Source organism: Benincasa hispida, chromosome 10 (genome assembly GCF_009727055.1).
Source record: "Benincasa hispida cultivar B227 chromosome 10, ASM972705v1, whole genome shotgun sequence".
In the NCBI taxonomy this organism is placed as follows: Eukaryota; Viridiplantae; Streptophyta; class Magnoliopsida; order Cucurbitales; family Cucurbitaceae; genus Benincasa; species Benincasa hispida.
The window spans coordinates 47,846,824-47,991,002 of NC_052358.1; the positions used below are offsets into that span (position 1 = coordinate 47,846,824).

A 144,179-nucleotide genomic window follows, 5' to 3' on the forward strand; every position below is an offset into this window, starting at 1 on the left:
ATTATTATCATATATAATCGATTTTCTTTTTGTCAATTTGAACATTTTCAAATCAACATCCAAGAGACTGATTCTAACTTGAATCCATTGAAGCTCCAAGGGGACCCCTTATGGACGTTTACTTTGAAGCTCCAACGTACGTGAATAACTGACTTAACTCTTTAGTCACGGGGATTCCACCATCCGTTTAACTGTTTAGGCACTTTTATTAAAGACCTACAACTGAACTCTCCTGTCTTACGGATGTTTTTGTGTCCATATCAACAATCAACAATGCGACAACCCTTCCATAAATCGTCGTAAGTTAAAACTGAGCCATATACCGTTATGCCCCTGTAGTTTACATCTAACTCCTTAAGTAACTACTGTCCCTCTAATGAACCAAGTCCACTAGTCCTATTATGACTGAGTCATCTCTTCCAAAGAAAAAGTTGTGACCACTATGTTCAAGACCCGAAATCAACTTTTAAGGGAGCAATCTATCTACTTACCTTTACTTCGAGGAAGGAGTGAATTCCATCTTGTGTAACTGAGTTCCTAACTCCCAAATCAGAAAAATCCCCAAAAAGGTAGGCATGTTGAGTTGGTAATCTGGCCACTCTCACCCATACTAATCAAAGGACTGCCCTCAAAGGCAGAAGTTCCCAAAACACTCAGGATTGAGGTCATGTCACCTATGGTCGTTAAGGTGAGATGTACGTCTCAAGTATCAACGACGTTATATACAGAGACTAGTCCTCTCGTAGTCCGGTCTTATACAAACTCTTTGTATAAGACACCCCCGCTTGCATGTCTCCACATGAATGGTCAGGATCTACCATATGTAGTAGTTCACAATACTTGCATATCTCTACAAAGCGGGCCATATCCGTAGTATCACCAGGATCAGGTATCCCTCCTTAATCCTTATACTAACTGACCTTTTTAGGTTATTACTTAAGGCATGATCCACTTGTATATCTCATATACATGCTTAAGTTTACATACAATAACCATGGAACTTTGATTATTGATATGAGTAAATGCCAAATAAAATAACTCTTATTCTATTCATAACAATGTGTATAGTTTATAAACTACGAGACTTCGGAAGAATTAGGACACCAGTCCAACAATCTCCCACTTGTCCTTATCCCTCGGGAGACTAATGTACAATACATGATAAAAACAAGTACAATATACAATAAACTAGGGCATACACTATACCCCAGTATCATCTTCCACTTGCCCTAGACAAGATGCCGCATGTCCCGCAGACCCAGACTCTCCAGGTGATCCTTGAACACTTTAGTCATGAGAGCCTTTGTAAATGGATCAGCAACGTTATGCTCTGACACAATCTTCGTGACTATTACATCACCGTGATGCACAAATCCCTAATCAAGTGGTATGTTCGCTCTATATGCTTTCCCTACGATGACTTCGAGGCTCCTTCGAATTTGCCACACCCGTTGTTATTCACAATAAAGAGGAATGGCAAATCCATATTTTGGAACAACTTCCAAATCTGTAAGGAATTTCCTCGGCCAGACAGCCTCCTTAGCTGCTTCACAAGCGGCTATGTATTCGGCTTCCATAGTGGAGTCTGCGATGCATCCTTGCTTGATGCTTTACCACACTACAGCTCCTCCATTCAGAGTGAACATTGACTTCGATGTCGATTATGGAAATCTCTATTGGTCTGAAAGTCAGAGTTCGTGTATCCTGTAAGGATCAGATCCTTATCTCCATACACGAGCATGTAGTTCCTCGTTCTCCGAAGATACTTGAGGATCGTTTTGACAGCCGTCCAGTAATCAAATCCTGGATTGGACTGATAACAACTGACAATCCCTACTGCATAGCAAATGTCAGGTCGGGTACACAACATTGCATACATTAAGCTTCCAACAGCTAAAACATAAGGAATCCGTCTCATCTCTTCAACCTCTTGAGGTGTCTTAGGACATTGATCCTTAGACAATACGGTTCCATGCCTAAAGGGTAACAAATCCCTCTTGGAATCCTGCAGCATGTACCTAATCAACATTTGATCGATGTACGATGCCTGAGACAAGGCTAACCTCTTGTTCTTACGATCCCGAATGATCTGAATCCCTAGAACATACTGTGCCTCACCAAAATCTTTCATTTAGAACTGGGCAGCTAGCCACTTTTTAATGTCAGTCAGAAACCTTACATCATTCCCAATGAGTAGGATATCATCTAAATATAGTACCAGGAAAGCTATTGAGCTGCTGATGATCTTCTTGTAAACACAAGGCTCATCAACATTCTGATCAAAGCCAAACAATTTGGCCGTACTGTCAAATCTAATGTTCCAAGATCTAGACCCTTGTTTCAGCCCATAAATGGACCTATTAAGCTTGCAAACTTTTTGCTCTTGATCTGGAACTACAAACCCCTTTGGTTGATCCATAGATGGTCTCTTCAAGATTACCATTAAGAAAGGCAGTTTTAATGTCCATTTGCCATATCTCAACATCATAAAATGTGGCTATGGATAGGAGTATCCTGATAGACTTGAGCATGACAACAGGTGAGAAAGTTTCCTCATAGTCCACTCCCTCGACCTAAGTATAACCCTTTGCTACGACTCTAGCCTTAAAAGTTTGCATCTTTCCATCTACACCTTGCTTTCGCTTGTAGATCCACTTACACCCTATAGGTTTTACCCCATCAGGATGATCTACAAGCTCCCAGACTTGATTGAAGTACATAGACTCCATCTTCTAATTCATGGCCTTAATCCACTCATCCTTGTCAACATCCTCCTAGAACGTCATTTTTAACGTTCTAGGCTTCGGTCAAACCCATGTAGCATTCCAGTGGGTTCATAACCCTCCCACTACGTCGAGGCAGTCTCAACTCTTGAGCTGGTTGACTGGATATACCGACCTCAACAATTCTTGTTGATCTGTTAGTCTATTCAACAACTCTTGTTGAACCCTCAGTAGTCTCAGTCTTACTAGAAATCTCAGGTAAAACAAACTTACTTCGTGGTTTATGATCCCTGATGTGGTTTTCTTCCAAGAAGATAGTATTTGTAGAAAAAAACACTGTGTTCTCACTCAGATCATAGAAGTATCCACCCCTCATTTCCCTGGGGTAGCCTACACAGAGGCAAACTTTCGAACGCGGTTTCAACTTCTTCGGGTTAGTCACAAGCACGTGGGTCGGACACTCCCAAATCCTGATGTGGCGTAAACTACCTTTACGACCTCTCTACAACTCAAAAGGTGTTTCAGAAACACTTTTCGAGGGAATGTTGTTCAGAATGTAGCATGCTGTCTCCACTGCAAAACCCTAAAACGAGTCTGGAAGATAAGCATAACTTATCATAGACTGAACCATGTCCAACAAGGTTCTGTTTCTCCTTTCTGATACACCATTCTACTGAAGCATACCTTGGGTCGAGAGTTGAGACGTAATTCTACGTTCTATCATACAATTCTAGAATTGGAGGTCCATATATTCTCCACCACGATCAGATCGTAGTGTTTTTATCTTCTTACCTAACAAGTTTTCAACTTCAGCCTTATACTCCTTGAACTTGTCAAGGGCTTCAGACTTACGTTGCATTAGGTATAGATACACGTACCTTAAATAATCATCTATGAAAGAGATGAAATATTCATGCCCACTTCGTGTCCTAACACTCATCAGACCACAGAGGTCATAATGTACAAGCTCCAAGGCGTCCTTGGCTTTGTAACCTTTTCCAGTAAAAGGTCGTTTGGTCATCTTGCCATCAAGGCATGATTCACGTACCGGCAAAGAGTTTTCTTCTAAACTCTTTAGAAGTCCACATTTCACCAACTGCTCAATCCTATTAAGGTTGATGTGACCTAACCTTAGATGCCAAAGATGGGCGTTGGACTTTTAGCTATTGTCGCTGTACTGAACATTTCAGTATTAAACAAGGCTTTTATGACTAACGACCTTAGTACATATAAATTACTTTCCATTGAACCAAAACCAATCTCCATTCCATTCTTGAAAATAAACACTTTACTCTCAGAAAAGGAGATGGTATAACCTTGTTCAATGAGACAAGAAACCGAGATTAAGTTCCTTTTGATATGAGGAACTACGAAAACATTATCCAGTAACAGATAACGTTTCTTGTCCAAAAATAACTTCAGCCTGCCTATAGCAACAGCTGAAACAACCTCACCAGTACCGACTCGAAGAGTCAACTCTCCCTGTGGTAACATTTGCCAGGAACTAAATCCTTGGTAAGAGGAACTGACGTGATTAGTAGTATTTGAATCAAGGATTCAGGCAAAATTATCATTCTCTACCAAACACGTCTCCAAGATCAATAAATCATATTTACTGTCTTTAGACAGTTTTCTCTTTTGAAGAGTAGTGGGATCAGTATCAAAACCTAAATAATCTCAAGTTCAATGTCAGAGAACACTTCTCTTCTATGAACTTTAACAGAGTCAACAACACTTGCTTTCTCTTCCTGGAGTTTAACTTGGGAACTGACATTACTGGTTTTGTCATCCATCCCTTTGTGTTCAAAAAGTAAGAACTAACGTTTAACAAATCTTGCAACGAGTCCATGATCTCACGTGCAATGACCATGTTCTCAACCCTTTTGGCCAAAGCATCAGGTATGCTAGCCAATATGTGAAGTCGGGCCAATGAATTAGCCTTCATCCACTTCATATGCATTACGAACACTTCGCGGTGCATCAAGAGTTGAGACTTGAGGACATTCCTCAACCATGGCAAACTGGAGGTCGTTTACCACAAAATACGTTTTACAAGACTCTTTTCACTGTATGTAACGGGTCAAACTAGAGGCATTTAACGGAAAATCAAACATGTTGCTGAAAAAACAAAAACACATTAACCTTTGTTAGGTTTCAAGCAAATATCCATTGAAAAACATACAACATCCAATATGGTTTAGCAAAACTAACATGAACCCCGTGTGATATCTAGTTTCGTAGTGACACTCCAAAGGTTTAGGACAAAAGCCGCCGAAGGGTGATCAATTTATTCCTCCTCTGAATTAAGACATTCTCAACCAACCATTAATACCAGAACAACTCTTGCTCCTATAACGATTAGCCATCATTGATTTTGTCAAGAAATCATTAATTTATTTAACAATTTTTCGTAAGCGTGATTTGCCATTTTAGGCCCTAGATTTCCGCCCTAAGCAGCCAATCCGAAGGGAAAAAATCTGATGAAGGCAAAAACTAAAGTGACCCTATCCATTTCTGGAGTTCACCTTGATATTGACCAACTGCACAAAACCCATCTGAAGGGAGATGCTCCCAGGGCGCCACGAGGGAGTACAGAATGATCTCACGCTGCGAACCAATGACAGAGACCATAGGACGTGTTGACACATACCCTTCACCCACTTACTATAAACACTCTCTCATCCACCTTGATATTGAATCATGTAAACACCATCCGAATGGGGATGCTCCCAGGGCACCATGAGGCCAAGCATGAATCTCACGACATGAACATTTAGGGAGAAACGTGAGTAGAATCATTGACATATTAGATACATCTCTTCCTCTCACTGAGTATTTTATAACTTAGGGTTTAGTTTACTTAGAAAAAACACGTCTAAGAATTTTAACTGAGTGACTTTTTAGGTTGCCCAAGAGTAACTTTTACCTTGGATAGTTTGAACAAGTTTTAATCATCATCCATTAAACTTTTTAATAGAGTCTTTGACCAACTATCACATGCTTGCAGAAAATCTATCTAATTCACCTTTCTAGATAGGTTCCCAGGTAGGGGTGTTCTGTTTTTGTCAGCTTAAGTACCCCAGCCTAGACAAAACCCACCTTAGACAAAAGGTCCCTTATAGATAGATTTAATACAATTTTAATCTTTTATGTCAATCAATTTAATCCTATTAAACTGATTTAAAAAGATTAAACTTAGGTTGCTAATCGCATTAGAACCTTTGAATTTAGGTCTATCTTAATCCAATTTTAAAACCCTTTTAAAACATGAGTTCACCCTAAATCAGCATGTAACTCTTTCTTATCGATTTTAGTTCTAATTTCTATTATAATGCTTATAACAGAAACAACCAAAACCATTCACAACGCAAAGCAAACACATACAAGACATTCACAACTTTTACAAATAGCCTAAGTGTCATGCTCCATGCATTGTTCATTCATTGCTACTTTTTATATAACTCTTATACAAATAAGCAACGAACCAACCAAGAAAACATGCTTCCATTCACCCTTATACTATAACGCTTATAATATAAAGATGATGCATGCATAAATATAACTCTTATATTTCATGATGCAGGCGCATGCTTTCTTGTAATTTGATCATGCCATATTATAACACTTATAATACATGATGCATGAATAATTGCACAACCTAAGGTGGATTTCAAACCTATATGTCATACACTATGCCATATAAACCACATACATCTCATGTATATTAAACAAAAGTTGATGAACCGGGAAAAAGTGCCTCAAATCCTCAAAACTAAAAGCTCACTATTACAAAGGCAAAGAGTCTCCGGTTCAAATAGGCAAACCAGGTCTTGAACTGTCTAGTTGAAGTTTGCATCTCCACTGTTCGTGTACCAAAACCCAAGTGATCGTCTACACGAAAGAGCAAACGCTTTACTCAATCGTTTACCTATACTTCCAGAGCTAAACGATTATGTACCTTTTACTATGCGATGAAGCACGTATGCGATCATGCAGCGCGCAATGCATAACGCAAACCTTAAACGATCGTCTAAATGACAATGATGCAGTGAAGCACAATTGTCTAAACGATCGCTGAGCAAGCTCTTAAGTATCATGAACTCTTATGTTTGTAAAAATTGAGTCCACGAGAACGAGTAGTGAAAGAGATTGATGGTGGTGAGAGTGAAAATAGAATAACTCTTATTTTATTCATAATAATGTGTACAGTTTACAAACTACGAGACTCCAGGAGAATTAGAACACCAATCCCAACAGAATGATTATGGGGAAGATGTTTAATCTATCTCTTGGCATGAAGATGATGCTATGAATTTGATAGAGGATAGACTTATATTCATATACATTTTGCACAAGTATAAATCTAACTTGTCTTGGAAAGCCCAAGGTCGAATGCAGGGAATCTAGAGTAAACTAACGCAGACTTGGTCTTTGAATCTATTGCAAAGGTTTACTAATTGGTCGATATGCGTAGGCTATGTACAAAAACTACTAGCACGCATGCAAGAGGAAGTAGGAGTTCAGGTAAAGGGGGAAAATGGTTCATGGATGATTGGATCGAGCGTTAGATGATATGCATTGATTTCCTAGTGAAAACAACAAACCTATATAAGCACAATGACAATGAAATGAAAATGGTGAAGATGTCTGCTAAAATCTAAGTGTACATGTGATGCGTTTGGAGCTTGTTCTTTGATTTATGTTCAACATCTCTCGATGTAGATGCCACACTTATTCTATCTCTAGGTTGCATGCATTAGGTAAAATGAACAGGCAAATGACATAAATATTTTTATCTCTAAAATTACTCACGTCCTAGCTTGATGCGTTCTACAGATAACTACTCTCTCGAGTAATTAATTACTTTTTCACTTCAATTAATTGATCAGGTGGATTCAAGCAACAAATTTTATGAAATTATCAAGCCAGAAGATTCACATACACAAACAACGTAATAAATTAACAGATGGAGATGTGAAGAATGGTTGAAATAGAGATTGAATTAAAGAATATGTCTTGATACATATGATCTTAATTCAATCAAGTAGGATAGTGAATGAGAATGCAAAGTAAAAAGAAGAAGTCAACCTACGGGGTTTAATCTTTTGTCCCCTTTGGCTTGGTTTTATGCTTGTTGTTGAAAACTAGGTAGAAGGGTTGAAGGAGATGTCTCTCTTAAGCTTTTCTTCGGTAGAACCTCGTTACCAACGATGGAAAATGACTATCGTCCCTCTTATTTCTTTCTTGCAGTCGGCAGAGATAAAGGATAAAAAATGTCTAACTCTCTAACTAATCTTGCTCATTCCTCAACTGCAGACAACATCTCTTTATATAAGCATCAGAATAACCACTTGGTGATGTGATTGCATTAAATTCCATACCCTGAGACAGCCACCTGCCATTCTGCCTAGATTAGACATTGCCAGTCAAATGCCCATGCTTGCAAGTTATGATTTAACGTTGATTGCATGAGCCAAATGTATCTATCATGCGTTGGGTAAGCTGGATGCATGATCCTTGCGTTGGTTTTGTCTGCAACACTTAGTAAATTTTTCTGATTCTTGCATTAAATTACATTAGTGATGCAATTTTTTTTTTTTACTTAGAGGTCACTTTTGCATGAGTTTATCACATATATACAATGTCATATGCTTTTTTTTATTATGAACACATTTACATCACTTTTAATCATAATTATTCTAACTTTGAGTGAATAATAATTTGTATTTCTACAAATTATCATAGGGTTAACAAAATAAACTCTATCAACATGAGCATAGCTTAATTGGATAAAAAATTTTATCATAAACTTACAAAGTTCTTTCATTTTTTCACCTGCCAATCATTACAGGTCAACCTAATGATCATTATAGCAACAAGAAAATGAAGGTGACTTGAGGGATAAGTGTCAAACTCTATGATCACCGCCTATCTAGAAAATTAAAATTTTAAAGAGTTTTCTAGAATTATGCACAAGGTTTCATTGTTTTGTCCTGCTCTCCTTCTTTCTCCATTTAGAAGAGAAATTTTTTAGAAAGGTTTGAAATCTTGATCTCGTTGTTATAGAATTAACTAGAAGAGAAATCAACGGTCTTTTTAGTTTACTTTTGATTGGAGGTCTTGAATTTGTTATCTGGACAAGGTCTCGTTGACCGATTAATGAGTCAAAGTCTAGAGACGTAATTTGTATTTATATTTGTATTATTTATGATTTTGGCCCTAAAATTTAGAAGAGTACGTTATATATACTATCTAACTTTATTGGTGCATCTAAATCTGTAATATGATATTTTCTCTCTAAATAATAAATTGCTCTCTCTATCGGCTTGTAGACGTAAATAATACACTATTAGTGAATCACGTAAATTTCTATGTCGATTTCTCTTCACTGTACGTTTTATGTGTTTCTTTAATTGCCAATTTCTCAACAACTTGGTTGTTTTAAGACTTGTCTACTGGTTAACTAAAAGAGTACTGATATTCCAATGGCTAAGTGGGACTTTGGAGACTATTAGCTGAGTGTCCGAGTTGAATTCTTCACATGGCTTTACTGAACTCAGAAACATAACCGGTAACTCCAACCCATCTCCTTGTCCAAGCTGTCGTACTGAATTGAATGCTTTAAGACAAAGTGCATGAGAAAAAAAAAAAAAAAATCTCCATGTGGTCTGCTTATAATGAAAGAGCCTATTGTTGCATCCTTGGGCTCTGATGTCTGATTTGGTACATGCCATTGGCTCCCATTGGTCCATGCCTAGTTCATTGAGCCTCTCAGTTTGGAACAATGATGGTGGCTTGGACCGTCTCTTAGCCAATTAATGCCGCAACATTGTCAATTCGATTGGATTAGTTAGGTTAGAAATGGAAGGACCCTCATAACGACGAATAGTAAACGGTCAAGGCATGGCATCAAACAAAGAGTAAAATCTACAAAACAGAAACTCGTTATAGGCTAAGTCGTGGAATGGAAGAGAAGAGGAAAAATGAAATGGAGTGGAAAAATGATTTGTGTTTTCGAATGTTGAAGGCCATGCCTTTTATAGGCCTTTAACGTGGAACGGTAGAGAGAGAAAAAGACGGTGAGCCTCAGAACGTGCGTGGACAAAAGCGGCGGTGCGCGTGTGGGACATTCATCGAACCCACATTGGTCTATCTCCTCACTCCCTCCAAAACATGGTACCCACATTCATCGAACCCAGTTGCCCTGTGAGATTGATCAAAGTACGTTGGAATATCTTGAATCTATTATCTGATGCTTCAAAACTTAAGTTGTATTTGTGCGTATGTTATTTACAATTTTTGTCTTGAAGTTTTAGAGAAGTGCGCTATATAAATTCTCTGATTCTAGAGGCGCCTATGTAATATGTAAGATGATATTTCTCTCTAACAATAAAAAGTTGCTCTCTCTAACAATAATCTACACTTTGTGTCGATCACTCTACTGTTTACGGTTTTTGTTTTTCTTTGATTGTCGATTTTATTACAGATATCATTATTGGATGAAAATTTGATAACTTATAAGGGGTTAGTTTGGACTTGGACAAAGAAAAGAAAGAACACTGAATCATCTTGGAGCCTGTGCTGATTTTATATGAATTTTCTTTTGTTTGGATTGCTCTAATTTTTATACAGAAAAACAATATACAATGATATTCTGCTTTGGTTCTCTTCAAACAAGAATGAAAAGAGAAGTTGGTAAAATTATTCCATTCTCTCTTTTGGTGGGAAATTGTAGCTTTTATGTTGCTCTACTTTTGAAGAGGTATGCAATCTTGAAGAAGATCAATGAAAGCATCTTCTTTACAGGGAATTGTCAAACCCCCACTTGGATGGTTGAACCCAAACTCTTCTTCAGCTCTGTTAAGCAAACTTAGAAATGAAGGATGATTCAAGTTTGATACCGGCACCACAAATTGCTTCCTTCGAATCTCTCCCACATAAGCTGCAATGTGGCCTTTGGGAATGTTGGAACGACATCTTGTTGAAACAGATTGCATTCTGAATATTTGTTTGGCATTGAGGAGTGAGTTTGAATGGTTTTGTCTCTAAGAAATTGATGTAAAAATGAGAAGTTGCAGACCCTGAATGAGAATTTGTTGATGTTTGGTGTGGATTTATAGAATGCAAATGGAGAGGAGATGAGCACAAAAGACTAGGAAATGGGTGTCAAAGTGGACCCACTTCATCAAATGCTCACATGGGATTGCTCTATTGGTTGAAGCACTCTCTTTTTTAAATGGTTTTTACTGTTTTTTTAATTGAGTTTTCACCAAATATTAGAAATTCAAGGAAATGAGAACTTCAAGCACTATAAAAAGAGTTTATATTTTTTGTTTCAAATTATTCTAATACTTTAAGCTTGGTATACTAGCTTGGTTATGTGAGTGATATAATGATTTGAGAGTGCTATTGTAATTGGTGTTAGAGAGAGATTTATGTGTGATTGTAATAATATTTTACGTGGTAGAATTTATTTGGTCCGTGGTTTTTTCTTCTGTTTAAAGTTTTTCTACCTGAATTCTTGTATTCCTAGTTTTGTTGCTTTCTTTTAATTTATCTGTTTATTTCTAGCCGTGGGTCTTTTTCTCTATGCCCCATGTTTTGGTGTGTAGACCCCTCTTGCTCCAAGAAAAGGAAGCCATAGTCCAATTTCAAAACTAAATGGCTGATCTGTTTGACAAGTTACTGTTTCAATGGACCCAGTGCAATGGCTGAGAATAGACTCGTGAACAGTGAGATAGGGCCCAAATTTCGGTCGAAAAATCAGACAGATCCACAGCTCGTCAGCGTGGAAGTCATAAAAGATGTTGCAATTTCGTCAACATAGGGGGCGTGTTGTCTGAATGATGTTTATATTTGAAGACTTTGACATTCAAAGATTTTTATTATTTATGTCGCGTAAACTATTAGAAATCGGCCCGATCTCGTGATTGATTTCCTTGATTCTTCCATGTTGATCAAGGAAACAAATCATGGCCCTCTTCACTATCTGGTCAGTATGCTAATTCTCTTTCAGTTCTTAACATCCCATTGCTATAAGATTCAGTCATTGAGTTCTTAACATCAAGCAATGGTTTCTGCTGATGCCTCTTTGATGGAAAGGTCTACTTGGCAGCAGCATTAGCTCCGAGAACTTCTAAGTAGTTCCGAGACCAATCGGAACTGAAACGCGGCCGTAAGCTATGTGCAAACTTCTTCATTTCACAACAACCAAGTCTCAAGAATGGAAGGAGGGAATACATTGGGGGTTTAGATCAATGTTATTGCAAAGGTTGTCAGAGTTGCAGTCTCAAAGGACATGCTAAAGACCAACAAGCTCAAACTCTAATCCAGGTTCTTAATTTATGGACTTATTAATTTCCCCTTTTAAATTTGTTCTGTCAAGAGAATGGAAGTTTATTTCTCTTGAGCAACATCATATTTGGGAATGAAGATGAAAGTATAGAGTGAAAGGTTAAGTTCATCGTGTCAAAGCAGCTTTAGTGCATGTTTGGTAGTGATTTTAAAATTATTAAATTCACTTTTATATGTTTAAAATCACTCTAAAATACACTTTGAATCACTCAAAATCAATTAGTTATTTAATTTTTTACTTTTAAATTCAATTTTCATTCTATTAAAATTGATTTTGAATTACTAAAAGCAATTTTGGAGTAATTTTGAAAAGGACAAAAGAGGATTTAAACATTTCAGAATCATTCTAGAATATGCAATTATGTTCGGCTGATGGCTGGCTGGTCATTTTTGGTTGAGTTCACAATTTTTTTAATAAAATAGAGGAAGGGTATTAATGGATAATGTTTTTTGCTTGAATTTTTCTCAGTTATGCCTAAACTGTGGCTATGTATAGTTATTTTTTTTCTATACTCTTGAATGCATAAATAAATCTCAATTAGTTTGCTGGTATACCCATATGAGGATAAGTTGTAGGTCCTTTCTCATGAGAACTTGCTAGATGTTACGATAATAAAATTACTTTTATTCATCAACTTAAAACTCTTGGGTCAACTGTGATTTAACATAATATCAGAGTAAGTGATTCAAGAAGTCGTGTGTTCAAACTCAAAGTCCTGTAATGTTATTTCCTTTCCAATTAATATTGATTCTCACTTGTTGGGTCTTATACATATTTCAAACCCACAAGCCACCAACTTAAGCTTTTTGGTCAATAAGTGGTTTAACATGGTATCACCTTCACTCATCAACTTAAGTTTTATAGATTTAATACAATTAATTTTGAGATGGAACCCTATGTTATCTAATAGAATGTTCACATAGACTTGTCTTACACAAAAAAGATTGGAACATTCTGCTGCATACCATAACTTTTCTCTGCTTTTCCTCTAACTTAACCTCCTTCTTGTATTTTGTTTTTTTGTTTTTTTGTTTTTTTTAACATTAAGAATATGTTTAGAATGACTTGCTAAATGCTTAGAAATACTTTTTTACATAAACGATTCTACTGTTCGTCGGGATGGAATGACAGGATTCGAATGTTTCATTTAGATCTCTCACAAGAGAGTTCAAATGCTTTATACTTCTGACTGCTTGAACTTACAATTATTTAGCCATCCTTCATTAAGCAACACACCTTCAGCTCAAATGGTGTCTCCTCTGTTGGGTGGTTGCCTTGAAAAATCTAGTGAAATCTTCCAATGAAACTCAACCTTGAAATAGGTTCTATTCTTCAAAATGACAAATTTGTAAAACACACAACAGAAATACAAGTAAATCCTTAAAATCTACACCAAATACGAGTTTGCTTGAACCCAAAAAAACCCTTAAAGCAAAGTTTCCATACTATAGCTCATTAGAGAACTACAATAACCAAAAAAAAAACTTGGTTCTTAGTTCTTATTGGAGAGGCAGGGTGGCTTGATATATCTCAGCCTCTTACTAGGTTTCATTCAAGCATCCAATATTGTTGTCCGCTTGATCTTTTTAGTTATATCCGTAGAGTATGACCAAAGACCTACTTTAGCTAGAAAAGAAGAAGATCATAGGCAATAAATGGGGGACTACAACTTCATTGATATGAGACTTGTCAAGTCGAACAAAAATAAAACTATGAGAATTTATACGTAAAGTTGACAATAAGATACCATTATGGAAATATGTGAATCATTCTAATGAGTCAAAAGAAAAATATTGTCCATCAGATGTTGCATTTCTTGTGTAGATTCTTTAGAGAAAGGAATAAGATAGCCTTATCTTATATTCGTCTTTTTAATCTTTGAAATTTGGACTCTTTTTTAATGCCCCTTGTTTTCCTTGTAGTCTTAGTTATGTAAAGTTCATTAGGTATACCATACTAGTGTCAAATAATCCACATCACTCTAATGTTTTGTCTTAAAATTCTTTAGTTGCAATTTCCCCTTCTATTATTCTTGTTAGTCACCAAAAAAAAAAAAACTTCCCAATTTCCTCAATGATTCTCTTTGGGGATGACTCTCTTTCTTCTGATTTACCATATAATTTGATAAGCTAGTTCCTCTTCTCTCTCATATCCAAAGAATTGCTTTAATACCCTTTTGTTACTCTCATTTGTAAGTCTTCGTATGATTTTCTAGTTTCTATTTTTCCTTCTGTTAAAGTGTTGATAGAGCATTAAATTTACCTTCACTCATCAACTTAAGCTTTTGGGTCAATCGATGATTTAACATGGTACCAAAACAGAAAATCTTTTGTTCAAACCCCTACAAGGTTATTTCCTCCCAAATTGATATTGATTCCACTTGTTGGGTCTTCTACGAATTTTCAAGCCCACAAGTAGGAGTGTTAAAAAAACTTAATGATCCGAAAAAATAGATCAATTTAACCCAATCCGTGCGGTTTGAGTTAGGTTATCAACTCATTTGGGTTGGGTTGGGTTCAAATAAATGAAAATTTTATGGGTTGGGTTGGTTCATGGGTTCACCTAGTATAACCCAAACCAACCCGAATTTATTATTAACTTTAAAATGTATTTTTTATTACTTATAACACAATTATTTATACATATATTTATTTTAATTTTATTTAATTCCAATATTTTTTGAATAATTTATTCTTCAGCAACTCTTAAAAATAGTTTCCTAGCACTTTAGAAAGAATTTTTTTTTACATATTTACGTTTTGCTTCTTTTTAAAACAAAATTTTAAATAAATAACCCGACTAACCCGAACCAACCCAACTCAAATATTTCATGATTGGGTTGGGTTGGGTCCATTTTTCAATAAGGGTTATTTGGGTTGACGAAATTTATAATCCGAAAAATTGGGTTAGATCTAAAAAGTCTTTCAAACCAATCCAATCCATGAACACCCCTGCCCACAAGTGAAGGTGAGTATTATAGTAGTTAATGTAATATTAAATTTACCTTCACCTATCATCTAAATTTTTTAGTCAATTGATAATTTAACACCTTCCATCTTTCCTTCTTTTCCTTTCTTCACCATTCTGTTTCTAAAAACTTTATGCAACTTGAAAGAACTTTTAGTTAGGTTGGTTGTGAAGAATATCCTCAAATGAATCCTCCACCCAATGCAAACCAATTAGAAAAGAAAGAAAATCTTCTTTCTTCTCTCACATTGATCTCATTACCATTAGAACTAGTCACTAATCTAATGGAAAAGGACTTGTTTTAAACCTCAAATTGATTGAAGTCCATGGAATATTTCATCCTTATACTCCATTATTGAGGAGAAAATTGAAATCATCCCAAGTGAAAGAAAAATTCTTTCAATCAAAGATTTTGGTAAGAAATCAAGCTTTCATTGAGAAAGAATGAGACAAGTACAAAGGCAAAGCAAAGGAGCCCAAAAAAACTACAAAAAGGGCCTCTAATCCAATAAAATCAAACCGATATCATAATTACAAAAGATTCTATTAATTGATACCCATAACGAGGCATTAAACCTTGTTCTTTCCATTAGAGTTATATAGTACCTTCACATAGATAGAGTCCATTTTTTATACATTAGATTCAAAGTTCTCGACTCTCAAATTTTTGTTGGATCATTTCATGCTACAAAGACAACGATATATATATTGACATAAATTATGTGTGTAAAGTATGAGTCATTTATATGTTTTTGAAAAATAAATTCAACCAAATTGTCCTAGTTTATTGATGCTCTTCGACGAAATCCTTAGATCTTTGTTTACAACACAACTTTCAAAATGAGCATTAGAGAGTAAAGGAAGCCTCTCCTACGTTTACTTAATTGTCGTGTAATTTCTGTACATAGTATTGCAATTTAACTACTGATGTGGATAATATATGGTTTCTTTGTCCCAAAAAAGTGTTTAGATCACCAATCAACCCAAAAACTTAAGCTTATAGGTGAAAGTAAATTAAATATTATATTATCTAACACTTTCCTTCACTTGTGGACTTGAGATATATGGAAGACCCAACAAATAGAAATCAATATTAGTAGGAGGAAATAACATTGCAGGGTTTGAAAACATAGCCTCTTGGACTATTCGCTCTGATACCACGTTAAATCACCGATTGATCCAAAAACTTAAACTAATAGGTGAATGTAAATCTAATATTATATCATCTAACGAAGTGCACTCACTAGTAGACTATTAAAAACCAAACAAGAGAATAAAACAACTGATGGAGAATTGCTTTGTTTGTATCATGACTTGGTGGGAAATTCACCAAGGAAATGCCACTAAACATGAAGCAACATAGTATAACTTTCCTTTCATACAACATTTGAATGAATCAGAACACCAACAAATGGTGAAAAAAAATGTTGTAAAAAAATTGTTGGATAGCCTTTGTTGTCCTTCCTTTTATGACTGTTGAAATCTAGAAGTAAGATCTACAAAGGCATCTTCTTTGCAAGGAATAGTTAAACCTCCTTGGGGATGATGGAATCCAAACTCTTCCTCAGCATGGCTGAGAAGTTGTTTGAATGAAGGATGGTTTAGGAAAGATATCGGAACCACGAAACGTTTCCTTTGAATATCGATCTCGCCTACATAAACAGCAATATGACCTCTTGGTACATTTGACTGGTTTTTCATCTTTAGAATTTGCTTGGCATGATGAATCAAAGACGATGGCAAACGAATCCCCATTGCTAAATTCTTCGTCGACTCGAGAACACGTCTAAAGAAGAGGCAAGCAAGCGAGCGCCCTCTAAAAAAATTTCTTTGGTTTATGAATATGTTTCGAGTGTTTGAAGGCTCATTTGAAGTTCGTATATATAGACTTTTTCCCCCTAAAAAAAGAGCTGTTTTTTTGTGATTGCTGATCTGTTCTTGCTGAATTTCTAATGAATGTGGGGTATTCAAGACTGTTGTTGGGAAGACCTCCTCACATGGCTTTGATCAACATAGAAAAGAACTCTACATTTCTCTCTCTTTCACACAAAACAAAGACTGTACAAGGAAATTGCATATCCATGTGATTGACTTTCTGGGAAAGAGCTAATGGCTACATCATTGAACCTAATTTTCAGGTTAAATGAGAGAGGGGATGGATAATGAATTCATCGAATCAAAAATTATATCGTGTTTCGGTACGAATCAGTCCTTCTTCATAAAGACCAGCTGGTTGAATTTTAAAGACAGACAATGGAACAAGGATGAGTTATGCTTTTCATTGTCTAAGGGAGTTAAAGTAGTTGTATCTACTTTGAGCAGCTGGCATAGCTGGATTTTCATAGCTCTAACTATGAGATGGATTGAATCTTATTATACATTGTGGTTTTTGTGGGACTCTAAAGACTGCAGTGTGTCGATGTTTCGTTTCTGTTGAGAAAATGAAATCGATAAAGAATAATAATGTCGTGAAAACACTAATTAGAGTCTCAGTGTTTGTTAAACAAAAAGAAGATACTAGAAAATATTATGAAATAGACAAATAAAGATAAACGGAAAAAGCGTAAACAATAAATATTCAACTTACAGATTTACGTGGTTCATTAACAGTGTGTTAACTATGTTCAAGAGAACATAGGATTAGAAAGTTTATATAGCACACTTCTTTAGATCCTAGTATCATAAACATAAATAACATAAAGATCGCAAATACTCATGTACTTGGTTGTTCAGAACACTAGATAACAAATTCAAGGTATTTCAACGAAAAATGAGAGAGTGAAATCCAATGGATGAATAAACTTCTTATTGAAGTAAAAAAATGTTGATTATAACCCGTGACAGGTGGTAGCCAATGGCAATGTGCAACTTTTTTCCAAACTAGCAACCTCGACGTGTAGCACCCAATGAACTCATTGGCAGATGGAGCGAGAAAGTGAGATAAAAAAGGGAAAGAGCAAGAGAGGAAAAGAGAGAACAAATGCGGGAAAAAATTGATATGTTGGCAAAGGTTAGAACATTTTATTTTGAAAAAGTCGGTCAAATTTCATTTGAGTCCAATTTCTTAGGTCATCCATAAAAAAAAACTCCCGTAAAAGATATATTTTTAACATTGATCAAAAGTACAACTCCATTAAAGAAAAATGAAAGTGTCACATACTATCAGTAGAAAGCTTTCTAACAAACAAAGCTTGAATTATTAGCTTCACTTGTCTTAGAGAGCAATTTGAATGTTATGATTAACTTTTGATAATGTAGCTTGATAACACAGAGATAACAACTAAAACCAAATGGGGTTATGAACTTTGAAATGGAAAAGTTTTGATAAGAATTGTTTAGTGGTATTTCTCTCTTTTGGAGCTTTGGAATTTGGCAATACTTCTGGTTTCTTAATTTCCGTTTAGTAATTATTTGATTTTTAATTTATAGTTTTTTTTTTTTAAATTATGCTTGTTTTCTCACAATTTTTCACTTGTAATTTTCAAATTTTGTTACGTAAACATACATCCATCAACTCCTTAAATTGGTGTAAACATTATTGAAGTTTGCACATTTACTTATCAAGTAACTTTATTTGTTATTTTTTTATTTTTTTTACTTTCCACATTTTTTAGGAATCCTTCCTTACCTCTATTTCTACTTTTTATATTTATCAAGTAACTTATCTTCCTTTCTTGATCTACTTTTAACAATTATTGAGGAACTCCATCTTACAATTTTAGGAAAATTGTCGGTTTTGACCCAAAATTTTTTTCCCATTCAAAAGTAATCTCATCCTTAAAATCTAATTTTTTTTTTATCCCTTCTTCCAATTTTCAAACTTTAAGTGGGGGTACCCACCACATAAAAAGACATTTTACTCCCGAATAAATGATCATTCAATTGTCTTGAATATGAAATCACCTAACTTACCTAACTCACATATCTTAAAATAGAAACTTCAATCTTCAATTTCACATTTTGTTTTCAATAATAGAATGCTTTACGTAAGTTAAGGGTCCCAACCTCAGAGGAATAATCTTTTTCAGAGGGTCCAAAGTTCAGAGGAACAATTTCTTTCCTCTTTGAGAGTTCCAAAAGAAACAGGTATGTTGAAAGGTAGTTTTTTTTTTTTTTTTAAAGTCATGAAAATGGAGCAAAAAATTACTTTTTAAAGAAAGTTTTCAGTAAGCAACAAAATTCTTATTTTTTTTTTACTTGTATACGTGGAGTATTGTTACGTTTTAGAAGAAAAAGTGAAGAGAAAATTGAAAAATGAAAGTACTAGAACATGAAAAGTCTCGCGAAGTTGTCTTTCTCGTGAAGATGACTTTGTCTAACTTCACGAGACAACTCTTTTGTTCAACTTTTGTCTCATGCAATTGGACCAATCGAGCTGTCTCGTGAAGTTGATCAGGTCAACTTTCTCGTGAAGTGACCAAGTCAACTTTCTCGTGAAGTTGACCAAGTCAGCTCTCTCGTAAAGTCAACTTTCTCCTAAGTTTTTTTTTTTTTTTTTTAGTATTTATGTATACATTTCCTTCTAGCCAATAAGTTTTATTTTCACTTGCAGAATGCCTCGTTTGTCTACTACGATAGCATTTGGAATGAGGATGAACGAGAATGTGCAGGTGGTAATCTAGAGGGTTTGAATGTAAGAGGTGACATTTACTTTCAAGACTTCTTGTTGGAGGTGTATAATCTAAGTGGGATTGACCCAAAAAACCACGATCTCACCCTAAGATGTCTATAAAATTTTGGATCTAGGGTTCCTACGTATTTGATACGAAATGATCAAGAAATTAGGTTCTTTTTAAATGGTGAGGATGCATGTAGACCCACTATATATTTATCAATGAAATCCAAACTTATGTATTGCGAGAATGATTTAAAGAACCCCAGTTGCTCATACCAATCAAGCTTTCCATACAATTTAGCCCAAGAATATCCATCCCCTTATATCCTACACAACCTTCCTTTGAAAAAAATTATTCATCAGAGACTATGCTACATCACTAACCTTTTTAGATAATAATGTTGCCCCATATAACCTATCTGATGACAGTTTCTTTGTTTATCCATACAATCCCAAGGATAATGGTTCATCCTCCTCAATGTACAGTGAGGAGAATATTGGTTGTGCAGACGGGGGGTTTGGGCATAATGTAAGTGAGGAGGATGACATAGAAGATGAAAATGTACGTGTTGAAGGGGTTCTTGAGCATGGTGTAGGAGAGGAGAACGTGAATTTTGTTAAAATGTTAAATACCTATTCGTGTCACAAAACAAGGTACAATGTTAAAATCCCTAGTGAAATAAAATACCTTTAAAAAGGACGAATTTCACAAGAAAGAAGCCAGAGAGCCATGACCAAAAGACAAATTTTGTGCAGTTTGCAAAAAAGCTTAAGTTGCACTCTCTGTGGGTTTGTCTCGTGAAGTTGAGTTGATTTCTGTCTTTTGTGTCGTAAAGTTGATTTGAAGTCAGTCTTCTACCTCTCGTGAAGTTGAGTTTGTTGGGTTTTATGTCCTAAAACTTGTAGATAGTAAATGTTATTAATTGGTTGTCATCAATAAAGAGTTACTTATGTTAATTCAATAAATGTTATTAATTGTGTTATCTATTTTGTCCTAATAACCCAAATTCAATAAATCAACATCCAAGGTGGCCTGATGAGTCTTGAATTGTATGTAGAGACATACATGAATCAATGTTCAAAATACAACCTAAAGGGTTTATAATATAGAGATAAGGTTGGGTACCTTATCCTAGTAACACTATGGATACGACCCACTTTGTATTTGATACAAACGCAATGATCCATCGTATTCGTGTAGGTGAAAAGCGAGTGGGGGTATCCTATGCAATGAGTTTGCATAAGACCAGACCGCGAAATAGTAACCACTAGATGTAACACCATTAACTAGTTAGGTTCTTATTTCAATAGGATGAACTAGGCAACTTAGTCTTAATCCTGAGTATATTATGAACTCTTGTTCATGAGGAATTGTCCTTTGATTTGTATGGGTGAGGGTGGCCAGTTCGCCGACATAATATGCCTACCATTTTACAGAGAAGACCAACTGGGAACATAATAATACAAGATGGAATTCACTTCTTCCTGCCTTAAGGGTAGGTAGATGAGTGTTCCCTTAAGTGGTGTCTCCGAGACTTGAACAAAGAGTTGTACCCTTTTACTGACCCGAAAGGGGTTTCTGTTTATTGATTGGATCATAAACAGGTTGTTCATTAGAGGAGCACTGGTACTTAAGGAGTCAGAAGTAACCCAATGGTAAAACGGTAATTTGACCCAGTTGGAGTTACGAACACTCATGAAGGACTAACTTGTTGTTATTGATCTATATCCGTGGACACATAAATATATATGTAGTGTGAAGAGTACAGTTGTGGGTCTTTAGTGGAGTGTACCCACAGTCAACAAACATTGATTAATTTGGTTAATGAGTTTAGCCAATTAATCTCATATCATTGAAGCTTCTGATCTACAGGTCCACCAAGTTCCCTTGTTAGCTAACTAGAGTATATTTAAGAAGGATAATTTGAATTGTTCAAATTAATTCGAGGAAACTATATATTAATGTGATTAATATATAATTGATTATGAATATAATCTACAATTCAAATTGGAAAGAAATACTTAAATAAGATTCAAATAATTAATTCAAGTGAATTAGATTCATAGAGAATTAATTAATAGAGAGGTATTGCACATAAGCATACGATGTTTATGATAATTAAATATATACACATTAAATTGGATTTAATGTATAAATAGTTATTTAATTGATGTGCAAACTAAATTAAATAATATTTAATTGTGCTAATTAATTAAATAAGTGTTATTTAATTAACTAATTGCGGAAAAGAGAAATAGGAAAATGATTAGGAAAATGGCTTGACAGTTCTCTACATAAAGACCTCCATATGGACCATCTGACAATACACAGCACACAAGTGTTATTGTGCAGAATTTTCGCTAAGCCACAAAAAGAGAATCCTCTCTACTCTCCAAAACCCTTTTCTCCTCTCCCTCTCCTAATAGTTGGATATCACATATCCCTTTATTGGAATCCTAGAGAATAATGAGGTTACTCTCGTGGTAGTGTTCGAGATTGTTTAAGAAATCGTTCATGATCAAGATCGTTGGAGGAGCCGTTCGTAAGAAATTCGAGAGGATTATTCTTGAAGATTGGGAATCTACAAAGGTAAGAACGATTCTAATCTTTTTTTTTTCCTAAAGCATGCTATTTTACATGTTTATATTATGTTTAGTTTATGTAAAAATTAAATTAAGGGATGCAAGGCGTTCACAACGCTTCTACTGCGAGATCTGATCCCCTATAAAGTTGATTTTTGTTTTCCATCTCATGAAGTTACTTCATGAGACAAACGACAGAAATCAACTCAACTTCACGAGAGGAAGAAGTTAGTCTTTTGTCTCTCGTGAAGTTGAGTTCATTTATGTCTTTTGTCTCGTGAAGTAACTTCACAAGACAAACTTACAATATTACGAGACAAATGACAAAAAACTTTCGAGCTATGTTAAAAACTTCCCACTATTGCAAATACTTCACAAGACAAACATTGGCAACAACTTCATGAGATATTTTTCTTCTGAAGTTCAATACACCCAAAAAATGTCAAATCAAACCCAGACGAATATATAACCCTTACCCCAAATATTTTATAGGTTCTTTTAAGTTCTTAAAGTTCAAAGGATGATTAAAAAAAGGGTTTTGGGTTTTTTACTACACATTCCTACCAGAAATCACACACTCCCCCTATAAATAATAGAATCGATACATTTAGAAAGAAAACAAATAGAAATGATATCTTTTGTCAAAATCCGAATCGGACGAAGGGGTAATGGAAGATGAAAAGATTGGTCTTTTTTATAGAGGCAAGGGAGTCTTTGCGAGAAGAGAGTCCAACAATGGTGAAGACAACTCAACAAGAAGAAGAATAAACCCTAACTTCCACCGGAAGATGAAGAGATTTCCACGGGAAGATGAGATTTGATTTAACTTTTTTAAATAACCATTTATTTAGGAGTAAAACTATCTTTTTACGTGGTGGGTCCCCCCACTTAAAGTTTGGAAAAAGGGTTAAAAATAGTAGATTTTAGATGAGGTTACTTTTGAAGGGGGAAAAAGTTTTTGGGTCAAAACTGGTAATTTCCCGCAAGTTTATACCCAAAACACAAACTTACTAACTCCAACATATTAACTCCAAACTTATTAACCCCGTTTAGTTAATCAAATGTTCCCTTGAATTCTTAGCTAATTTCAAAAAACAAAAACAAGCCCAACAAGGCTACCTAAATAGAGCAAGAATGAGACTCACTAAATTTCATTGTTAGAAATTTGAGGATTTCACTCACACGGCTAGGTTTAGACCAAGGCTTGGATACTAATTGATAAGGACAACAAGACCTTTACCGATCTTTATAATGGTATGATATTGCTTACTTTGAGCATAACTCTTGTTTTGAAGCCACCCAAAAGGCCTCATATCAATGGAGATAACTGTCCACACTTATATATCTATAATCATTCTCTTCTCTAATCAATCTAAGAATTAGTTTACACTCCCAATAGTATATTTTGTTGTCTAAATTTTAGGAGTGTTTTCACATTTTCAAATATTATATAGGAAATAAGAAAACCATGAACAAACACAGCAAAAGAACCAAATGATTTACTTAAAGGAACCCAAAAGGTCACCATGTCTATCCAATCCTTTAAATAAGGAGCAACATCTGCATGTGAGAAGCTTTCTGCTATAAACAAGTGGACCCAATAAGGCAGTGGCCAATGCCTAAAAATAGATTTGTGCTATTGAAACTGAAAATATGCTTTAAAATAGGCAACTGGACCTCAAACTGTACCATACCATTCAACTGTGAACAAGTATGGCATAGAACTTTTTATCAATATTTAAGAAGGCAAGTTGTAAATATATAAAGCACTTGGAGTATTAATGTTCTTGCTTTTACATTTGTAGTACGAGATTTCATCACAAAATCAATTGACAAAAAAAAAAGAGTCATCCATCTATCTTAAAAAGAGTGTAAGGTCTCCTGATTTTTCTAATGTAAGATTCTCAATGTCCCCTCGAGATGGTGCCTCTTTTGGGTTCACCATTTTTTTATTGGATCACATTTTCTTTTTATTTGATCAAATTGACTCTTTGGACTTGATACCATCTTAATTTGACTGGAATAAATTATTTTATATTTCAATGAATAATTATAACATGCATAGTTTTCTTAGTTAGGAAAAAGGCTCAACACATAAAAGGTAAAAAAACTATAATACGAATAAAATAAAATCTTAGGTGATTTTACAACTAATTATCTAATTTACAACCAACATATTTTAAAGGCTAAATTATCAACAAAAAAATCTGATTTTTTTTTAAAAAAAAATGAATATACCAATTCTTTCGAAGGTTCAAATATCGCTCTTAACCTTTCATAAATGTTTTGAAAGTATCACTAAAATAGAAATTTGTTCAAAGTTTAAATGATGCTTTTATGGTTTAAAATGTTTGGATTTACCCTCCATTAGCTTATCCGTTAAAATGGGGACCAAAATATAATGGATAATTAATTGAAAAATAAAAGTTCTTGTGCACCTAACTTATATGTTCTTCACTTTTTTAACACACAAAAAGGGAATCATAAGAAATTTTTTTTTAAAAAAAAATAAAAATGCCATGTGACGGTATTTTAACTATACTTGAGATTCATTAAAATTGGTGCATCCAAGAGAGCATCTAAGTTTTTCTCTTAAAGTTAAACGGTAGAAATGCACACGGATTATTATTGAAACTTACTAAAGTTCATGGATATTTTGTATAATTTAACTTATAATTTAAAAATAGATGTATAATAATTTATCTAGTTTTTAAGTGTTTAATTTTGAAAACAAGTTTTTTTAAAAAAAAAAATTGAAATATTTGATAACCCGTCAAAATAATTTTTGAACTACTTTCAGAGTGTATTTTTAACAATATTTATCAAAAGATTTTTTAAAAAAAACAACTTTTTCTAAAAACACTTTTTCTTTAGTCAATTCAAACATACGGTCAAATTTATAACCTAAAATAGTTTCCTAAAAATTGGCTGTATTTATCAATTAATCAATTTGATTGTGCAATATTTTATTACAAACTCTATTGGATAAATGATCTTCTGGTTTATTGCCCGTTATGAACAGATATCTTCAAAAGCTTGGGAGCTCATAAAACTTACCAAATTTATGCAATTATTTATGTTCATGTCAAAAGGTGACATTGACATGTATGAATTTTGAAAATAGTGTTTTTTATGTGTATTTGGTAGCAGATTTAAGAATTAAGTTTTATAATTTAAACAATTGTTTTTTTAAAAAAAATTATACTATAAAGTTTAAATGGTAGTTATCAGTTAAATATTATGTCAATTATAAACTATTATTAATTGATTTATGGATATCAAATTTTTTATATAATTATTATTTTGTAATATTAAAAAGATGAATTGAGTTTATAACTTAAAATATTATATGAATATTTTTAATTTATTAATATAATTATGTAAATTTAAGGCTAAAAAATGCATTTAGTCGCTAAACTAGTTGGTAACGATTTTATCTCTACAAATTTAAATTTGTATTAGTTTCTTGAACTTTAAATAAGTAACAACTTAGTCATTGTACTTAAAATTTGTAACAAATTAGTTCTTATTGTAAAAAAATATTATTAAAATTTAATAAAATTTCTTATACATATAGATTGATAAGTTGATTTATAGACAAAGTCATTACATAATAAAAGTTGACACATTCATTTTAAATATTTTCCATTATAGAAACTGAATTGTTACAGATTTTAAACGATTACTTATTATTAATTTTATATAATCGATCAAGGATTAAATCGTTACTCCCTTGACAAAAAAATATTGTTTTTTAACTATAGTATTAAATTTTCATCGAAATATTTCCACGTTTCTGGGTTCGACGTTGATATGAAAAGTTAATCAATATTTTCATTAAATCATCCAAAAATACACGAAACACAAAAAACAAGCATCATTTACTTATTTAAAAATAATAAAATGTTCAGGAGATTTTCAAAAATAGAAAAATAAAAGAAACTATTTTCTACTCTTCTTCTTCCGTCCAATCTCGGTCCAGCAACCACTTGGGTCTTAGGTCAAATAGAAATTTATGGCATAACCAATACAAGTCTATCAAATGTATTTTTCTATCCAAATTTACCGATTGTTTATTTATGAATTTAAATTTATTTTTTGTTTTTCTATAATTTTTCTAGAAATATAGATTCACCTCCATATTTTAGGGATATTTCCGACATCTATATTTTAAATTTTGGTTCATACGACCGGAAAACAAAACTGGAATTGCCAACTAGGCCAAAGATTTTCAAACTCAATACTGATTTTGGATCCAACAGTAAATTTTTGAAGTATAATTCTAATTCATGAGAGAAGAACATAAACAAGATCCAATGATACAGAAAAGTTGTATTTGCATTACAATTTCTGGTGAAAAAAATTCACCATTCCAACACCGCTCATTACAACACCCAAAGGCAATGTAATTGGGTTCCATCAACATTCTAACATCAGTCAGAATGCAAAAATCATCATCAACAACAATGAAGGATCTCCATTCAAAAACAAAAAAAAAAAGAAGAAGAAGAAGAGGCCAAAGGCAAAAATCGAGAATCATCCTAATTCTTCTTCTTCATGGATTTAACAAGCTTGCAATCTAGAAGTGAGATCGATGAACGCATCTTCTCCACAAGGAATCGTCAAACCTCCTTCTGGATGATCAAATCCAAACTCTTCCTCTGCTCGATTCAACAACTGTTGAAACGAAAGATGATTCAAATACGATATCGGAATCACAAATCGCTTCCTCTGTAACTCTCCGACGTACACCGCCACATGACCTTTCGGGACCGCCGATGGATTTCCCGAACTCCTCCTTAGCAATTGCTTTGCCTGAGGAATCAATGACGACGGAAGACGAAACCCCATTGCTGATGAACTGCTTGAGCAGAAAAAAAAAAACAGAGAAATGGCTGAATGTGGAAGAAATTTTGATTTGGGAATTTGAGGGAATTAGGGTTTCGAATTTATAGGGAGGGATAGGTTTGGAGAATGGTAGTTGGCCATTGGAGGGCCCCCTCCAAGAAATTAATTTAATATATTATTAATTGATGGTGTACTATATCCACTTCATTATTTCATTATTAAAGTTATTTTAAAGTTTGATACGACACACCGCGTTAGGATAGACTGGCAACTCTATTAAAATAATTTTTCAAATCAAGTATATTATTGATGAACTCAAGTTAGATCCAAATATCGAGGTAGGAGGTTGAAAAATACAATTACACTTTCTATGACCCACGTCACACACTTTATTAGGATATGTTGTCAACTCCATTAAATAATCATTTTGAGTTAAACACATTGTGTATGAACTTGTATTAAATACAAAAAAACGGATAAGGTTGAGAAATAGTAAATTACATTATGGTATGATACACACCTTGTTAGGATATATCGTCGACTCAATTGAATAATTTTTCAAATGAAACACATTGTAAGTGAACTTGAGTTAGATACAAAAGTCGGGTTAGATTGGAAAGTAGTATAATTACATTTTAGTGCAATATACGCGGTGTTAGGATAGATTGTCAAGTCAATAAATTTTTTTTAAATAAAATACATTGTTGATGAATTTGTTGGGTTGAGAAGTATATAATTATATTTTGATATGAGGCATATCTGTTAGGATGAGTTGTCTAACTACAACGAATCAATTTTCAAATCAAATGCATCGACTTATGAACTCGAGTTAGTTTCAGAAATCAAGTTAGGTTGAGAAGTATGATTACGTTTTGGTATGACACATATCGCATTAGGATTAGCTGTCAACTCCATCGAATAATTTTCCAAATCAAATATATCGTTTATGAACTCGAGTTAGTATCAGAATCAAGTTCAGTTGATAAGTATAATTGCATTTTGATATGACACACCCTGTATTAGAATAATCTGTCAATTTCATAATTAAATAAATTTTCAAAATAAATATATTATTTATGATCACTCGAGTTAGTTTTAAAGATTAAGTTAGGTTGAGAAGTATGATTATATTTTAGACTTAGTTGTGTTTTGTATTGAAGTACAATGAACTTTAAATATTAAAATAAAATTAATTAGGAATTATTGTTATTGTGTACTATTTTATAGTTAATACTTGACCAATATCTTCTGAAAATTGGCAAGTGTAGATTATTGCACATGGTATGCTTATAAACTTTTTTATTATTATTTTTTAAAAAAAGACTTTGAATAATAAATAGTTATGATATATATATTAGAACATGCTAAGAGTTAATAATTATTAGTTTTTTAGTACTAATAATGATTAGTTTATGGGAATATTTTAAGTTTAAGACTGCCATAAATATTATTGCCAATGTTATTTTAAAGTAATGTTTAAGCATATACGTTGAATGTGAACGAATCACATGGCTTCAACTGCCTCAATTTGGAGATGAAAGATTAAACAAATATTTAATTTGATTTCTGAAGTTTATAAATCTTTTATTTATTTATTTATTTTTTATTTTGAACCCTTATAATTCTTTTATTTAATCTATAATATTGGAATTGAATAATGTAATGGTGATGTAACATTTAAAGATATTCTTTTTTCTAGCGATCATCAAATAATATTAAAATTTTTCAAAATTTTGCTCATCTAGGTTTTATAATTTTGTTCTAAGATATTTGAATTTCAATATTGACTTTTCAAATACTTAAAAATAATTCAAGAAAAATATCTTTGGGCCTAATTTTATTTTCTTTTTAAAGATAATTCGAGAAAAATACTGATGTTACTAGTTTTATCCATGGGTTTCAAATTTGATTTTTATTTGGTCCCTAGATTCACTATAAGAATTTTGGTTTTTCCTGACAAAACTTTTCCTGATGCAGAAACAAGCGTCGGGAGAGAGCTCATTTTTCCTAACATTATTTCGTGGCGTCGGGAGAAAAATAAATCCCAATGAAAAGTTGACTAGTATTGGGATAAATCGGCCATCCCGATGCCTTTTTCTTTGACCATCGTCATAATCTGTGTGAGGGAAAAGATTGGTCTCTCCCGATGCCTAGTGCCTATCCTGACGGTATAGACGAGGCGTCGATTTTTAAATAAAGGTTGAAAATTTGTAATTAGAGTTATCCCAACGGTATTTAAATCGACCGTCAGGAGAATGGACGTATCTCGACGGTTTTACGAGCGTCGGGAGAGGGTTAAATTTAAAAAAGTTTTGAGAAAATTTTAGTAGTGTTAACCCGACAGTGGGTGAAAAACTGTCAGAAAAAGATATTTAGCCCGACGATTATAGAAGTGTCGGGAGTTGGTGAATTTAAATAAAAAAGTTATAAAAATTTATTAAACTTATCTTGATGGTATGTAAAACAACCGTCTGGATAATGTACTTTATCCAACAGTGCGTTGGGAGAGGGTCAATTTAAAAAACTTGTGGAATTTTTAGTAGAGTTATCCCAACAGTATTCGTAACGACTATCGGGAGAGTCTATTTATGTCGACGGTTATACGATCATCAGGAGAGGATTAATTTTTTAAAAAAAAAGTTTGAAAATTTTCATTAGAGTTATTTCAATGGTTGCCCAAACGACTGTCGGGAGAAGGCACTTACCTCGACGGTTGTCTAAATGACCGTCAGGAGAAGCTACTTCTCCCAACAATTTTTAGAGCGTCGGGAGAGGGTCAATTAAAATCCTAAAGCAGCCTCCGCCCATAGTTTCCTTCTTCTTTCTTCCAGTCTTTCTTCTCCTTCGTTCTTTCTTCTTCTAGTCGGCTCGATTTCTTCTTTCGGTGTGCCCTTCGTTGTCGTCCGGTGTGCCCAATTCTCGTCGTCTTGTTCTCACCGTCCATCTTCATTCGCAACCAAGTATGAACCACATTATTTTTTTTTTCTTTTTTCATTTTTCAGTTTTTCTGTTTTCCGATTGTATCTGCATAAGTTATGAACTTAAAAATTTTAGTGGTGCATGATTTAACATGATATGTAATAACTGAAAGAAGAAGAATAAGATTGTGTTAGTAGTGGAGAAATAAGGTTCAGGGAATAGATTTAAGAAATATGATTTCTTAATTTATGACTCTTGATATTTTTCTTTGGTATTGTGAGAGAATTTTTTTTCTAATTTTTCTGTTGTTAAATATTTTATATTTGTTTGATATGTATGTTACGATACAGTCAACATATAAAAAAAAATTTGTTGTCAACCTTTTGTGATGAATTGCATGTTTTTTATGGATTTTTTTATTGCAATTTAAATTTGTTGAATTGGATTTCTTTTCTTGAATCATATAATATTTGCATATTATATATATATATATATATATATATATATTTTTTTTTTAAATGTTGGAAATGAATTTCATGTTTATAGTAGATTACTTTGATGTGATGGATATTTTGTTGAACTAGATTTGTATTAATTAAATAAATTTGTACTAGAATTGTACTAGTTAAATGAACTAATTATTTTTATTATGTACTATATAAGTAAATAAATTTTATGACTTTGAAGTTTCATTTTTAATATTCTAAAGATGATTGGCTCATTGCTCTTCAAGTTGTAGTAGTTTCTCTTTATGATTTTTTTGCTAAACTCCATATACATGAGATGCTCAAGTAAAATTGATTTCATGTTTTTCCATAAAATATAAGAGGATTTAAATTTGAGAATTAGTAGTAGTGTTCTATTTATGAGTTTTCCTAATTAATAAATACATGAAAATTTCCATGCAAATAAAAATACATGTATATTTGAGAAGTAGTAGTATTCTCTTTATGAATATTTCTAATTCTAACCCATAAACCCATGAAATTTTCCACTTGTAATTTTTAGTAAAAAAAAATACATGAAATTTTTCACTTTTTAAATGAATTATTTTTATATTTAGTTTGATGTTGTTCTACTTGAATCGGTCATTGTATTCTATTTGGACAATTATTGTAGCCTACTTTAGCAACTTGTGCAAATAACATAACCATATTTAGGTCCATGCTTTTGAAGCATGCTTTGACTACTAGTCATCACATTTTTCTCTGTTTTCAAGTTTTGTTTATTTGATGTTATTACTATTGTTGATTTGATAATCTAAAATTAAGGCGTCGGGAGATAGTGTCTTTCGATAGAGTGTCTTATGTTATCTTTGTGTCTGAATTCATTGATAGTTGTGAACTTGTTTATTGCACAAACACTTGGAAGTTACCTTCAGCTACTTCTTCTTGTATCATGATTTTCTATTTCATGACCTTTCTTTGTTTAATTGGATTACAAGGGATTGTTAATCCGTTGTAATAAAAGAAAGAAACCCTTAAAGGAAAACTTTATTTTGAAGGATGGTTGGAGAAATTTACCCAAAAAAGAAACACAAACAAAAAAAAAATGAAATTGAAATTAAAAGTCCTAATATATATTTTAACTTGGGTTTATTATTTTTGGTCGAATATTGTTCATAAAGAAAACAACTCTTCTAACAAAAAATTAATACTTAGAAATTGAAACTATGTGTTCTAATATAACTAATTGTCTAAATCACACAGGTTCAACTTATCACATATTTATTAAGAATGGATAAGAATGGATTAAGATTAGGAACAAGTTATTGAGTATGCAGAAGGAGTATACCGATTCCTTGAAGTTACAAAACTTCATGTTAATAACTCGAGAAAAACTAGATGTCCATGCAGAAAATGTATGAATGCAATGTGGGAGCCAATAGATGGAGTTGAACGATACGAAATAATGTTTATGCTTAAGTTGAGTTTGATTGTTATTTGTATAGTGAGTTTGAGTTTAAAATGTGTAAATACGGGTTGGTTTGAAGCTAAAGTGAGTTTTATTTGTTAATGTTCTTATATTGGGTTTAAAGTTGGAGGGGTAAATGTATAATTATGAGTAAGTTAAGTTGAGTTTTAAGTTCTATATTGAGTTTGAGATTGAAATATGTAAATCTGAGTTAGTTTGTTTCAATTTATTAATGTTCTTAGTTGAGTTTTAGTTTTATATTCATTTTGAGATTGGTATATGGTATATTGAGTATTAAACTTATTTAAATTTGTCTTTTGTAGGTATCTTGAGATTTATGTTGAAGATGCATCTCCCGACAAGTTTAGTTAGGTTGTAGAATTGTGTTTTATAGGTAGTTTGTTATTGTGTAATGTTATTTTGGAATTAAGAATTTGTGGATGTTATGTTATATCTAAGACGAATAGAATTAGTAGTTGTTTATTTGACAAATTCTTAAGATTCAAACATGTTTTCTAGATATTATTTACTACTGTAGACATCTAATTAATTTTCGCAATTTTTATTTTAGTTTATTTGATATTTGTAAGATTCAAACATGTATGACATTTGTAAAAAAAAAAAAAAAAAGGATTTAAAATATAGTAAATAAAGAAAAAAGTTATTTCCAATGTTTAAATATATAATCCAACGGTACATGGGGCCAGGAAAAAGTGTAATTTCATGCTTTTTTTTTTACCTTTTCTCGACACTAAACCAGATTATTGTCGGCATAAGTAACCATTTCCTGACGGTATAGGGGTCGGGAAAAGTGTAATTTCACGCTAAAATAGTTTCACAAGAACTTTTGCCGATGGTAGCATTATAGAGCAAGCGTCGGGATAAGTAACAGTATCCCGACGTCCAAAACGAACTGTCGGCATAACCTGACTTCTCCTAACGATCGTAATTTATTCTTATCGTCAAGAGAAATAACTTATCTCGATGGTTTCATTTAGGGTCGGCAAAAAGCCCCCATCCTTGATCCATCAAAATATCTTTTTTTTTCCTATGACAAGGGTTTTTTTAGGCCGGGAAAATTTTTTCCGATGATGCTTTCCCGACAATTCTGCCGACGATTGATTTACCGTCAAGATAGGTTTTGTCGACGTTTTTACTTTGGTCCCTTGAGTAAAAAATATAACATATTAAAACTTAGGGACCAAATAAAAATCAATCTCAAAATTTAGGGATAAAAGTATAATATTTTGAAACTTACGTATTAAATGAAAACTAGATTCAAAATCTAAGGATACATATTTTTTTTAAATAAAGTTTAATTTTAAAGCTTTGAAAAAGATTTTAAGTGTTAAAAAAGAATTTATTTTTTTAAGTATTTGAAAAGTCATTTCAAATTCGCTCACTTGAGATGCGAAAAAAAAAAGAAAAAGAAAAACTTAAAGATTATGTGTTTAAATTTCACCTTTGCATATGGTACTCAATAAAAAAGTTCTCATATTGTGTTTTGGAAGAATAGTTTTTAAAAACCTGTATTAGTATTTTTGAATTTAGTTAAGAATTCAATTTTTTTTTTTTTTACTTAAAAAAGATGAAACTATTATACGAAATTAAGAGAAAACAAGCACAATTTCTAAAAATCAAATAGTCAAATGAGGCCTTAGAAATTAAATTTATTTAATAGTTAAAATTTTATATCTAATAAAACTCTAAATCTTTGGTTGGTAATCGTTTCGTTTAATTTAGTTTTTTATTTTTGAAAATTAATTTTATAGACACTCCTTTCACTTCCAAATTCTTTCTATGTTATCTATTTTTTACTAATGGTTTAAAAGACCCAAATTTTGAAATAAAAATAGCTTTAATTGTTTTTATTTTTTGAATTTAGCTAAGAATTCAACCATTATAATTAGAGTTGTAAGATGTTGGAAGGAAATAGATTTATCTCTCAAAATCAAAAATAAAAAAACGAAATGGTTACCAAATAGGATCTTAATTTTTTATTTTCTATTTTTTGAAAATTAAACTTATTACCACTACTTCCACCCCAAAATTTATTCCTTTGTTTTCTATTTTTTTTTTACCAATTGTTCATAAAATCAAGCCAAAATTTGAAAACTGAAATAAGTAGATTTTAAAAACTTGTTTTTGTTTTTGAAATTGAACTAATAATTGTAAATCATCGTAAGAAATAAGGGGAAGTAGGCTTAATTTTCAAAAATCCAAAAAATGAAATGATTATCAAATAGAATCTAAATTTTCTACCTAATAGATCCATGCCTAGCTTTAGGGTTTAGGGACTTAACATTGGACCCAAAATAAAAAATTCAGAAAACGATTTGACACAAAATTAAAAATTTAAGAATATATTAAACATTTTTTAAAAGTTAAAAGGATATATTTAGATTACAACTAATGTTTATGAATATTGATATTAAATGTCTATTAAATATTTTATTTGGATATGTGTGATAATTAATATTTGAAAATATTTGTGTTTGTTTGCGGATACTGTTGGGATTTTAAATAATATAAGAACTAACCCAAATTTTAAAATGGCTAGAAAATTCGTCAAATCTTATTTGAATGGATTTCTTATTATTATAACCAAATAAAATCAAATTTATACCATTATTATATGCATTATATACAAATAAACGTATTCAAATTCAATTCTGTCAAAAAAATAATAATAAATTACGATTCAAATATATTTGTTTAGAAAGAGTTTCAACTGCAAAATTTTACCTACTTTGTCTTCTTTTCTATCTTTACCTTCTAGTTTTTTTTATCAATGACATTAAACTTTGATTAAAACAATTTGAAAACATAATATACACTATCCATATTCTTTTGGCTAAATTATAACAAATATCTTAATTCTTTTTTAAAAAAATATCTTTATATTTTCAAAAGTTACAATATTACTCCTCAACTTTCATAAATATTTCAAAACTACTTTTGCAGTATAAATTCTTTAGAATTTCAAATAGAAATCAGAACTTAGAACTGTGTGAAGATGACCTAAAACGATGAGTTGATTCAAATTTTCATTTTATGTCACTTACTAAACCATTTCACATCTCAAATTCTATCCAAATTCTAACAAATTTCCACTCCAAAAGTATTTTTAAAATGTTTATGAAAGTTCAAAAGTAATATTGCAATTTTTGAAAGAATAAGGATATTTTTGAAACATGTGATCGAAGTTCAAGGGTATTTTTTTTTTTTTTTTATAATTTAACCTATTTTTTCATTCAATTATCCATAGAAATTTACAACATAGATCTAGTAGTTTGTTTAAATGTATGGATGAAAATCTAGAGTTTTGAATTAGATTTGTTGAAAATTTGGAAGATCTGGTGTGTGAAGTTTGTGTCTAAGATTTAGTATTTTTTTTTTTATCTCAATTTGAAAATTTATTTTTGATTTGTTTGAGTTTTTACTTGAAAATTTGGATTGTTTTTTTGAGTTTATTATTGTAATTTGGACTGATCTTGTTTTTTTATGTTGAATTGAGCTATAGTTTGAAATTGACTTTGTTATTGTAATTGGTTTTTATTTATATTATTGGACTTTATTATTTTAATTTGAAAATTTATTTTTTTGTTATTGGACTTTGTTATTGAAATTTGAAGTTTTATTTTGTTTATCTTCAAATAACAAAACTAATAAAATAACATTTTATCTTGAGACACTAAATCTATTAAATGCGTATGATATAAAAGAAGAAGAACAAAACAAGTAACGAAGAAAATTGTTAACTAAAAACTAAAATATATATATATATATATTTAAATCGAAAACCAATAAAAAAAAAAGATAAAAATATGGAAATCTTGGTCTTCATGGACCAAGTCATATGCTAACATGGAGGCACGAGGGTGATGACTTGGTTTAACTTTATTAATTTTAATTTTTAACTATATTATATTTTAATATATATTTTAATAATTTTTATTTTTTTAACCAATAAAAAAAAAAAGATAAAAATATGGAAATCTTGGTCTTCATGGACCAAGTCATATGCTAACATGGAGGCACGAGGGTGATGACTTGGTTTAATAGTAATCGTGTATAGTACACGATTTTACTACCCTATTTTTGTGACTTTTATCTTCTACCTTATTTTGTAAGTTCCTTCCATGTATTCTATTTTTGTCATTACTTACAAAAAATATATTATTCTTGGGCTTAACCCCTCCCTCACCTCCAAGTTCAATGAAAATATTATCATCCCAAAAATGGAAAGAAAAAGAATTATGCTTCACAATGGTTAATTTAATTATGTGATCATATAAATCAAATAATTTACAAAGATTGACGTTATTTTCACTTTTCCTTGAGCAATTATTTTTACTCTTTAAATAAATTTATTGATAGATATTCTCATAATAATTTTTTTGAAGTATAACAATAGAAATAAACAAGAAAAGAATTTAAGAAACGAACAAATCAATAAACATAATAGAATTCACCTATAAAGGGTGATTTTTGAGCTAAACCAAATTCTTTCGAGCATGGTATGCTAAGTCAGGAGCGACAAAGTTACTTTTGCAATAGACTAAAATGAAACCTCTCAGAGAGATAGAGATCATAAATAGAATCAACAAAAGGCATAAACCTCATTCACATATTGAATTTTCCTCGAGAGATTATGGTATGGAAATCAATTTTGGGCCGGAAAGGGGATAAATCAACTTGAAGAGCTTCGAAAAACCTTCATACAAAGCAATACCCTCCTAAACAGAATTCGTCAAAAGAAAATGGTATTTCAACTAAACTTAATGTCATTATTGAAGTAAAATGAATATAATTTAGTTGGCTATAAAACTTGTATTATCAATTTTGACATTAAAGGTTTGTAAAAAAGAATGTAAAAAAAAAAAAAAAAAAATTATTTACATACATATATGTATTTTATGAGTATTGATATGAGATATCCATTATTAAACTTTGATATCAACGTCCCTCCAATTTAAGGGATTGTATAAACTTATATTTTAATCCTTTAATATCCATTAGATTATGCAAATTATCGTATAATCCAAATCAAACAGCTAGAACTCGACGTACATCAGATGGCCAAATCATACTCCATATCTTTTCAAATTCAATTCGATTCGAATCAATTCAATTCAATTCAATACTCGCAACAAACTCACATGCTAGAATCTGTTCTACACAGTTCGAATTTATCATCAATTTGTACGTTGGTGTTTGCCACGACGCCATTGTCTTCCAGATGCGACATGACATTAATCTACCATAACTTCCTGCGTCATTTCGTAGACTTGTACTGATCTCTTTGAAGTAAAGGTACGAAAAAGTTCATACAACGATTGTAACTAATGAACAATCCAAAATCGGTTCATACTTTCCCATGTGTTAAGGTTCAATACTTGATAGATACCTAATATACAAACGATATATTGTATTTGAATTTACATCTCAGGTTTCTGTACCGATACATTGGGGGATCTATATTGGCTTCAAGCAAGAGAGGGGAAGAATACGTTACTCCGGTGAACTACATTGAGTAAGTATTGCTAATTTGTATTGTAAAATGATTGAAGTTTAGATTTCTTGATTGGATGTAGTTGATAGCTAATTTGTATTGTGAAATGATTGCGTATGATTATTTTATTTTATATTTGTTGGTGAAAAGATTTAAGTTTAGACTTCTTGATTGGATGTGGTTGAATCTAGTTTGGGCATCTGCCATACCAGATGGTGTGGCTGGAGTCTGGAGTGTTTTCTTTTTTTAGGGAAATGTGTTGGATAGGATAGAAACTGTGATAGTGATGGAATCCATTTCCTTTGTACACTTGTAGGAGAAGAGAATTGTGTCTGTCACAACAGTGACAAACTCCATTATGATCAGATTGATTTGATTTTCCCCACACAAATTGTGTGCGGGACTTGCAGATTTATAGCGTAAAAAAGAAAGAAAACTTGTTTGGTTATGTTAGATTAGATAGCATGTAGGCACACAGAGAGTTAATTGTTTGAAGTTGACAAGTTAAGTTGATAAACCATGGTTTCTGATGTGGTTCGTTATGGTTCTCTATCTCTAACTTAGCTAATACAATTCTTCTTGTCTCTCTCTCCCTCTTGAACATCAGAGGACGAAAACCACATTTGCTTTGATAATCTCTTGCTTAAATCATTTAAATTTCCTACTCAGGGTTTGTCTGTGTCAATATTGCACCATAGAGGAAATAATATCGACAACTAGGACTTCGATAAAATCCTGAGAGGGAAATATGGAAATATACATTGAAATTCATGAGTAGGAAGGGGCAAAGTTTTCTCTAGGAAAAATGTCACATTGTTACTCTCTAACTGCAACTTGAATGTGTTGTTGGCATTTCATGTGGGGACAACAGTTTTCCGCTCTTTCTAAAGTCATTTAAATTTACTTCATTTCCTGTAGAATGAAATTCTACTCTGATTTTTAGAAACTAGGAACGAAAAATTAAAGTTGGAATATAGAAGTAAGATCAATGCTTTTCTTACTTGATGTATGCAACATAGAAGTAAGATCAATGCTGTCAGACCACAAATTGGATGGTTTAACCAAAAATCTTCCTCAGCCTTTTCTAGCAAGTTAATAATTGGTTTTTTTTTTGGGGGGGGGGGGGCCTTGTTGTTGTCGTTAAAGCAAGTAATGGAACTGCAAATCTGTATATGAATTTCCCCAAATGCAATATGACCTTTGGGGATATTAGCCTTGTTCTGGGTAGAAGCATCCTGCAGGCTGAGAATTATTTGGTTTTAGAAGAATTGAATGCAAACATACTCCATCTTCAAACTTGCTTGAATTGAAAGCAGAATGAGCAAATCTAGGTGATGGCACGCTTGATTTTGATTTGAAGCAGAAAACTTTGATACTTGGATGAAAATTTCTCTGTGATTTGAGTAGGAAGAGTGGTTGTTAATTTAATAATTTGTTTTGAATTATATATAGAGTGAGAAAGACAAGGTGAAAATGAAAGAATATCAAAATAGGAGTCTAGTAGACCTACTTTATCCTATGATTTCATGTGCTTCCCAAATTCGTTGGAACATACTCCTTTTCTCATTTGGCTTGACTTCTGTAGCAAAGACCCGCTTGTTTGAATGGAAGATAATAGAGTAGAAAACAAGTGGTGAAGGAAAATGGAAAACTAAGGCCCCGTTTGGTAACTATTTTATTTTTGAAAATTAAGCCTATATCATTCACATTTCTTATCATGATTTGCATCTTTTTTAAGTACAATGGTTGAATGCTCAGCCAAATTCTTAAAATAAAAACAACTTTTTGAAAGTTACTTTTTTTAGTTCTCAAAATTTGGCTTGGTTTTTTAAACCATTGGTGAAAAATAGATAACAAAGGAAGAAATTTGAAGGTGGAAGTAGTATCCATAAAGCTTAATTTTAAAAAACAAAAATAAAAAACAAAATGGTTACCAAACGGGGCCTAAATGTTGTGAACCAGTAAATAGATAGACCAAAAATGAAAACCACTTGAGAGAAACTTTTGACCACTTGTTGTGCATCACGGGCTCAATGCTATCACTAAGAAATTAGTCCACCAAAGTACATTTTGGTATTCACATAACATAAGATACTGGACTATGTGTCATCAATTTTCTTGGCTTTCATGTAGGCACTTCAAATCCTTCCTAATTGACTCTTCCATTAGCAATATCATTACGCAACTTTACTGGTTTGTATTCCTTAATTCACCATCAAACAAGAATTTTTGCATTCTAAATGAACTGTTTACCATAAACAACAATTGTATCTGCCGTACAAACACTGTATTCAATCTCAAGAGTTTATTGAAGCAAGCTTGCGCCTTTTTGATGTTGTCACATTATTCATTTAAATTAATCCAGAAGTTGAGAATGGTAATTTTTCTTTTCAAAAAGCATTAGTCATGGAAATGGACATTCTGCATCTTAAGTAATTGTTGAAGAGGTGCTTAATTGCTACATAGTTGTTTATTGTTCTTAAAAGAATGTTCACATAGGCTGTTCAGATGTCCACTCTTTTTAGGGAAACATTGTAGGCCAGCTTTCAAGTGAACTTCACATAGGCTTGTTCCAAATATATATATATATATATATATATGTAAAATAAGAAGGCGCAATTCCACAATCTACATCATGTAAATTTTTCTCCACTTATGACTACAATCCTCTTTGTAGTTTAGATTTCATCAGATTGTTTTGTGGGACTCCAATAGCTGTATAAACATGTTGTGACAAAGGCTTACCTGCCAAGTTTGATTTTGTTCATGTATTCAGCTAGATGGTTTAGATTTTTTAATTTGATAAATCTTCAATTCATTTAGACAGAAAAAATCTATATCATTTAACGAGTGTGCTCCCTGTTATATGTTGGCATAGCACAAAATGAGGGGAATGGTTTACATGTCTCAGGCATGTCTCTAACAAAAGTTATGGCCATTGATAATGTAATGTGATTAACATGACAAACGAACTTTCACTGAGCCACAATTTTCAGTGCAAATGGGTCCTCTACGGGCTAGTTTTCCCAAAAAGTTTGGTGATTTGATTTCCCAATATTATTTCCTAAGTAGGTGAAAATTATTACCTGGAAGACAGGATCATACGATACAGTAGGCTTCACGATCACTTGCCTCCTAGTTGGCCCCATTCAAGCATATCTTACCACTCATTTCTTACAGCAAGCTATTACCCACATCACCCATTTTCATCCATATATAGACACTTGATTTTAATTCCCAAGCAACTCAGATCTCAAACTTTCAACCACCCACCACACTTTCTCACTCTAGCAAGCTATTATGCAACTTCAAGTTTCTTCAATTAAAAACTCTGTGACTTCCTTTTGTGAAGAACAAAACTACAAAGGAACAAAACTACAGGTTTTTGTTTGGTGAATATTGCAAATTTCTGTGCAAAGTCTTAGGCTTTCTTCTCTAACAACAAACCAGAGTCACAGATTTTCAGTAGTTTGCAAAGATAATTGTGCAGTTTATGTAGAAAAGAGCCAAAGGGAGCAGTTTGTGATTCCAGTAGCTTACTGAAATCAACCATTTTTCAGGGACTTGCTAAGTCTAGCAGAAGAAGAATTTGGTTACAGTGACCCTATGGGATGCTTCACGTTCACCATTCCACATTGATGATAGATTCATGGTCGAAATACCATTTTAGTCCAGACGTCCAGTACTTTTGGTTTCGTTTTTTTATTCCTGTACTTTTAATTGTCCAATTGTAGTTTTTTTTTAAGAAAAGGATACGAAACTTTTCATTAAGGAAATGAAAAGAGACTAGTGCTCTGAGATGCAAAAGGATACTACAAAAACATAGTCTAAACAATTAACCACAAGGGACCAAAAACAAAAGCCTAAGACTTAAGTAATAAAATAAAGCATAACAGAATGAGAACTTAAACATAAGACTTAAAAACAAGGTAACAGAAGTAAAAAGCTTAGAGAGGCTTGATAAACGCCGGCCAATTGCAGAAGATATCCTGAATGGAATACCTGCCGAATTTCTTGGATAGGAAGCACAAAGAAGATTTTAACCGAACAGAGCCAAAGATGGATGAAAAACGTAATTCTAGTCTACGTACTTTAAATAAATATTGACATTAGTTCTTGCAGTTAGTTTATTGTTGATTTTTTTTTCAAAATTTTTAAATCTATATTAGTATTTCTTTATAAACTGTATGTTTAGAACATCTTTTCTTGCATGGAAATTATTAATATTTAATCAATTTCAATAAAAATTAACTTTGGAGGACTAAATTTAAGATTTATTAAATGTACATGGACCCAGAATATAGGGACCGAAATAGTATTTTAACCTGTATTCATTGATCTCATCTCCCAGTTGAACGAGTGTTGAAAGACAATATGTGTTAGATACAAACTGTGTAGATTAGACAGTACCACTCTTATTTACGCTCTTTTGAGGGAGTGATAAAAAAATACCTCTCCAACTGATGTTTGCAGAACTAGATAATCCATTCCATGCAGGTTCTTGTCTTGTTTTACTTCTTTTGCATGTTTTTCTGTTGACATAAAAGTAGACACATATTAGAGCCATTATATTTCATGGAGTTAATTTGAAACATAGAGGCATCGATGATTTTTATTTTTCAAGTGACACCTATATGGCCTATTGGACACAAGACATTGCTCAAGATTGGATGAACCTACGTAAATCTTTCACCAATCTTTTCCATATAGTCTTTTCTTTTGATATTAATCCTTTTTTATCACTCATAAGAGCAATTGAGGATTTATGACGCTTAATTGTCAAAATCAAGTACATAGAAGTGCTAAATCGTACTAAAAAATGATTGTATAGTCATTTTTATAAGTCTAACTCGTCTACAATTAAATCTGGAAGATATTAGTATTCAAGGAAAAGATGATAAAAGAGTTTGGAAGATTGATCCTTCAAGTTTGTTTTCTCTTTTCTGTAAAGTGATTGACCAAGGAGCTTAGTATTTTTTTTCCTATGCTGAAAGCATTATTCACAGAAGTTTGAAAATCCAAAGTCCTAAGAAGATTAGTATGCTCATTTGGATTTTTTTATACAAAGGTCTAAATACAGCAGAAAACTTAAAAAGAAAATTTGCATTTTCTGCTTTGCAACTTTTGATTTCCTTCCCGTGTTTAAAGGGAAATGGGGTTCAAAATCATGTCTCTTTCCACTGTTCTTATGAGAAGGAATGTTGGCAGTTCTTATCACCATCCCGAGAGCTAAACTTGAGAGTTTTTGGATATTGCACCATGTTTGATGTAATTATATTGTTAAGTTAATCCAGCGCTGGTAAATGGTAATCTTTCAAAAGGCATTTGTCTTGGAAATGAGTAGTCTGTATCTTAGTTAATTGTTGTAGAAAAGATGCTTGATTCCTACATAGATGCTTATTTGGTTCTAAAAGAATCTTGTATAATACGCCAATATAGGCCCATTTTGAGAAAACAATGTAGGTCAGCTTTCATGTGGGTTTCACATAGGCTTGTTTGGAACACACTAAAAATAAACAAATAAAAAAGGAAGGGGAAAAAAAGGAGGTAGGATCTCACAATCTGGATCAAGAACAGTTGATTTTTCTCTACTTCTGACTATGATCTAACCTTATTGTCTCATTCAGGTTCATCATTTGTGGGACTCCAATAGCTGTACTGATATGTATATATCACAAAGTCTTAGCTGCCAAGATCGGTTTTGTCTATTTTCACCTAGATAGTTTAGGTTTTAAAATTAGATTGATATTCAATACATTCAGACAGAAATAATCTATGCCATTAAATGGTGTGCTCATGTTGTATGTTGACGACAAAAAATAAGGGGAAGGGTTTAGATGTTTCAGGCATGTCTCTAAAGTAAGTGATTGACTACTGCTTATGTTATGTGCTTAGATAATTAAAATCTTTTTACTTTGCCACAATTTTCAGCTCAAATGGGTCCTCTATTGGCTGATTTTCCCATAGAGTTAGGTGACTCTGTTTACTCAATATTATATCCCGAGTATCTGAAGATTATTATATGGGAGACAGGACCATGTGATACAGTAGACATCACTAAACTGCTTTCTAGTAGGACCCATCCAGAGATTTCTCACCACCCATTTCTTAGAGTACTATTGCCTACTTCACTTTTTTTCTTCTATATATATACATGCTTCATGTCCCAAGCTACTCAGATCTCAAACATTCAGCCACCCACCAAGCTTTCTCATTTTCTCAATTGCTACTGTCAAACTCCCAAGTTTCTTCTGTTCAAAATTCTTCGACTTCCCGTTCTCAATAACAAAACCATGGGTTTTCGTTTCGCAAAAATTGTAAATGCTGTGCATAATCTAGGACTTTCTTCTCTAGCAACAAACCAAGAATCATCAATTGTCCGTAAAGGTTATTGTGCTGTTTATGTTGGAGAGAGCCAAAGGAAGCGGTTTGTGATTCCAATTGCTTACTTGAATCGGCCATTTTTCAAAGATTTGCTCAGTCAAGCTGAAGAAGAATTTGGTTACAATCACCCCATGGGAGGTCTCACCATTCCCTGCAGTGATGATACATTCATGAATCTCATCTCTCATTTGCATTAGTTATGAAAGAAGCTACATTTGTTAGCCACAATCTTGTAGATTAGATTGTACCATTTTTATGTACAGTTTTTTGAGTGAGAGATAAAATGGCTCCCTAAATGATGTATACTGGATTAACGAGTGTTTTTTTCTTCTTCGAAAAAAAAAATATATTTTTTAATTCATGCACAAGACTTGGAACGAATAACCTGCATAATACAAAGAAAGAGAGCAAAAATGTTTTGTACTCTGTATAAATAGGTTCCTTTTGTATCTCTTAGATATTTCATTTATTCAACGAATTTTTTCTAATAAAAAAGAAAAAAAAAAAGCGCACCAAGAAGATATATACTCACGTGATTGTTCTGCATGATCTTCATTTGATAAATAGTTTCAAAGGACTTGTGTAATATTCATCATAATAGAGTTAGAATATATGAAGTCTACATAAAATAGAGTATACTCCAATTTTGGAGGAGTCCATATAAATCTTGTATTATTCTCTTGCATATAACTTTTTCTTTTGCTGTTATTCTCTTACATAAAATATAGATCATGCTCCAGTTTGAAATTGTACTCAATAGTTTCAAAGAGAATAATGATCTTATTCACTTAATCAGGCTGAAGATACATATATATAGGGAATTAAGAAACTTAGGAGATATAAAATTACGATAAAGGACAACTAATAATAATTACAATATAAAGCCATATCAATAAATACATATCATAACACTCTCCCTCAAGCTGGAGCAAATATGCAATCATGCCCAGCTTGTTGCACAGATAACATATTCTTGCTCCGTTTACTCCTTTAGTAAGGATATCTCCCAATTGATCGCCAGTCTTCACATATCTTGTAGATATGAACCCTTCTTGTATTTTCTCGCGAATAAAATGACAGTCCACTTCAATATGTTTAGTTCATTCATGAAATACTGGGTTGGATGCAATATGGAGAGCAGCTTGATTATCACACCATAGTTTAGCTGGCACAGTAACACTGAAGCCCATTTCAGACAAAAGTTGATGTATTCACACTATTTCATACACAGATTGTGCCTTCGCTCTATATTCTGACTCAGCACTCGAACGAGAAACTACATTCTGTTTCTTACTTTTCCATGACACCAAGTCCCCTCCTACAAAAACACAATATTCAAAAGTTAATCTCCTATCTTCTCGAAATCCAGCCCAATCAGCATTTGAAAAACATTCAACCCTTGTATGACCATGATCTTTATATAAGATCCCACATCCAGGTGTAGCTTTTAGATAACATAAGATTTGTTCAACTGGAGTCCAATGATTCATAGTCGGGGAAGACTTAAACTGGCTCACAATACTCACAGAATAAGCAATGTCAGGTTGTGTCACTGTTAAATAATTCTAACTTCCCAACTAATCTTCCATAACTCTCAGGATCTTTACACAATTCTCCTTCCTTTGTAAGTTGAAAATTTGATATCATCAGAGTACTACATGATTTTACTCCTAGTTTACCTATCTTAGACAATAAATCAAGTACGTATTTCCGTTGGGATAGGTAAATATCTTTCTTACTTCTCATTACTTCAATACCCAAGAAATAATTCAATAGCCCCAAATCTTTGGTATGAAATTAACTCTAGAGAAAAGTCTTGAGAGAGGATATACCTGATACATCATTTCCAGTGATTAACGATATCATCAACATATACAACAAGCAGAGTAATAGCACTGTCAGATTGTCGATAGAATACAGAATAATCAGACATACTCTTCTTCATACCAAAACATTCGAGTGCTTGACTAAACTTACCAAATCATGCATGAGGACTTTGTTTCAATCCATACAAAGATTTTCGAAGGCAACATACCTTATCATTCTCCCCCTGAGCAACAAACCCAAGTGATTGCTCCATATAGGCTTCCTCTTGAAGATCACCATGAAGAAAACATTCTTAATGTCAAGTTGATGCAAAGGTCAATTGTGAGTAGTAGCCATCAAGATAAATATTCGAATGGAAGTTAGTTTAGCAACAAGAGAAAATGTGTCAGAATAATCAGTCCCATAAATTTGAGCTTAACCTTTGGCAACCGGACGAGCTTTCAATCGAGCCACTGCCCCATCGAGATTAACCTTTATAGCAAACACCCATTTACACCTAATAGCCTTCTTTCCAGCTGGACGTGAAACAAGATCCGAAGTTCCATTATCATCCAAAACAGTCATCTCCTCATTGCACTACGCCACCCAGGATGTGATAAAGTTTCATTGATAGAGTTAGGGATAGAGGTGGAATCAAGAGATGTAATAAAGGAATAAGTGGGAGAAGACAATTGGTATACGAAACAAACGAAGAAATAGGGTAAGTACAAGTACGTTTACCTTTTCGAAAGGCAATGGAAAGATCATCACTCGGTCCTAGATCAGATGTCGAAGAAGCTAGTGGTGGAGGACATGGGTCTGAAGGTGGCTGTGGAGGACGTTTGGAGTAGACTCAAATAATCGGAGGGTTAGAAGGAAGAGATATAGAGGAAGATGAAGGAGAGGATGATGTAAAAGATGTAATCTCATAGATAAAAAGATCTTCATCCTCTCTTGGACACAGACTCAATGGTGGTATATCTTCGAAGAATGTAACATCAGGAGATAAAAGATACCTGTTCAGAGTAGGAGAATAACAACGATAACCTTTTTGAACACATGAATAGCCTAAGAAAACGCATTTCAAAGATTTTGGATCCAATTTCGTACGATTTGGACAAATATCCCAAACAAAACAAACACAACCAAAGATCTTAGAAGCAAGAGGAAACAAATATTTCATAGTAAAAAGAGTACAATAAGGAATCTCTCCATTTAGGACAGAGGAAAGCATTCTACTAATCAAGAAGCAAGCAGTAGACACAACATCAGCCCAAAAATGCTTTGGAACATGCATTTGAAAGGATAAGGCACGGGCTATTTCAAGGAGGTGTCTATTCTTTCTTTCAGCAACCCCATTTTGAGATGGAGTGTCTGCACAAAAAGATTGATGAATAATGTCATGACCACACAGGTAAGATCCAAGTACATGAGAGATTCACCAATATTATCAGTTTGCAAGGTTTTTATGGAGACATCAAATTGATTTCGAATCTCGGCATGAAAAGTACAAAAAAGGGACAATAACTCATAACGATTTTTCATTAAGTATAACCAAATTACACGAGAATAATCATCAACAAAAGTAACAAAGTAATGAAAACCTGTTTGAGACACAATAGGACAAGGACCTCAAATATTTGAAAGAACTCAAAAGAAGCACTAGCTCGTTTATGAATCCTAGGACTAGAACTAAGAGGATGAAATTTAGAAAACTGACACAAATCACAATTTAAAGATGATAAGGAACGAAATTTTGGATAAAGTTTCTTCAACACAAACAATGATGGATGACCCAAACAACAATGAACTTCAAATGGGGATGTAACTCTAGAACAAGCCACAACTCTCGATATCTGATTGTCAAAAATGTAAAGACCCCCCGAGGCAGGTCTTCTACCAATAATCTTCTTCTTCATACGATCTTGAAACAAGCAATAACCAGGAAAGAACGAGACAAAACAATTAAGGTCACGAGTAAGCTGACTAATAGAAATTAAATTAAAAGAGAATTGAGGCAAATGTATGATAGAGGACAAAGAAAGTGATGGAGTGAGAGAAATGGTGCTGGATCCAAGAATAGAAGAGGTTGATCCGTCCGCCAAAGTGACAGACGGAGATAAGACAGGAGACAGAGGCATAAAAAATAGGTTAGAATTACCTGTCATATGAGTGGTGGCCCCGGAGTCTATGAACCATTTGGTAGATGATGTAAGAAGATATTTCGTACTACCTGTCTCAGCAATGGTGGCAATAGGATTTGATGAAGAAGATGTCTGCAAGGATTCCTGGAATACTTGAAATTTAGCAAAGTCGTCAGCAAAGATGGTAACAGAATTTTCAGCCATATCACTGGTGGAAGCTATCTAAGCATGTTAAGATCGTTGAGTCTCATATAACAATTTTCGACAATCATGTTTCATAGACCTGGCTTACGATCTCCAAAGAATCTGATCTTCGATTATCATAACTAGGCTTCTGAAAATCAGTAGTCGTCCCTGAAGTACCACGAGAGGTATTATTATTCTTACTCATAAGAGCACTATTCGGTTGAGAACCATGCAAACTGGACTGAGAACTCTCAATACGAAGAACACGACTGAAAGCTTTTTTTAATGATGGAATTTTAGAATCAGAAAGGATCTGTGTTTTAGTCATTCCAAACTCAGGTGAAAGTCCATTAAAAAATATCATAACAGCCATCTTTTCTCGTTGAGCTTGTTGAACTTTGGCATCAAAACTAAATGGCGATAGTAAAGCAAGTTCAGCAGGTGTCTTCTTAAGTCTCATAAAATAACTTGTAACAGATTCAGCGTTCTATTCAGCTCGAAAGAATTGCATATAGACATCAAACATTCTATGAACATGTTCTTTCCCAGAGTACAAAAATTTTAAGAATTCTAAGAGTTCTTTCACAGAATCACAATGATTTACCAAACTAACAACCTCACTTTCAATAGAATTCTTAATTTGAAGATAACATCGAGCGTCATCACGAAGCCAAGCCTTTTTCTTTTCATCTTTTGGTGGCTCCTCAATCACATGATCATCCATATCTGTACTAAGTAAATAAAATTGAATCGTTCGACGCCAATCATATTAATTCAATCCATTTAATTTGTGTTCAATTATCTTCGATACCAAGAGAGTTACATTAGACATGACCATATGCTTCACTTCATCCATTATTATCTAATAAACAGTTTGTACATCTCACAAGCGGAAAGAACAAACCAGAATCGAAAGCAAAGGCAAACCAAAAGAATAAAACTGCTCCAAATTGAACAAAACAATAACAAACCCTAAGCACAAAAAGGGTATTTTATCCAAATAACTCACAACCGAGCAGATTTCGATGAAACCAAATGCACAGAATGATCAGGAACGACGAGCCTAGAAGAACTCAACTAGCAGAAAGCAGAGAGCAAGCTCCACGCGCTCCCGTGCGCCGGCGCGTGGCGAAGAAAGATGGTTGTTTCCGACGACGGAGGGCTGCAGACGTGATCGGACGGTGACGATGCTTCTCTTGGGATGGATGGTGAGGCAAACAACCACTCAAACTTGATGACTCAACTCAAACCCTAACCTTGTGAGAAACGTAAACCCTAACGTAGCCGTTGAACGAATATTCTAAACTCTAGACTGCTCTGATACCATGTACTCAATAGTTTCATAGAGAATAATGATCTTATTCACTCAATCAGGCTGAAGATACATATATATAGGCAATTAAGAAACCCTAATCTAGGAGATATAAAATTACGATAATTATAATTACAATATAAATACATATCAATAAATACATATCATAACAAAAATCGCCAACATCAAGTAGACAAATAATAGTCTATAAATATTGGTAAACAACACACTTGAAGTGTAAACCCCTAAACTCGTTTTACTAGTTAATTATGCTTAAGTCCTCTTAATTATGTGTTTTACTCGTTTTACAAATGCGATGATGGGCCACTCAGTTGATACGAAGAGGTGTGTTAAGGAAGTAAAGATTGATTACGTAAGGTGCGCTAAGAACATCTAAGACGAGGCGATGCGATTACGACTAGAAGTATGCGATAACCAGTGATAGGGCCTAAATGATCGCACGCTCTATGTGATGAAAATTAAGCTAAGCATTCAACTTAGAGATGCTATGTTAAGGATTAGTATGCCAGGTGGCGTTTAATTGAGATTAGCTCACATGCAAGTTCAAGTATAAATATGGCTTGCAAAGAAGAAATCAGTTTTGCCAAATTTCGCTTACACCTAAGAAAAAGTGTGAGTGCCTATGAAGCTCTGAAGGTGCTAAGGGATTGTCGAGCAAGCTTGAAGAGACTTGAGGACTTCTAGCTGAATCAAAGAGGATTTGACGCTCAAATTCTAAGGTAAACAACTAGGAAGTTTTGAGCAAATTCATGGAAAGGAATTTAGTCAATTGATGGCTGAAAATAGAGTTATGAGATTTAAAAGATTGAAAGCTGAAATGATGTTATGGATTAATAAGCAGGCAGCTGCATACAAAGAGTAAGCAAGCAGCTGCATACAAAGAGTAAGCAAGCAGCTGGCTTACCAAGGTATGCGATAACACGCATAGACGTGAAGTACGACACATGGAGGTTGATTGACACATGGGCACATTAGTGTGTCTTCATGACCATTAAGCACCTAATAGAGAGGGTAGCCAGTTTTTAGCAAAGAGGAAGGTAAAGTGGGTAAGTATAAGTGAATACGATGACTCAACCATAATGCGATAAGATTCATGTGTGCGATAATGAAAAGTTAAGTGTTATGTTAAGCTCAAAAGGGAGCTAATGATACTAAGGGACCTCTTCTTTTTACAGGGCAGGCGTAAGTAGAAGAAACTTATAGACCCCTTGGATAAGTAGGTTAAAACTGTGAGTGACAAGTTTTAATAAATGCTTTCAATGACAGTTTCATGAATGATTTTCAATGCATAGGCAATGTATATGAAGTTTCTATATCACGATTTATCTAACGCATGCCTTTAAATGAATGTTGATCATATGATCCATGTTTTCAAATGATGAAGTTATTTATGAACTTAGCATGCGTTTTTAATATGTTAATGCCTACACTTTATAGTATGATGAAGGTATATCAAGGAAATTTTATAAGTATACTCCATGTTTTACAAGGCACTATGCGATAATATGAAACCATGAAATCTGTTTATGTTCTTTAGATGTTTAAAATTTTTGTGCCTTGTACAAGCCCTACTCTAGTGTTGGTACCGAAGGAATGGTAAGGTACCCAGATTTCAGTTATACTAGGGATCCTTGACACCAAAGGTATGGTAAGGTGGTCAGGACTCAGTTCAGCTCTGCGTGTACGTGTGGTTCATGTTATCGACGTTGATGAGATCGAGCAAAAGGGCTCTCTCTCTCAACTCAGGCTGGTAGGTGATTGAGCAAAAGGGCTTTCACTCCTGTCCAAGCTATCATAGTAGGGATTGAGCAAAAGGGCTCTCCCTCGTGTTCAGACAGTGGAGTAGTGGTATTTTACAGTATGATATTGATGAGCTTTATTTCAGGGTTTCCATTTGATATGATTTCATGTTTTCAATTTTATTTTTTGAACCCTTATCATAATCACGTCAATGTTGTTATGAAAAGCATGTTTATGTTATTTATGAATAAAAGCATTTTTTTTATTTAAAATAGTTACTCACTGAGCCTATTTAAGCTCATGCTTTAAAATGTTTACTTGCTCCAGGTAGCAGTCAGTGTTCCGAAGCCAAGTAGATCTACCATTCAGTCGCTGTTTAGGATTCTTCAGGAAGTTGAAGCTTAGGTGGTTCACCATGTCTATTTCACCCTGAGTTTGTCTGTACATGTCATGGGGTTTAGGGTAGAATTTTGAGTTAAGGGTTGTAAATATCGTTATGTCTATTATGTAAATAAATGTGAATTTTTTTTGCATGGTAGCACCTGAGTTTATAAAGTTGATGTGGAAGTTATTCATATATTGAGTATAAGTTGTAAACTGTATATTAGGTTAACAAGTGCTTAGGGAATTGGTTTATAGGAGTATGTTGGGTAATAGTTGTCATAAGAGGGTTGACAATTGCTGTCTTCACATCACTTCTCCGATTAAGAGAACAATCTGGAGAGGGGTGTGACATGAAGACTAGTAAATTATATTTAAAATGATTTTTTCTGGGTATTTTGATATTTCTTTGTCAATGTAATTCAATCTAAACACACAAATATGCATATCTTGTTTCTCTTGAACTTTTGTACCAAAAGATATATACATATATATACATATATACATATATACATACATGTGTACATATATACAGAAGATTTTCACAGGTTGTGTCAGAAAAAATCCTATTGGGTTAGACCCGATAATAGATTAGATATGATCTCAGCACATAAAGAGAGTTAAGTGCTTTAAGATGAAAAGTTTTGGCCAATAAGCTTTAGTTTTTTGAGGGACACTTTAAAGTTCTCTTTCTAAATTATACGAGAAAGGCTAACTCTCATCCCTCTCGAATATCAGAGGGCAACTAGCCTCTCCTTTTTCCTTTCTTTTCTTATTTTCCCTCCCTTACATTAAATATATTCTTTTCAATCGATTCAATATGGGATTTCTACTCAAGATTCATCCATGTAATTGCATCCAAAAAAGAAAATGAAAATTTTGATGGGGCATAGTTTTCTCTTTGTAAAAACAAGTCAATTTACTGAGTGCGATTGCAATTTTTATTTGCTGTTGCCGTCTCAGGTGGGAAGATCAGTTTCCACCCTTTCTATACAGTCATTTTTATGCACTTCCTATACATTGATATTCTACTATGACTAGGAGCATTGAAAATAAAAAACAAAGTTGGCAAAACTGTGGATGGTTGATCTTTTTTCTCCATCTCTCATGGTATATGCAACCTAGACGTGAGATCAATGAAGGTCTCTTCTCTGCAGGGAATTGTCAGGCCACCCATTGGATGGTTGAATCCAAACTCCTCCTCGGCCCTCTTTAGTAGGTTTAAAAAAGAAGGATGGTTCAAGAAAGAAATTGGAACCACAAATCTCTTTGTTTGGATTTCCCCTACATAGACTGCAATATGTCCTTTGGGAATATCAGACTTAACTTTAGAAGAAGCACCCTGCATTTTGAGAATTTGTTTGGTGTGAAGAAGAATTGAAGGCAATCGGATTCCCATCTTTAAATCTTCTTGAAGTGAAAGAAGAGCAAGCAACTCTAGATCGTTGTGTCCTCAACGTTGATCTTAAAGTAGAAATCTGCAATACTCGGATGAGAATCTTTCTGCAGTTTGAGTTGGAAGATGGCTGTTCATTTGGTTTGAGTGTATATATATATACAGCAAGGAAGAGGAGGCGTGAACAAAAGAATATCAAAGTAGGTGTCTGAATGGTCCTACATCATCAAGGCTCACATGGGGTTGCAAAATTGGTTGAAACACACTCGTTTTCTCATTTGGCCCAACTTCTGATGGTACACATTCACTTGTTTCAATGGGAAGATATTAGAGAATAAAACAAGTGGTCAAGGAAAGCCAAAAATCTTAATGCGGTGACCAAGAAAATAAATAGACCAAAAAAATCAATGTGATGAGAAACTTCCAATCACAAGTTGCTGCATTGTTTGCCTAATGCAATAGTAGCTAAGAAACAATATCACCACAAAGTACTCTTCAGATTGTACATAAGGTACTCACATTTGTGCAATAAATTGTCTTGGCTTTCATATAGACACGTAGAATCCTCCTTGCTTAACTTCTTTAGCAATATTATTATAACTTTTCTGGTTTGTTGTATCCATCAATGCCCCACGAAACAGGAAACCGAGTTTTCCATATGATCTACAAACACTGTCTTCAACCTCAGGTTATTGTGCTCTTGCACCATGTTTAATGTTTCCACATTGTTCAGTCAGGTCCAGAACTTAAAATGATAATCTTTTGAAAAGCATTAGTTTAGAAAATGGGTAATCTACGCTTTTAGTTATTGAACTTATAAAGATCTCATTAAATGTGCGGAACTCCACACCACTCGTTGTGAGAGAATGTTGTTAGTCAGCTTTCATGTGAACTTCGCATAGGCTTGTTTGGAAGCCAAACAGAAAAATTAAAGATAAAAAGGCAGGACCTCTCACTCTGCATCAGGTAAATTTTCTCCACTTCTAGCTATGTTATAATCATCTTGAATCTCTTAGTAGTTTAGGCTTGTCGGTTTGGTTTGTGAGATTCCAATAGCTGTACTAATATGCCATCAAAGGTTGGCTGCTAACTTTGGTTTTGTTCATATCTTGAGGCACTTAGTTTAGATTTTTTAATTAGATAGGCTTTCATTATGTTTAGACAGAAACAATATATGCTATTAAATGAATGTCTCCCTGCTATACTTTGGCATGGCAAAGTATTAGGGGAATGGTTTTGTTCTCTAACGAAAGTAGATTATGGATTCCTTATGTAATGTGCTTAATATAGCTAATTAGTTTTCCCTAAGCCACAATGTTCAGCTCAAATGGGTCCTCTATTGGCTGGTTTTCCCAAGAAGTTAGGTGACTTTGTTTTCCTGATATTATTTTCCAAGTAGCTGAAGATTATTATCTAGAGTACACTACCATGTGATACAGTATACTTCACAAGTACATGTCTCTTAATTGACCCCATTCATAGATGTCTCACCAGTCACCACTCATTTCTTAGATCAAGCCAGTGGCCACGTCTCCCTTTTAGTCTATTTATACATACTTGTTTTCAATGTCCAAGCAACTCAAATCTCAAACTTCCAATTCAACACCAAGTTTTCCCTCTCTTTCTCTCAAGTGCTGTTGTGCAACTTCTAGATTCTAAAATTCAAGACTCTGACTTCTTCTTGAGAGGGGAAAAAAACCATGGGTTTCCGCTTGGCAAGAATGGTAAATGCTGTGCAAAATATTAGACTCTCTTCTCTAACAACTCACCATGGTTCGTCGGCAATCCGCAAAGGTTATTGTGCAGTTTATGTTGGGGAAAGTCAGAAGAAGCGGTTTGTGATTCCAGTCGCTTACTTGAATGAACCATTTTTCAAGGACCTGCTTAGTCAAGTTGAAGAAGAATTTGGTTACAATCATCCTATGGGAGGCCTCACTATTCCTTGCAGCGATGATACATTCATGGATCTCATCTCTCGTCTGAATGAGTCATAAAAGAAGATTTATTTGTTAGATTAGTCTCTTGTAGATCAGACAGTCTCATTCCATTGTACAAATTTTTGCGGGAGAGTCAAACTGCCTCCCCAAATGATGTATACAAAGTTAAACATGCTAATATTAGAAAAAGAAGAGATTATTTCCTTGCAAATTCTTCTCTTTACTAGTTTTTTTTTTTTTTTTTTTTTTTTCATTTTTTGGATAATTATGCTCTTTCTGCCACAGTTAGATTCATTGATTAGTATTTACCTAAGAACATCAGAGTACATGTACAAATAGAAACTATCATCGTGTCATTCATTATGAGCAAAGAATGCTACTCCAATTTTTCTGTCAAATTTTCATATTTACATGTTATATTTGACGTAGTTTACTGAATGGTTTATTTCCAATTCTTATTCTACATCCATGTCTCATTTTCTCTAGATATTTGAATTTGTAACAGAGATTTTCAGCTATCAAGAACCATTAAATACTAGTTCCATTTTTTACATGGACTTCATTAGTTCCAGAGAATTGTTGATTGCATCACAAGTTTGATCATTTAACTATGACACTATTCCTTCCACACACTTGGTGTTAAAGTGTTGATACAATTAAATTTATAATAACCCACCAACTTAGGTTTTTTAGTCAATTGGTGATTCAACATGATATCAGAGCATGAAATCCTATGTTCAAACTCTTTTGTAATGTCATTTACTCTCCAATTAATATTGATTTCCATTTGTTGTGTTTTCTACAAATTTTCAAGCCCACAAGGGAGTGGTAAAGTGTCGATAAAATTAAATTTATCATAACTCATGAGCTTAAGCTTTTGGGTCAATTAGTGATTTAACACTTGACTTGAAGATGACAGTCACTCTGGTTTTATCTTCCATTTAATCACCTTTGTACTTTGAGCCACATTCATTATCATCGGAACCTTCATTTGTCATTCAAGAAAACATGTTGACATTAGCTGACAAGAATCTTAATTTTGGACTAATAAAGATCTTGTTGTAGGAGACGCGGTAAAGGTAGGTAGATGATATAAAGACACTGAAAAGAGATCTGATAAAGAGCTTTGCCTTCAGCTGTTTATTTTTGTTCCACCTAGTGAAATGATTTATGTAGCACAAAACTTCATCGAAACGTGACGTTTCCGTCTAATCTTTCAAGCTTGGAAGCAACATAAGTTTATTTCATTCATCTTTTGCTCGAATCCGACATCATGTTTCTCTTCACAAATTACTGTATTCGAAAAGGGTAATGTTCTCTCAGTAATAAATTTATGATGTCTAGCCCCTTTGTTGATATATATCTTCTGGCATAAGTAAGCTACATTTCCATGCTAAGCAGTCTTTTTGTGGAATCATATTCATATGGATTTAGAGGGCACTTGCAACATGATGTACTAACAGTTGAGTTTTCTATTAAATTAGTTCTAATTTTATAACATCTTTTTAAGATCAAAATGTTCTTTTTTTCTGTAAGAATAGTTATATTCGATGTCTGAAAGCTTATCCACTATAATCAACAATGGAGCCTTTCCTAATTTCTAGTGGATTCATTGCAGGTTGTGCTCCCAGAATTTGTAGGCTTGCTATGTTTTCATCAAATACACAATCACATTTACTATAAAACTCTTGGTAAGTATATATATATTTTATTATTTTGATATTTTTAAGTGTTCGAGTCAACTTTTATGCACTTAGACCAATCTCACGAGATAACCCACATGAGCTTGCAATATTTTGGTGTCAAGGAAACTTGTTGAATATTAAATCACTACCATGGATTAAGTTCATTCTGGCAAGTATTTTACAATTCCAAGGGGCTCTTTAGACAACCATCCGTCACATTATATCCCATCTAATTAATGCATTTAACGACATTTCATTTTCTTAATCGATATTCCTTGCATTTCCTTGTAATAAATATCTTCCTCTGATCATAATTCCTAATCATTCTGAAAATTCTCTATTTGGACTGACAGCCATGGTTATTTGCAAGTCCCCAAAGCCCACTTTTCAGTCTATGCAGGGTAGCAAGAAGATTTTTCAAATTCCTGTACTAACCAGTGGCCAACACTGTGAGTTCCTGTGGTCCTAACTTTCTGCATTTATGCTACTTTAGTTTAGGTAGAAAAAGCAGACACTGGTTGAGAGCTTTGTACATGGTTTCAATCAACAGTAAAAAGAGTCAAAGTCATCTAGCATTCATTTATGTTGTAATTTTCCTTCAAACCACATGAGAGAGAATCTGCTTTCTGTTGGTTTTGTATGTAAATGTTAAGACCACGCCATTGTCTCTTTTGCTTTCTTTCAATTTGCACCGAATCCCAGTTCCTTTCTTTGGACAACATTCACATATTTGGTCTCTCCCAACTCTCCCTATAACCCAAGAGCCACCTCACTGTGCCCCTAAATTTAAGGTTCTCACCCACCTAGCTGTCCCTTTCCAATCTTCTCCTGGTCCTCAAATTGGGTTATGGCTGATTCTGTAGGACATTTGTTTAGGACCAGACTAAACTGTGACAATCTAACTTCCTTAGCCCTTAGCCCAAACTGCAAGTTGCAAGACAGCCATGTGAAGCCCTTGTGAACTCTGCTCCAACTAGACCCAAACCTGCCTCTTCCTCCCTTGCCTCATAACTTTTATATGATATTGTAACGCCTTGGTCTAAGATTCGGAATTCAGATTCGACACCTGATGGTCCCGACATTCTCTTGCATCCCTTATGATCTAGCAACGTCATCTTTGCTTGTCTTAAATTGTTTCTAAGAGTGAAGATTATCCCCACAAACCAACAAGCACGGTTAACCTTGGAGTTCTTATTATTGAACCACTGAAAAAGAAGGTGCATCTTGTTGGTATAGGTATAACTTTCAATTCTTTTTAAGTCTTTCTTAACTATGATCTCTCTCTTTCAGATGTGATCTTGGTTCATTCATGTATTCCTCCTAAATTCAGGAGTTATAGACATCTTCTTTTTCAACCAATTTTATCAATATAAATACATACATAAACTTGCGGTTGAAGCAACCCAACCCACATTTTCACTTCATTGTTACCAAAAACCAACTTGGGAATCCGTTTGGAGAGTGCTATTCTCACAAAGAAAGTTCTTAAATGGTGCATTTTGAGTGAAAGAAAGACAATCTCAACATCATTGGACGTTTCAAAAGGTTTTTTTTGGAGTTTATGTAGGAGAGAGTCTTAAGAACATGATGTGGTTTTAATATCATACTTAAAAACAACCTTCATTTCTTCCGTCCATAGTGGCCACCTACCTAGAATTTAATATCCTACAGATTTCCTCGACATATAAATATTGTAAGATCAGACGGATTGTCCCGTGAAATTAGTCGAGGTGCACATAAGCAGACCTGAATACACGAAGGTCAAAAAAAATAAAAACAACCTTCATTTTCAGGATTTGCTAAATGTAGCTGAAGAAGAGTTTCACTTTGGTCACTTTTTAGGCAGCTTAAGCAATGCATTAGTTTTCCCGTACCTGTTACTTTAGTTGCATAAGTGTAGGGATGAATAATCAAATCAACTAAATTGGATTTTGGTAAGTGCAATAATTTCGTTACCTACAATTTGACAATCAAATTTTGATTGTTTGAAAACCACGAAAAGTAAAATGATACATTAAAATTAATTTTAAATATTAAAAGTATGTCTCAAAATTAATTTGAAAATCAAATATTGATTTGTTTCAAAGTTAATTCGATTATCAAATTTTGATGGTTTGAAAACCACGAAAAGTAAAATGATACTTTAAAATTAATTTTGAATATTAAAAGTATGTTTCAAAGTTAATTTAAACATGATAAAAGTGAATCTAAAAATTTCAAAATTATTTTCGAGCATGCATTTAATGTCATAGTTCAAATAAGGATATGAATAAAAAAATATATTTTGGGACTTAAAAAGCTCACCTTCCAAAACTAATCTATTTCATAAAAACTAATTTTTCTAATTTTTTTATTTTTTTAGATTTTAAGTGGAGGGTTACATGTGATGAATATATCATTCTGTCTCTCTTTCAAGTATTTTTAAGTTTACAGTTTTTTATTACAACTTTTCAAATCCAACTTCAATTTTAGACTTTATGGGAAAAAAATCGTGGAAATTCTGGTAAGAATTTGGAAATTTTCTGGTTAAAAAATGTTTTTACGTGAAATTTTCCATGAATTGAAAAATTGAGAGAAGAAGATATCTTACCTATTGTGAAGAAGATGTAAAAGATTTTTTTAATATTAATTATAATTTATATTAGAATTTTAAAAACTTTTCGTCTATTTTCCCGATAAGTCTTGCAGGAAAAATAGATAGAATGCGTACATAAGTATTTTTTAGTTATAATAATTAATCATTAATTTTAATATTGTTAAAATTTAATTAATAAAAAATTGTCGACAAAAAGGGTTTTAGTTTAATAATTAATAATTAATTTTAATTTATTAAAATTTAAATTATAAAGAAACTAACTTATGTCCATTTTCTCGATTAAAATTACCGAGAAAATAAATAAAAACCATTAAACTTTTTCTATAAACAATTTTAATTATTAAAATTAATAATGAATAATTTTTTTATTATTTATTAAAAATAAATTAAAAGAAAAAAAATTAAAAACCATTATAAACCTAGAAATCGGATAGAATGTTTTCTTAAAAAATTTAAATTTAAATCATTAAAATTAATAATTAATAATTAACAATAAATTAAAAAAGCTAAAAACCATTATTTAGATTCTATCCAATTTCTAGGTAACTTTGACTTTATAAAGTTACCTAAAAATTGAACGTAATATTATTTTTATTTTTATTTTAATTATTAATTATTAAAAAAAACTAAAAACCATTATATGGATTCTATCCAATGTCTAGGTAACTTTGATTTCTAGGTAACTCCTCAAAGTTATTTAGAAATTGAACAAAATGTTTTCTATTAAAAATTAATTAAAAAAGCTAAAAATCATTGGATAGATTCTGTACAATTACTAGGTAACTTCAATTTCTAAGTAACTTCCTAAAGTTACTCAGAAATTTGAACATATTTTATTATTTTTTTTAAAAAAAAAACCTAAAATGGCCAATTTCGCTTTCTAAAAGTTACCTAGAAATTGGACATAATGCTTTTTAAGTCATCTCCATTTCCTCTAAAACTTAAGTGAGTTTAATTCATTTTTGCCCAATTCTTTTTTTTTTTCGTTAATCCTAAATTAGTTTTGAGCTCCTAATTCTTATAAAAAAAAAAAATTCTAAGTAAATCATATTTCGTCATTTGCTTCCAAAGCCCTCCATTCTAATATTACAATTGGATTTTTTTTTTTTTTTTTTTAATATTCCTATCTAATTTCTAGGTAGCTTCCAAAGTTGCCTAGAAATTAAGACAAAATGTTTTTTTTTTTTTTTTTTCCTTTAAGCAATCTCCATTCGCTCCTAAACTTTAGTTAGTTTAATTCTTTTTTACCCAATTGCCAATTTGTTTTTCTTAGTCAATTAATTTTGTTCTGCTATATTTAAATGAGTTTAGGCCCCTAATTCTTTTCAAGTAAATGATATTTGGTCATTGCATCCAAACCCATTCATTCTAATTTCCCAATAGGTTTTTATTTATTTTTGAAAAAAAATAATAGTAACTTCTAAATCTTACCCGAAACAAACGATAAGTTCAAATCTAATAAAAAAGAAAATGTAACTTTTTAAATCTAATCTTACGGAAAAAAACCATTAACTCCCAAAATCTAATATTGGGTTCATTTAAATAATAATAATAATAATTAAAAAAAAAAAAAAAAGCTTAATGTAAAAAATGAAGTTTCAAATTTAACATTGAAGTTGGGATTTAAAATTGTGTATAATAAATGTAACATTGAATGGATTGAAGGCATTGGAGAAGGAACAAAATGATATTTTTATTATGTGGGACCCTCCATTTAAAATTTGATAATGTAGAAAAGAGATTAGAAAAAGTAGTTTTTAGAAAAGATGTTAGTTTTGTGAGATAAAAATTTTTTAAGGCTAAAAATAATAATTCTCCAATATATTTTTAGTCCTTAGGTTTTGGCCTCTGGGTCTTGTTTTTACTTGTTTTTATATTTCAAAATATTATACTTTTAGTTATTAAGTTTTGAGTTTGATTTTGTTTTACTTCTAAGGTTTCAAAATGTTATAATTTTACTCTCAAGAATTGAGTTTTGTTTCAATTTGGTTTTTATATTCCTCAATCATTTACCACATATTCACTTTTTGGTGTTAATGTCTATTACTTAATTTAAAATAATTATGAAGTGAAATTCTAAAGTTAATTTCAATAATGATGAAAAAATAGTGAAACTTAATTAATTATAACTCTTTTAAACATTACAGACTCAAAGTGAAAATTTAATGAAAAATTAAGATTAAAAGTACAAATCTTGAAATTTAGGGACTAAATTGAAGCAAAATTCAAATCTCAAAGGTAAACGGGTAACATTTTGAAATGTAGAGACTAAATTGAAATCAAACTTCAAACTTAGGACTAAAAGGATAATATTTGAAAACCTAGGGATCTAACAGAAAATACCCAAAATCTAGCACCAAAAACATATTTTTCAAAAATTGATGCTTATTCCAAACAATTTCTTTCTTTTTATACAAAGTATAAACATTAATATATATATACTAGTCCATTTCTTATTAAGAAAAACACTAGTTTCAGAAAACAATTTAGGAACAAAAGAAAATCAATAAACTTAATTTTAAAATATTTAAAATAAAACCTATTGAGTCATTCAAAAGCTGAATTTGTCCTTGTTTGCAAAATGGATCTTAACTTGTAGCTTCTCAACTGTCATAACGGTATTGTTCGAATGACGAAAGTACCCCTGTACTATGAAAGTAAAAGACTACCAAATACCCCTACTCCAGTTTGTTTCATCCCATTCTTCTGATGTCGAGCCCTCACCATTTTTATATTAGACGAAGTCTTGATTCATTCGCCAGTTTCTTCCGCCATTCTTGTCAATCCAAAAATCTTAAAGCCATTAAGAGGATTCACGCCCATTTGCTTAGAACCCGCTTCCAATTTTTCTCCCCGAATCTTCACTCTAAGCTTATACTATCCTACTCCCAAATCAACCCCAATTTTGATGCGCAAAGCTTAAACAGCATCTTCAAATGCATCATCCCCAGAAGATCTTTAAACTTCAACGTAATAATTTCTGACTTTTCTCGACATGGGTTTCCAGATTTTGCGTTAATGGCGTTCTCTTTCATGCATTCTAATGGGGTTCCTATTGACACGTATGCCCTCTGCAGCTCTTTGACTTCTTGTTCTCTTGTTCAGAATGGGGTGTATGGAAAACAGATTCACGCATTCGTGGGGAAATCAGGTTGGTTATGTAGTGTTTTTGTGGGGAGTGCGATTGTTGATATGTATGCAAAAAATTCGTTGATTAATGATGCAGTTGAAGTGTTTGATGAAATTCCTATGAAGAATACTGTGTGCGCAAATGCACTGCTGGCTGGGTACGGCGAGGCTAGGATGTGGGTTGAAGGACTTGAATTGCTACGGGAGATGCAGGCTCTGGATTTGAAGTATGACCAGTTCACTCTGTCTGCTTCTTTACGTGCATGCGCTGGTTTATCTGCAATTGCACTGGGTAAGCAAGTGCATGCTTATCTACTGCGAACGGTTTATGATATTACATGTGATGTTCATCTGCAAAGTACATTAATTGAAATGTATGGGAAAAGTGGCATGGTGGAAAAAGCATGGAATGTATTCAATTTCGCAGGACTTAGACAAAAAGAAGATGGGAAAAGGGATATCATAATGTGGACTTCTATGCTTAGTGTTTATGGTAGAAACGGGTGTTACAAAAGAGTAATTGAACTGTACAACCAGATGTTGATGGAAGGGAACAAACCAGATAGAGTGGCTTTTGTGACGGTCATTTCAGCTTGTGGTCATACTGGTGAGGTGAATCTTGGAGTCAAGTATTTTGACTCCATGCAGAGTGATTTTGGGTTGGAACCTGGTCAAGAGCACTACAGTTGTTTGGTTGACTTGCTCTGTAGAGCTGGGGAATTGGAAAAAGCATGGAAGCTCGTAAATGATATCAAAAGTTGGGATTACAATGTTTCCTTGTGGGGAGCTTTACTCCGTGCTTGTTTGGAACAGGGAAATATTAAGTTGGGTAATTTGGCAGCTCATAGGGCACTTGAATTGGATCCTCAGAATGCTGGGATATTTGTTATGCTATCAAATCTGTATGCTGGTTTTGGATTGTGGAATGAGATAGAGCGTTTAAGGGAATTTGTGAGAAAGGAAGGGCTGTATAAAGATGTTGGATGTAGCTGGATAGAGATCACAAGTTGAGAATTACTCAAATAACCTTATGTAATAGTTAAACTGCTCAAGTTGACCTTGATTTACGAGGAAATGGTTTATTGTGAGGTGCTATGATGATTGTTTCATTGAGCCTAAGAGAGTAGCTAGCTTGTATCATAGTTATCCAGCATTACTACCCCATTGTTATGCTAAATGACATAAAGGCAGTTCTGAACTTTAGTGAGCAAAATAAGAGGGTGAAAATAGTTCTCAGATTATCCATGAGGTCTAAGGATTGCCCTCTACTTAGTTCAGTACTGTATACCTCTCCCCACCGCTTACATCATCTCCTTTATCTTTTTTATAACTACCTTACTCGAGGTGTCCTCTTCTCTAATTTACAAAGATCCCTTGCCGGTCATGTTAACTGACAAGTCAAACACATTCCCTCCCTTCTCCCTCCTAAAAGTACGTATTCTTGTGGGCAGTTTGCCAATTCAATCATCAAGTTACCTGCTGCCTTTGCTTTCCTCTCCCTGTCCTTGCATTGTCATGCACATATTGCTATCTGTAGTTTTGCGTTTTAACTTTTACCATGTAACAAGGCAAATGAGACTAATATATCAATGTCATGTCAGTTAGAAGATGGTGTGAAAACAACAAAAGATCAGTGCCAACAAAGATTATATCCCAGGCCAGGTACAGGTACTCGTGAATTTCTTTTCAGATAATTTTTACAGCTTGCAGCACTTGACACTAGGACATATTGGATTTTTCCCTTTCATTAATAGTAGGTGTATTTTTCCACGTTGAGATCCTATTGACATGCACTCCTAACAAATGTTTGTACCGATTCATTTGGACTGAGCAAATGCCTGGTCCCTTCAGTCTAATTCCCTTCTCATCCATTAGTATCACTGCCAAAACCTTTCTGCGTCGAGCTGAATTGCTCATTGCATCTAGATGATGTCTGCTTGAAAGAGCTTCACATCATTGTTGACATTTTCCTTTGAACCAACATTTGAATCATGCATTTATTTTTAGTTTCTCACTTGATGCTCTTCTCGATGTGGTATGGTTTGTCTTCGAGGAATATGTATTAACTCATTTACTTCTTTATATTTTTTGCACCATCGATCAGACTCAATTTCTCTCAGTTTTTTTCTGCTGACAGAGAGGATAACACGATGCAACTTGTCATTGAATATATTTTTCATTTAATGTTCTCTATTCCACTAGTTCTCCAAATGGCTGAATAAATCCGATCGGCAAACTTTAAGTTCCACATTCTGTAATTGTTTAATCTTTAGTTTCACTAGGATTACATTACATGATGTGATGAGTAATGCTTCTGACGTTCTAAAAGCTTTTTGATCTAATTTCTGAGATGGCCTCCTCGTCAAAGCTATGCTTTATAAATTCAAATTGCTTTGCACATTCTCAGCCTTAACGGGGGACTTCCCGTCCAATGTCCCCAAGTTTCACTTCACAGATGAAAGAAAGTATTGGTCTATTCGTTTTCCATGGTGGTTTGATGAGCCTGTTAACCATTCACATGTAAGTAAGGTTAAAGAAATCGAGTGCTGAGGTACTATTTTCGACTTGATAGGTTTTGGGTTTCTCATAGGTTAGGAAACCATGGGAGAGAGACATAATTATGTCCAGGCATAGCGCCGTTATTTCCTGCCTTGCCCATCTTTCTCCTGAGACACTCGGCACTCTCTATCCAGAGGATGATAGGCATGCACATAGACACATATTGGCAACAAAATTTTAAGAAATCAATACATGAAATGAGATGTCAATGTTGACAGTTTTCAAGTTGTTTTGGCAGGACGTATGTATAAGTTGACAAGCCTGTGGTTAGTTTTTTTTTTTTCTTTTTTTTTGTTTAAATAAAAGCCAATGGTTACTTGGCATTTATAATCAGAAAACACGAGTATCCGCATGCATCTCATGGAGAAACCATGTGAGAAGCCATCTAACCCCATTGAGTGGAAAATTGAATTCAAAATGCTCAACGTGTTGCAATATACAAGAACTTAATTGTGCGTTATTAAGGAATAGTGAGTCACTTAACAATCTAATAGCGTCAAAGTAATAGAGAATTATTGAAATTGAGATTGCTAGAACTAGATTTCCATTTGTCACTGGAATTGGATAAGATTGGACATCTTCTGTCTCTCACTCCTGAGTCCTCACAAGTGATTCCTTCCTAATGTTTCAGTGAAATTTCTTGGGATATCATCTTCAAGGTTATGAAAAGGGTGAAAATTTTCTATTAGTAACATGACTTTCTGTCATGTGAAATAAAGAAAGTAAGAAACAACGAGAATACATGACCTTCAATTGTTGGTACTTTAAGTGTCCATCTGTGTTAAGAATTGAAAACCCTTTTATAGAGCTTCATTAAGATTATTTCCTACAGACTAGGAGCAACATTAACCATTATGTTTCATCATTTATTTATTTATGGTTTGAAATCTTGCCGTACTTCCAAATGAGCTGCCACGCTTTTCAAATGTAGTGTATCTTCGCATGACCTTTGAGGTGTTATTCTAAACTAAGTTGAGGATGAAACCACGACTCACCTCCGACTCCCAGGTCGATAACGAATTGACGGCGATCGTCCCTACGTTTCCGTTAGTTTAGCTAGTGTTTCATGGAATCACTTGGTGGTTAAAGCGTTGTTTGCACTAGGACGTTTGTGATTGGCATCTTGATCTTAACTCTCTACCTTCCATTGTAAAGGCAAGGACCACCCTGTTGTTATTTCTGTGTTGCTTTCATGGGTGTGAGTTGCTTGATCTGGTGGACAAGAAACTCTAGGCTACCTTGTGGGTTCTATATGCTCTCAAATGCTATCTGCAAATCGGTAGATAATGCAGCACTAGGATGTCTTTCGTGTTAATAGACTTTTTTGTCCTCCAATTACAAATTACTGGTGCAGCAATATTTAGTCCTTTTCCTTTAGGATAGAGCTCCTTTCTAAAGAATTTTGATTTCTCCAGTTTACTCATTTAGCATTAAAGTTGGAGCTTACATAGCTGGCTTTAGGATGTTTGACTTTTTCACTTCTAGTTTTTTTTAGCCTTTTGGCTATATTATATACTTTTGTAGTTGAAGATTCTCTAGCCTTTCCTTTTAAGATTTTGACATTTGGCTTTGTTATATAAACTTATACTTTTTAGAGGCCCCTTTATATATGTATATGATTTAGTTCTTTTTCTATTCCTTACCCAGCCAAGATTAAAGGATAGTGTCATAAATTGGGTTTTGATCTTTCTTGTTTGGCTTGAACAAAGTTAGAATCTTTTCCATTCCTAAATTTGGTGACTTTTTATGATCATCAGAAAGAAGTGCTTTAGGTTCCCAGTGCAATGTTATTTTGAATGAAATTTTCATGCTGCTGCTTCATAGTCAGTTTTAAATTATTAGCCCTTTGCAAAATTATCAAGGCCATAGACAACTCAAGCATGGACTAGTAGTGTTCTGAAGGAAACTGACATTTTCTAGGGAAAATAATGGAAGGTTGCATCATTCATTCCATCATTCTAATTCCAACAGTATTATGAAACTTATCAATTAATCAAGCAGACATGAAATGTAAGCATTGTTCAATACATTTAACTTGCAAATAGAAACTTTAATAGGGTACCTTTTGTTTGCTTGTCCAAAGTCCTAACTGCTAAGGTGGCTTTTCGTCGGCCAGATTTAAAAGTAACGTTTGAATGTTATAATAGAGTATTTGTCTTAACCCTGCTTCTGTGAAGTGATATTATTTTCAACTCAGTCATTGCTATGCGTTCTTCTTTCTGAAACATACAGGCATTGCATATTATTTTTTTTTTTTCCAGAACAAAGTTCTTAGGATGTTTCAGAATACACATGATCATTCACAAACCTTTCTCCAGTACATGACATTTAATGGGGATGGGACCCTACGGGCCCTGCTTTTGGTTTGGACCTGCATGTGCAGTCATGTTCATTGTGACATGATTTTGTATCAATCTCGCCCTTGTTTCTCACATTTGCTTACGAGGTAAAGCGTAATCCTATCCTCAAGTTTTATATTTGTTCCATCAATGTCTAAATGGGTCCAATTGTTCAATTCCCATCCCAATCAATCGTTCTTTCATTATGTATATCCTTCTAATCCAGGTTTCTTATACTCTAGACCCCCATTATCCTTGGTTAATTTTTCAACTAACTCAACTGTATACATATTGTGGTTTGAATATTGAGTTGCCGCAGATCACAACTAAACTCCCAACCAGAAAACTAAGGCGGCGGCCTGCTGCTGGCTACATTTTCAGCACACCTACAAAACCGGTCATCTTTACGACAACATCTCACATGGGGTTTAGCTCTGCTAGCCAGATTGCCAGAGTCGAAATGTTTGTTTCTGTGTTTGGGCATTGCATACCGCAGCTGGCATGCAATATTGTAAGTATAGGTTAAAAATGAGGTTAGAAGTAGCAAAGCAGGGGTGAAGGCAATGAAGGGGAATATGGTTACAGTTATGGTAAAGTAAAAGTGGCAGTTTTGAAGTAGTTGGGGTTGATCTGCCTTACTATGTTGTCTTCTTCATAAGAAGACTTGGGGACAAGAGTAACATGGCCTTCCATGTGCCAAACACAAGGAATGGTCTCAATCAAACTCTCAAAAGAATATCCCTTTTACCCCATTGGACCCTTTTGCCTTTGCCTTTCACTCTCTCTGTGCCTGTGATTTTTTTTTTTTTTTTTTTCTGTTTTTTCCACCATTCAAATCTTTTTCATGTAACATGGAGGAGTCCCTTTTAGGACAGTGACCCAATTTTTCTTTTCATCTCATTTCTATTACCCTTCGGTTATTTTTCTAGTTTAACATGGTATTAGAACAAAATAGTGTAGAAGGTTTATCAGGTTTCTCGAATTTTGGTTTAAGATAATAGTTCGTACATTGGATACCGTGAATGAAATCAATATATGAGCCACCATGTTTAATGGAGCTTTAAATTTTTGGATCTAGTAGTAGTTTTCTTTTTTTTTTTTTTTTTTCTCTTGAAAAACAAACCATCTCTTTTACTTTTTTTGTTTAGGTCATTTTACCAACTGATTGTCCTAAAAAGTACAAAAGATTCTCTTTTCTACCTTTGGAACTATGGCCGTTATTCACGCAATCAACTGTCCATAAGATGTTAGGAAAAAAAGCTTCTAAAGTTGCTTTTAAGGACCCTAATTTTGAAGAGTTGTGTCTTTTCATGAGGGTTACCCTTTTTTTTTTCTCTCTCTTTTGCTATGATTTTGATTGCTTGCAATCAAACATAATCATAGTCCTTTAACACAAATAATCAAACAAAAAAAAATGAAACTAAAATAGAGCTTATTTTAAGTTTTAAGTAACCTAAAGGTTTGTTACATATACCTTATAATTGAAGTATTAAAAGTTATCATCTTTATATTATGCTTTTAAAGAAATTTCACTCATCCTTAGGCCAATCTCAAGAGACAACAATTGTCTTAAATAATTAAATTTCCAACTCATGGTTCCCACTAACCACAACTTTACTAATTACATATGCTATTGATTGAAAAAATCAGAGGTTCGAATCTCTCACTCCCACTTCTTGTTAGTCAACTCATAGCTTGAATTTGAGAACTAAAGTATCTTCAAATATTCCAAAACTTTACTTTAGGAGCCCCAAGTGAACATAAAAAATAAAGACAAATTGCAAAAGCCACGGTGGAAAAATAGTGGTGGTTGTAATTACACCGTCAAACTTCTAATTGTAAAATTTGAGCCCTCAAGCTTAAAATAATTGTAGAAATTAGACCTCCAAATGATAAGAATTGAACTCTCAAACTTGTATAATTATTACATTTTCTACAATTATGTAAATTTGAGGATATAATTGCAACTACCACCCTATTTTAATCGTGCTTTCTGCAAATTACCTTGAAAATAATGATAGAATATGGCAAATATACCATAACTTACCAACTTTAATCTACAAAATGGACAATAAAACTTAGATTTATGGTAATATATAGTTCATATGATTATGAAAACCACACGTCCAACACGACTACTCAATCCTTAATCTCAAGCTATACAAATCCGACTTGTAAGGTCCCATGAGGTTACTAATATATACAAAAATGTTATTATTGTTATTATTATTTGATAATATTGTAGAGTGGGTGGATCGAACTTCTTATCTCGAGATTATCGTTAACACTATATAGAGAAATGTTAAATGGAGAGAGAGAAAGATAGGTGGGCAGTCTACGGAGATATCAAAGTTTTTGGTAATATAGACAGTGGGGATATATGTCTTATTGTAGGCAGTTCTGACTTAGTGGCTCTCAAGTTATTAGGACCATCCAAAAAAACAAAATAATAATAATAATAATATAATAAATAAAAAAAAATAATTAAAAAAACTATAATTTTCTGATACACTTCATTTTAACACCAGACATTGTCTTCCTCTAATAAATGTGTAGGACACACCATCACTATTGTTTTTATTCTTTATTTTTCTTGAAAATAAAAGGAAAAAGAAAAACCATTTATATTTATTTTCTACAAATTTCTTCCATGTAAATGAATTTTATATTTTTCTTTTTTTTTCCTGCCCCTTTTGGGATGACCTTACAAAATATCTTCCCTAAAGGGGCCCACTTGGCCCACTTTGTTATAAAAAAGAGGGTAAATTAATTAAAGGTTGAATGTGTAGAAATGGTTATATTATTACTTCAACAATTTCAATGAACTAAAAAAGTTTGATTGTAATCTTAAAAAATTATGTCACATTTCTCATAAGTATAAGGGATATGTACCATAATATCATATAAGAAGTACTTGGAAAGTGATGGTACTTTTAAATAACAAATTAGATTGTGACAATTATTTAATATCCCCATTTGGTAGAGTTTGGTTGTTGTTAAAGTTTTCTTCTAAAGTTTAAATGTATTTGTACCAATTCTTTCCCCTTAAAAACTCATATGCTTTCACGTGGCTAAGCTATTTGATATTGCCTTCTTCAAAAGGTAAGAAGACTTTAGAGATTTGTGCATAATTTTTGGTACAATGGCAAGATTGACAAAATTGATAAGATTTGGGAATATATATGGTAGATATAAAATAAAGATGGTCACTTATTTTTTTTATTTATTTTTTTTTAAGGTACATGGAAAGGAGTGTTTGAACTTATGAGGTATTAGATTGCTAAAAAGAGAGATGGACGCCACAATTTGAGGTCAAGGTACAAATAAAACACCACAAAAACAATATGACGAATAATGACAAAACCCAACTAAACAGAAAGATATTAAGCATACACGACTCAAGTGAAAAGATCCCAAGGAGAAAAAGCCACTTGGGTACTCACGAGAAAAGCTCATAGCCACTTAAAACAATAAATAAGAACCTCAAACTAACCAACTAGACTAATCACTTGTGGGGGATACAATGTGGCACCATGGATATGCATATTATATTCGCACCAAATATGATAAATGACAATATACTAAACAACTCTCTAGAGTACCTTACGTCTTCTATCCCTATTTTGTTATAAATTTCAACAAATTGAAATTATATATATATTTTTTTTTTTGAGAGAGAGAATTCTACATTGTTAAATTTTATTAGCCATTTTCAATATCTTATGCTAGGTTTTCAAGCCCAAATAAAATCGTTTATCCTCAAGATTGATAATTTAATTATGTTAGTGAAAATTCATATTATATGACCAAGTTTCTATCTTCTTTCTTTTTTTCTGGTATAATAATTATTGGAATCAAAATCTCCGACTTCAAAGGTATGTCTATCAATTATTGCCGAGATAAGCTAATTTTGACAACCTATCGAATTTCTAATAATGTCAATCCTCAACTTTAAAAGCTTTGTCTTCTCTGCAAAGTTTTTTTTTTTTTTTCCCCTTTTTTCTCTTTTTTTTTTTTCCCATTTTTTTTTTATTATTACTATATTTAAGAAAAGGCTAATGTGCTCATACTGAAAAATCATTATTATATGAATCTAAAGTTTTGTAATTAAGAAATCATATGGTGACAAAAGGAGAGTTTTTTTCACCTTAAAATTCTCTAGTTATATCAATTTAGATTCTAAGTTTTAGTTTCATCAAATTTGACTCTATACTTAATTAACTGTTGCACAAAAAAAATAATAATTGTAAACTCATTTAATTTCAATAAAACAAAGTTTTGTTATGAGAAATCCACAATCTAATCATGAAATAATTTTGCAAAATTCATAGATTTTAAAAATTAGAAAAAATCTTATAAATATAAAAATCTCAAAAATAATTACACTAAAAAGTTTCAAAAGTAAATTTTTTACTATAAAATTTAAATATTTTTAAATATTTTTCTTATATTTAAAATTATCTCTTTAATATATATAATATATATATATATATATATAAATAAGTTCAAAGGTATATTTTCTTTGAAAATTAGAAAAATTGTTTTAAAACGATAAAATTGTTGAAAATATTTTTAAATTTATAGATCAAAATTGATTTTTTTTTCACAAAGAAATAGTTTAACATACATTGTACTTGTAAAGAGAGAGAAAGACTAATTATAAATTTCCAATGCATTTGCATTGAAATATTAAGTTTTAGAGAGAGAAAAAATAAAGAGAGCACATGGTTTATAATTATAAACAACAATAAATAATATATAAAAGAAAAAATAGAAGATTAAAAAAAAAAAAAAAAAAAATGAGAATCCTACATCCAAACAAACACTAAAATTCAAAAATCCCAACAGAAATTGTACTCCAACAGTACACTTCCATTGTTGGTCCGTGAGTTCAGGTAGACACCCCAAATGGATCATTTTCCCTTCCTTTATTATTATTACTTTTTTTAATTTCCTTTCATATATATTTTTTTTAAAATTACATAATTCTCAATATATGGACTTAGCTCGATAGATATCTATTTAGTTAGACAATTTGAAAACAAGGGATTCAATTCCAATTTAAAAAATTATTCAAAATGTATTTGATAATATAAGAGTAAAAAAGAAGCCCAAAATATTTTTTAAAAAAATGGCAAAGTAGTGATCAACCCAAAAATAAATAAATAATAAAATAAAACCTATGTAAATTGACAAAAAAAAAAAAAAAAAAAAAAAAAAAAACCAACCCAACTCCCTCACGATTCAGGAAATCACACGAAGATACCCACGATTGTATGCAACCCAACCCACAATTAATCGCCTACTAACAGAAAAAAAAAAATTGTGAAACCTTCTGCTTCATCTTCTTCATCAACCAACTTTCCTTTTAAAAAATCTCCCCCTACCTTTTCACAATCAAGTACTTTTGCATTCCATCTGATATGACTTTTTGTTTAAGTTAATGAAAGGTTTCAACTTCTTTACTCTTTTGTTGGGCTTTGTATTTACAATTTGTAGATATGTTGCATTTTAGGTTTTTCGTACATGTTGTATCTCTCACTGTGGTAATAGAACTTGATAGAAATCTATCAGTGATAAAAATTGATAAAAGTCTATCGTTGATAGAGATTGATTGAAGTCTATCAGTGCCTATCATTGATAGACTGATGGAAGTTCATCAGTGTTTATCAGTGATAGAAACTGATAGATGTCTATCATTAACAGAGGTTGATGGAAGTCTATCAAACTGATAAAAGTCTATCAGTGTCTATCAACGATAGAAATGGATAGATGTTTATCATTGGTACAATAAGTGATAAAAAAAAAATTGATACAAGTTTATCATTGATAAAAGTTGATAAAAGTCTATCAGTGTCTATCGATGATAGAAATTGATAGAAGTATATCGCTAATAGAGGTTAATAGAAGTCTATCAGTGATAGAAACTGATACAAGTTTATCATTGATAGAGACTAATAGATGTCTATCAGTGTCTATCAGTGATATAAACTTATACAAGTCTATCATTTATAGAGGTTGATAGAAGTTTATTAGTATCTATCAGTGAGAGTCTATCACTATTAAATAATGATATATTATCAATCAGTGATATATGATTATATAACATTGTCTGATTTGTAAATGATAGACATTGATAATATAACAATGTCTACTACATAACTTGACTAAGGTTTCACAATCTAGTGGGGAGGAACGTGATAGAAAGTGATATAGTTCTACCACTGATAGTAAGTGATAGTCTTCTATCACTATATATCATTGATAGAAATATACATGAAAATTGATAGGCTCTGATATACTTCTGATAGAGAGTGATAGACTTCTATCACCTGATAGACAGTGATAAACAGTGATAGTGTTATATCACTAACTATCCCTGATAGACAGTGTTATATTTCTATCACTATCTATCACCGACAGATAGCAATAGTATACTATCACTATCTATCAATAATATTGAAACATTTTTCTACTTCATTATAACGTGACTAAGGTTTTTATCACTAATAATAGGTTATAGTCTTTTATCACTCTTTCAATGGCTTGTAAAGCTTCAATTTAGCATTTCCTGAAGAAGAGAAAAGACAAGTTGGGGTGTGAATTTCATTTCTTTGAACCAAAATTTACAATTTCTTAATTGAAGCTAGAAAGTAATGATATTAATGTGATAGACACTAATAAAATACTATCAGGTAGACACCGATATAACACTATCAAATAGCACCAATATGACACTATCAGATAGGAAATGATAGTATAATGATAGAATACTATCACTATCTATCAGTTGGTTTATCTTCCATCAAGTTACCTTTTAGGTTGATGAGAGTGTGTAATTTGGTGGTTGTTTCTTCTTGAAATATATATTTTGTTTTGAAATATAGTTAGTTTTGTTTCATAGGGAGAATAAGATGGATAAATAACTTTTATATATATATATAGTTAGTTAGTTAGTTTTATTTTGTAAAGAAGATGTGATGACAGTGATAGATTTCTATCGTTGTCTCTCAATTAATTTGTAGTAAGGGTTTTACTGTCTATTAGAGATAGACAGTGATAGAACACTTTCACAATTTATCAGTTGAATTAGTCACATTCTGATGTTTATTAGTTCAATTTGAGCTGTTGAATTTGATTTAATCCATTGAAGAAGAAAAATAATATTATCATATCAATTGAAGAAGAATATACTAAACATAAAGTTTATGTGGAAGAAAGAAAAAGGTTGATGTTGTGTAGAAGAAGGAGAAGAAAAAGAAGGAATATATGAATTTGACCTAAAATTCCATGAAGAAGAAGAATAAGAATATGGATTTGGCTTAAGATTCTATGAATATCCTATGAAAGAAGAAGATAAAGATCAAGAAGCAGAAAAAGAAGAATAAGAAGAAGATAGATCGAGTTGATGAAGGACGGAGTCGATAGAGAAGACGATCAAGAAGATTTTGATTTCATGCGAAAGGAAATCGATGAAGAAGAAGAAAATCGGCGATGAGTATACACACAAATTTCAAAGGTAAAAAAGGGCGATTTGGGAAGTTTCAAAAAATGTAAACATGCTTGCAGTGAAGTTTGTTTTTTGCTACACTGTGTAAATACTTTTATACTTTTTCTATTTATGACAATTCCTCGATAATATATTTATAAATTATAAAATTTATTATAGTTTTACAAGATACTAGGTTGAATATGTATTATTATTAAATTTTTTTGTTTATATATATTATTATTTAATTAGTTTATGATATATTTTATCTTTAAAACTTTTATATTAATAATACATTAATCTAAAAAATAAATTAAAATTATAACATGATTTTTTTTTAATATAATTATGTATTTTAAATTTTTAAATGAAAAATTTTGAATATACCATAACATAAATTGTTTTAGAATTAACCTAACTGAATTAAAGGAAAATAAAAAAAATATATTATAATATATATTATTATTAATATGTTGTTCAGTAGTGTCATCTCTCACTCCAACCTAATCCCGTTTTCTTTTTTAGTAATATTTAGCTTTTAGACTTGAAGGATTTTGATGTAAAAGGCATATATTTGATTTTTTCATAGAAAAATCAAGTTTAAAATAGCAAATAATTCATAGATAGCATTTTTAATTTTAAGTGTGAAAAACAGTGAATTTCGCAAGATTCTTTGTAATTTTGGTGTATTTTTGTAGAAAATTCGTTGAAGCCAAACTGCTACAACATTTAACAAGATTGCTCTAGCAATCTGCTACAGTAGAATTAAATTTCTAGATCCAATTTATGGGCTTGATTTTGAGATTTCTCCATCAATCTGGTGAATTAGGGCAACTCATACACTGTCTTTATTTTCTTCCCAAAAGAGCATCCAAGAATCCAATTTCTTCAGTGTAATTTCTATATGGTTGCTATTTTTTTTTAGTTTCATGGAGAGTTGTGTTGAAACGCTTGCACAGATCAAGTCTCCTTTGAAAGTTGGAGCTATCACATCTTAGTTCATCTTGATAAGGATTGAATCAAGGTAAATCCAAGGCTATGTGTTTCGTTTTGTCATGTTTTCATTTATTACACATAATTTTTCTTTATTGGTTCTCATAGCCATTTATGATACTTTTGTTGCTAATATATATATATATATATATATATATATATATATTATTAATATATTTTGAAAAATCGTTCCCTTGGAGACAACTTGGAATTCTTCCAATTTTTTACCATTTGTCGACAACGTGCACTTACACTAGATTGAAGACTTTTCTTAAAAAAAAAAGTTTTTTAATTTAGCTAAAGAATTTCCAGTTGATCAATGATGATTTGAAGTTAGTCAAAACTCGACTAATTTGTAAATTATCCGGCAAACTTTGTAAATTAAAATTTCAATATGATGGGATTGAATCCCACAGTAGAAACGTGTAAATGTTTTTGTTTTGATTTTGAGAAGAAGAAATAAAAAATAAAAATAAAAAAATCACATAACCACATGCGGTAAATAATTAGGTTAAACATGAAATAAAAAATAGAGAATAATTGAATTGCCATTGTAGAACTCTTCTAACAATAATTCTTCTGTTTCTATAAAACGTATTCCTCTACTCTGATAAGGACACCCCCAAAAAGCATTCCTTGCTATGACTCTGGCGAAGACCGACTTGTGGGAGCCTCCTTTGAAAGTTTAAGGAAATTGGAGAAGACTGACGGTTGAGAGAAACTTTGTGAGAGAGTGAAAATTTGTGTAGAATACGTTGTTAAGCTCTATGAGTACCAATCCCACTGTATCTAACGTAGAGGGAGGGAAAATAACTCCCTGCTCCCTCCACTTCCCTGTAATGCAAGTGAGTTATTTATTGATATAATTAATTAATTAATTAATTAACTAAATTAAATAAACACCTGAAATCATATTCAGATATATATTTCTCTCATAACCTATAGTTTTAATATGAACCTCATTCAAATTAATTTTTAACCTATAGTTTTAATATGAATCTCATTCATATTAATTTATTATTTGAATGATATTTAAATACATTAAATCTCTCATATTATATAGGACATATTGAAATTACGTTCCCAGCTCCCTATTCAGTCAAACTCAATACAACATTCATTAACTTATTGCTTGATAATAAAACATTTAGGTTTGAAGATCGAGCATATTCATATTTATTTTATTCAATAATTATTTTTTTCTCTTTGAAGAGGTATTGTAATTAAAGTGTAGGGTGGGGAAATCGAACCTCAAACCACGCATTTGATAGTATGAACATTATGCCAGTTGAGCTACGCTCTTGTTGGCATTAATTATTTATTTTTATTTTTTTTCTTTAACAATGCATGCGTTTTCATTAGCCAATCATATAGACAGATAAAATCTAAAATAAAAGAAAAAAGAAAATTATTTTCTTGGAAAATTAATGCCAAACATGAGATATCTTACTAATTAATTTATTTAATAGAAAGAAATTAAAATCTTACCAAAATTAAGGGAAAATAATAGGAATCTAAGAGGTATTTAACGATTAAAGACTTGTTAATGAAAAAAATGATAAAAGAAAAAAAGAAATGGAAGGTGAGGGATAAAACATTAAAAGAAAAATAAAGAAAAGAATAGTGAAGTATTAAATAGAAAAAAATATTAAAAAAAAGGAAAAAAAATAGGAGACGGTTGAAATAACCCTAAAATGTTTCCTCCTTTCACAACTAGCACACCTTTTTTAAACTTGTTCAAATGGTTTTTCATGGGTCTTCCTCACTGTCATATTTTGGCGTTAACTTATACTTGGTTATTGAAATTGTTTTTCCAAGATAAACGATAAGTTGGGACAATAGGAAAATAGTTAATTTTACGAATTTTGGGTACCATTGCCATCTATAAAATAAAGTAAAAAAACAGGGCTTGAACTCAAGACCAAACCAACAAAGACAACCACAAAAATATAACAAAACGAAGAGTAAATTATTTTCAATCTCAGTATAGATATGGAGCAAAATCGACCACCGAGATTGAAAACAATGTATCGATTAACCTTCCATCTCTAGCCTCTAGGACTAGGGCATGCCTCGAGATTGAGGATTTAAGGCCTTTTTATTTCGTCTCGATACAAATCTCGACCAAGCATGTCACTAAGACTGAATACAAAATGCCATAAACCCTTGATCTCAAGACTAATCTCGAGAAAGATTCTATCAATCTCAATCGAGATTCATGCAATCTCGAACGAGATTCAACCGGTTCCTGACTGAATCAACATTATATTGTCTTTCCTTAACAAAACTAGAATAATCCTACACATTTAGACCCTACACCCTAAAAATAAAAACATACTACTTAACACATCATATCTCAACTTTATAAATCATTAGAATAATTATGATTCTACGTTTTTAACATGTAAAATCATTTTCTTAAAACATTACATCGCTTAAGTAATAAAAATCCATAGCTCATAGTTTGGAAAATCTAACTTTTATTTAATATTACTCAACAAAATAGGGAAGAAAACCTAAATCTTCCATCCATATGAATCTAGAAATGCTTTATTCATGTTGTTTTGATAAAATCAAGAATTTAATAGGAAAAATACTAATGTATACCCTCCCTCACATTAAAACCCCACAAACATGGGAATTTAGATGGAATGTTACTTTATTTAATCAAATGTTAAGCCAATCCCAAAAACATTTTTTCAAAAACTAGGGTCCTCTCAAAAGCTAGGGCCACTCTCCTTTCTCCTTCAAAAGAAACCCTTCAATATGGCCGCCATATAATGCAACTACTCTTGATAATAATGGTTTGGTGTAAGATCAAAATCTATTTTATAAACAAATAATAACCAAATTGAGAAAAGTATTAAATTTAGCTTTGTTTGATAATTATTTGGACTTCGTTTGGCAATTATTTTATTTTTTATTTTTTATTTTTGAAAATTAAGTCTATCTCATCTTCATTTCTTACAATGATTTGCAGTTTTCTCAAATACAATGGTTGATTTCTTAATCAAATTCCAAAAACAAAAAGAAATTTTTAAAAGCTATCTTTTTTAGTTTTCAAAATTTGGCTTAGTTTTTTAAATCATTGATAAAAAAGTAGATAACAAAAGAAAAAATTTGAAGGTAACAGTAGTGTCAAGCCTTAATTTTCAAAAACAAAAAACAAAAAGCTAAATGGTTACCAAATGGGCCCTTGATTTTTTGTTTTTAAAATTATTTTGTTTTCTTACAACTTCTTTATGGTAGTTTCAACTTTCTTAGCTAAACACATTTGAATTCTTAGATCAAATTTTAAAAATGATAATAAGTTTTTAATTTTTTTTTTAATTTATAAACCTTTGCTTAACAAATAAATAAATCAATGGAAGTATCGTTTACAAACTTAATTTTTAAAGAAAAATAAAAATCAAATGGTTATCAAATGAAAGTTGTAGTTTTTAAAAGCACTTTTTCATTCTTGTACTTTGACTAATTCAAATGTTTAGTAAGGAAAGATCAAAACTATGGTACTTATTTTCAAGAACCTAATAGTTATCACATAGAACCTTAAATTCAATTTGGTAGGCATTTATCAATATAAAATTACAAGCCACATTGCTCCCATTCTTCAAATACTAACTTCTCCTCTATCTCAATTAGATGTTGGATTTTGACAAAATATTAGAAAAGTAGCTGTCCCACATCGAAAATGTTCATAAAGAAGTGATAGACATCAAGAATTATAAAAGAAGTCAATGGTTTTGGATTTCAAATCGTCCAAATTAGAAACACTTTAAGCTTGAATATACTATCTCTAGTTGAATTCTTTTTCATATCCTCTTATGTAGATTGTGGAGAAAAAAGTGAGTGACATAACACTTTTGAAAGAGTATTCTTGAAAATGAGATCACTAAAAAAAATTGCGTGATGACTATAACAACATACATTTTAGCATTTTTTTTTTGGTGAGCTGTGATTTTTCTTTGATGTTCAAAATTTTCATGTAAATTCTCGGATTTCTTAATTTTGTTGTTCTCGTTTACTCTCTCCGTTGTTTTCTATTTATTCGTACACTAGTAGTGAGAAATTTTTTCTAAACATGATTTCGAGAGAGAGAGAATAATTAAAGAAAAAGACTTACTAGTTAGTTTTATGAGAACCATTGATGAGTTCAAAATCTATTCTACCCATAACCTCTCTCTCTCTCTTTAGAGGGTCCAACTTGCCATTGGGATAGCCAACATCCAAAGCAAAAGTAGACCCATTTGCTCTTTGCCCTTCTCTCTCTCTCTCTTAGGACACATTACCCAACACTCTCATGGCTTGTCCTTCACTCCTTTCCTCAATCTCACCCCCTTCTTCTTAAATACCCCATTCTCCTCCTCCACCCCCTCATATCCATCCACTCTCTTTTTTTCTTCTCCAAGAGGAGATTTATCCCCCATTTTCCTCACTCAAATTCCCACAAAATCATATACAATCACAATGGCCATCCTAAAGGTAAACAAGCTCCCACAACCAACCGTTCTCAAACAAATCCTCAAACGATGCTCTAGCCTTGGCAAGAAGTCCTCCAACAACGGCGCCTACGACGCCGACGACGACCTCCCTCTCGACGTCCCCAAGGGCCACTTTGCGGTGTATGTCGGCGAAAACCGAAGCCGTTTCATCGTCCCGATCTCGTTCTTAACCCACCCCGAATTCCAATGCCTACTTCGTCAAGCAGAAGAAGAATTTGGATTTGATCATTACATGGGCCTCACTATCCCTTGTCAAGAACATGTCTTCAGATCCTTAACCTCATCCATGCTTAGATGAGTTATTACCAAACCAAAAACACTATATTATTTCAAACTTCATTTTCTTTCTTCAAGATGGGGTTTTTCATGAACAAGAATTTACAAGAATCTGAAGATGGGCCAAAGAAGAGAGATTATTCATTATCATTATCTCTTTTCTTTTTTTTCCTTTTTTGACCATCTTCTTTTTCACTTTCTTTTTCATGGATTTCATCATCTATCTTTTCTTTTCTTTCTTTTTTCTTTTCTTTTTTGGAAACCCTTTAATGGGTTTTTTGTGCTTAATGACTTGATCTCTAACTTAGTTTCCAATTTCCAACCCCTCTCTTGAAAAAAAAAAAAAAAAAAAAATCTCAAAAGGGGTTGAGAGGAAAAAAAAAAAAAAAAAACAAAGGATCTGTTCTCTCTCTTTGTAAAAATAGTTTAATGTTTCCCTCATTGAGGTGGGTTATACTTTACACCCTTTGAGTGGTTTCTCTTTTAATGGAAAAATTGCATGGATATTATTATTATTATTATTATTCTTATTTCTCTCTCTCTCTCTTTTTTTTTTTTTGAGAAAATATTATTCTCATTTTTCTTATCTATTCTTTATTTTGCTAATATGTGCATAGTTGAATATTCAAACGAATGGGCAAATAAAAAGTTAACAAATTCAAATAAAATAAATAAATTAAAAATTTGACGTCTTTAATTATATCTGTTTTTTAATCTTATGACAAATTGAATTACCTTTCTATTGGATTTTGACGATATTTAAAAATAATTTAAGGAATATATATATTAAAAGGGGTTCGTCAGAGAATGTGTGTAGGTACGTTTTTTAAAGTGTTATGTGTACGGAACCTTTCAGATCATTATTAGATTCTTAATCTTAAAAAACATATATTGTCATTTAAGAAAGTTGTGTCCTTTTTTTTCCTTCTCTGGTTAAAAAATCACTTTTCATTCCTCTTTTAGTTTTGTTTCAATTTATGTTTTCTTTAAGTGATTCAACACTGACCTCGTAAGTGTTAACACATTTGTATATCACTTGAACTATTTTTTAAATATAACTGAAAGTAGAGGGATTTGAACCCCTGACCTCATAGATATTAACACACTTGTATATTACTTAAATTATACTCGATTTGACCATTGTAAGTTCTCATCGTGACAATTATTTTAAGAGTTATTAAAATTTCTTATTTGGATTGAAAAATAATCCTGGTAGAAACTCAATGTATTTATAAGCTACAAAGTCTAAAAAGTTAAATGATTAATAAAAATTGACATTTAATTTGATGAAATTTTTTATGAAGAAAAATGATTAACTTGTTACAAATTTGAATATATGTGGACTAAATTATTGCGTGTTAATATACAAAGACTAAAATGTTACAAAATTGAAACTATGAGAGGATGATGGACTAATTAAAAATGATTTTTAATCAATTTCTTTTCTCATGATTTAATTTAGGGAAATTCTTAAAAATATTTACATTTTATAGCAAAAAGTTTCAAAAGTACCTATAAATATTTAAATATTTTTGCTATATATTTTAAAATTCTCATACTTTTGGAACTTTTTGTTATAAAGTTTAAATATTTTTAAATATTTATCACTATAGCACACACAAAAATATTACAAATGTTGAATATTATTTGTTATTTTTTTTTTAATGAACAATATATAGTGTTGCATGTGAAACTTCAATCTCCAAGGTAACTGATCCGTACAGCAAAGATTCCAAATAAAGTTTTTTCTTTTCTTTTTCCCCTAAAAATGGAAGATTTGATCGTTACTCAAATTACATTTAATTATCTGAGTCAAAGGTTCTATGTTAATTTCATAAAATAATAATGGTTAACATCCTATTTCAGTAATTTACAAGTTTATATTTTAGCAAATATTGTGGTGGGAAATTATTTTAAAGGAAAAAACGTTGAATATATTTATAAATATAGCAAATTATCATAGTCTAAATATAATATGATTATTTTCAAATATAGTAAAATCAACCAAAATATTTATATCATTGATAGATATTGATAGACGTTTATCAGTATCTATCCACGATAGATGATAATAGTCTATCAGTGTCTATTAATGATATATATTTTGGTTCATTTTACTATATTTAAAAATAGTCATACTATAATTTCATAAATTTTATGGTTTAGTTTTCTTAAAAAGAAAAAAAAAGATTCAAAACATATTCAAATTATATCTCTTCTTCTGTAATATTAATGTTATTAATTTGATAAATTTTAATTAGGTTAACTTCAAATGATTAAAGGCTAGTTTGGGATTGCTTCTAAAATCCCAAAAAGTTATTTTAGGAGGACCTGTCTAGATTTTTTGGTAAAATAATTTATTTATTAATCTATCCAAAATCACTTCTAATATTGTTCTAAGATGCAAAAGTTATTTGATGGAGCTTTAAAATTTTTAACTTTCCTACAAATTTGGTATCTTTCCTTACTCATCTCAAATTTACATTTCATTAATTTATTTTTTTACATTTATTCCAAATTTTAATTGGTTCAAATACCGACTTTTCTAAAAGTATAGTTACTAGGAATTATTTTAAAAGCTACCGTAATCTAAAAAAAAAAAAAACCCTAAGTTTATTAACATTTGTTAAAACTACATTGATTAAATTTAGACATTTAAAAATAAAGAAAAATTGAAATTATAGACTAAAATAATATTTTAATCAATAATAATTTATCTAATAAACAAATAATTTAAGCAATACTTATTTGAGTTTTAAATATGATGGGTTCTTAAATAATAATAATAATAATAAAAAGAATGTAATTTTGAAAAATATTTTTCAAGTTTTGAAATTTAACTCCTACAGACGAAAAAAATAATTAAAAAATAATAATAATTGCAGAAAACGTTCGTACGGTAACACTTTTTTTCTCTTTTAAAAAATAAGGAAATTTTATAACCGTTGGATCGTATAACCTTTTGCATGTGACACGATTGAATTGGGTCATATTATATAACATATAAAAAGTCCTTTTTGGTTTTCATTTATCTGTTTTTCTTTGTTTTTCTGTTTATAGTAAATTATTTGACTTTAACTTGAACGATCATAGTTCAATCAATTACTTTATAAATGGATTGATTTTTCAAAATTCTCATTTTTTTTTAAGATTCAAACCGATAATTTTAAGAAAGTAAGGCCAAAAAATTACATTTTAAAAATTTAGGAATCAAATTGTGGATTAAAAATGTTAAATTTTAAAAATTTAGATACCAAATGCATCTATTCATAAAAACTCAATGCTAAAAGTGTATTTTTAAAAATCGAAAGACCAAACACGAAGACAAAAAAGATAATTTTTCTTAATGTAATTAACCTGTTGAGTTGTTCTCAAGCTGGGAAATTTCTCCATTATCTATTAGCTACATACTATTTTTAAAAATTAAAAAAAAAAAACATAATTATATACAAACTAATGAAATTAATGCTATCATGGTCGATATTTATGCAAAGTGATAAAAAATTGTTTATTTATTATATAGAATTTTGCTTTAAATTTCTCACATGAACGATCGTTTTCCAAAGCATGGCTAACCATATAGTTTCACTCCCCGGCCCTGTCATTATCCATCCCCTAAGCATTAAGTTCTTAATAATGAAGGCTATATATCTTTTTATGCGAAAATCAAACCCATCTCTATTTTTTTTTCAAAAAAAATCCGATAAAAATTCGAACAATTAAAAAAAGTAGATATATAATTATAGAACTATACAACCTTAATTCAATATATATAATTTTCCAAGCAATAAAGTGAGATGCATCTCCTTAATTTATTGTTTGATATGAAATGTGGATATTTATTATTAATCATTTTCATGTAATTGGATGTGTGTCCATTTTTTTTTTCTAATTTCCAAGCAATGAGTTGCATGTGGGTTTGATAATCCCAACTTTTTAGTTTCTTAAGAATGTGAAATTTAAGGGGTTGGATTTGATCCATTTTGTGTTGGAGTTCTAGTAGTGATGGTTTCCTGGAAATTTAAAAATTTAAAAAAAAAAACTGGTAAAATCATTATTAGATCCAAAATCTTGAGATTTTAATGCCACTTCATATATCTAATCTATATATAGATTTTTTAAACGGACCATATAATTACATTGTTGGATAAAGTTTAAAATATCGAACGATGTCCATATATATCGATACCAACGGATATTTTTGTAAATCTAAAATATCATAGATATATCGATTAATCATTAATATCGAACTCTTCAATTTATAGATATATCAACATATATCAATGAATATCTCAATCGAAGTCGGTTTCATTTCAATTATTATATATGTAGGTCCAAAAAGTGCCATAGATTTGAAAGCATAATTTGGCCAAACACAAACCCTAAAAGTACTTAGAACCCTTTTTCCTTGAGATGAGAAAAAGGGCCAATACAAATAAGCTGAAAGCTGGTATTATTGTTGCTTTTTTACCTTTTTTTTCCCCTCAAGTCCCTCTCTCTTTTGCTCTTTTCTCCACCATCCTATCTCTCTCACACTTTGTGTATGTGTGGTTTGTTAGGGGAAAATTTTCAATGGTATAGAAATGTCTTCATATATTATATGTCACACGTCGGCGTGTTTTCAAAAATAAAGTTGAGTGAGATCCACTTAGGATCTATTAATATTTATGAAGACAAATCTATAGTGTAAACAAAGGAACTATATGATACTCTCATAATACTAAAAATTTTCCTCTTGTTTGTTTTATAACTAAAGTGGACCAAATTTGAAAATAAGACCTATTTGTGAAGAGCTTCATAGTATTCTATCCCTCAATTATCAATACATCATGGTTCAATCTCACTGTCTAGATGTTGTTAATCTACTTAACAATACCTATATGGATATTATTAAACTCTTTTTTTCAGTGAGAAGGCGTTCTCTCTCACAAATAGAGGAGCTAGACAATGTCACTCTTTCTCATGTGTGACATTGTAACAACGTGCTAGCACACTTACTTGCGTCTAAGACATTGGAAGAGTGGAGTTTTTCTCTTCTCCACATATTGTATCTTAAGTGGTTTATTTTGCTAGTGTCCCTCTTAAATCACCGATTGACCCAAAAACTTAAGTTGATGGGTGAAAGAAAATTTAATATAATATCTAACCCTCCCCTCACTTGCAGACTTGAAATATGAAGAAGAGCCAAGCTAATAAGTAACCTGCTCTAATAGCATAGACCCAACAAGTGGAAATCAATATTAAATAGAAAGAAAAAATTGATGGGTTAAGGCAATTGTTTAATATAATATCTAACACTTCCCCTCAATAAGCACCGTGCTCTGATATCATAGGCCAAACTAGTGGAAATCAATACTAAATTGGGAGAAAATAACGTTGCTGGGGTTCAAGCTCAGAAAATCTTGAACCAACTTACTCTGATATCATCTTAAATTACTCATTGACTCAAAAGTTTAAAGTAATTGATGAAAGAAAATTTAATATAATATTTAATAGTAAAAAAAAATAATAAAAAGAAAGTGGACGAAAAGAAAGAGGGAACATAATGAAAGAGAATGGTCCCTTTTCTAGCTATTAAATGCATCTTTGCTTTGTTTTGGTTGTAGCCACAAACCGCACTGATATATTACTGACCCCTTTCCATAACTTCCATTCTCACTCTCTCCATTTATCTTTTTAAACTATTCAATTTTCCTCCTCACATTAAATATCTATTTTGTTATTTTTGGAATAAATTTATTCCAAATATCCTCCAATTCTAAGATTGTTTCAATTAAACTATTGTCGATAAATGTTTTACTTCTACTATTGAATTTTGAAGTTGATATTCAAATATATATGCATGTCTACCAACAATTTTACTAGTAGAATTAAATGTTGTTTTTTTAATAGGAGAATAGAACAATGATGGATGTAGTTTTTAAAAAACGAACGATAAATATAGTAAGTATACCAATAACTACAAATGTAAATATTTTGATCTGTTCATTTTTTCTTATCCTACGCTTCAAGAATTGCATAGTAGACTATTGTTACTTTCTATTTTTGTCATTCAACTTTTAAAGTATCCTGAATATTTTATTTATAATTTAGTTACCACATTAACTTTTTAATGACAAATTTGTTCCAATGTTATATTATCAATTTTAAAAGACAATGGTATAGAAATTCTTGTTGGAAATGCGATCAGAGTCCCATGTTGGTTAGATAAGGAGATAATCATGGGTAAATATATATAATTTCATGAATAATAATTATATATATAATTTAATTGAAAGTATAAAGTCTTTATTTTATTGAGCATGTTTAGGATCTTGAAAAGAGGAAATGAAAAAATATATAGAGAGAGTTTTGATAGCATTTGCAGCAATATGTAGCCATCTAATATATTAAACGGATGTAAAGATAGCATTCTTCAATGGTGATTTGGAAGAGGAAATATATATGTGACACCACTTGAAGGTATGTAAATTCACAAAATCTCAATACGATCTTAAACAAGCTCTTAAACAACAATATGAAAAAAATTTAACAATACTTTAGTAAACAATAATTTAAAGTAAGCTGTTGTGATATATGTGTTTACTCTACGTTGTTTGGACTTGATTGTGTGATTATCTGTTTTTATGTTGATGATATATTGATCTTTGATACAAACATAGATATAAGTAATAATACTAAGTTATTTATGTCCTTACAATTGAAATGAAAGATTTAGGTGAGGGGAATGTGATACTTGGTATTAAGACAAGGAAAACTGAAAATGGATTTTCTTTATATCAATCACACATTGAAAAATGCTAAAAAGATTTGATTGCTTTGATGATGCTTCTATAAGAACACCTTATGATACTAGTATGAGTCTTAAGAAACATAAAGAAGATAGTGTTTCTCAATCTCAATATGCAAAGATTATAGGAAGTGTTATGTTTTTTATGAACTATACTAGACATGTTATTGCGTATATGTTGTGAGAATATTAAGTATATATACATATAATCTTGATAAAGATCAATTGATTGCCCTTCATCATTTCTTAAGGTATAATTTTAAGGGTACAATAGATTATTGTTTGTCTTTTAATATTTTTCTACCATATTAGAAGAGTAGTGCACGCAAATTGTGTAACATAAAATGACGAAGTAAGCTTTTACTAGTAGATATGTATTATTATTGGGTAGATGAGCTATTTCATGAAAACTAGCAAAGGAAACTTATATAGCAAAGTCCACTATGGAGTCTGAATCTATTGCTCTGTAATTAGCAGAATAAGAGGTTGAGTGTCTTAGAAGCCTATTGGGAGATGCATCATTGTGGGGCATTAGTACCCATCTCTTTGCACTGTGATTCACAGGTTGCTGTAGGAATTACTAAGAATAGTGCGTTTAATGGCAAAAGGAGGTATATACGCCTCAATCACGAAGCTATGAAACAATTGTTGAAAAATGAAATTATCTCCTTAAAGTTTGTGAGATCTAAGAGGAACTTGGTGGATCCTTTAACCAAAGGCCTAACAAAGAGAATAATTCAAGAATCCTTAGTGTGCATAGGACTCAAACCCATAAAAACTCCATAACCCTTTCTTTGTGTAGTTATGGTATAGATTTGATGGACAGAACTAGGCCCTTAAAAGTTCCACTTTCCTTGGGTGGTCCTGATATGAACTTGATGGATAATTGTAAAATCTTCATAACTCAGTTTTTGAGTGGTTTGTTTTTTATAGAGTTGATGGAATTGGTCTTAGTATGGTTTAGATGTGAAGTCTTCATAGCTCAATTTTTTAGTGGTCTCTGGCAATAGACTTAATGAAGTAATAAATGTGAATGTGAAGGTGTGGGTGCCTTATGTGAAAGAGTTTAAGGGTTTCTTCTAGAACTTTCACGTTGACCCAAGGTTCTATGTGCATGGCCTTAATTAATAGCATGTCTTTATCATGAAATCAATGAAAATTTAAGGAGTGAAACACGTTGTGAGGATCTCAACTATAGTTATTGAAAGTTCAAGAGGTAACTCACTTTCTTTAACAAAGTTGTTCTCTATTTCACTATGCATCAATTCAAATCGTCAAGATATTGATGCTTAAGTTTGTTCTTATATCTTTACTCAAAAAACATGTTTTATGAAATATCTTCTTATTTTGTTTTCTATACTAGTCATTCGTAGGGAATTGTTAGGAATGACTTTGAGCTTTTGGTCCATAGAAAATGGAAACCCATTTATTACCATTTTATTTAATTAATTTTTTATTATGGTTTTAAGATTAATTCTTCAATTGATTTTAAAATAGATTTTTCAATTAATTCTAAAATAATTATTATTTTTTCCTTCAAAACAACTCTCGGTTTTGATTAAAAAAAAATAGTGAGAATTTTATTTTCTTCATCTTGTTTCTTCACTAGTTTCTGAGCAATTTTCATTGAATCTAACTTGTCCTCCGACAAGTGCAACTCAGCGATCGGGAGTTGTATTAACCTTGGAGAGAAACTAACTTTGGTGATTTAACACCATGGTCACGCCGATTTTTCTTTCAAGGCACTGGATTCATCCACAACACAACGATTGACATTTGAAATTACATAACTAACATTATAGAGTTACAATGAAGCTAACCTCACAAAATTAAGGGGTTAAAGGCAAGTAGATAGCGTGGGACAATCTTCACTTTTTGAAGTAGTTTAATACAAGTAGACAGTGTGACCATGTCACAGGGGAAGCAAGGGAATGTTGAGGTTATTAAGTGTCGAATTCAAATTTCAAATCTTGGTCTAAATCCTAGGTCTCGGGTGTTACGTTACGTTTTAGTCTTTCGAACTTTGCATAAAAAGACCAAAACAAAAAAGAATGATCATAAGGGATAATATACACCAATGATTTAAATTTTGTTTCTAAACTTTGATAATTCAAAGTCTTTTCTTTTTCTCTCTCTTTTATACTTGAGAGTTATTCTTTTACTTGGAAGAAACAAACCGTTTTAACCTACAACATTTAGTTGTCAATCTTTAATACTTTATAGCTCGGTAGGTAGTCATCAATTCATCATGGAGGGTTTCTTTCAACTTTTTTTTGTTCACATGTGTTGTAACAACCACAAGATCAACTTAGGGCATTTCTTAAACCAATGTTTTTTTTATAAAAAAAAAGAAAAAAGAAAAAAGAAATAAAACCAAAGTTTATTAATCTTTAATTCCAAATATTAATTGTAGTAAGGTAATACGGAGAAGTCCTTTGAAGACAAGCTAGAGATGGATTGAGCCAGCTCAACATAATAGTACCTTGTCTGAATCTAAATCTCTCATATTTATTTGCATTTTTTCAAAAAAAAATAACAAAAATATTTAATTGTTTATTTTCATATGTAATATTTATTTCCCCTATTAAAGTAATTAAATAAAAAACATATAGCCCACAGTTTTGGGGGGGGGGGGGGGGGGGGGGGGGGGGGGGGGGGGGGGGGTGGGGGGGGGGGGGGGGGGGGGGGGGGGGAAACACAATGGACTACGAATTGAAATCCAACTACACAATATTTCATAAATTTAATTTTCTGTTGGATTAATTATTGGAAAAAACAAAGTCCTTATCTTTCAATCAATTTCAAGAAAAAGCAACAAAAAAAATGTCACGGATCAATTTTGCAAGTTTTTCAAGAGGTAGTTGGATAATAAACTAATTTTTTGAATGAATGAATAAATAAATAAAATTATCTAATCCAATTCTTTCGATATTATTGTTCAATCAACCCTTGATCAATGCTTATTATATTATTGTTGATGATATCTCAAAATACTCGGTTCGGTTTTGTCAATTTTGAAGTCAACCAAGAATTAAACCAAACCAATCAGTTGTACAAAGAAGAGATCCAAACCCATGTCCAATAAAGAACAAAACCATTGAATTTGTTTTATTTAGATTGGTTTACTATCGGTTTGGTTCTCAATTTTTGGCATTTTTCTTTTTTCTTTCAATTTCTATTTTTATTATCACTTTGTTTTGAATTGGTCCTTTTTGCTAATTTAGAATTAAAATTAGGTCTAATCTTTTTTCATAAATTGAAATTTGATATTTTTTTCTTGGCACTTTCTAAATAAAAAAAACATACAACAAACTCCATAATAATTGTTTTTTTTTCTTTTTCTAAACAACAAATATACATATACCATAAGAATTAAAATACTAAAAGATACTTTATTTTTAAGAGTATATATATACTATTGGATTCGATTTGTTTTTGTTGGTTTTTATAATAAAAAATCGATCCGAACCAATACTTTTTTGTTTTCTCCAAATACAAACTAGGATGTCCAATTTTATACTAAAAAGCCAAACCAAACCATTGGATCGGTTTGGATTGATTTGATTTTTCGATTTTTTGTTGCACTTCTAGATGATATATTCACATCACAGTACACCATTCCAATTGAAATGTATAGACCGCACTATACCATGAGTCAAAATATTGTAATGGTGTTAATGATAGATGTTGATGCTAAAATCTAGATATACATGACTTTCACGTGACAACATTATTTTTGTTCACATCCCTAAGTCTTTTAATAGGGTTTCAAAGTGTTGTATTGGTATTATACATTAACCTATCGAGTCAGGACATGTGCGCCTTTATTCATTTTACCGAGTCGAGCACCTTTTTTCTTAGGCCCATTTTGGTCCTTAAGCAATCATTTGGGTCATTTATAGTACTTTGTTAGTCTCGGCCTTCATCGAGGTTGAGTACGCTTGTCCAAGCCAGTCCTATTTTCTAGGCCCGTTTTGGTTTTAAGGTGCCACTTTTGGCACGGATCTTGTTGTCTTCTTGTCTTTGTCGTTTCTATTCTTAGTTGATGTCGATTATGTCCTCTAATCCAAAATTATCCATAACAATAAAAAACAGATAAAAATATATAGTTTTTTTTTACAAAAAAAAAAAGTTTTCTTTAGAGAGATATTCCAACTGAAAACTTTTTAACAGTTAAGAAAATTGAAAGTTACAAAATACAAGATCTTGATAGGATTAGATCATCGATTTAAAATCATACACGTCTGTCTTTCTTTAATATATGGACAAGAAAACAATCTCTCGAGCATATGTTTAGGTTAAGTTGAGTAAGAAGGAGATTAGAATAATAAACAAAAATCTGTTTGAGAGTGGATTTTTGTCCCTAAAAAGAGGAAAACCCCACCAAACACCCATATTCCCAGAAATTTCCATGGAGATTAAAGAACTTATTGTGTGTGTCCTTTCAAAGAATTGCTTGGTGAACTACAAAGTCTTGAAAATAAAAGGGGGTGTTTTTTAGGTATACAACATGTAGTTAATGCATATGTCTCTTTTGTGGGGTAATATTAATTTGCTTGGAGTTATAGCATGAAAACTATTTGCAATTTGCAATTCTCAACCTCTTCATGGGATTCAAATTAAAGTCATGATGTTTGATGTTTATTCTTTTTAATGTTAACCTCTATTTCTATTTCTATTTTTATTTTTTATTTTGTAAAAGATTGATGTTAGAATTAAACAATGCTATGTTTCTTATAACTTAAATATATGACTACATTTTTTGGATTTCATGACAATAAAAAAAATCTCATAAACACATTTCTTGATATTTTTTAAACTTTATCTATATGGTGTTACATAAAAAAAAGAGCATAATGACTTTTTGTGATAATTTTTTTAGTACGATGTTTGATGTGTTTTATTTTTTTAAATTTTAACATCTATTTTTATTTTTGGTAAAAGATTGTTGTTGAATTAAATATGAGTGATTTATATAACTTGAATATGACAACAATTTTAGGATTTTATGACATTAGAAAATCTCACAAACATATTTCTTGACATTTTTTAAGTCTTTGGATCGTTCATCATGAAAATGTCATAATTACCTTTTTAATGACACTTTTTTTAGTACAACCATTATTGGACATAGAAGATCGAACCTCAAACCTTTTAAATTGAAAGATTATTCTAATTACTTTTGAGTCAAATAATATTTTTGACAATTTAAAACATTATTGTTAATAGATAACTCATAAAAATCACTTATCGAATGATGAATATATATGTATATATATATATATATTAAAACAATAGTTAAACAACCATCATCATAATGTTAATAATAATGATAATCTATCATCGCCCATAGAAGTTGTAACCATGGTAATGGTATGAATATTTCTTGTTGTCAAATGATTTTCTCGACTTTTCTTTTCTTTTTCAAAAAAAAAAATCACAAATGTTAAGCCATAAAAAGAATCCGGCCCAAATGTCAATTAAGATCGTTTTTCATTAATGTTTTTTAAGCTTCATATGTTTTTAGGTTGTGTTCATGGTATATGCAGAATAATGGTTTTAAATGGTAAAAATTATTTAAAATATTTTTAAATATAATAAAATGTTATCGTTTATCAATGACAGATAGTGAGATTTTACTATAGTGTAAATGTGGGCGTGTATGCACAATTTTTCTGTTTATATTAAAAAAATTAAATTTATTTTGCTTACAAATAAAAATAAATTAGTAATAATTAATGAGTCATGAAAAAAAAATTAATGATAGATATTCAAAGTGACATATTTATGATAATTAAAAAGCGTTATAAACTTTCAAAAATACAAAAATCTCCAATTTTTCTTTAAAAAAATGCTCCCAGTAATTTATGACTGTTTTTCTTCCTTCTCTTTATTTGTTTGGCCTAGTGTCATAAAATGTTATTTTAGATAGAATAATAGAATCAATTTCTGCCCCCAATCTGGGATGTTGGATGTTATAGGTGAATTTTAGAATCAAGAGCAAAAACGTCAAAGGAGAGTGAGAGAGGAATGAAAGAGCAGGTCCAAGAAAGATTTGGGCCCGAACTCGAGGCCGAGATCCTAATGAGAGTCCAAACTGCCAAAAGACCCAGTATAAGCAAGGCTTTAGAAGAATTTAACCCTAGCTCACTTGGCAAGAATATTGGGTTAGTCGACCATGACTCGAGAGAGATCCGCACCGCCCACCCGCCTAATCAGAAATCCTAGCCAGATAAAGAATAAGAGAAGAGTCGGAGCCTATAAATCTTATAAGAAGAGTCGGAGCCTATAAATAAGATAAGAAGAGATGGGCATAAACAAGTTTTGGACTCATAATTTAATTAACTTGAGCTTTCAACCTTCCTAACTTAGGCATCGGAGTGTTGTGGCTTACAGCACTCCGATGTGTAGATTTTTCATTTGCTTGCAGGTGAGCTTTCTTCCCCTGAATTAAAAATTTACCGTTGTTGTTGCATAGAGGTCGGGTACGTTTTTCCTTGGCCAAAATTTGGCATTAACAGTTGGCGACGTTTGTGGGGAAGAATTCTCAAGAGCAAGCCTAAAAGATCTTTTCAAAATGAGTTAGAGATTTATGAACATAACTTTCGGCAAGGACGAATTGGACCAAGAATGCCACCATTGGCGAGTCCGAAAGGAAGAGGCTCCTCGGCCTCAGCCAGAGGACCAACCTGCGAAAGACAAACATGGTAAGTTAGAAGCTAAGGTGGATGGACTAGGACAAGATATAGAATGGTTACTCAAGGCTATTGATTAACAAGAAAATCGACATGGCAAAGGAGTCGAGGACAAGATTGTACGTGATCCGACGAAAGAGAAAGTGCCAATGATAGAAGGCATGGGAGAATGCCATTCCTATCATACAAGATCGGAGAGGTTTAAAGCAAGGTTGGACTTTGGATAAATAGGCGGTGGAGGGAGAAGTTGAATCTTAAAGACACAAGCAAGAAAGTAAGAATAAGATCGATAGGTCAAGGAAGCACGAAAGTAGAAGCAAAAAGTTGAAATCTTAGATTCACAGAAGCTTCATAAGAAGTGAGGGTAACCGAGGTCGAGGTCGTTCTTTGCACACGGGACTGGATCAAAAAATGGTGTCAACCAAAAGTTGTCCCAAATCAGATTTGCGAAGTTGGATCGAGGAAAAATGTAATAGCATAAAATAGGAACTGAAAGTTGTAAGTCAAGGTCATAGCTGAGGCTTAAAAAGTTCATTGGAGAGTAAAGTTATAGAGGATTCAAAAAGAAATTAAAAGCTAATAAAGGGATATACTCTACAAAACCGAAAAAGAAGGTGTGGATGTAGAAGCTCTAATTGAACAAGTGGACCCTTCATTCATCGATGAAATCATGAAGGAAGAGGTCCAACCAAAGTTTAAGACTCCGTCAATTAAACCTTATGATGGAAAGAAAGACCCAATAAAGTATCTAGATTCACACCGATCCTGGATGGAACTCCATGGGATACAAGATACAATCAAGTGCAGGGTATTCTTCTTCACGCTGGTAGGGCCAACCAAGAAATGGCTCAGACAATTAAAAATAAAATTTATTGGATCGTTCAAAGAGCTAGCAAGAGCTTTTGCCATACAATTCCTAAGACGACGAGATTAGAGGAAATCAACAATACATCTTCTGAAAATCAAACAAGGATCAAGAGAAACTCTAAGGTAATATATTGCTCAATTTAATAATGAAACTTTGCAGATAGATGAATACATTGATTTGATCATTTTATTGGCCATAGTTAACAAACTTCGAGATAAGAAGTTCCTAAGATTTTGAGGTAAAAAGGAAGCAAAAACTTATATAGAGCTTGTCACAAGAGCACAAAGATATACGTAGAGGAATTAATACAATCAAAAGGAAGAGCAGATGAGCCGAAGAGACGGTTGCCTTAACCTTGGCCTCTAGAGAAAGACATGATGATTGAAATAGTACAACCAAAGATCAAAGTATGTAGATTAAGCCATCAAGATCAGACAAGATTCAACAATATACCAAGATTTGAAAAGTACACTCCAATTACTCTCCCAGTAGAATAAATATTTATGGAAATAAAGCACATGAACCTCCTGAAATAACCAGAGCAAATGAAAACAGCGCCACATCGTAGGGACAAGCAAAGATATTGTTTCTTCCATTGAGAGCATGGCTATCTGACCAAGGATTGCATGTAGTTAATGACAAGATTGTAGCCATAATTTACAATGGATACTTAGGGTCAGAAGCTCAACCAACTCGAGCGCGAAGCAGACACTGTCAGCAGATGGTCCAAGGCCGACCAGAGGCAACTCAGAGGATGGTGGGCAAAGACCATCCATAAGAGAAGTAAGAGCAATCCTCGAAGGTCTGGTAGAGGGAGACTCTAGCAAAAAAAAAAAAAAAGGATGGCAATGGCTTAAGAGGCAAATTAAGAGCCAAAGGGCTTCTAGGTACATTCACTTCAAGTAAGGAATTCAGGATCCATCCTAGAGTTCTATGAAGAGGAAGTACAAGATCTCCGCTAACCACACAACGATAAATGGGTTGTTACTCTTGTTATAGTTAATGTAAAAATCTTTCGAGTTTTGATTGATGGAGGAAGTTCAGCAGATATACTAACCCTAGAAGCCTTCAACAAAATAGGGTTGGATAGAATACAACTGAAAAGATGTATAACTCCCTTAGTAGGTGTTGGAATTGAGACAATATAACTAGAGGGAAGCATAGAATTACTAGTCACATTTAGAGAAGACACCACCTCTTTAATGAAAATGATGGACTTTCTAGTTGTAGACTGTTCATCCTCTTACAACGTAATACTTAGAAGACCAATATTGCATAACCTAAATAAAATTTCAAAAATACAAAAATCTCCACTTTTTCCTAAAAAAATTCCTCCAACAATTTATGACTTTGTTTTTCTCCCGTCACTTTATTTGTTTGGCCCAGTGTCATAAAATATTTTTTTAGATAAAATAATAGAATCAAGGCCTACATCCCTAAGGTAGAGGACAAAATTCCTAGTATCACTCTGACAACTTGAAATCAACCAATCTGGGATGTTGGATAACCATGAAAAAAAGACACCAGGTCGCCCCTTCCTAGTCAGCTTATGAGCATATCTATTTTGATCTCTTTGAATAAAATGAAAGGAGATAGATAGAAAGAAGAAGCTATGTAGCGAATATCTGCAACCAAATCCTAGACCTCGACATTAGCTCCAACATGCAATTTATCATATCAATCAATAATTGGCAATCAAAAAACAAAGTGTAAATAGTCACTCCAAGTTATCTTGCGAATTGAAAAGCACTTTACCATCGCAACCGCCTCAGCACATAAAGGAGAGTAGTAACGATCATGAAAACCATAAGAGGTTGCAAAGGCCCTAGCTATCTCATTAAGGATAACCAGACCATAACCAGTCATATCTAATCCTTTTGTACAGGATGCATCCACAAAAAAAAATCGAAGAATCAGGAATCCCAAAAGGAGATAACAAAGAAGTCCCCATACTCCCATCCACTCTAGGATAGACAAAAAAAAATAAACAGATAATCAACAACCTGAATGGGAATCATTCACAATGCCTTTTTGTTCCTTATTTCTTCTCCCCCCCACCCCCTACCCCCCCAAGCTAATCTAAAGTCACTATTAAATAAGTACATGAACTTTTGGACCCACATACGATTATTAAATCTCTCAAGATCCAATCTGCACTAGGATGAGATAAGTCGCCTCCAAATACTTCTATCTCAATTAATACACTTTTAGCTAATAAGAAATTTAAATAAGAATTTCATACAAATACATTTACTTCAAAAGGATCAATAAATTTACATAGAAAAATTCAAGAACAAATTTTAGCAACTAATTTTATACAATGAAATATATTAATAAATTAGTTGCAAAATTAAATTGGAAAGGAAAGAGAAATTGAGACTAGTAGTTTTATAGTGGTTCTCCGATCTATATCCACTTTCCATGCTTTTCTTGAGTATATCACTACGAACATGACTCTTTTCACGACTTAGAGTCAAACCGCTACAATGTTCCTTTTTCGAGTACAAGAACAAACTCGATTCTTTTCATGATTGAGGATCAAACCATCATAACAACTCTTTTTTCGGGATCAAGAGTCAACCCTTACAAAAGTTTGAAAAATAAATAGCACACTTGACAAACTCTCTAAATAGTAGATTTACAAATTTTAGTTCACAACAAATCAATCCTCCCATTATAATATATCTCTCTAGAGATTAAGGTGAAAAGAAGAAAAAAAATGAAGCTTGAAGAGAGCAACAATGGAGGCTTAATAAATTGTGGAAGATTGTAAAAATGTCAAACTGTTATAGAAATTTGGAAAAGATGAAGAGTTTAAAAATGTAACGTTACAATATATCTCTCTAGAGAATAATGTGAAAATAAGAAAAAATGAAGCTTGAAGAGAGCAACAATGGAGGCTTTATAAATTGTGAATGATTGTAAAAATGTGAAACTGTTATAGAAATTTGGAAAAGATGAAGAGTTTAAAAAGGGAGAGAAATAGGTGAAAACCAAATTCAATTTTGACCATTAGATGTTTATGAAATTCAAATAAATGGTGGAGATTTAAAAGTAGTAACAACAACAATAATAATCTTTTTAAAGAAAATGTATAGCCAATAAAAAAATGGAGCATGTGCTCTATTTTCATCATCATCAAAGTCTATCATGTGCCACATTTTCATTGCTCCAAGTGACACTTATCAGTTGATCCACTTTGATGATAAAAATCCATCAAGTGATCAACTGGGATTTTTCCGTTAGGCTTGGTTTGGTTATATCTTCTTCTTTTGAGCTCCAATTTGAGTGACTCAAATTGCATTGGAATCGTTATTCTAAGTTGTATACAATGACAAAATAGTAAAATTATTAGTAAATAAAAGAAAGTTTATTATAATCAAAATATCAATTAATTGATTAATTAAAATTAATTAATTTGATATTAAGAGCTAAAAAGCCAATAATTATAAGAAAAGATAATATGTTCCACTAACTTGGCACCCTCACCACAAACAAGACAAAGATCAGAAACATTCATGTACCTTTGTCTAAGCTTGCACCCAGTTGACAGGGAATAGTGGAAAGCTCTCCACACAAAATGTTCAATCTTAGCAGAAATATTTGAACTCCAATGTCGCTTCCACCAACCAGACCATCCATTCGAACTTGAAGAATGTCGAGAACCATCATACTTCTAAGCAACAGAGTACCCACTTCAAATTGAGTATCGATCCCACTTATCAAAATGCCAAAATTATAGTAGGGATAAGTGTGTGACTGAATTGAATTGTAAATTATATATTGAGGAACTTAGATCGGCTAGTTAAGTTTCATTAAAATCAAATGCATTCAAATTAATCATATATTTATAAATTCATTAAAGACATATTTATAAGAGATTTTAGAAGGTCCAAAATCACTGTTGACATATTTAAAATCAAAATTGTGATATTTGACAACGATGAGAAAGTGATTTTTTATTGATCACTTAAGTGATTGTGACTTTGTGACTAGTTTCCTTTTATAGAGACTATTGGTCCATATATAAAAAAAAATCTCTTTCTATTTCACTTTATTTTATCCTAAATTTTTCAGGGAAAATGTATTTTCCTTTTTAATTTGTTTGTCTATTTTATTTTTATTTCTCTCTAATTGTTATCGTCGCCCTAGAGTTTTTATAATGTTTACCTCTAATTTTATTGGAAAATTTTACAAAATGACTCAGAAACCAAAAACTTTCTATCAATGATTTCTTCTTAAAAACTTTTCTACTACTGACATTTTGCTCATGCAAAATTCCAAAATTACCCCCAATTTTAAAAATCCTTCAGACCGTTTGTGTGCTCTACGAATACTTTACAACGATAGGTCCCTTCACTTCATTTTTTTTCATTTCCTTCTCAAAGTATTTATCTTCAAAGAATTTTCTCTCAAATTTTCTCCCGTTTTCTCTTCAAACTTCAGCCAAGAACTCCTCGCTGATTTCTCTTTGAACTTCATTTCCACCGTTCGTCATGATCTGAAAGGTATAAGACTCTTCTCCTTGAAGAATGCATGTTGATAATCAAGGTTTAACTATCTTTTAGGGTTTAATAGCGTATTCGTCCGTAATCGATCATTGAGAGAATACTAAGCGATCGGATAGAGAATACTAAGCAAGCGTTTAGATATTTATTGTGTCATCGTTTAACTAATTGTTACTTGCGATCGTTTAGATATTTAGGGTTTATATCGTGTGATCGTTTAGCTAACTATTACACGATCGTTTAGATATTTATTATGTGACCGTTTAGGTTTATATCGTGGGATCGTTTAGATATCTGTTATGCGATTATTTAGTTTTTATTATGCGATCGTTTAATTTTTGTTATGCGGTCATTTAGGTTTTCTAGACAATCGTTTAGATTTTACAGACGATCGTTTAGATTTGCTTGTAATGTACATGATTGTCAGATTGGTAAGATGTCGATTGTTTACTAATTCTTATAATGTACACGATTGTCAGATTATTAAGATGGTCGTCCCTGCTGAGAAACATTTCCCTACTACAGTCGCTTGCCAAGTCCGCAAAATTTTCCTTATGATTAAGAATAAGTTGACAGAAGAACAGATGAGACTGTATAGGAAAACGGCCATTAGTCCACTATTGGATATAGATCTTGTTTTTAATGGACAACTTTTGCACCACTTTCTGTTAAAGGAGGTAGCAGATGTGAACCCAGCGTTATATCATTCAACATTCTAGGGAAGAAGGTAACATTCTCCCAAGAGGATTTTAACTTGGTAACTGGGTGGTGGCCGACCAGGGAAATAGTAGAAAGAGAAACAAGCGGTGAAAGGCAACGAAAACTCATTCTTGGACCGAAGGACCCAAATGAAAAGGATAGTTCTTGCAAGGATGTGGAGACCACATTCAAGAACTTCAATTTTACTAATGACGAAGATGCTGTCAAGGTTGCATTGGCATTGTTTATTAAAACAGTGATGATTGAGAAAGACAAAAAAGCCTAGTTTAATGTGAATATATTTAGGATTTTCGATGACCATGACGTCTTCGTACATTACAACTGGTCTTCTCTCTTTTACCGTCATACTTTGAATAGCATGAAGACTACACGTGCAGGAAGGAGGCATATGATTCAAAGAAAGCAAAAGATGATCACCATGCCTCACATTACTGTATAAAGGGATTTGTACTTGCTTTCCAGATATGTACTTTTGTTTCTGATTCACTTTAATATACATTGAACCTGTGAGTTATGTACGTGTAACAAAGTTTCTATATCGTAGATTTGGGCTTACAAAATTTTATCTACATCAAGTATGTTCATAGCCACCAAAGTCAGCAAGGATGACATTCCTAGAATTCTTAGATGGACTTGTTCTCGTGCACCATCTTATAAATCATTGAGTAATAAAATTTTTCACCCAAAAAAAATAAGTAATCGATCACTTCTGACTAGCTCATTTGCTTATAGTTTCATGCATCTTGACTTGCTCATTTGTTTATGTACATACCATTGTTGTGTCGAGACTTATACCTAGTGTAGAGGAGATAAGATACAAGAAGAACCGACTGGAAGAACTTAATGAGGTTTCTATTGTTCAAGCAAGAAGGATTGAAGGGGTTAAACACTCAATCGATATTCATGAGTCCTTTGGGGGGCACGAAGAGCATGAATCCCATGTAGAAAGCTCTAAAAATGTGCAGTGTATAGAGCCAGAACCACATATGCCGATTCAAGCTAACCAAATAGAGCCGAAACCACGTATGCAACAGAAGTCCTCAAGGCATCATCATTCCAAATCATACAAGATTCTCAAGGAGGAAATTAAAGAAGTTCGCAAAGATTTGGCGAACTTGATTAGCATGGTCCTTCAGATGGTAGATACATTACTGTCCAACATCATCTGATGGGCCAACAATTGAACGGATTAAAGATAATGGTCCATCGTCTGAATGAGGTATGCATTTCTAGATGATAAGTTAAATAGTCTTAAATGATCGTTTAGATTTTGTAGACGATCGTTTAGATCTTCTAGACGATCGTTTAGATTTTCTAGACGATCATTTAAAATTTTCTAGATGATCGTTTAGATTTTCTAGACAATGGTTTAGATTTTCTTTAGCCATCGATTACCTCCCTTGACAGAATAGTTTGTTTGATTAGTTCAGGATAGTAATAATAATGAGGGACCTCGTGATGATAATAATGGTGATGGTGACAATAATGAGAGACCTCGTAATAATGATGACCCTCCTCAGACTGATGCAGAAAATCCCCTTCGTGCCCACCAAGAAACGCACAGTGTAGATGATCCCCTTCAGACCGATACAGAAGAACATGTCAATGAACTGCCAGTTGGGGCAATCAGTTAAGTCCCCACTCAAGCGTTCAGGCTTAGGGGTCATTTCATTGTGGATTCAGCTAAGGTTGTGAGGACATCAACTCAGAAGGATGCTACTAAAGTCGAGGTACGACTATTGCATGAATTAGTCTTATTAATATTGTACTATCACTAATTTATAATTTTAATATAAGAAAAAATGATGAGAGCGCCGGAAAAGGAAAAAACCAGCCAAGTTCACACCTGAGTTGGTGAAAAAGGGGAAGGGAGATTTTCAGCCCCAATCGTCCACAGTCAATCTCAACCCCTTGGTCCTTGTACCTAACTTCCCTATAAGGACCGTTAGTTTCTATGACCCATGCTTCCCAATCTCAAATGTTCTATAGAATGCGTACAAAAGATGGAAAAACTATCCTAAAACAAAAAACGAGAAGGGGATGGTCGTATATATCTTCAGGACCAAGGATTTCTTCAAAATGCTTGAGCAGAACACATGGGTGCTTGGAGACATGAGTATTTCTGTTTATTCATTAACCAAGATCGATCGTTCAAAAGTTTCTTAAGCTATCACACACACAACTTATATTTTTCTTTTTTGGACCAGATTATGGATCTCCTTGTGATGCACGTGCATCAGAAGTTGCATTCGAGACCTGACCTGTGCACGTGTTGATTCACGGTGAGTGACTCGAGCTTCACGGTATGAAAATTTCACATGTTTGTTGAAACTACTCTTCACTTAACCATGTATTTACATTTTGTCTGTCCCAGGATGCTTTGATGGAGCCAAAGGGTATTACTTCTAAGATCCAGTCAAGAGGTATTGAAATAAAGGGTGGCAAAGTGGCAGGCTGGTTGGATCATAAAGCACACCTGAGGTTTTTGGGCGAACTCTCACTTCTTTATTGCCTACGTACTTGGCACGTCGTTATAAATGACTACACGATCGTTTATAAATTATTACAGATAATAACTTAGTATACGGTCGTCTAGTAATGCTAAACGATACTTATATTGTAATGAACGATTGTGTATATATTACTATACAGTCGTTCATTTAATGCTAAACAACACTTAATATGAAAGCGATTTGAGACAAGAAATATTATAGAATATTACTTACATTGTCTCCTTTTCTAAATCTAACAATGAAAGTGATCAACGAAGATGTTGGACTAAAACTCTGAGAGAATACTCCGAGAGAACAATTGGAGAATTTCGTGAAGAGTTCAACAGAAAGTGAATACTGAGAGTGACATTCCATTCTATTAATACCAATGTTATTAAATGCTAATGGTAGAATACTAGTTGGGAATAAATGCTTTGGTGGAATATTAGTGTTGTATTGAATACATGTTGAATGGTTGAAGGAAGAAGATGAAAGGGTTTGGTCGGAAGGATTTTTAAAACTTTGGATAATTTTGGAATTTCGCATGGGCAAAAGGTCAATGGTAGAAAGTTTTCTATGAAGAGATCATTGATAGAAAATTTTTTGGTTTTTTAGTCATTTTGTGAAATTTTCTAATTTTATTCTAGTTTTTAAAAAAATATTAATTATTCACTTTTTTTTTCTCTCTCTCTCCAATAGTTTCTAATTCTCTTTAGTGTTTTTTTTCTCCCTAACCTTTTCTCTTGAACTTTTTTCCCTGTGGTTTTCTTATCTATTTCTTTGACGTTTTGCTCTTGAAATTCTTTGTTCCTCACTCTTTAAACTTTTTTTCTCTTTTTAAATTTATTCTCCATAAACTTTTGTCATTCTCCCTTATTATTTTTTTATTTGTCTAACTTTATTTCTCTATCTTTTAAATTTTTTTTTATCACTATTAAATTTCTCTCTCTAAATTTCTCCTCTCCCTCTAACATTTTGTCTCTTTGAAAATTTTACCTCTCTCTCTATCTTTCTTCTTTTAAACTTTTATTTATTTCTATATAATTTTCTCAGCCTCTAATTTTATTTTCAATATCGAATATAATGTTTTTTTAGTAACCTGATGGTTCTAATACTACATTTGAAAACAAACATTAATCATTTTAAAAAATACTTTCAATTAAATTTAAATCATTTATAAAATTATGGAACCAAATAATATGAAGTTTTCATAAACAGTGTCAATAGACGTCTATCATCAATAAATAATGATATTTTACTATATTTATAAATAAAATCACTCATCTTTCTATATTTGAAAACAATCCAATTTTTAACTTAGAATATATTTTTTTAGAAAAATATGAATATAATTAAAAATATTCCATACTATGAAAACGCGTGGAAAGGCAAAGGAATGGGGCAGCGAGGGATATCTACGGTGGGGGACGACATGTCGGGATCAAATCTATGAAGAAAGATTATTCTGAAGTAAGCCTTTGTCGGGTTTTATTATTTATTTTATTATTATTATTATTTAATTTCTTCATTTCATTTTCAAAACTTTTTTCATTCTCCTTTTCCAACCTCATATTCTTAAGAAACAAAATTAAAAGACGAATAATAAGGGGAAAAAACCCATAAAATGAATTTTGTTTTTTCCTTATTCCTATCATGAACTATATATAGTCGAATTTTGTCATTTTCAAATTTATATGCGTGAATATGAATTATCTATTTATTATCCTTATTTTGATTTCATATATATATATATATATATATATATATTGCTTACATCATAAATATCCATATGACTTTTTATCCGATGTCATAGGAAAATATTTAGTGGCAACGGCTACAATAGTTTTTTTTTTTTTTTTAATTAAGTTAGAGGATTTTAAATATTTATAATATTTAGATCAAATAAAATAAAACTTGGGTAATTATTTTAAATGATAAAATTACTGAAAAATATTTTTAAGTATAGTAAAATATCATCGTCTAATGGACTGCCATCAACTTCTATAGTGACATTTTGTTTAATTATAAGAATATTGTAGTACTCCTTTACTATCATTGTATTTTGTTAAATTTTAATTATAAGAATTATAGCATGTCTCTATTATATTATAAATGAAATTGTTTTACTTGTGAATATCACATGCAAAATAGATTTTTAAATATATTAGATGTGAGGAAATTTCAAACTACAAATCTCTTTATCGTTATTTTATGATGATTGAATTAAACTAATTTTAGTCGTACAAAAATTTATTAATACAATATTTAAATATACTTTTGACTCATTATAAAAAAAAAATATACATTAAAGAAACTGAGAAAATAAAATAGTCAAAAGTCTTAGAATCCATTAAATAAAATTTGAAATTTTGAGCCAAGTAAAAAAGATAATAAAAGGAAAAAAAAAAGTGGTTTCCCCTTAATTTTGCATCGAAGTCCATGATTAATTTTATAGTAAATTTTCCTTTTTAAAATATATAGTAAATTGTTCTAAGAAAATCAAGTCAATTAAACAAGATTTATACTAGTGCATCTTATATTTTTATTTATATCAATAAAAACATTTTCACGTAAACAAATCTAAGTCGTGATTATCATCTTATTTTATTTTGGTCTATAAAATTTTTAAAATATCTATTTTATTTTTTAACTTATAATAATATTATCATTAATAATTTTGTTATATTGTGTTCAATATTATTATTTTTTTAACATCTGGATGGAAAATGAAACTTCTCCCTTTGAAGTTAAAAATACAAGTATTTTATCATGTAAGTTGTTTGAAGCTATATTTATAATTATAATTGATTGATATAATGTTAAATTACAAGTTTAATTTTTTTGAATTTTTACTTTTGTAATTTGACTACTTGATACCTAAAATTTTGTGATATTTTATATTTATGTCTATTTAGTGTATAAATTCTATTAAATGGCTAATATGTCTTTAAGCATACAATTTTATATCTAACTGTTCTGAATTTTAAATTTTATTTTATGTTGACTTATTTGACTTTTGTTTATATTACACGGATTTACTAAACACGAATTTGAAAACTTAAGATATCAAGACTTAAAATATCGACAGAAACAAAAATATTGATTGAAGTATTGATAAAATGTCAATATCAATAAATATTCTAAATAATTAAAAAAAACATATTTAAATTAAAGACAAACATTTTACGTTTTTTAATCAAACTAAATTATTTATTATTTATATAAATTCACATTAGTGACAATTTTTTTACTTATTTGTATGTTTTATGATTTTTTTTTAATAATATAATAGAAATATTAATTTAATCTACGTTGATATCAATGTAAAAAATATTAATGAAAATTGAATACCCTAAGATTAATTAGACACAAAATTTATATTTCATAAACTTACGTTTAATTTTAATTATTTTTTACACAAACTTAAAAGTTAATAGACTAAATTAGGTAAGACAGAAAATGACAATAAAAAGATTTGAATTTAAAATAAGTGTGAGTTTCAAAAATAGATAAATAAAGTGTTATTTTTTAATGGCTAATANTATGTATGTATATATATATATATTGGCATTTGCGTCAAGTTGGTCACGTGGCAAGTTGCAAAGCAACATTACTTTCAAATCGATACCGAATATTCGTTTTCCAAAAATTGCCACAGATCCAAATATTCCGTCTTTTTCCCCTTTTGTTTTTCCTCAAAAATAAATAAATAAATATGATATAAATTTTTGGAATTAAAAAGAAAAAAAAAAAGGCAGAAGGGCTGAGTACGAAATCTGTACTGTTATAGGACGGGCCCACTTACGGATTTCGTGATACCATCACCAGTCTGTCATTTATTTATTGTAAAAGGTGCAACGTGTACGGTTGTTAACGTTCGCGATTAGAGACTGTTGGATTGGATATTATTGGATTTGATATTTGTATTCTTCGTCTTGTTCGTTTCCTCTCCTTGAAGGCCCATTGGGCCTATTTATGAATATGGGCTTCTCAAACTCGAATGTTAGGGTATATGGCCCGATCCGAGTTTCAAAATGCTTGAGTTCATGTAGTTTCTATTTAGTTTTGAAAATTTCGAGAGGTGGATTTGAGAAATTTTATGCAACTCTACTCTTTTAACTCAAGGGTTTATTAGCAAATGTTGATGCTAAAAATTAGATCAATCGTAAATTTATATTCTTGTAAAAAAAAAATAGTTCAAGTGCACTAGTTTTAATATTTATTGTGGTGTTAAGGCACACGTACCTCGACACTCAAGTCAGTGTTAGGTTTGTGAGTAACTTGACAGTAGAGAATAGTAGGAGACTTTTTACATACCTTTGACTGATGACTTCAGTCGTTTATAAGATAGTATTACGTAATTTATGCTTAGGCTAATTATTGCCCCCATTTCAATTCATGAATTGTACGTTAGAAATTTTAGACCGCTATCATTTTATCTAACATATAAGTGCGGATGTCTTTGGTACCACTAGATCCTCTATGGGTTTTGCATAGGCCCTCCATGGTACTTCTAGGTCCTCTATAGAGGTCTACCATAGGACTACTAAGACTTCTATGATACCACTAGGTCCTCCATGGGTCCTCCATGATAGTACTATGACCTTTATGGATCCCCTAAACTCCTTTATAGTATGAGTTTTTCCATGGGTCTTCTAAGCTCTCTCATGGTCATCTGAGCTCCCCCATCAATCCTATTATGCTTCTCCATGGGTCTTGTAAGCTCCTTCATGTGTCATTTCAACTATTCCATCTATCATATTAAGATCCTCCATGGGTCCTCTAAGCTCTCTCATGGGTCAATTGAGCTCCATATAGGTCCTACTAAGCTTCTCATAGGTCATGACCAATCTACTCAAATCGGTCTCTTAAGGCCCATGAGTGCATATTGCATAAACATCGGTTCCATTGGCATTGGTATGCATCTCGACCGCTACCTTTGTACTTGGACCTCCTATCTCTCTAGATTCTCAGTCTTCTTCATTTCCATAAATCTACTCACAATAGTTAAATTGAGCATAGTTCTCTGGTAATTAACATGTATTTTTTCTCTAGAGATAAAAAGTTTAAATTTCTATAATCTTGTTACTTTATCTTTAAAGAATACGATTTTAGTTATGTTTTTTAGTACAACAATTTCAAACTTTTAACTTCTTTGTTAAGAGTGGTGTATATCATACACCTATTGAACTAGGATCGTAGTTGCTATTTATACTTATCCTTTAAAAAGTGTCTTTCATTTTTTTGTTTCAATTTTCAAACGTGTCACTAAAAAGAAAAAGAAATTTGTGATTTTTTCTTCTACTCCCCATTTAATATTTTATTGATTTTATCTATTTAGTAAATGTTGTAACTATTTGTCTTCGATTAAAAAAAAAATCCTATTTAAATTCTCTAATTGCGTATTCTAGTTTTATTTATTGTATTTCGATTAACATAATAATTTTCAATCAATTATACAAAATTACATTGAATATTGAAATTTTACAACATATTCACACTCTTTTATATTTTTTCCTTTTATTATTATTTTTCTATTTATTTTTCTATTTTGTATATTTATGTTACCCTAATTTTTATTCAGAAATATTATTATAACTGGTAATTAACATACATCATTTATGAAAACAGTTATTAGTAGGGTTTGAAAAACACATGTTTACATATTTTTAAAACATTGGATTACAATTTTATTTTATTTTTTTTTTTTGGAATTTTATGGTCAATGATTATTTTCCAAACATCAAGTGGTATATCCATGGCATGTGAGTGCTAACTACTTATAAAGGACTGATCATCAAGCTCCACATGATTGTAATATAGAACCAATTTTCTTCTCAAAAAATAAATTCTCACAAAAGCAATAATAATAAATGGTCAAAATGTTACTTCAAATTATAAAATACTAATACACATATTAAGAAAAAAAGCTAAGGGAAACCTCACATAATATTAAGATATGTATCATCAACTGAAAAGTAAGAGGTTGAATCCAAAGTTAAACTATACACATATGCAAATATAAATATAGTTTATGTAGAGACTCGAAAAATGTACTTATCAGTACTTTTGAAACTTTTGTCAAATGAATTTTTGATCATATACATTTAAATGAGGTTCTTTTTTTAGTTCAACGATGTATGGAATGGTTCAATCTTACGTCCTTACATGCATAAAATGTTTTAAGAGTTTCTAAACAAGAAAAAAAACCATTATGATTCTAGAAACATATTTATATATGTGTAAAATAGTATTTAATTTAAATAAACAGTGAAAATTTAAACATAAAAAAAGGACGATATTTTATTTTATTATCTTAGAAAACACTATACTATAGTATCGTGGATTAACTAATCATCACGAGGTCCCTTAAGGGTCATGAGTTTAATAATGGACTTTAAGAGAATGAGTTAAATTCATGGTGGTCATCTACTTAGGATTTAATATCTTACAAATTTACTTGACACTTAAATGTTATAGAATCAGGCAAAATTTGTCTCGTAAATTTAGTCGAATTGAATCGAAAGCAAATATTTTCTATCATCGTTTTGATTTCAATAAAATATTGCGTTTACTTTCATACATAGAGTCGTTTACATCCTATGCAACTTGTGATTGAATAGTACTTTGTGTAATATTCACTTGGCTCTTTATGTAACATCCAATTCCTTAAAGCAAGTGGTGTATATATCATCAAACTAATTAATTCTATATGGGAGCCCTCATGTTCCATTATATTTATTGTTTATTAGATGTTAGATCAAATATTCTCTTTCTAAAGAAATGTTGAGATGTAAATATAATTACATCTAATCTAGAAATTCTTCAATATAACGAGTAAGGATAATATCGACTTTTCAAATATTGACATTTAAAAAAACAATGATCCTAAAATGGGTTGTTTTCAAATATAGGAAAATGAGCCAATTTATTTATAAATATAGCAAAACTTCACTATTTATCAGTGATAGACACTGATAAATATCTATTAGTATTAGTGATAGACATTGATAGATGTTTACCTGTATCTATCATTATCTATCATCATAGATAGTAATATTTTATTATATTTGTAAATATAATTATATGTTGACTAAAAATTCTTTGATATAATGAGTAAGGAGAATATCGAGTTTTCCATATCGAGACTTTTGGATATAGTCTAAAAATAAAATCATAATTTTTAATGGACTTTTCATTCCTTCGAAAGAAACTTTGGACATATGAAGAATTAAATCAACCTTTGTTAGAAATAGAGAAAGTCCGAAATATTTATTAGTAAAAACAACATATTTTTGTTGGTAAGAGTTGTTTGAAAGTAAAACACTGATTTCCTCTCTATTAATTTTAAATTATTGGTCGTTACTCATCATAATTACGTCCTTTGATTCGAATGCAAATAGTCGACCTATAATATTAATTAGAGCAATAATTTAATTGATACGTGCAATACTCTATTTAAAAATCTCATATTTAATTTTTTTTAAATATTATATTTAATAAGTTGTTTATAAATATAGGAAAACTTGTTCACTTATTTATACAAATATAGCAAAATATGTGATAGATACAGATAGACATCCATCCATGTCAGCGTCTATCACTATAGTGACATTTTACTATATTTATAAATATTTCTAGTATTTTATTATTTAAAATGAGATTTTATGTAAACTGGGCTATCATTTCCAAAACAATAGGATGTATAGGTTAAAAGATATGTATACTTTAATTTTCTTGAAATAAATTCAACTATATAAAACTAACAACTAAACTATATCTTTATAATATAAAAAAACCATATCCCTCAAATATTATATCAAATGATATTTACTCTCTCTTTCTATTTATCCCAATGAGATTGTGAGATTAATTAAAGATATTCATATGAAATTTGATATAAATCAAAACTATAGATTAAAACGTATAAATAAATACATGGTATGAAAGTATTAATTTGTATAACATAATTTTGTCACACCATCATTATCAATTAAAAAGCAGCAATTTTTAAACAAGTCTATTCCTTCCAATAATCCAATTGGCTTGAATGGTAAGCCCTCTTTTGGATAAAAAAGTTGAGACCTTTTTTCAGACAAATCACTCTCAATTTTTCTCCTTTTTGACAGACACTCTCAATTCAGTGGTCTCCTTTTTCCATCATACTCAAAAAAAAAAAAAATAAAAAATAAAAAATAAAAAAAATAAAAAAATCACTCTTCAATTTTGTTCTCTCCCCAAAACAATATTATCTTTTTCACCAAGTGAATTTATGTTTATTTGATCATAAAAAAATAACATATCTTAACGATAACAACAAATGATAAAAATTAAATAAACCGTTAAGAATAACCGGGTTCTATTATTCATCATATATTGTACAGATTGAAATAACTACTGGTGCGATGTTACACTTTCACTACTCATAACAGTCGATTGAATAGAGAATACAAATCTATTCGGCAGCAAAATTTAACTGTATGAATGAAGTAATATTTCTTTGTGGAAAAATGATCATTTATCTTTTCTTTTTTCTAAATTTTGGTGAGTTTGTGTATATATGAAAAGAATGAGATAAAATTATCGATGAAAGAGAAGAAACCCTAAATTTGATTGATAAATGATTTGAAACATTAAAAATGATGACAAAAAAAAAATAGTATTTTCTTGTTTTGAGAATAGAAAAAGTGCAATTTAGAAGACATCTCCAAAGACCAAAAAAGAATATCATAAGTATAACACTATATGGTAAAAATGATAGTGACGCCCATCAAAAGTCCTTGCTAGCATGTGGTAAATAATACAAAATTGAAGCCCCAAAAAGTAAATTTCAATGTCTAGAGGTCTTGACCATCCAAATTTTTTAAGTGTCAACGTTTGAGCCATTTCAAGTGGAATTACACATAGATTCTATCAACTTATGTCTATGAAGCCTTGTTGTCTATCTATTTACTCAATTTATTGAAAAGGGTCTCTACTTGTGACATATTATTAAAAATGCAAGGATAGAAATACAAATAATAATTGTAAAGGTAGAGAATAAAAGTGACATTAGTGGTAACGTCGTAATTATATTTTCTCTTTCAAAGCTCAAATTTTAGTAAATGAAATAAAAAATTAAATAAATTATAAGTTTTGTTTTATCAAGTTTGTGTCGAATAGTTTTTAAATCTTTAATTTTGTGTCTAATAAAACTCTTAACCTTTAAAAATGTATAATAGATAAAGATTAAAATATTGATATGTATATTATTATACAAATTTCAATTTTACGAATATATTAATGAATATTCCTATATATAAAGAAATTTATAAGAATTATTTAAATTAATAGTTAAGTTATTTTTAATTCCAAACTAAGTTATAGATCTAATTATTAGTATTCATATTCATATTGAGATTAATAGATAATAATTCTTTGTTTTATGTGTATTATTTGTAAAAGATATTAGAGATATCAATTAATTCTTAATATCGATGATGAACTATCTGATTTACTATATTTTTCAATCCTAAAACTATCACTTTTGTGTTTGTTCATTGACATATTTAACATATTTTTCAACCTGAGCATAGGTTAGTGGAAAAAGCACCAATTATCATTCTAAAAATCGATGATTCAATTTTTCACTTGTAAATGTTGAACGAAAAAAAAGACATACGACTTTTTTGAAAAAAAAAATGAATCTATTAGACACAAAATTTTATTTTATATCTATTAAATTAATTAATTTTCAATTTTTCAAATAGATTTAAAAATGATATAAAATTCAAAAATCTATGAGATATAAACTTAAAAGTTTAAGGACTAAGATCGATAAAGGATAATAGAATTTTTGTAATGTCTCTATGACCTAACGTAGAGAAAATATTTTTCCTTCTAATCTAGTTTAGAATGGTCTTAGTATAAGATCATTTTCAATTTGAATAAAAGAAAGAAAAATTATTCTAACTTTTGCATCACTTCGATCAAAACAAAATTATGTTACATCAATCTTTCCACAAACTATTCTTTTATATTATCTTGTTAACGATTTTTTAGTTCAAACTATTGTAGAGTTAGAGATCGAATTATTGACGTTTGAGATTATTATTGTTAATTTATTTTAATTATGTTTAGAATGACATCTTATTTAATATTTTCAAATATATTTTTTTCATTTTTTAAAATATTCTTATCATCTATGTACATTCGACTTTGATTCATTTTGATATATGATTTCAAAATGTTCTTTTTAGTCTATAAGTATTTTTGAAAAAGTGATCATTTTGACGAATCAAATCCAAAAGTACAAGTATCAAACTAGTAGTTTTAAATCTACTTTTTTTTCAATTAAATTTAAATAATATTTTTTTAAAATTCAACATATGAAAGTGATGATTCCAATTTTAAATTTCTTATCAAATAATATATGTTTAAACAGTTGAGTTATGTTCGAGACCTAATAATTATGGTTAGATTCTCTAGCTAGGTTAGTAGTTAAAAAAAAGACTAAACATAATGTATTTTTTTATTTTACTTTTTTTTTGTCGTGGGCTTGGCCGTGATTTAAGGCCTAATGTCTAATAAATTATGTTAAAAACAAAAAAGTAAATTTATCCAACTTAATCTGCCACTCACTCTAGGCCTTTTTCCAATTTTACCACATGTACACAATATAGTATTGAAATATTTATTTGTTAAATTATATATTTTTAACTTTTTGTTACTATAAATTTTATAAATATATATATCGACATCAATATTTTATCGGTATTTTCGTTAATATTTTTGTAACATTAAAACCTCAACCGTAATTGTTGTATCTCAAAATACCAACTTCTTCTTTATTAATGTATACATATTGTTTATTATTTATACTTTTAGAGCATGCAATTTTAATTTGGATGATATATATAATTTTCGAGTTCAATGATAAGTGGGGGATTAGAATCTTTTAACTTCTTGATTGAGAATATATATCTTAAACAATTGAGTTATGCTTAGATTTGTTGAGAAATATTGATATAATTAAATTTACTATAATCCAATTAGGTTTATTGATGATTTAACATAGTATCAGAGCATGAGGTTGTATACTCAAACCTTTGTCATGTCATTTTCTCTAGCAGTTAATAATGACTTTTATAGTTTTTGAGTCATTAGTGATTTAACAAGGTTTAAAACTTATATATATATATATATATATATATATATTGTTGAAAATGACTTTTAAGCTTAGGCCCAGTAGGAAAAAATGAGAGTGAGAAGTTATGTTTCACATGAATAGATTTTGAATCGCTTAGTGGGTATAAATACCAAGACATTCTACATGAGATTCTAGAGTGAGTTGATAGTGGAAGTATAACCCTTTCACCACATGCGCGCCACCCATTTTTTACCATTGAAATTCTATCCGTTGGAGTTTTTATCCGTTATTGATCCATTGTAATTCTGACCGTTGAATTATGTCTGTGAATAGACTCCTCTCCTCCTCTATATAATTCTCTTCAGTTTTGTGAAGAGGACATACACAATAAATTTTATTCTTTCTTCTCCACTTCGTTTCTATTGTTCTAAGCAACATTCTCTTCAATTTTAGTCCTTTTTCCGGCGAGGGCATACCTGAATTTGGAGGCTACATTAACTTTGGGGAGCAATCGGTTTAAGCAATTAGCATTGAGGTCGGGTCATATTTGCTTTCAGGGCAGTGATTCTTCTACGGGACAGCAACATTCGTTGACATCTGGTTCAACGTGTATATAATTTTTTAATCAAACCGTATATTTTTCAAAAGTATTTTCTACTTAAGTAAAGAAAAGAAAAGGGAGTGAATGATTAATCAAAATAATATTATATCCTAAGGTAGGTGTGTGGAGCCATTTGGATTAGATCAATATATTATGATTGCTCTTTTTTACCTTTAAACCAACCTTTGATGTGTACATGCGATTTTACTCAATGATATTCAGTTTTTATGATTCTTTTTTTCCTTTTTACCTATGGGTTTTTTTTTTATCCAATTTTACCCTTTTATGGGTGAACGAGGTTTTACAATATTATATTGATAGAGAAAAATTTATGTCTTCCATGGATGCATTTACCTTAATGCATTCTAAGTATAGTCTGATATAATATTGTCACGTGGTAATTTTATTTTTTTAATTAATTTTTTTCTAATTTCTTTTTTGCGTTGTAAAAAAATGGAAAACGTACGAATTAGGTGCAACCTAGGTTGCACCATCATTGCTCTATATAGATAGTATTTATGATCATCGTGCATACTTTTTAATTGGATTTATGCATATTGGAAACTTTAAACTTTTTTTTCCAGTTACATGGTAAATTTAGTTCTCATAGTTTGAAAAAAAAAAAATCAGAATTTAGTCTCCACAATTTATAATTAAATTTAAGTATATTTGGAATGCATTTTCAAGTGTTTAATTTAAAAAATAAGGTATTGTAGGAAAAAAATGAAATATTTGACAATCACTCAAAATAACTTTTGAAGAGTATTTTCACCCATTTTTGTTAAAAATGTTTACATAAAATGAATTTTTTCAAAAAATATTTTTTTTTCTCAAATCAATCCAAATAGACCCTTAGTGTCTATGACTTGGCTCCTATCGCATATATTATATATGAGGATTTTATTAAATCAATAGAACTATTTATTAGGTTTTATCATATCATAAGGACTAAATTCTAATTTTTATTATATAAATTAAATTTTAATTTCTTCTCAATCAAAAATGAACAAATTTGTAATTTAAAATATTTTAGTTTTTGTGATTAGAATGGAGAGTTCTCATACTTGGTTGGTTGGGACATTTTTGGTAGTTTGATTTCAGAAAAACTAACTAAAAATTATATATATATATCCATTTAATTTAAATTTTAGTTAGTTTTTCCTAAAGTGAAAAGTTAGTTTTTACTAAAGTGAAAAGTTAGGCTAATTGGTTAGTTATTTATGAATTTGAAAATTTTGAATTCTTATTAGGCATGACTATATGGTATGATATCTTATCTGCTATAAATTCCGTGAGTAAAGTCTGCATATTGATGTTATTTTAGATACTTAAAAGGTTTAATTTTATTTTTAGAAAAATATAGAGAAATTGATTCACATATGCTATGATTTCAGTTAAAGAAATTACAAATGAAAATACAACCAATATTTCATGAAAAAAGAATGATTCAAAGAAAAAACAATTTGATGAGAATGTTGACGTTAAAAATAGATTTGAACAATTTCAAATATATGAAAATATCTTTAACTTCTTATTTGATATAAAAATTTTAAAGTCATTAGACATGATAATTTGAAAAGATATTGTATTAATCTTGAAAATACATTAAAACATGATACATTTTCTAACTTTAACGGTTTAGATTTATTTTTTGAATTAAAAATACTAAGAGAAGTCTTTAAAAATAAAATTGATTGTCCTATTAAAATATTAAATTATATGAAAAAGGTAAATGTTTTTCCAAATACATATATTGCTTTAAAACAATGTCAGAAACAGTTTCTTCTGTTGAAAGAAACTTTTCAAAATTAAAATTAATTAAATCTTATTTGAGATCAACTACGTCGTAAGAAAGATTAAATGAATTGGTCATATTATCAATTGAAAATGATATATTAATGAACTTAGATTATCAAAATTTAATACATAATTTGACATCTTAAAAAACAAGAAAAATAAATTTTAGATAATATTGTCTATATGAAATCTTCTTTATCAAAGTTTGCCTAAGGCCTCACATGATCTCGAACCGTCCATGAGCTGCACCTATCTTTTTGTCGTTCATCTCGTTATTCAATTACAGTTTGTTGGCAATTTCAATTTTTTTTTTTTTTTTTTTCTGTAGGATTGAAATGGATGGCAAAAATAAATTGAATGTAGTCTGTAATGCACGATATTTCTGTAAAACAAAATGATTGGTTCCTAGTAAAGTTCAATGAGAAAAATAAAATACAATTATTATGATCTTTGAGAACGTGAATCATTTTTTTAAGGTTGCTAGTGTAAGCAAAGAATGCTTTACTTTTACACACTTTTTCTTCCCAAGTGAAAATAATAATAATAATAATAAATAATAATAAACAACAATAAAAACAATAATAATAACACAAACTCTTTTTAGTCACAACCAGGTTTTTCTATCAATCTCGTGATCCTTGCTTAACTCTTTCTTCTGTAAATCGATCGTTGATTGACTTTAATACCCACTTGGGATCCGGCGGATGAATGATCCAAAAATTAGGTAAAAGTGCGAAATACCCCAATTTTTTTAAAATAATGTCGAATAACCTTTTGTTGACGTTAAAATGGGGTGAAATTACCAAAATATACTCGTGTCAAAAAATCATTAAAGGGTCATTTGACTTTTTTTTTCACAATTGGGGTCATTGGACATTTTTGGCCTTTAAAATGATTTTTTTGAACAATTATCTCTACCTAATTGTCTCTTCTTATTTAAATCTCTTTAATCGCACACTAATTATTGTTACTATCATTGCATACTTTTTCTTGTAATTCACTCGTCAATGTACAAATTAACCAAAATAAATCAAATCAATCAAATTGAATTGAAAATAATTCAATCGTAATTAGAAATTCAATTGAACATAATTGTGTAACCTGTTTGTATAGAACTAACTGATTTGCGGGATTTCAACTCATAATAGATTTTAAATAAATTTTGTCATCCATTGTTATAAGAAAAAAATAATTTAAAATTCTTGTTTTTACTTTAAAATCTCAAATTTCATATGATTTAGAAGTAAATTACATCATATTCTAATTTTCAAATAATACATCATAGATAAAAATCTACATTAGTAAATTAATGAATTTTATAAAAGTCGATTGTTTGATCTTCCATCAAGCAAAGTAATTCAAACGATGGTTGCAAGATGATATTGACCTAAAAAACTAGATGAATTTTTCCCTTTCATCACTTGAAATTTGAACTATTTTATGAATGAATACTAAAAAGAAGACTTATCTATACTTTTCTTCAATTTTCTACAAGGAAAAAAAAAGTTAATGGAGGCCTCATTAGGGCATTTACAGGCTATAAGAGAAGAAGAAAAACCACCGATTCCACGCCGACTGACTCGCTAACGCAACCGTTAATAGCCGTCGGGCCGTCTCTCCGGCCAAATCTGACCAGAGGAGGACCCGTAGCTTCGGTATAATCCGATAATTTTACCACTGTGATATTTGTTAGCACATAAAAGTAAAAAAGAAGAAGTCTATCGACTCACCGGAACTCGATTCAGCGATGTCCGAGTCGATTCGGCGGCAACTCAGTTACTCAAAGACTTCAACAAACGGATTTGTTATCAGAGAATCCATACAGTAAAGGTCTCGATTCGCCTAAGAACTCGAGGTTTTTAATTCTTACATCTTCATCGCATCGCCTTTGTAAATCCTTGAGATTCGAATTTCGCGATGAGTTACTCAACTCAGAGCGAGCGACGACACGGAGAACTTCTTCGAAGACCGATTCATCGCACGGAAGAGCCAGAGGACCTCGCGTTTCGAAGCCGTATTCTTCTTCGGCCTGTGAGAGTAACTTACGGAAGATCGGATGGTTCAGGAAGGTAGCGCGGACGATGAATCGCCGGCAGCCGCTGCCGACGCAGACAGCGACGTGACCGGCGGGAACGTCGGATGGCGGTGCTCTGTAGGCCGCCGCACGTGCCTTCTTGCGCCAGTGTTGTAGCATTTGACGGAGGCGGACAATGCGACGGATCTTGTTGCTTTTAGACGTATCCAGTGACATTTTGGTTGTTTTCCGGTGAAGGTTTTGGATTGAAAGAGAAGGAAAAGCGCTTTTGTGTAGTGCGTTTGCGGGGATGTTTCGTTTGGGATTTCGAAGGAGCCTTAATAAGTACTATAGTACCAAATTGCCCCTCAAATTCAAGATATTTGCCATAATATTTTATGTTTATTTATGTGAAGTCTAATTTTACGGAAATATGGATAAAATATCGATAATATGATTTTTTTGAAAAAAAAAATCTATTCGAAAAATTTAAAAATAAATCATATTAATATATATTTTAAGGTTGTTTTCAAATATAAAAAAAATGAACTAAAATATTTACAAATATAACAAAATTTCACTATCTTGCGATAGTCTGTGATAAACTACTCTATGTGCCTTATCACATGCACAGATAAGTAGTCTATCGTGGTTCATTGTAAATAGACGGTGATATTTTGCTATTATTTATAAGTATTTTCATGTTATCATTTTGGTGCCTATACTTTAAAGTTTGATTAATTTTGGTCAATGTACTTTCAAATGTCTATTTGAGTAACTATATTTATAATACATTTTAAATTTAGTCCATCCAAAATACTTTTTATCAAAATTGATTAAATAATAATTTCCATGCAACGAAATATAATATGTGAATATGTTTTCAATATTTTTGTTTTTTTAGAGAAAATGCTAATAGATAATTAAAAAATTTTTTAAAAAAATCAATTATAAACAAGCATTAAGGACTAAGTTTAAGATTTTTTGAAAATATATGAACTAAAATTGAGTAAACAAGTATAAGAATCAAAATGATATTATTTTACCAATATTAAATTTATATTAGTGACTTTTTGTTGCTTATCTTTTATGTTCTATTAATTTTGTTACGATATAATAGAAATGTTGACATATATCAGTAAAATTTTAGTAGAATTTTTTTGTCTCTCCATCTTATATTTATTTTAACATTAAAATTTAAAAATTATCTAATAAATTTATGAACTTTCAAATTTGTGTTAAAAATATGTTGGTGTGTTCTTAAACTTTCATTCATGTTAAGTAGGTCGTCACTCAAATTTTATTTTTTTTTCAAGTAAATTCTTAATATATTCATCATTTTAAAAAAGAATTGACATATATACTTGTTGAATGAGAAATTTCGGCGAATCACAAGTTGCCATATCATCAATGAAAGCCCGAACCTATCAGAAAAATTATAAGTTGGATTGGGTCAAATAATTAAAGTCGCTCGGGTCCAACCCAATTCAAATCCATGGTGAACTTTTGGGTTAAAATTAAAGATTAAGATCAAATCCAGTATTTTGGCCCAACAACAAATGGGCCCAAGCCCAACTTTAGCCCAAACCCAATTTGGGCCAATAAAGTAATTAGGTCAAAGCCCATGTAAGGCCCATGAGAAACCTCTATAAATAGAGGTCTTATTCTTCATTTGGGAGAGGTTGGAGGAATTGAAGGCAAAATCTCTCTGAATATCTGAAGTCTGAAGCTCCAAGGATCTAAAGAACATGACTCCTCCAAAACTTTGAAGATAAGAAGAGACTACAACTCTGAGGATCAGAAGGCATATCAAAGCTCTGAAGATCAGAAAACACTAAAGCTCTGAAGATCATAAGACATATCAAAGTTCTGAAGACCGAAGTCCTTTGAAGATACAAGCAATCAGACCGCGCTTGAAGACTGAAGTCCTTTGAAGATACAAGTATTCTTCCAAGACTTGAAGCTCAAGAACATTCACATGCCCCGCTTCTATACATCAAGCGTACGCATTCAACCGAGAGAGAATCAGAGGATCAAGTACTAGAGATCGAACCACATCGCATCAAATCAACATCAACTTCAACACCAACTCAAGTTCAGTTGGGGTTGATGCCCTAAAGTCTCGTGTTCTATAGTTTGTAAACTGTTTGTACGAATGCTTGTGTTGTATAATATATGATATTTACTTCACATCTTGATTTTTCTCAGTCGTATGTTTTATTTGCTTTACCACAAACTAATAAACATAAAATCTCTAGTTATCTATATGTAACTTACGCATGTATGTGGTGACATACAAGTGGATCATGTCTTGAGTGATAATCAAAATGGTCTGTAGTATATGGATATAGTAGGGAAACCTTATCCTGGTAATGCTACGGATGCAGCCTGCTTTGTGGAATGGTCACAAGTATTGTGATTTGTCACAGATGATCTGATCCTGATCATTCGTGTAGGGGACATACGAGCGGAGGCGTCCTATACAAAGAGTTTGTATAAGATCTGACCACGAAGTGTTAACATCTCGTTATATAACACCGTGCATAATAGAGACTTCACTTCACTAGATGACCATAGGTAACATGACCTCAATCCTAAGTTAGTTGGGAACTCCTGCCATTGAGAGCGGTCATTTGATTTGTATGGGTGCGAGTGGCCAGGTCGCCGATTCAAACTTACCATTTTGGGGATTCGTCTGATTTGAGGTCTGGAAACTCAGCTACACAAGATGGAATTCACTTCTTCCCCGAGGTAGTGGCAAGTAGATGGATAGCTTCTTTAAGGGCTCATTCCAGAGCTTGAACGATGTGGCACCACACACCTTCTCTTGGCCCGAGAGATGTTCATACATAGTTGGACTATGTTGTATTGTTCATTAGAGGAATCAGTGGTACTTAAGGAGTGAGATGTAACTACAGGGGAAAAACGATAAATTGGCCTAGCTGTACTTACGAGTATCTGTGAAGTGTTATCGTACTCATGATTGGTTATATCTGATGGACACAGAAATATATCTATGGTAAGAAGAGTTCAGCTTTGGTCTTTAGTGGAATGCCTAGCAGTTAACGGATGATGGATCTTGTGGCTAAAGAGTTTAGTCAGCTATTCACGTACCGTTGAAGCTTCGAGCCATAAGTCCATAAGGTTCTTTAGGTAGCTTGGATAAAGTCGAGAATCAGTGTTTAAGTCAGTTTAAAATGTTCAAATTGATAAGAGAGAGTTCGATTATATATGATATAACTGAATTGGTTAATTATATATGATATAATTGGCTAAATGTATGAGATACATTATTTTTGGAGGAAATTAGATATAAATATGATTTATATCAAGTGGAGGAGAAATTACTATAGTAGATATGTGATATCAAACTATAGGGTAAGAATATAATATGATTATATTCATTTATTATTAAATTGGTTAATTATGAGATAATTAGCCGAAATATTCTTTTCAATCGTGCGTTGGTGGGAGAAATCGTATTCGGTTATGATAACCGAAGAATAAAATGAAAATTTGTTTCATTTTGCAAAAGTTAGTAACAATTCGCAATCGGTGTGAAAAAGTATCGGTCACCTAGCTGAGAGTCTATACGATAGAGTCTCATCGTCTAAACAATCACACACCTCGCGTCTAAACGATCGCACGCCCTTTCTCGAAACGATCGCTTAGCTTCCCTAAACAATCGCCTAGTGTGTCGCATTTTCTAAACGATTGTTTACCTATTACTAGACGATCGCTTAGTAAAACCTACAGATCGTGTAGCTTTGTCTAAACGATAAGCATCCCTGCTATACGATATCTTTCTCTCCCACTTGCTTATCGTTTACACGATCAACCTTTTCTCCGACCTCTACAAAATTCACCAAAGACCACACTTTGGATTCTCACTTCGAGAATACCAAGGGCTCTAACTGGTAGTGTCATCCCCGCTTCTGCTTGCTCGTGCTTGTTCGTATTGCTGCCATTCGTGTAGACCATCATGCTACCGTAGCCGACTGACTTGCTGGGCGATAGAGTTCGTAGAGGTTCTTCCACTGCGTTGAGTTCGAGTTTAAAGAGAGTCTTCAACTGGTATGTGAACTCAATCCTTTGTATTTTATTTATCAAAGCACGCCGTTAATTAGTGTTATAACTATCTGTTAGAATGTATGTGTTGTATTTCGGTCACAATGAAATCGAAAATATTCGAACGCGCTCATAAATGCTCTTTGTTAAGAGTTCCTTAAAGTTCAACTCCACGAAACAAGTTTCTTCGGAAGCCTCGTGCAAGCATTGATCATCCAAGAAGATCGACAAGCCCAAAATTCGATCGTTCAAGAAGATCAACAAGCCTAAAAGTCGATCATTCAAGAAGATCAACAAGCCCAAAAGCCATCGTTTAAAAAGATCAACAAGCCCAAAGGTCGATTGTCCAAGAAGATCATCAAGCCCAAAGGCCGATCATCCAAGAAGATCAAAAAGCCCAAAGGTCGATCATCTAAGAAGATCAACCAGCTTAAAGACTATAGATTATTTTGAAAATATCAAAATATTATGTATTAGAAATTGTACTTACTTTCCACAAAATTGATACAAATACAAAATTCAAGTTCCACGAAATAAATTTCTTTTGAAATCTCGTGTGAACAAATTGGCACACCCAGTGAGATATCTCTACATCTCATCTCTCTCTCATTATCCGAGTCAACAAATCTACAAATGGCACCAAAGAAAGCTGCATCCAAAGCTACTGTCACAAACAACACTTACATAAGCTCTGTCATTATGGAGGAAATCCGGGACCAGCTGATGGAATCTTTTAAAGGCGGGATTGTCATCATAGAAAATCCCTTTGTTCGAGAACTATGCTTCTGCTACTGATCTATCAGAGAAAGAATCACATTTTGATGTAGTATCTGTCATGATGACTAACATAACGACTGAGTCGACCATGGCAGAGATGGAGACAAATATAAATATCCTAACGAAAGTTGTAGAAGAGCGAGATCATGAAATCGCTGCTTTAGGAGACGAAATACAGGCTCGAGAAACTTTCAAGTCGAGTCAATCTCCAGCTACAAAAGCCAATGACAAAGGAAAGACTATCATGTAGGAAGGCCAGCCGCAACAATATACCTCTGTTGCCACCCTGTCAATTCAACAGCTGCAGGATATGATTATGAACTTCATAAGGGCTCAGTACGGAGGACCATCACAGTCCTTCTTTATATACTCCAAGTCGTACACCAAGAAAATCGATAACTTGAGAATGCCAGCTGGGTATCAACCTCCAAAGTTCAAGCAGTTCGATGGAAAGGGCAATCCAAAACAACATGTTGCACACTTCATTGAAACCTGCAAAAATGCAAGAACTAGAGAAGATCAGCTAGTCAAGCAGTTCATCCGTACCTTGAAAGGAAATGCGTTTGATTGGTATACTGATTTGGAGCTAGAATTGATTGACAGTTGGGAACAGCTAGAAAGGGAGTTCCTGAACTGCTTCTACAGTACAAGGCACACTGTTAGCATGATGGAACTGACGAACACCAAATAGTTAAAGGGAGAGACAATCATTGATTACATCAACTGATGGAGAGATTTGAGTATGGATTGCAAAGATAGACTCACTAAATTATATGCAGTGTAGATGTGTACTCAAGGCATACACTGAGAGCTTCTCTACATCCTACAAGGAATAAAACCTCGTACGTTTGAGGAGTTGGCAACACGCGCTCATGATATGAAGCTGAGCATCACCAACAGGGGAACTAAAGATTTCCTGGTCCTTGAAGGGAAAAAATACAAAAATGAAGCCAAGGGCACTGAAAAGATCATGGATAGTGCCACAAAAGAATCTATGGTCATTCATGTGACCCCGCTGAAACTTTCCTCTAAAGGAAAACAAACAAAATTTGAAAGAAGGTACAATGAGGGCGAGAAGCGACTTCCAACTCTTAAAGAGAACAGGAGAAGGTTTATCCATTCCCTGACTCTGATGTGGTAGATATGTTGGAGTAACTACTAGAGAAGCAACTTATTCAGCTGTCGGAATGCAAGCGGCTGAAACAAACAAAAAAAGTAGATGATTCTAACTACTGCAAGTATCACCGGGTCATTAGTCACCCAGTTGAAAGGTGTTTCGTGCTGAAGGAACGAATTTTGAAGCTAGCTTGTGAAAAGAAGATTGAACTAGATTTGGATGAAGTAGCTCAGACAAATCACGCTACAGTAGCGGCGACTTCAAGTGTTCCAACATTGTCTATGTCCCATGCTCAAAGACAAAGCCTGATCCTTCGATCCTATAGTTGTTCGGTTCTAGCAAGAGATTCAAACAACAAATTCCAAAAAGAAAGATGAGCTCGTTGAAGATGACAACGAAGGGTGGATAGTTGACTCGTCGAAAAAGAAGATAGTCAAAATCCACCTAAAAAGAGTCATGTTTCTATCGAAGCTATAGAAGAAGGAATAAGACTCATAAAAGGAAAGGCAAAAAGATGACATGGAAGCCTAAGCCTGCTAAGAAAGAAGACAAGGACTTCCCTCAATTTCGATGGCCGACAACTTTGGTAGAATTTCTCCTAAGAAGCTTTCTCAATAATCATCCAGAGAAAGTATAAGAAGTTATTGCATGTCACACTGTCGGCATAGTGAAAGTCGACAACAATCATATAACTATCGAAGAAGTCAACGACTCAGAAGAAATGAAGCAAAGAACTTCTGTCTTCGATCGTATTAAGCCTTCAAGTGCTCGATCTTCAATCTTTCAAAGATTGAGTATGGCCACAGTAGAAGAAAACCATCTATTTATACAGTTCTGTTACTATTTACGCTGATAGAAATGTTTTTATGTGTTTTTATAGGTGCCTACATCGATTTAGAAATTGATGATAGATTTTAAGTTTTGCTTCATGGCTTTTTGTGCATCAATCGAGGGATGGAAGTATTGTAGACCTATCATATCTGTCGATGGCGCATTTTTGAAGTGTAAGTTTGGTGGCATGCTATTAACAGATTCATCAGTAGATGGTAACAATCAAATATTTTCCCTTGAATTTGGTATTGTAGATTATGAAAATGATGCATTATGGACATGGTTTTTTGAAAACTTACGAAGTAGTTTTGGGGAACGAGAGAATCTAGTCATTGTTTCTGTTAGGCATCTTAGCATTTTTAAAGGATTTTTAAGAGTGTTTGCTAATGTTGAGTACTGTGTATGCATACAACATCTCTTAAGAAACTTGAAACTTCATTTTAAGGATCCATTGCTTGGTAATTATTTCTTTAGTCATGCTAATTCCTACACTACTACTGACTTTAAGTACCACATAAGATCCATGGAGTCAATCTGTCCGAATATTAGAAGTTATCTTAGTAGTGTTAGGTTTGAGAAGTGGTCTCGGGCTTATCCACGAAGAAGAAGGTATGGAATGATGACGTCAAATGTTGCAGAAAGTATACACTCAAATTTTAAAGATGCTAAAGAATTACTCGTGGCTAGCATGCTAAGTTCAATTAGAGATGTATTGCAAAAGTGGTTTTATGATCAAAGTAAAGCTGTTTTTGTAATGAAAACTCTTTTGACTTCTTGGGCTGAGAACATATTACAACGAGAACATGAAAAGTCAAGAAGTTTCTTAGTAAGAATTCTGTCTTTTTCTTATTGTCTATCTATCACTGTCTATCTCAGATAGACACTGATAGTGCTCTATCTCTGCCTATCTCAGATAGACGATGACAATAATCTATTTGTTGATACTGATTACTTTCTCGTATTTATCTATTAGGTTGATTCCATTAGCAACACTGAATGCAAGATAATGAATGGACATAAATAGTTCATTGTGAAGCTAGATTTGGGATCTTGTAGTTGTCAAGTATAGGATTTTGAGGAAATTCCATGTGCACATCCACTTGTTGTTCTCCGAATGCTTAATTTAGATACCTATTCTTATGTAGATGACTTTTATTATAAAAGAACATTATCAGTAGTATACAGTGGTTGTGTTCAACATGTTGGAGTTCATTTGGATTGGAGAGTTGAAGATGATGTCATGAAAACATTACCTCTTATTATTGAACGTCAAGCTAGAAGACCAAAAAAAACAAAGAATTCCATTTATAGGTGAATTTAAAAGTTCATCAAAATGTACTTGTTGTAATCATAAAAGCCACAATAGTAGGAATTACAAACTTGAACCAATTAATCAAATGATTTAATCTTTATTTTTTTCATTATAATACATGTATAGACATATGAATTGACATTAGAGTTTACGAATGATATTTTTTTTATTTATTTTGTTCTTGAGTTTTCTATTTCAGTTCTCTATCATTGTCTATATGAGATAGATAGAGATAGCCCTCTACTATCTCAGATAGACATATATAACCAAGTGATAACCCTCTATCACTATCTATTTCAGATAGACAGAGATAGTGTTCTATCTTTGTCTATTTCAATTTAAAGTTATCAATAACAAATCCACTCAATTTGTTAATATTGATTACTTTTTTGACAATTGTTATAAAGTGCTACAAATGATCTGGTCCTGATCATTCATGTATAGACATGTGAGCATATTCTATACAAAGGAGTTTGTATAAGACCGGACCACAAAATGTTTAGTCTCTTATATAACGCCGTTCATAATAGAGACATACATTTCATCAAGATGACCATAAGTAACATGACTTGAATCCTGAGTGTGCTTATGAAGTTAATCCTTTGATTTGTATGGGTGAGATGGCCAGATCGCCGACTCAACAAGCCCACCATTTTGGGGATTCGTATGATTGGGGAATTGGGAACATAGTTTCACAAGAAAGAATTAACTCCTTCTCCGAGGTTGGGGTAAGTAGATAAATTACTCCCTTAAGGGTTGATACTGAGGCTTGAACAATGTGGCGCCACACCCTCTCCTGGCCTGAGAGAGGTTTAGTCATAGTTGGACTATGATCTATTGTTCATTAGAGGGATCAGTGGTACTTAAAGAGTTAGATGTAACTATAGGGGAAAAACGGTAATTTTGGCCTAGCTGTACTTACAAGCAATTTGTGAAGGATCATCGTACTGTTGATTGGTTATATCCAATGGACACAAATATTCTATAGTGTGAAGAGTGCAGTTGTCGGTCTTTAGTGGAGCGCCCAATAGTTATTGAATGGTGAATAATTTAATTAAAGAGTTTGATTAATTATTCTTGTACTGTTGGAGCTTCAAGTTACAGGTTCATGAGGTCCCCTTCGTAGCTCAATAGGATTAAATGAGAATCAGTTTTTGGATTAATTTGAATTGTTCAAATTAATAGAGGGATTTTGATTATATATGATATAATTAAGTTATTTTAATTATATGTGATATAATTATTATAATGTAATTGATATATTATGGCTTTAGTGAGAGGAAATAAATATTTGAATAAGATTCAAATATTATTAATATGAATTAGATTCATATTTGTTAAATTTGATACAAATGATTTATATTAAATGACATATAAGAGAGAAAAGAAACTATAGATTATATTGTATATGATACAATATTAAATCTATATGTTATATTTGATATAATATATAATATGATAAGTTAGTTATCATATTTATATTTATATACATTAAATATCATTTTTATTTTATTTTAAATAAAAATGAGGGAGTGAGTTACCACTCCCTCCCCCTCTTTTCTTTCCACCCACGTAAGTGGGTGGTTGTGGTTTTTAGTTTTTTGAAAGACATGAGAGAGTCTCCTTCTTCCAGAATCTGTTCTTGATTGAGAGATTGGATAACAACAGAAGAGTTTTATGGGCGATTTTGAGTTGTTGGTGAACAATTTCAAGCCTTCCTCCTTATTACTAAAATTACCTTGATCTAAAATAGCTAGAGCCCACCACTCCTGGGTTCTCTACCTGAGAATACCGAGGAAGTCTTTATGGTAGTGTTCGTGCTCTTGATCGAAGTTTTCTTGAAGAGAGTCTTCAAGGCGTTCGTGTGCTATTCGAGGGATTCTTGAAGAAAAGTCTTCAAATGTAAGGTTTCTAAAACCTTTTTTAATAGCATGTTGTAATTTATATAAATGCATATCTATTTCTTTATTTACTGTAAAATTTACATTCAATGAAAAATGGATTTGGGACGATCTTTCTTCTGCTCATGGTTCCCTTCAATTTAGGATCCTTCAACAGGAATGAGAGGTGGTTCCTTTTACGATCCTAAAGAAATTAAAGTGTTTGTGTCGAAAAACGCTACCTTTCTAGAGGAGGACCACATTAGGGAGCATAAGTTCCGCAGTAAGATTGTGTTGAATGAACTTTCCAAGGAAACTACTAAACCTTCAACAAGAGTTGTTGAAGAACTCAACAGCTCAATAAGAGTTATTGAAGTTGGTTCATCTAGTAGGTCATGTCCACCTTAAATATTGATGAAACCTCGACGTAGTGAGAGGGTTGCAAACTTGTCTGCCCGTTACATGGGTTTAACAAAAATTCTAGCTATGATAGCTGATGGAGATGTTGAGGATCAATTGTCTTACAAGAAGGCAATGAAGGATGTTGACAAAGATGAATGGATCAAAGCTATGGATCTCGAAATGGAGTCTATATACTTCAATTTTGTTTGAGATCTTGTAGATCAACCTGATGGGGTAAAACCTATAGGTCGCAAATGGATCTATAAGATAAAACGGGGTCCTGATGGGAATGTGCAAATCTTCAAGGCTAGACTTGAGGCAAAGGGCTATACTCAACTTGAGGGAGTCGATTATAGAATACTTTCTTACTTGGTTTCATGTTAAAGTCTATCTAAATCCTCCTATCCATTGCCTCATATTATGACTATGAGATTTAACGAATGGACGTTATGACTGCTTTTCTGAATGGCAATCTTGAGGAGACCATTTATATGGAGTAGCCTGAAGGATTCATAACCCAAGGTCAAAAGCAAAAGGTTTGCAAGCTTAATTGGTCCATTTATGAATTGAAGGAAGCTTCTCTCTTTTGGAATATAAGATTTGATACAATGGCTTTGATCAAAATGTTGATGAGCCTTGTGTTTACAAGAGAATCATCAACAGTTCAATAGCTTTTCTAGTATTGTATGTAGACGATATCCTACTCATTGAAAATGATATATGTCTACTGACTGAAATTAAGAATTGGCTAGTGACACAATTCCAAATGAAAGATTTGGGAAAGGTATAGTTTTTTCTGGGCATTAAGATCTTTAGAGATTGAAAGAACAAAATGCTAGCCCTAACTGAGGTGTCGTATATTGACAAAATGCTTGTCAAGTTTTTAATGCAAAACTCCAAGAGGGGTTTACTTCCTTTCAAGCATAAAGTTATATTGTCTAAGGAACAGTTTCCTAAGTGAAGGAAATCAGAACTCGGGATTTCCATGAACAGCGGAACAAGACTATTCCAAATTACAATCATGAATCAACATATATTTACAGTCAAATACAAAACAAGCGGTTATGCAAATCATAAGAGAAATTATAGCATGAATACAAATGTACAGAAGGGAGTACGAACAAATGCAGTAGCGTCTCCACGCTCCGATGCGCACGAATGCTCGAACAACAGCAACCTCGAACGCCCGATCTACACGACCACAACACCGCATCGAACACAACACGAACACTTTGCGCTCATCCTCAATGATCTCCTCGGTCACGTACTCTTCCGCAACAACGAACGAACTCCTCCACAGAACCTCATGAACGGTCTCCAGAAAACCTCAACGGTGTCGAGTTAGTCTGACACCACCAACAAGGCGACCTTGGTATTTCTCGGTGTGAGAATCCAGAGGGTGGGCTCTGTTCGGACTGGTATGAGGCAGACGAAGGGAGGAAACAATGATCGCGTACACGACTGGGCATGTGGGAGATGGCAGAGACCTATCGAATAGGTCGATGCCCAATCGTTTAGATAAAGCTATGCGATCGTTTAGTCTATCGTTTAGCTCGGTCTTTTCTCTTATAAACTCTACACGATCGTTTACCTTGGGCCAGAGATCGTCTAGCAAAACTATGTGATCGTTTAGTAAATACTGCACGATCGTTTAGCTTGCACTTGCACGATCGTTTAGCTCGCCTAGTCGTCGTTTAGTAAATCTAAATTTACTTGAGGACTTCGTGAGTTTCTTTTTCGCGATGAGAAAACTCAAAAACTTTTTCAAATGTTTGTAAAAACTTCTTTTTTAAAATAGAAAAACTATTTTCCTTTTAAACTCACGGTTACCATGATTCAATAACCACCTACTGCTTTGGTTATTTAAAAGAAAAAAGTATTAATTATCCAATAATTAATATTATTATAAATATAAATGATAATTACTAATTATACTATATTTATAAACCTATAGTTTTAATATTTCATCTCATGAAACATATAAACCATAGTTCTTTTTCTATTCCATGGTACTTAATGTAAATCTCATTTACATCAATCCTCCATTAGATGTATCTTATACATCATACCGATTATATTATATATAATCAAAATACCTCTTGTCAATTTGAACATTTCAAATCAACATCAAGAACTGATCTTCAACAGAATCCAAGCTACCAAGGGGACCTCATGGATCTATAGCTCTGAAGCTCCAACGGTACGTGAATAACTGACTAAACTCTTTAGTCATGGGATCCACCATTCGTTAACTGCCAAACACTCTACTAAAGACTGATAGCTGAACTCTCCTTACTATAGATATATTATGTGTCCATCTTAACCAATCAGCAGTGCGATAACCCTTCACAGATCGCTCGTAAGTACAGCTGGGCCAATAACCGTTATGCCTCTGTAGTTACAGTTGTCTCCTTAAGCACCACTGATCCCTCTAATGAACATAAATCATAATCCAAAAAGAAGTTGTGGCCACTATGTTCAAGCCCCAGAATCATCCCTTAAGGGAGCAATCTCTCTACTTATCTCTGCTTCGAGAAATGAGTGAATTCCATCTTGTGGATTGAGTTTCCAGCTCCTAGATCAGACAAGTCCCCAAAAAAGTAGGCATGTTGAGTTGGCAATCTGGCCACTCTCACCCATACTAATTAAAGGACCACCCTCAAAGGCAGGAGTTCCTAAAACACTCAGGATTGAGGTCATGTCACCTATGGTCGTTTAGGTGAGATGTAAATCTCTAGTATCAACGGCGTTATATACAGAGTCTAATCATCTCGTGGTCCAGGTCTTATACAAACTCTTTGTATAGGACACTCCCACTCCACATCTCCACATGAATGGTCAGGATCTACCATCTGTAGTAGTTTGCAACACTTGCAGACCCCTACAAAGCGAGCCATATCTATAGTGTCACCAGGATCAGGTATCCCACTTTAATCCTTATACTACAGACCGATTTAGGTTATCACTTAAGGCATGATCCACTTGTATATCACATATACATGCTTAAGTTCACATAAGATAACCAAGGAGCTTTATTTATTGGATATGAGTAAATTCCAGAATTAAATAACATTTATTTTATTCATTGAATAATGTGTATCTTTACAAAACAATGAAACTCTGGGAGAATTAGGACACCAATCCCAACACTAAGACACTTCAAGAAGTTGAGAAAATAAGACGATTCCTTATGCATCAACTGTTGGCAGTCAGATGTACGTGATGTTATGTACTAGACCTGACATCTGCTATGCTGTGGAGATAGTTAGTAGATGTCAGTCTAATTTATGATATGATAACTAGACCGCCGTTAAGAACATTCTCAAATATCTACGGAGAACGAGAGACTACATGCTCGTCTATGATTCTAAGGATTTGATCCTTACAGGATACACGAACTTTCACTTCCAGACTGATAAGAATTCTAGGAAATCCAATCAGGATTAATGTTCACTCTTAACGAAGGAGCACCAAGCAGGGGTGCATTGCTGACTCCACCATGGAGGCTGAGTACGTAACGGCTTGTGAAGTTGTTAAGGAAGCTGTGTGGCTTAGGAAATTCCTGGCTGATCTAGAAGTGGTTCCGGACAATGTCAAAGCTCATCACCCTTTATTACGATAATAGTGGTGTTGTGGCCAATTCCCCAGAGCCTGTTAGTCAGAAGTGGGGGAAGCACATAGAGCGCAAGTATCATCTCATCCGAGAGATTGTGCATCGAGGGGATGTCATTGTCACATAGATAGCTTCAGAGCATAACGTTGCTGATCCATTTACAAAGGCCCTCATGGCTAAGGTATTTGAGGGTCATCTTCAGACTATAGGTCTACGGGACAGGCCACATATAGTCTAGGGTAAGTGGGAGATTTTGTAATATGCGCATTTTCTGCCCTAGTTTATTTATTTGTGTACTTGTATATTAGTATGACTTGTATATTGTACACACCACTAGCTTTAGGACAAGTGGAAGATTGTTGGGTTTGATGCCTAAATCTCATAGGGTTCTGTACTTTGTAATTGTATTGTACAACATTTTATTTATTTAATAAAATATGAGATGTTTTATTTGACATTTAGTAGCATTAACTAACAAACCAATAAACTAACATCCAAGGTTATCATCTGTAACTTAAACATATATATAGAGATATACAAGTGGATCATGTTTAACTGATAACTTAAATGGTCTGTAGTATATGGATAAGGCTGGATACCTTATCCTTGTGACACTACGAGTACGGTCCGCTTTATACATATTATAGTTGTAGTAAAGTGCTATAAATGATATGATCTTGATCATTCATGTGGAGACATATGAGTGGGGGTATTCTATACAAAGGAGTTTGTATAAGACCGGACAACGAAATGACTAGTCTCACTATATAACACCGTTCATAATAGTCTTACATTTCACCAGGATGACCATATGTGACATGACTTAAATCCTGAGTGAGTTGTGAACTCCTGCCTATGAAGGTGGTTTTTTTATTTGTATGGGTGAGAGTGGCTAGATCATCAACTCAACAAGCCTACCATTTTGAGGATTCGTCTGATTGAGGAGCTGGAAACACAGTTACACGAGACGAAATTCACTCCTTCCCCGACGTCGGACTAAGTAGATAAATTGATCCTTTAAGGGCTGATTCCGGGGCTTGAACAATGTGACACCACACCCTTTCCTGGCTCGAGATGGGTTTAGTCATAGTTGGACTATGATTTATTATTCATTAGAGGGATCTGTGGTACTTAAAGAGTTAGATGTAACCATAGAGGCAAAACGGTAATTTTGGCCTAGCTGTACTTACGAGCGATTTGTAAAGGATCATCACGTTGTTGACTGGTTATATCCAATGGACATAGAAATATATCTGTAGTGCAAAGAGTGCAGCTATTGGTTTTTAGTAGAGTGTCCAACAGTTAATGGATATTGAATAATATAGTGTTGAATAATATAGTTAAAGAAGTTTAATTAATCATTCAAGTACTATTGGAGCTTCAAGCTATAGGTCTATGAGATCCCCTCTATAGCTCAATAGAGATTAAATGAGAATCAATTTTGGATTAATTTGAATTATTCAAATTAATTGAGGGAATTAATTATATGTGATATAATTAATTTAATTTAATTATATATGATATAATTACATAATGTATTTGATACATTGTAAAGTTTATTTGAGAGGAAATAAATATTTGAATATGATTCAAATATTAATTATGTGAATTGGATTCATATAATTAAATTTAATAAAAATGAGATTTATATTAAATATCATTAATGAGAGAATTAAACTATAAGTTATATTGTATTGGATACAATATTAAACTATACTTTATATGCTATATTTGATATAGCATATAGTTTAATATATATTATATGATAAAGTGTGTTGGGGTTGATGTCCTAAATCTTGTAGGGTCCTGTAGTTTGTAATTGTATGGTACAAATATTTTATTTATTTAATAAAATATAAGATGTTTTATTTGACATTTAGTATCATTAAACCCATAAACAAATAAACTAACATTCAAATTTATCTTCTGTAACTTAAACTTATATGTAGAGACATATAGGTGGATCATGTTTAAGTAATAACCTAAATGGTCTGTTAGATGGATAAGGTTGGATACTTTATCCTGGTGACACTATGAGTACGACCCACTTTTTAGATATTATAATTGTTGTAAAGTACTATAAACGATCTGATCCTGATCATTCATGTGGAGACATATAAGCGGGAGTATTCTATACAAAGGAGTTTTTATAAGACCGGACCACGAAATGACTAGTCTCATTATATAACACCGTTCATAATAGAGACTTGCATTTCACCAGGATGACCATAGGTGATATGACCTAAATCCTGAGTTAGCTGTAAACTCTTACCTATAAAGATGATTATTTGATTTGTATGGATGAAAGTGGCCAGATCGCCGACTTGACAAGCCTACCATTTTGGAGATTCGTCTGATTGAATAGTTGGTAACACAGCTACATGAGATGGAATTCACTCCTTCCCTAGGTCGGGGTAAGTAGATAAATTGCTCTTTTAAGGACTGATTTTGGGGCTTGAATAATGTGGTGTCACACCCTCTCCTGGCCCAAGAGAGGTTTGGTCGTAGTTGGACTATGACTTATTGTTCATTAGAGGGATCGGTGGTACTTAAGGAGTTAGATGTAACTACAGAGGCAAAACAGTAATTTTGCCCTAGTTTTACTTACGAGCAATTTGTGAAGGGTCATCGTGCTGTTGACTAGTTATATCCAATGGATACAGAAATATATCTGTAGTATAAAGAGTGCAGTTATCGGTCTTTAGTGGAGTGTCCAATAGTTAATGGATGTTGGATAATATAATTAAAGGAGTTTAATTAATTATTCAAGTACCATTGGAGCTTCAAGCTACAGGTCTATGAGGTCCTCCCTGTAGCTCAACAGGGATTTATGATAATCAATTTTTGTTTAATTTGACTTGTTCAAGTTAATTGAGAGAATTAATTATATGTGATATAATTACTATAATGTATTTGATACATTATAATATAAAATTTATTTGAGAGAAAATAAATATTTGAATATGATTCAAATATTAATGATATAAAGTAGATCCATATAATTAAATTTAATATAAATGAGATTTATATTAAATTTCATTGGTGAGAGAATTAAAACTATAAGATTCAAATGTTATAGTTTTGATACATTATAATATAAAATTTATTTGATACATTATAATCTAAAATTTATTTGAGAGGAAATAAATATTTGAATATGATTCAAATATTAATGATATGAAATGGATTCATATAATTAAATTTAATATAAATGAGATTTATATTAAATTTCATTGGTGAGAGAATTAAAACTATAAGGTATATTGTATTTGAATACAATATAGAAACTATAGGTTATATGTTATATGTAATATAACATTTAGCTATGTATATATGTTGGGGTTGATGCCCTAAATCTCGCAGGGTCCTGTAGTTTATAAACGTTTGTATGAACAAACATTATGTGATTTATAATATATGGTATTTTATTCACATTGTCTATGAAATACTTGATATTTTAGTTGCATTAACCACAAATCAATAAACTAAGATCCTTGGTTATCGTTGTAACTTAAATATATATGTAGAGACATACAAGTGGATCGTGTTTTAAGTGATAACCTAAATGGTCTGTAGTATATGGATAAAGTTGAATACCTTATCCTAGTGACACTACGAGTATGGCCCGCTTTGTAGGTGTTACAAATGTTGTAAAGTGCTACAAATGATCTAATTCTGATCATTCATGTATTAGACATGCGAGCGGGGATATTCTATACAAAAGGAGTTTGTATAAGACCGAACCACGAAATATTTAGTCTCGTTATATAATGCCGTCATAATTGAAACTTTCATTTCACTAGGATGACCATAGGTAACATGACCTTAATCTTGAGTGAGTTGTGAACTCCTGTCTATGAGGGCGGTCCTTTGATTTGCATGGATGAGAGTGGCCAGATCGCCGACTCAACAAGCCTACCATTTTGGGGATTCGTCTGATTGGGGAGTTGGGAACTCAGCTACCCAAGATGGAATTCATTCTTTCCCCGATGTAGGGGTAAGTAGATAAATTGCTCCCTTAAGGGTTGATTCTGGAGCTTGAACAATATGGCGTCACAACCTCTCTTGGCCCGAGAAGGGTTTAGTCATAGTTGGACTATGATCTATTGTTCAGTGGTATTTAAGGAGTTAGATGTAACTACAGAGACAAAACGGTAATTTGGCCCAGTTGTACTTATGAGCGATATGTGAAGGGTCATCGCATTGTTGATTGTTATATCTAATGGACACAGAAATATATTTGTAGTACGAAGAGTGCAGTTGTCGGTCTTTAGTGGAGTGCCCGACAATTAACAGATGGTAGATAATGTGATTAAAGAGTTTAGTCAGTTATTCACATACTGTTTGAGCTTCAAGCTACAGGTTCATAAGGTCTCCTTGGTAGTTCAATAGATTCAAGTTGAGAATATGTTTTTAGGTTAATTTGAAATATTCAAATTAACAAGAGGGAATTTGATTATATATGATATAATTAAATTAATTCAATTGTAGATGATATAATTGATATAATGTATTTGATACATTATTATTTGATTGGAGGAACTAATATTTGAATATGATTCAAATATATATTCTATGGATAAGATTCATAGTTATTAAATTTAATATAAATATGCTTTATATTAAATGTCATTAAATAGAGAAAAAGAACTATTGTTTATATATTGAATATGATGCAATATTAAAACTATAGGTTATAAATATAATATGATAAATTAGTTATCATCTTTATTTATAATTTATTAATTATATGATAATTAATTCATTTTTCTCCATAATCATGCATATGGAGGACACTTCCATCCCAAGAGAACCGCCAAGAAAGTCTTAGATTCTGGTTTATATTGGGAGACATTATTTAGGGATGCATATTTTGTTTTTAAAACTTGTGAGTGATGTCAGAAATCAGGCGAACTGTCCCGTAGGATTGAAATGCCACAATTCCCTGTCTTATTTTGTAAGATATTTGATGTTTGAGGGATTTACTTTATGGGACCTTTTCCTTCTTCTTGTGGGTATAAGTACATTTTACTGGCAGTGGACTATGTTTCCAAATGGGTGGAAGCAAAGGCTAGAGTTACTAATGATACTAAAGTGGTCGCAGGTTTCTTGAAGACTAACATTTTATGCAGGTTTGACTTCTCTAAAGCAATCATCAGTGACCAAGGATCACACTTTTGCAATTGGGTCATTGTCTCCTTGTTGAAAAAGTACGGTGTTCAATATCGTATTGCCACCCCATACCACCCTCAAACCAATGGGCAAGCGGAGGTGTCCAATAAGAAAGTAAAGACCATTTTGGAAAATGTGGTCAACCCAGGAAGAAAGGATTGGAGCCTCCGACTAGATGACATCTATGGGCTTACAAAACAGCTTCCAAAACTCTTATCGGGATGTCCCCCTACCGGATGGTTTATGGTAAGGCTTGCCATCTTCCAGTTGAAATCTAGCACAAGGCTTACTGGGCAGTCAAGAAGTGCAACTGAGGCTTAGAGGTAGTTGTGAAGGCCAGACTTCTACAGCTTCAGGAGCTAGAAGAGCTGAGGTTAGAATGTTTTGATAATGCTTTGATTTATAAGAAAAGAGCGAAAGACCTTCATGACAAAATGCTTGCACCCAAGGAGTTTCAGGTAGGTCAAAAGGTACTTCTTTATAACTCTCGATTGAAATTTATGCCTGGTAAATTCCGGTCCAAGTGGATTGGACCATTTGGCATATCTTATGTTTATCCTTATGGTGCATTAGACATTGTTAATCTTGAGACATGGAAGTTATTAAGGTCAATGAGCACATATTTAAGGTCTTCCATGATGGCAAGTCGTTGGACTTCTTTGACATCGCCTACCGGTTGGACTCGCCGGTCTACATCTGAGATTGAGCCATCACGATCGAGCAACCGACCATAAATATTTGCGTTATTTGGAGGCAGCCAGGATTCAAATTTACTTGCTTTCTAGGATTAGATTTCAAATCAGTATTTTCTCTTTTTAATCTTTCATTTATTTTGTTGAGCCTATTTCTTTCTATTATTCTTGTTTACTAGGATTTTTGGAGAAAAGGAGTTAGCTGAGTGTCCTACATCCTTCCTTCATTCCATTGTTCGGGAAGTATTCTGATCCTTCATACTTCATTTTAATCACATTGGGGACAATGTGTGTTTTAAAAGTTGAGGGTGGGATGTTTGGATTTTTGGGTTGGTTTTTTTTTTTTTTTTTATGATATTATTTGGGGTCCTAGAGCACTATGCACGAACAATGCTTACTTGATTGAGTTTGTCCTTCTATTTTGTTCCTTATGATGACTAGTCTATGATGCACTCGTATGAATTGTTTTTGCATTAGAATAGGTTGGATGAAAGGGTTCATAATTTTCATGATGTTTTTAAAAAATTCTTCTTAATTTATTTATTTATTATTATTTTTTTTTACATCTCTAAGCCCTTTGCAGTTTCATCTTGACATGTTTGCTTGCTTAGAATTGAATTATGAGACCATAAATTTGTTGTCACTCCGATAGGCCTTGGTGATAGATATCACTGTCGCCTAGTACTGCATGCTTGAGATGTAGTCAATTGATATCACTGTCGCCTAGTAAAAGAGAAGAAATAATTTTAATTTATGCATGTTCAGGGGTTTACTCCTCTTCTACAAGGGTATGATTAACCCGGGGCGGCCATGGACACGCCGTGGGTTTCCCTCTTAGCTAAAGTATCCTGGAGGAATTTGTAAGCTTTGACACTTTTGAAGGGAAATTGGCCCGTAGTTGGATGACTCGTATGACACCCGTGTGGGCAAGCCAAAACGAAAGTCAGTTTCCTGTATTAAGTTTCCCTTTTGAGCTTTAAGAAAAAAAAGAGATAATAATATAAACAAGAAAGAAAAGCATGCAGTAAGGCGATAGATGACTAGATTTTGACCGATCCCATTTTATGTCATTACCACTTTGAATTTAGGAAAGCTAAGTCAGGACCCTTTGAGCCAGTGTATGGGAAAAACAAATGGAATATTCATAAGACCATTCCAAGCTTGCTCTTGTTCAAAATAAATAACTTTGAGCTTCAACATATATTAAAAAAAATTAAACGGATTTTCAAACCATTCATGAAACGATGGAATGCTTTTTTATTGCCTAATCAATTGTGAAATTAATTCTAGATTGACTGTTGAGACTTGAGTAAGGAATATTCTAGTTTGACAAACTGATTATTCTTGCATGATTACTTGTTTTAACTTTCTCGGAGACGATCAAGAATTAAGTTGGGGGTGTTTGATAGCACTGAAAATGTGTTATCTTCTTCCACTTAACTTCGGGTTGTTTAGCTACTTAATTTGGTTAAATTGATCATTTGTAGGATTCAAGTGTACAAGCAATCAGATTAACCGTTCAGGACAAAAAGGCGCTAAAAGGACGATGTTATGAGCTAAATTGATTAAATGACGAAGGAGTGAAGATTGCTGCCCGACCAAGTTGCAACGCTCCCAATAAGCTTAAGTTCAATGCTAACTCAACGCTAGAAGACAGAATGCTTGAATGCAGGGCAGCGTTACAATGCTACCCCAAGTGTTGCAATGCTCCGGAGATTTCCCAATGCCACCATCACACTAGTCCCCAATGCTGCCCTTCAACACTCTAAGACAGAATAGGCAGCGTTGTAACGCTCCTGGCAAGCGTTGCAATGCTACGTGGTTTGACGAGCACATAGCCCCAACGCACGCACAACGCAGCGTCAGGCTAGTGCTGCAACGCATGCCTGACGCTCGGCCATTATGCGCCATAGCGTAGCAACGCTCTTCCGAGTGTTGCGACGCTGTGGCAATTTTATAAAAGAATAATGTTGGGTCAGTCGTTGGCATCATCCCCAAGTACACCAATTCTTGAACGTCATTGCTCTATTCAGCATAGTTTTAGCTTCGTTTTTACACCAGAATTCTATAAAAAGTCTTCCCCTATGCCAATTGTAATGAATTCAAGCATGATCAGAAGCTAAAGGGTAAGAATTTAGCTTGGGTTTGTTAGTTTAATTTGGTTCCAATTCAATTCTTGAGACTCGTATTGTAATTCAGTGAGTTTTTATTGTGAATTTATGAGAATTTATCTTGAGCTTATTCTTCAATTTTCGTGTACGAGATAATCTAACAAATTAGTTGTGCATGTTTAATTGATTGCTTTGAGTGACCCTAATTTGTAATCGTTAGATAGTTGTCACCTAGAAGCACGAGTTAAGATGGTTCATTGTGTTAATTTGGGATTCCAATTAGCAAGCATTTACTTTCTAACTTAGATAAATCTCGCTTAATTAATTGGTTAAACAATGGAAATCAATTAATTGACTTAGCATTGCCCTTAATCTTAATGCCTCTTGATTGATTAATTGGTTGAGGATCCTCACTTTTCTGTTAATTAACTTGATTTTATGGACTACCAATTAGGATTCTAATTGAGTAGGCTAAGTTTTAATTAGAATATTTTTACGCATCTTTTGAATAGTCTGTGATAGAATTGATGAGGAATGAACTAAACTATAATTACCCAAGCTAAGTATTTATTCAATTGATAAATTATCACATTCGTTTACTTGCACACTTTTGTTCTCTAGAAATTTTATTTCAGAATNCCCCCCCTTTTTGGTTACTTCCTACAAGTTCCAATCCTTGAAGAATCCATATTCGGCTTTCTGTGGTTCGACCTCGGACTTACTACTTGTACTATTAATTAGTTTAAGGGGTTAGTTCGGAGCATACAAATTTTTTTATTTTTGCGCTCAACGTGGGTTAACGAACGACGGTGAATCTGCCGACCGGCCCACAATAGTTGTGTTTTGGGTGTTTCCATATCTGTAGTTGGAATCGTATCCAAATCATCTTCTGTTTCAAGTAGTTGTGTTTGCATCTCAGTTTCCTACAAGAAAAAAATTTGTTATTGTTTTCTATCTAAGAATCTATTGTTTTCTATCTAAGAAAGTAAAAAAACCTAAAAATATAATCTTAAGATAGATAGTGATAATACATACAAACCTCTTTTTCCCTTTACTCTCATTTTCAACTTGGATCTACAAAGAAAAACAATTTTAGTTAATAAATATGCAAAAAATAAAATAAAATAGTATATGAAAAAACCAAATATTTACCCAGATAAATATGTTGTTGCATAGTCAACCATTGTATCAAGACCATGACTTTCTTCCAAAATTTGAAGGCTAAGAGAAGGCGGTATATTTTTTTCCACACCTTCTTCATGCTCTTGTTGTGGAAGATTTTCTATGCAAGTTTACAATTAAGGGTTTCCATGATTGACCTCAACATTGTTTTGATTTTTTCTTGGTCTTATTTCATAAGTTTTCGTTTTTCTACTATTTTCTATTGGCCTTTTCATAATTCACTAATTTCTTTCGTTATTCTATTTGCTCCTTCTTCTTGAATTTGTTCATTCGTTTTTCATTCATTTGCCTCTCTTTCTCCTTCTCTTTTTCCCTCTCTTTCTCCTCATCTGTCTCAACTTCTAAAATATTTGAAAATTGATTGACATTCTTCTTCTGTTGGATGCAGCGGTGTCATGCAAAACTACAAATGAACAAATGTTAAATTATTAGATAAAAAAAAAACTAGCACCATAAGTTATAGACAAAGATATAACACTATCACTATCTATCTTTAAAGTGATAGATAATGAAATGTTCTTATTTAAGAAATTACTTACATCTTCAGTTTAAAAAATGTTCTCATTTAGAGTCCTACATTCATTTGACTCCAAGCACTCCCATGTGATGGTTCTTGGATAGATAGAGAATTTATCATTCAGAATCAATCTTTGTCTGTCTGAGATAGATAGTGATAGAACTTTATCACTGTCTATCTCAGATAGATAGAAATAGTGCTCTATCACTATCTATCTCATCTTTGTCTATCTCAATTCAAAGTTATCAATAGATCCACTCAACTAAACAAATAGAGAGTGCAAAACATATAGAAACTATAGAAATAGATATAAGTGTTTACCATTGATGTCTATCACTGTCTGTCTCAAATAGACAAAGATAGCCCTCTATCACTGTCTATCTAAGATAGATAGAAATAGACCTCTATCTCTGTCTATCTTAATTCAAATTCATTGTCTATCTCTGAGATAGACATAATGCATAACAAATACGTATTTATGTTAAAGTTCTATTGATAGTTTACCTTCTTCTTCTCTTCAGATTTGTTTGCTTTTGCTCTGATTATTGATGATTTAGCTTTCATTATTTTCTTTCCTTTTCCTTTGCTTCCATCAAATTTGGCTATTTTTTCCCTTACCATCTAGTTAAACAAAATTAGGTTCAATAATGTTTAATAAGTATGATTAAATAGAAGAATTAAAGAAATGAAAAGAAAAGAGAATGATTATTACCTTGAAGGATATGATGATAGATTGTAACTTTGAAAATTTGAAAGTAGCAACGGGCCGAGAAGAAGATGAAGATGAAGCAGAATTTAGTTCAAGAGGAAGAGGCGGCAAAATAAGCAACGAAGGTCAGTTGATGATTATTGATGAAGGAGAAATAAAAAAAATCGAAAGCAGCAACAGCGGAAGATAAAATAAGCAATGTAGATAGAAGTCAGCGAGATAGAGGGCAATAGATAGAGATCAATTGTCGTTGCAAGAAGAAGACATGGAAGACGGACGCGGGTATCAGGTGGATTTAGATAATCAGATTAACTGTTAGCGGGTCACAATTTTTTGTGTGGATAGGGATAGTTTCGGTATTTCACTATTTGGGTTGGGCTTTCTTCTACTGATTTTGAGTTCTTTTTGAAATTTTCTATTCATTATATATAATTTGGACATTTTTATTAAATTTGAAAGTACTAAAAAATCTATATATATTGAAATTTAGATAAGAATATAAAATGTTTCTTAAAGAAAAGACGAAAAACTATTATAAAAAAATGTGTGAAAAGAAGTTGAAAGCTAAAGCCAAAATATTATCAAATCCAGTAATGATTATTCATTTATTATTCAAGACAAATAAGTTCATGTGGGATACCAAGTACTCCATGCTGGCATATATATATTTTTGGTATCTTTGAATGAATATACCCATATTAAATTATAAACCTATAGTTTAATGTCACATTATTATACTACCACTACCGCTAAGCATGCTTTAATATTTTTTTCCTTTATAAGATATGAATTAAATAATATCACTCATTTTATATCTCAAACCATATTCTAATATCTTAAAATAGAAGTCATGTGGTTCATTGTGGCACCAATAATAAAGTTAAGATATTAAATATACTTCTAAAATTTAATAACAATGTGACGAAATGAAATTGTTGGCATGAAATTCTAAGCAAATTTCAAGAACAAACAAATATAATATAACTTTGCAATGAGGATGAAGTAAATATAATAATATATTTGGGGAAAAAAACTTATACCTTTACAAAGAAAAAACAAAAACAAAAACAACCTCAAAAGCAAAACTTTTTCAATGAGAATGAAGTAAATATAATAATATTTGAAAAATATCTATTTTTATTTTAAATTTGTCCTTTCAATTTTATCAAATTGAACCTTAAACTTCTTATAGGTGTTGTAAAGATTGTCTTAAACTTAAATATATTTTGCAATTTTAACGTATTATGATAGACTTATATTTGAAAAATCATCAATGAAAACATTATCAAATATAAAATATATGATTTTGAAACTAATAAAAAAAACACTAGAACGAGGTTGTGGTTGAAATGATTGAGTTTTGAAAGATATTAAATATTAAGCAAACTCGTTTTTAGTTTAGGGCCAAATTTGATGAAATGAAAACTTATAGTAAGAAAATGATATAGTTGACCAATTCTAGATTCTCTAGACATGTAGGTATTAAGAAAATTTGTAAGATATTAAATTCTAAATGGGTATCTACCGTAGATTGAACTCATTCCCTCTTAATATTTTTATATTAAATAATTATCGATGAAAATATTATTTTTTGCATTTAACAAATATAAAAGATATGACATTGAAATTAATAAAAGTTTTTTAATAATTAAAAAAAGACACTCAAGCTAGATTGTTGTTGAAATGAGTGAACGTTTTAAAAGATATTGAATCCTAAGGAAACTGCTTATATTTAGGGTCGACAAATTTGATGAAATTTAAAACTTATAATAAAAAAAAAATGATTTGATTGATCAACTCTATACTCTATCATCATGTGGGTGGTAAAGAAACTCATAAGATTAACATATGATGATTGACTTAAACATA

At 32.1% G+C, this 144,179-nt stretch overlaps 7 protein-coding genes, 2 long non-coding RNA genes and 1 pseudogene across 16 annotated transcripts; 5 read left to right on the forward strand and 5 right to left on the reverse strand.

The window, feature by feature from the left end:
- The first annotated feature begins 11,530 nt into the window (after window positions 1-11,530).
- On the forward strand, window positions 11,531-20,977 carry LOC120088354. 3 transcript variants are annotated; one of them, XR_005484898.1, is made up of 4 exons: window positions 11,540-12,056; window positions 17,890-18,055; window positions 19,074-19,131; window positions 19,598-20,977. It is a non-coding gene; the product is annotated as an uncharacterized LOC120088354 (long non-coding RNA). The 3 variants fall into 3 exon arrangements; XR_005484896.1 differs by having other exon boundaries at window positions 11,531-12,056; window positions 17,890-19,131; XR_005484897.1 differs by lacking the exon at window positions 19,074-19,131 and having other exon boundaries at window positions 11,541-12,056.
- Window positions 14,872-17,177, reverse strand: LOC120088353 (auxin-responsive protein SAUR21-like). The gene has a single exon (XM_039045579.1). The coding sequence runs from the start codon at window positions 16,798-16,800 to the stop codon at window positions 16,513-16,515; it is 288 nt and encodes a 95-aa protein (XP_038901507.1). The 5' UTR covers window positions 16,801-17,177; the 3' UTR covers window positions 14,872-16,512.
- Window positions 20,978-25,970: 4,993 nt separating the features above from the next.
- On the reverse strand, window positions 25,971-27,230 carry LOC120088632 (auxin-responsive protein SAUR24-like). The gene has a single exon (XM_039046050.1). The coding sequence runs from the start codon at window positions 27,092-27,094 to the stop codon at window positions 26,807-26,809; it is 288 nt and encodes a 95-aa protein (XP_038901978.1). The 5' UTR covers window positions 27,095-27,230; the 3' UTR covers window positions 25,971-26,806.
- A 16,788-nt stretch (window positions 27,231-44,018) lies between these two features.
- Window positions 44,019-48,815, reverse strand: LOC120089121 (annotated as a pseudogene).
- A 3,491-nt stretch (window positions 48,816-52,306) lies between these two features.
- LOC120088129 (auxin-responsive protein SAUR23-like) lies at window positions 52,307-52,947 on the reverse strand. Its single transcript, XM_039045216.1, has one exon. The coding sequence runs from the start codon at window positions 52,810-52,812 to the stop codon at window positions 52,519-52,521; it is 294 nt and encodes a 97-aa protein (XP_038901144.1). The 5' UTR covers window positions 52,813-52,947; the 3' UTR covers window positions 52,307-52,518.
- A 1,562-nt stretch (window positions 52,948-54,509) lies between these two features.
- On the forward strand, window positions 54,510-54,803 carry LOC120089122 (auxin-induced protein 15A-like). The gene has a single exon (XM_039046542.1). It carries the CDS (start codon window positions 54,510-54,512, stop codon window positions 54,801-54,803), a length of 294 nt encoding a protein of 97 aa, XP_038902470.1.
- A 977-nt stretch (window positions 54,804-55,780) lies between these two features.
- On the forward strand, window positions 55,781-57,070 carry LOC120088130. The gene is made up of 3 exons (XR_005484828.1): window positions 55,781-56,054; window positions 56,365-56,437; window positions 56,785-57,070. It is a non-coding gene; the product is annotated as an uncharacterized LOC120088130 (long non-coding RNA).
- A 4,637-nt stretch (window positions 57,071-61,707) lies between these two features.
- LOC120088128 (pentatricopeptide repeat-containing protein At5g04780, mitochondrial-like) lies at window positions 61,708-68,114 on the forward strand. Of its 6 annotated transcripts, XM_039045212.1 has the most exons (3): window positions 61,708-63,587; window positions 63,758-63,824; window positions 66,977-68,108. In XM_039045212.1, exon 1 carries the CDS (start codon window positions 61,737-61,739, stop codon window positions 63,165-63,167), a length of 1,431 nt encoding a protein of 476 aa, XP_038901140.1. In that variant the 5' UTR covers window positions 61,708-61,736; the 3' UTR covers window positions 63,168-63,587; window positions 63,758-63,824; window positions 66,977-68,108. The 6 variants fall into 6 exon arrangements, with proteins under 6 accessions (XP_038901140.1, XP_038901143.1, XP_038901141.1 ...); XM_039045215.1 differs by having other exon boundaries at window positions 61,708-67,161; window positions 67,365-68,114; XM_039045213.1 differs by having other exon boundaries at window positions 61,708-67,161; window positions 67,374-68,114.
- An 11,654-nt stretch (window positions 68,115-79,768) lies between these two features.
- LOC120087833 (auxin-responsive protein SAUR50) lies at window positions 79,769-80,835 on the forward strand. The gene has a single exon (XM_039044763.1). The coding sequence runs from the start codon at window positions 80,004-80,006 to the stop codon at window positions 80,334-80,336; it is 333 nt and encodes a 110-aa protein (XP_038900691.1). The 5' UTR covers window positions 79,769-80,003; the 3' UTR covers window positions 80,337-80,835.
- Window positions 80,836-117,325: 36,490 nt separating this feature from the next.
- On the reverse strand, window positions 117,326-118,258 carry LOC120088690 (auxin-responsive protein SAUR71-like). Its single transcript, XM_039046109.1, has one exon. It carries the CDS (start codon window positions 118,162-118,164, stop codon window positions 117,703-117,705), a length of 462 nt encoding a protein of 153 aa, XP_038902037.1. The 5' UTR covers window positions 118,165-118,258; the 3' UTR covers window positions 117,326-117,702.
- Window positions 118,259-144,179: the final 25,921 nt, after the last annotated feature.

Coding starts and splice junctions, on each gene's coding strand:
- LOC120088632 (XM_039046050.1), bottom strand. CDS start 27,094: ATGGGGTTTCGTCTTCCGTCGTCATTGATTCCTCAGGCAAAGCAATTG.
- LOC120088690 (XM_039046109.1), bottom strand. CDS start 118,164: ATGTCACTGGATACGTCTAAAAGCAACAAGATCCGTCGCATTGTCCGC.
- LOC120088129 (XM_039045216.1), bottom strand. CDS start 52,812: ATGGGAATCCGATTGCCTTCAATTCTTCTTCACACCAAACAAATTCTC.
- LOC120088128 (XM_039045215.1), top strand. CDS start 61,737: ATGTCGAGCCCTCACCATTTTTATATTAGACGAAGTCTTGATTCATTC.
- LOC120088353 (XM_039045579.1), bottom strand. CDS start 16,800: ATGGGGATTCGTTTGCCATCGTCTTTGATTCATCATGCCAAGCAAATT.
- LOC120087833 (XM_039044763.1), top strand. CDS start 80,004: ATGGCCATCCTAAAGGTAAACAAGCTCCCACAACCAACCGTTCTCAAA.
- LOC120089122 (XM_039046542.1), top strand. CDS start 54,510: ATGGGTTTCCGCTTGGCAAGAATGGTAAATGCTGTGCAAAATATTAGA.